The following is a 144,179-nucleotide window of genomic DNA, read 5'->3' as shown; positions in this document are numbered from 1 at the left end:
CTTCTTACTTTTGCCACTCTGCATATCTCAGTGTGTCTCTTTCTCGCTGTGTATTTCGTCTTTCTTTATATCTTTTTTTCCCCCATGCTTGTTTCAGTGAAGTGCATTCCAGCAATTCTTCACTGTCAGTCACTCTCTCTCCCATTCAGGCCCATTCGTTAGCTGTTGCTGACAGATCTTTGCTAAGACACGAAGCTCCTTTGAGCTGCCACTCCTCTGCCAAACTGGTCACAGCCACACTCGGGCATTCCTTTCAGGATAATATAGCAAAATAAAAACAAAAGAACGATTTTCTTGTGCTTATGTCTTTGCTTTACACACCCATCCCATGGACTTCATTTCATCTAGCCTTCTCCCATCTTTTAATCTCTTTTAGCCACATTCCCACTTCTGGGATTTGGGAAACTTGAGAGCCGGGGTGAGCGGTCATACTTGACTTCCCATCAGTCCATTCAGTCTATATGATCCTGCAGTATCTCAGAGACACGCGCTGGCGAGAGTCTATCCCCACGACTAATTGAGGGTCACTTGTCTCCCCCCTTGACTCCGATGCATTTGACAGCAGCCAAAAGCACACACACACACACACACACACACACACACACGCACAAACCCTGGGTCCTTTTGTACAACACAAATAGACAAGACTCATGTTTTTCATCTTGAAAAGCTGACCAGGGGAAGTGTGTGTGTGTGCACACTTGTGTGTGTGTGTGGGGGGGGGGGGGGGGGGGGGGGGGTCCAGCTATGCGATTACTGCGTCAAATTAACCGCTGAAGCCTCAGAGCTAACGACAGAAAAACGCATGAAATCAAATGCCGCTATTGTCCGACAGGAGATTAGTTCAGGGGATGTGACCTTCTCCGGATCTTCTCAAAAGCGCTTAAATATTTGAGCGAATTCTGTCATTTCTCACTCCATTCTTAAACATAGAGGCCCCTCTGTCCTCTGTGCATGGCGAAAATGGTGTCCAGCTAAGAGACACTAAGCGTGTGTGTGTGTTTTTCTGTGCGAGAGCGTGCGTGTGTGTGAAAGAGCCAATATTTGATGTGGTGTGATCTGCGCCACACAACGGTGCTCTAACATGTTCGAATGCTCTTTGCATGCATTTCGTCTGTTTGCGCGTGCACATGAGAGAGTGCGTTTGCATGCATGCACACGAAGTGTAAGTGTTGAACTGTAAGAGATCACGGATCAACACTTACACTCAGTTGGCTTTTGATACAGATGTGTAAACAGTTTCTTATTAAGTCACCTCCTGTCTAGAGATGGATGGATGGTGGGATTATGTTGAGGTGTAGTCACAGGTGTGTGTGTGTGTGTGTTTGTGTGTGTCTGTGTGTGTGTGTGTGTGTGTGTGTGTGTGTGTGAGTGAGAGAGAGAGACTGGAGTGGACAGATATGAATGCATGCTGCCGGTGGGAAAATCCCTACCTCTAGTCAATAACCTGCCCCCCACCCACCTCCACCTTCATCCTCCTCTTCCCTCTCAGTCTCCAACTCCTTTCCCCCCTTCTCCTTAGAAACCAAACACAGCAGCACACACTGATGTTTTGGGAGCAACCTGAACTCAAAATTTGTTGTCAAGTGTTAGCATAATTGCTGATACTTGAAAAAAAGGAAGCACAAAAACAAACAGAAACGGAAAAACACATTAAAAGACTTAAACTTCTTCTGTTATATTCACCAAAGACAAATGATTCCCAAAGTTTGAAATCAGCCCATGTTTTACAGATTATGGCACCAATGAAGACTCATCAGCATCTATCTATAATACCTTTTCCACTCTTTCTCTCTCCAGTCTCTGTTCTTTAACCAATAATAATCTTTTCCGTGTGTTGGCCAATCTGGACTTTTTGCTTTTGTTTCCCTACTTGAAGACCAGCGTCTTGGAGTCGTCTCTTCACTGCTGACACTGAAACCCTCAAACCAGTGTCTTGTGTTTTTCAGTGTTTTCGCTGCCAGCTGAGAACCTCTGAGGCATCTGTTTTTTGAATCAGTGGACTCTGATGTACTTGCCTTTTATAGCTGAACTGCACACCTTCCACTTCTCAGGAATTGCGGGCCTTCTCTCTTTCTGCTAAGAGCCAGTTTGCACTGTCCGAAGGGAGCACAGACTGTTGTATGAAATTGTAATTCTTTTTTTTTTTGTCTTTCTTTTTTTGCCACAGCTTCCTGGAATTGCTTTGGGTGTTTAGAGCAAAAAGGTCCTGGTGAGTTTGAGAAAAGCTCGTATCACAAAAACTAAACAAGCCAAATTTATTGCCTCTTCACCTGAAATAACACGATTAGAAAAATGATTTTTTTTAATGATTTTCTAATTTTAGCATGATAAGCTTACATGATGTAGCACAATGTGGCACTGGAACACAAGCACTATTAGGCTGACAGAAATGGGCCTTTTTGCATATATATGTAGATATTCCATGAAAAATTACAAGTAATTTAAATTAGTTTCCGCTATTTAGGACATTACTGATCAATTATTATTTTAGAGGAAAAGCAGCTTTTCAAAGTAACCACATACATTTGAGCAGATGTGTACACAGTCAGTGTCTTACGTCTTTATATGCAGTAACTTTTTGCATGTAGTTTGATAATTTTCCTTTACGTCACCGCAATTTCCTGAGTGTTGCGTTGCACTTCTATCCAAAGTCACAATTGTTACCTCGTACTGCCAGAAGCCTTGGCCAAACGTGTGAATATGAAACGAGTGTAAATATAGCTCCATAACTCATGCTGTTTCCTCCATCAACTCTTGTTTGAAAAACAATGGCATCCTATTATTCACAGGGCCACGACTGACCTGTAGGACTTCGCTAACTGTAAGGGGCATTCATAGATACAGCGATTGCTTCAGTCAAAGAAAAAAGGGTTCTTATCCCTTTTAGACATGTTTTCTATTATATAAAAACTTACTTGCTCTTTTCTTCTGTCAAATAATATAACAAGTCTAAAAAAGGTCATCTATACCTGATATGCTATTTTTGGGCCTGCAAACTCACCAATCGGGCATTGTTCAGAAATGTCCTTTAAACACGAGTGATCATCAAAAGGTCAGAAATCTTAGAATAACTCCTGTGATATTTAGAAACACCTTTTATTTCCTGAAAACCTCGCTGATGCTGGTGGCGGTGATGCTGATGATAAGAGGAGTCAGTTGGCATGGCAACTATCCCCATGACCTCTCTAACAAAGCATCTGCACAAAAGGTCTGTTATACAACACACTAAATTAGGAATATGGGTTATGCATAGGTGCTGACATGGTTTAAGGCACAGCAAATGGTTTAAGGCATGATATCCCATACTTATGTGTTGTACCTCGTTATAGATATAACTGTTCTTTTTACACAGATGCTAAAGAATAATTGGAACATTCAGTTTTTCACAGTTAACTAATGTTAAATATTAGTCCTCTTAAAATTAACAACAACCATATCTACAGCATCAACAATAAGAAAAGGAATAACAATATTAAAGATGTCAGGGTTTATTATCTGTTCATCAAAATCATAGACTGCACATAAAAGACTGAGGTAGCATCTGGGACTGAAAAGTGATGCTACTTCAAAAGTGTCTTAACCTTAATGAACAGAAGGAGGCGACTCCTCTGCTTGCGAAAAGAAGTTTGATTGCGCAGGAAATCGTTTGGAAAATGATGCTTGTGCTTCAATGATCTGTGGCCTCAGTAAATCCTCACCTATAAGTTTTTAGTCTCAATCACTAGGTTGCGTTGGAGTCAAGGCAGTGGATGCTGTGGGCAGGGCCTACCTTCTGATGATAATCTCTACCATCAGAGCCGTGGGAAGGGCCTTGAAGTGGCAGGGGGCTGCAGTGCATGCACATATGTACACAATATGCCAGCCTTGAAACTATCAGATGCTGATGCACCCGGCAGACAAGAAAAAAAACCTGCCAAAACTGAACTGAACTGGACAGCTGAGAGAAATATACCAGCTTATACACAAAATTTTAACACAGGTGCGACAGTAGTTAGACCTCACAGGGTGCTCATGTGACGAAATTCACAGCAGTCAAGATATGCAATAAACCAACTGAACACAGCTGATCAGAACCTGTCCGTATGTTAATAATATTTTGCTAGGCCCAAAAGCAAAATTTGGGGGGATAATTATAGGTATTTGCTGATGGCTCATTTTGAAAAATCACACATTTCTTAGAAAAATAGCAATAGGAACAGTGATGGGCAGTATCACAGCAAGGGCTTCATATTTTCCTCACACATGACATTAGTGGGACATTAATAGCTTATTAATGCATCCGTTTAGAAGTACCAGACTGTAACTTTTACTTTATATAATGCACTTCATATTATATAATAATAATAATAATGCACAAGACACTTTGTATTGTGATTATACGCAAAACAAGTTAATATGAAAATGAACGTGTGCACATAGCTTTAGATTAAATATAGTAACAGCATGGACTGTGGAAACAATAGTTAAAGTGGTGTACCACTGCTGTTGAGTAAATGTACTCAGTTACTTTGGTTGCTTTCTACAGTTAATGAAGTTTTAAGGTGCGTTGTAAAGATTCATGTGAGGAAGGAGGAAAAATGGCCCAGCCTTACAAATATCTGCATAAATGATTCATGGCTGAGGAAATATTCCTCAGAGTGGGTGCTGCCAGGCAGCTGTTAGTGGACAAATTTGGCTTGCATCGACTTTTCTTCGGACAGGGGGCAGCAGAGATACCGCACACTCGTGAAAATCTGCTCTCCCCTTCACCACCACCAACAACACGGCTGCGTAATCAGTCAGGTCCAGGGGCTGAGACGCACCGAGCCACACAGCGGTTTGCTTGTTGATAAGACTCCTTGGAAGAAGAGAACCGCAAACTATCTTCCTGCGACGTTATTTCTGCCTCTAAGCTGGACTTTTGGGACGCGTTACGGTTAAAGAGGAAAAGACTCTTGACTGTCGGGAAATGAAAATTCAAATGGATTTGTAATTTATTGCTTTTTTTTAAAAAAAGAAATTAATTTGGGACACACTTGGAATTATTTTGACTTTGCTTCCTTTCTAAATCTCTTGGATATTTTTTTTTAAAAAAAGTATTTTTCTAAAGTGTAGACTTTAATTGCTTGGAAATTTCTTTTGCTAAAATGGTCTTATTCTTTTCATCTGAGCTTTCAGCCAAAAACGGACACTTCAGCGCATCAAGGTGAACTTAACTGAGTGAACTAAACCGGACTTTGAAGAGTGAACTAAAAGTAGGAGGCTTACTGTCGCTCTCAATTTTTTTTTTATATATTTCGAGGGGAACTTGGAAAAAAAGGTTTGGTGCAAGCTGAGCGGATTCTTCTTCATCTTTTGGGAACACCTCTGCTGTGGGACCGCGGTGTGGACGGACGCTCGCACGCGCGCGCAGTCTCGCAGGGCGAGCCGCTGTCCCCCCGCGCGCAGTGCTGAGGAGAGAGGCTCTCTCGCGCTTCCATAAATGCCCGGTCCGTCGAAGAGGCTCGAGGCTGGGCAGCAAGATGAGCTCGTGGGTACAGCTGCTGCTCGCGTTACTAGCGGTGTGTCTGCGGTTTGGCGTGGCCGAGGTGAGTTCAAATCAAAGTTCTAGAAACCTCTTCGGACACTTAAGAGGGATTAGTGGTCCCTCTGAAATTAGAGCACTATAAAACAAATGTACCAACGAGTGAAGTCGCAAGGTTTATCTAAAAGTTTACGGCAGGATATAAAACACAACAGTGTTGTGGAGTCTTTATTTATTTATTTATTTTTGAATAGTAGTTTAAATGTATATAATACTCGAAGCATATAAATATATTAATGGGCCTATATGCGGTAGCCTACTGTATATTTTCTGGCTAACATTGGGCTCTGACTCTTGTAGTCTGTTTTTTTTTTTTTTTTAATTTTGAGTAAGCATATCACTCCAACTACAATGCACATGCTGTTAAATCTGTGTCATTATTTTTTAAGCTCATGTCCGCCTTTAAAAAAACAGCCAAACAAAAAACCTCCAACTTCAGACTCAGTCTTTCTCTTACTGCTTCTCTTCATACAGAAGATAACTGTTATTCCTCCCCATTAACTGGCGTTATGAATGGATGCCCAGGGGCAGACACATGCAGGGGTCAACCTCTGTGGGTGATGTGCAAGGAAACGGGCGCTGCCATGATAGGCTCATTTACAGCTGGATGCTTCACCACGTGGTGAAGTGATGCATTTACAGATGCTGCTGTTCCAGATATTAAAGGCAGCCGGTGCATTCAAACATACATTAACACCATCCTACAGAGACCACATTTGTTGTTTCTGTACTTTTTTGTGTGACTTTTGTTTTTATGATTATATGTTGCTTCCTTTTTTAATCAACACCTTCTTTTCTCTTGCACCATGTTCTCTGCCAAAACAGTGTTTTAGAAACAGGTGAAAATCAGCCAACAACAGTGAATATATAAAGGCAGAAAAGATGGATAAAATCTGGTGAAGTCAAGCAGGAAGACTAAACTTAACCACGGGTCTCATCTAGGTCAAGACTCACTTGACCTAGACAACAATATTATGTTCATTTTAGAACAAATCCTGTCCACTTTTCCTTCGCTGATATGAAGTCTGATTTTATCAGTCTTCTGCTTCTATGCAGATTTCATCTGTGTTTCTGACCCAGGCAATTCATGTCATGTCAATGGGGTTAAAGCACAAATAGTTAACAAGTCAATCGTGGGAAGTGAAAGCTTAAACAATGTTTTTACAAAAGCAAGAAAAAAGGCATAACTGATTGAGTTAGTTTTCTGCCATAGAACTGATGTGTTGGTATAGTTTGTTCCCAGAATAACTTATTCAATTTCAATTCAGTTTTACTTGCATATCGCCAAATCATAATAATAGTCTACTCAAGGAGCTTTATATTGTAAAGTTTTAAGACCCCACTATAATAAAGAGAAGCCCCCAGCAATCAGACAACTACCTGTGAACAGGCACTTGGCGACAATGAGAAGGAAAAACTCCCTTTTAACAAGAAGAAACCTCCAGTGTAACCAAATAAGGAGAGGGGGGGCATCTGCCGTGACAGATTGGGGGTGAGGGGAGGAAGACGGGACAAAAGACACACTGTGGAAGAGAGCCAGAGATTAATATTAACTAATGATTTAATGCAGAGGGCTGTATAAACACATAGAGGTTAGGTTAAAAAGGTGAGCAAAGAAGAAACGCTCGGCCCATCACTGGGAAGCCCCTGGCAGCCTAAACCTATTGCAGCGTAACTAAGGGAGGATTCGGGGTCACCTGATCCACCCCTAAATATGTGCTTTGTCAAAAGGGAAAGTTTTTGATAAAGAGAGTGTCTGTCTCTTGAATCCAAACTGGGAGCTGGTTACACAGAAGAGGGGCCTGAAAGCTGAAGGCTTTGCCTCCCATTTTACTTTTAAACACTCTAGGAACCACAATTAAGCCCACAGTGTGAGAGTGAAGTGCTGTATTAGAGTAATACAGTACTATGTGGTCTTAAAGACAAGATGGGGCCTGGTTATTCAAGACATTGTATGTGGTAAGAAGGATTTAACAGGGAGCCAATGAAAGAAGCCCATATGGGAGAGGTATACTTTCTCCTGTCAGGACTCTCTTTTCAAAGAACTTATGCACATGTCTGTAAAAAGAAAATAAGTTACAAACACAATAGCTTTGCAAATGCTGAACTGCAGTATATCTTTATCGTGTAAAGCCCCTGAATCTTTAAACATTCGTTTTATTGCTTCATTTTCCTTCTTTCATCCACTCGTGTACATATAAGTAATCTTCCATCATTATCACTGCCTCACATAAAAGTACATTTTAAATGTATATTTAAAGATGACGGTTGACTTTCCTGTCGTCAAGCTGTCTTTCCATTTCACTGCCTCTGCAGGCACCACATGTAAAAGAAGACTTTGACAGTATTTTTGAAGGAGAAAGTCACAAAAGGCTTTGAAGGTATACAACCTGGAAATTCCCCACGTGTGATTTTAAAGTTTATGGCACGGCAGCTGGGGAAATAATAGAGACTGTATGTTCAATTATGGTCTTTGTTAAAAGAACTTCACCAGAAAAAAATCTGCTGGTATATAAAGTGGTTGTCACGTATAAAGCTGTAATGATCATATGCACCTAGCCAAGGACCACCAGAACGGAATTTAGTTTTAGCTAAATTGTATCAGGCCCCTTTCCAAGTGCTGATGCCAATTATGACAGTGGAATTAATTAAACTCACAGTTTCTGGCACATGCCCATATTGAGCATGTGTCAGCATACTTTCAGGGACTACATGTGAAACCTCACACATGTGCTATAGCTGCTGCTGCTGCTTCGCCGGCAGCAAACTCGACCCTCTAATTATGTACAATTAGATGTTCCCTCTCGTCCTCTGCCCACTGCAGCCGCTGCCTGTACCTGGCATTCTTCAATGTGTCCATGAGTTCTCCAGGGGATGGGGAGTTTCTTCAGGTGATAAATACTGCAGTATGTCAAGTCTTGTGTTTTTTTTCCTGCCATAATTAGCAGAAAAAAGGGAGAAAACATACCTGAATAGTTCAGGTATAACACACAGTTTGGCAGGAGTGGTCTTTTGTGTTGTAGATTAGCAGCTGTCAAAAACAAATGCTTTGTCAGCAGAAGCTAATTATTCCAAACAGGCTAACTACTGCAGACTATAGCTACAGCTGGATTTTGAGATAGTTTAATCTTTTCTTTAAGAAACGTTAGCTTTTTATCCTTTTTCAGAATGAATAAGGTGCTGCTGTAGGTATTAAAATGACATTCAGCTCTATATTATTATTATTTTTATGCTTCTGCCTGCAGGAAATATGAAATGCACCTATAAAAAACGCTTTTCTTAACCTTGATAATTCACCTTCATGCCATAGGTGCTCATTAATCATTATCAGAGTGTGTTTACATAGTCTGCCAGTCCAGTTTGCATCTGTTTACATCTGCTTTGTTTATCAGAACTGAAATGTTTATTTAATATTTCCTGCTTAGACACAAATTGTCATGACAGCAGGCACCACCGTGAACAAAAGCACACGTCCTATAATTAACATCAGACACAATTAGCCAAGCAGGCAGCTTTGCTCCATTGGCAAAAGGAGGAAATAATCATGACGACTCCTCAGGGGCATCGGCAGCTCCGCAGCAGAGATGCGAGTGTAATACAGCAGGCATTTCCCTGCTGTATTATTTGACTGTCTGAAAATCTGAGCAACAATGGGGGAATGTCAGTGGCAAACAGTATGGGCAGGGTGAGAATACTCGTGCATGAATGGCCGTTTCCTTTTTCTAAAACCTGCATCCCGCTGGGATTCATTATTTTCTTCAGACCTTAAATTAATCAATATTAAAACTAAAGTTTATTTCCAGATGGCTTTGTGTAACATTTACTGAACTGAACATGGTTCACTTAATGCCCGACGCATTTGCTCTTTTGGTCATTTTCATCGGTTCCATTCTAGCGTGAGACTCCAAAGCAAGTGAACCACATTTACAGCGCTGAAATCAATGCAAGGAAGTGCCTCGACCCACGGCTGATCCTCGTCCGTTTCAGCCCAGCTTTAATTCATCTATTATTCCTCCTTTTTTTCAGATGCGCCTCCCTTCTCTCATCCTCTCTGTATCACTCCTTCCCCCACTTCCTGACTCCTTCCTTGCTCCTTTGACCCCTAAATGTTAGCAGATGAGAAGACACAACGCCAATAGTCATTCACCGTGCTCTTAGTGACCATTGTGTGTCCGCTTTGGTTAATTCTCTCCCCCCCTCCTTAGCTGTCTCTTACCCATTAATGACTAGAGGGGTTAAATTCATGGACTCACAATGTGGGACTGTTTTTGGTTTTATGGTTTAATACTATAGAAATATTTGCCCAGATCCACCGTTTTCCTAGAAAAAAACAGCTCCATATTCCTGTTTCTGTGTCCTGGTCATAACATTGAACTGTGTGGTGAATTACCTTTCTATGAGTACACAGTAAGAGTAATAATGTAGCAGAGAAGTGTTTAAAAGCCCAGTCAATGTTTTTGAGATTTTATACATGAATACAGTTTATACATGCATCAGTTTAATCACATAGGAGCGACTATGTGTACCACCAAACAACTTCAGTGGTTCTACGTCTACTGCAGGGATCGAAGACCATTTTCCCCTCATTTGGTGTTTTGGTGATGGGGGAGGAAACCCCATATAACATGTTGCTCTAAATTCTAGGTGTTCAAGTGAGCTGCAAATTGGAGACTGCGAATGTCCAAGGATGTCTTCATAAATATCAAATCATTCGGTGACTGTGATGGGTGGGGAAAGTGGGCACCCTGAAATTTATGATGTTTTATCATAGGATGAAGGCAATCACTGAGAACTGTGCTAATATGTGTCTCTCAAACCATGCCAGCATGCAAGCAGCTAAACAGAGTAACCAGATGCCCTCATTGTAGGGGTCAAAGGTTCAGCTGTATTTTTAATTTATTGTGCATAATGATCTCTGTTTCACATAACTGTAGATTTTGAGTGATAGCACATCCATGTTCTCAATCTGGTGTTTGGATTTTTGCTTTGGTAACTTTGGCAACAGTTTCCCCAGATCAGATGTTACAGATGTGGAAAAATCTCATCAGTAGCCAGGTGTGCCGGTGATGATATGTCTCAATGTCGTCTTCTTCTGTGTTTTTTTTTTAATCTCACAAACTATCCAGAACAGTGCATCTTAAGGTCTCTTATATATCTGTGTTTCAGGAGGACGCTCTGCCTGCAGCCCTGGTGGAGCTGGTTAGAAACAGCCCCATCTCCTCAATAGAGGACCTTCAGATGCTGCTGTTCTCTGACTCCGTAGGTAAAGACCAGAGCTTTCTAATATTATTACTGATACATGCTTTGAAGCCAGAGTCCAAGTTGCTGTCTGCAATTTTACTCCAGCCTTAGTGACGTCGTAAATTGAATACCATTTTCACACAACCAGATTAAGCTCCCCTAAAACATTTTTTTATTCTGTTCACAAACCCCAGTCATCCAGTGCAACCCAAAGCCCTTTTTAAAATATCTGTAGCTCTTCCCTAAACATGTATTGACATTAAAGTAAAAAAATGCTACTCTTACATTGTTGTTGTCACAACACATTAGCACAGATTAAAGTTGGCTTGAGAAAGCTGAGGTTATGTTGCACTTTCAAAATAAAGAACAAAATGTTGCGCAATTAAGAAAAAAACACATATTTCCTATTACAACAGAAATACAGTAATAAGTGGTAATTATTGCATTTTTTTACACTAATTGAAATAAGGAACCACACCTGTAATAAAACATACATCGGTGTACATGACGACAGAAACACACAGAAGATTTATTAGATTTATAAAAGTGTAACAACTGGTTGCCCTCGGACTGGGTCTCTTATTTTGTGACTCAAATGTGACATCGGCTATGCCCCCATCCTCCTCCCCGCTCTTTTGACACAAGCTCGTGTTTTATCTCTCCACATACAGAGGGCGCTAAAAGCCCTTGGATTATATATATGACGCCCCATGCAAAAAAAATGAAATGCTCATGATTTGTCTGGGACATAAGTCAAATGCTGTTTTTTGTTTCTGTTTCAGATGAGGAAGACGAGACTTCTGCAGCCAATGGAGGTCACAGACTACCAAGGAGCCTTGGTGAGCCCTTAACCCCCCCACAAAACTTCAGCCAAACTTCCTTTTTATTCCCATCAATATATTTTAGAAGATATTTTTTTGTATTTGAGATGTGAATGTATTGTGAATGCCTGAAACCCAGCCTCTGTAATTGACATTTGCCTTTGGTCTTTATCTTTTGACTTATTTGAGCTACCCTACTAAGTCCTAATGTGCTTAATAGAGGACATCTTGGCCTCTTCAATCATGCCTCACGTGTTTGGGTGTCCTCTTTAGCTCCAAAGAGGCAGAAAATCACAAAAAAGTTACACTGGTAGATAATTTTCTCCTCAGTTCTCAAGAGGTTATGACAAAAAGACTTATTATCTGTATGTGGCTCTTCAGATCTTCACAGAAATTCTTCCTAGTGTGGATAAATGTTACTCTGTTCATATTCATACAAGATGAATAGAAGGTTTTAGTGCCGCCATGCAGATTTTCCTCGTGAATGTAACAGTACTCAATCCTCATTAGTAGAGGAGTCCCTTCCTTGAGTGTTCAGTCAAGTTTCCTGTGAAGTGATTAATGTGACAAGTATGGTTTCAATGATACGGTTAAAACCCTTCCCATTAAGTGTTTTTTTTTTCATTATTATGATAAAGCAGATATCTGAGTTACTTGTCATTAATCACTAACCGTCTGGTTGACTGAGAGACACTAATGGGCCTATGCTAATCTTTGCCTTTTGATGAGAAGAAGCTCTAGCATATTTTCTTCTTTGAAGCTTCGTGCTTCAGGTCTACAAGCTGCTGAAGTGCTAATACTCAGTACTGACAGGTGATCAGACAGGAGCTTGTGTTTTACTATCGCATAAACAGACATGAAAACAAGGTAGTCTTACTAGAGTGGATGAATGAGCAAGCTGGAAAAAAAGAAAAAATGAATTTAGTGCTGGATGGATGTTTGAAATACTAATTTAACACCACTTCTGCCCTAATACTCATGTTCACTTGTGTCTCATGGCTCAGATGCCCAGCCGGCCCAGCAGGCTCTGTGTAAAGTTCGAACAGAAGTGGTTGAGGTCACAAGGGCAATGTTGGACCGGAGCAATGCTAACTTCCTGCTATGGCCACCCTGTGTTGAGGTGCAGCGCTGCTCTGGCTGCTGCAACACTAAAAGCTTGCAGTGTGTTCCTGTTGTCACACACAAAAGATACTTGCAGGTAAATAACATCACACAGAGCTATATACACATACATGTATACACACGCACATCCGTTAGTGCTGTTCTCAGAATTGTTTCCTGTTCCTCCCATCTTATTCTCAAACTCCGTAGGTTATGAAGGTCGAGTACATCAACAAGAAACCCACTTATGCTAAAGCAGTGGTGTCAGTTGTGGATCACGTGGAGTGCAGATGTCAGACTGCTCCTCGTCCTCCACCACACAAGAAGAAATCCTCTCGCAGGCAGCACGGCTACCTGCATCGAAACCAGACGCATAGCCAAGGTCATGCACACGAACAGGTGGACAGAAACTCTGCTTACTATCATTATTTTTCAGAATTAACACTTACTTTTGCCTCTTTGTCATAACAGTGCAAAGCAATAGAATTTTTATTTCCAAGCATGACTGTGTTGTAGCCTGTGCACTGCAGTGCATGTATAGCTGTAGATAAAATAAAAGTAAAATGAATTTTGTTTCTTTTTTTCTGACAAGGTTAAGGTGCATTCCAAGGATGAGCTTCATCAGTTGGATGAGCTCAAACAGAACCAGAGGGCCCACCTGGAGGATCTCCTGAAGCAGCAATGGAGCCCCAGAGGAGACACCTTCACTCAGCCCGGAGAAGGATACAGTCTTGCTGGGGAGGGCACTTCTCGTTCTGGAGAAGCCGTTCTCTTTGCTCCACACTGGGCTCATAACATCAGCAAGCTGGTTGAGGCTAAAGAAACTGAGAATGTGGAGAGGAAGGATGGTGTGGTCTCAGATGCCAACAAAACTGCCTCCTCAGTGGATACAGCTGGAACTAAGGTGAAGAACAAGTTGGTAGAAGGTGGGAACGGGTTGCACATCAAAGTTAACGAGGAGAACAAAGAGACACAAACACACAGCCCATTGTGGCAAGAAGACAAAGGCAAATACCCAAAGATTCACACAAGTGGATTCTCTCAGCATGTTACTCCTGAAACAAATTTCAGCCCTACCGAGGAAACCGTCACTAACACAGTTAGGGGCAGGTTCCGACCTACCAAAGAACCGAACCCGGAACCCCGTGAGCTGGCGCGACAAAGAGAAAACGAGACTCCAGAGGAGGAGAGGATATTACAGATTGCGGAAGCCAAACTGGAGGAGGAGAGAAAAGAACTTCTGCTTCTCCATAAAAAGTTGGACGAAGAAAAGGAAATACTGAGACAGCAGCAGATGAAGCGAGGAGAGGAAGAAAGGCAGAAAGAAAAGGAGACAGTCAGTCGGCACCTACATGGTAAACATCATCCCAGTCACCAAACAACTCAGAAACCAGGTAACAGAGATTATTAAACGTTTTTTTAAACAGTGCAGAATTAAGTAAATTGTTCAATTAACTAAAACAGTGTGTTTAAATTACTTAAGAGTATATTTTATCACAAGATTGTATGTAGAGTCAGGACCACTTCAGTCAAAAAAGATATTTCCATTTGCAGTAATTCATATTTATGTTATGGTTCAGTTGTGGGACTGTCCCATAGTTCATGCACACATGTGGAAAGCATGAGGGCCCCTCCCTGTGCATACATTTAAAGCAAAAGGCTGATTGCTTTTTAAGTAAGACACAGCATGTAAAGGAAAAGCTCGGATGAAGTTGGGTTGCAAAGCAGCCTACAGATTGCCAGCAACTGAGTAAACAATCAAAGTGAGCTGGCACTGACATCAGCTGATCTGCTGAGTTCGACTGAAGCCTGTTCAAGCCAATGTTATGCACAGCTTTTGTAATTTTCTCTTACACTCTTTGTTTTCCATCTTACAGAGACAACAACATCGACAACTACCACAAAAAAGCCATTGGCTCCTACGGCCCCCAGACTCCCAACTCGACCACAAAAAACAAAAAGGATGAGGAAGAATCGCAGACGGATTAGTAAAGCAGCCATGAGAGCAATGCTGATGTAGAACTAAAAGAAACCCAGGTTAGTTCATAGAATATATAAAACAAAACAAAACAAAAAACAATTATAATTCTGCTTTATGTTTCTTATTGTAATCCCATCTTCCTGTATTTCTACCACAGGGACACAAAGAGAACATGGTGCATTTTGTGGATAACCCAGAGAAGACCCAAATGGACTCCCTTTGTACAAGTATTTATTCATTTGTCAGTAACCTGCTCGTCCTGTGAGATCTCAGTAACACTACTAATGACTGTCTGGTGAACCTCTACCTATACTGGGAGTAACAGAGGAGGGGGAAACAAGAAAATGGAGTGTAAAGAAAAGGTGGACCTTCTCCAGAGAATGCTTGCTTCTTTGACAGTTGATGGTATGAAGCAACAAGTGGCACCCAAAGACTGATGAACTGTGTGCAAGCACTGTGCCTGTGGGGAAATGAAACTGCATTGCTGTAGAACTGTATAAAATAGTGCAATTTCAAAAGTTTCCTTGGAACCTTGTCTTGATATCAGCAGACAGAAACTGCACTTAAATGTTGACAGAACCAAGTGTATAAGGAGTTTGTTGCTGAAAGCCTGGATTGTTTGATAACCACAGTCAGATTAGAATAAGGAGTATATCTGGTGTAAAAATTAACCAAAAAAAGCCTAACTTAGCTGTTTTTCTAATTGGATAATATAATAACAGAGATTATTATATCGTCAACACACTGCAGGAGCAGAAGAATTTCCATGTGTGATATCAATTATTAGCTCATTAAAAATGATGGTCTCTCTCAAACCGTATTTAATTTTATGTAACTCATTGCAAACACTGGAATTACACTTATATGGGTATAGAAAAAATATAGTTTTGCATTAATGAGGTTTCCTTGTCTCAAAGTATTGTCACGGGTGAAACAAGAATTGGCTTGTGACCTGACTGTGTGCTGTGTTTCTTATTTATTTGTTGCTACTGTTACTACTCTCTATAAAAAATACTGCAAACAACATGTGGCTGAGATAGAGTCTGAAAAAAAAGATTCATTGTGTCATAATAACTGTGAGGTTTATTAAACAAAGGGACAGAACATAAAAAAACTAATCCTGTCAGTTTACCCCAGTATCCTGTTCAGCTTCAGTGTCAAATAGTGCGTGCATGTTTGTTTTGTATGCCTGTGTGGTTCAGTATGTGTTTCTGCTCACATCTATATTCTTTATTTGAGTTTTTTTCCTTTCATACAGAAATGTCTCTCCCCCACCAGATATGTTTTGGTGCAAGCAGTCACATTCATTTTAAAGTCCTTACCCCAGAGTGTATTTCTGTAGGGAGCCTACAACACATTATATTTGATTTCATTTACAGGCAACTAAAAGAGTGAAAACCAGTAACTCAAGGGTTAGCTATTAAAACAAGAAAACTAAGATAAACTTTACAAATGTTGTTGTTTTTATGACCTTTCTGTTTCCCTTAATAACAGCATGTAGAAACACACTGATGCTATTTTGTGTCTGATAATTTAGAGTCAGAACATTTTAAGTTATTGAAAAAAGGCTTGTATGTATGTTCCTTATACCATCTGACAACTGTTACTTTTAAAAAAAAAAGTGTTTTCTTACCTGATCTGGTGAAAAAAAGAGAATGTTTGTGATAACTTTGCCACATAATGCTATTTTCATATGGGTATAAGAAGCTAATGTGCTTGAAACTTCTTTGTATGTGTTTTTATTCCCTTTCATTAATTCAAGGCAGTTAAGCCCAGTGCTACATGCTTAAATGATCGTGTTTCCTCCAAATACTAAGTGGGTACCATTTCTTTTCATCATGTTTAGCATCTTAATTTAGCATATCAGCACATGAAATTACTAAAAATTACTAAACCATAGACTACTTGCTATAATGTCACTTTGACCTTTCATTTTATGGCCGTCACCATTTTGGCCCTTTGGAGCCTGGAGACTGGTCAGACAGTTGGCTGGTTATCAGTTAGCAATAGCTTGGTTAGCAATATGCATAGCCTGAATGTTTTTGGCACAGGTTCCTGATAATAAGCAGTAAGTGACATACAAGTAAATGCAAAAAAGCATTTAAGAATTGCATTATAAAGGACAAAAAGACAACTCAAACAGCGGCTACAGTTAGCTGAAGTGAAGCCTCGCAGACGGCTAGCAACATAGTTAGCTCTCACCTCAGTATTTAATAAGCTATAACTTTGAGGCCCAATGAGTCAGTTATGAAGAAAGAAAATGCAGACCAAAACCTTTTATCTAAATTGAGCTATAAACTTGTTTTGTACATGTTTGGGCTCATCTTTCAGTTCAACAAACTGCAGTTTTAGTCATTTTACGCTAGCTTCATTTTGTTGTCAAAAAATGACATAACATTAATCAGGAGTATCATCAGTTTAGCCACCCAGTAAAGCATGGATAGTTTAAATATTGACTGGATGATGGTGATAGATGAAAAGAAAATAGATCATATTATTTGGTTTGGACCTGAGTGCTGAGACTGTGAGACTATCCTCATTCATGTGGGATTTTAAGGCTGGATACAGAAATGTTCATAAACTTATCACTTTAGTTTATTTTTTATATATGTAGCTGAGCTGTTTAACCTAAAACACCCCCAACTCTTCAGAGGCATCATTTCCACCTTACCTTGTATATTTAGAAATGTACAGTGGGGTTTGTAAAGTGTGAGAGGAAGAAAGGGGAAAAAAAAGCAAGAGAAGAAAATGTGGGGGTTGATGTACTGTAGGTGAACTCTGGCACACACTCTCTCTGTAGTTTGTTTTTCACAATTACCCATTTGACTCTTGGCTGCAAAAACTCCCCAACTCAGCAGCCAGCTGCACTGGTATGTTTGTGAATTATCGAGCCAATAAGTCATCACGGCTCCTGTCATCATATCAGTCATACAAGGAATTACTTGACATAATAAATACTAATGTCCTGAATAGTATAGGGTTAAAGGGATTATTTGAATGTGGCTGCGAGTGCATATAAATAAGACCTTGTCGTTTTGCCTTAATCTGCATAAATCACTACGCTGGATCTCATATTATTGCGCCTGTAAAAAATGACAGTTATGTAAGGGTTTGCTCTGTATCTCCATATGTGATTCAGTGATTCGTGCATTACTTCCAGCCCCCCTCTATAACACCGTCAATCTTGCACAGGCATACTATTCCTAAACAGCAGGCCATCTCCAAATTCAGCATTGAGGTGGGATGCCTGTTTTTCCATGGGTGTCCACCCAGCTCCCCAACCCCCCGCAGCCTTCAAACAAAAACAGGCGAGAGTCGTGCACTGAGGCTTGTTGACTGCGACAAACACACACACAGGCAGTGCTCATGCTCATTCACATACATAGAGGGGTCAGCCACCGTAGCAGAGTGGGAGTGTCTCTGAGGGACAGGGACTAAAGGCACGGGACTGCTCATAGCTGACTGACTGACCTTAAAGGACATTATGGCTTGTTAGGTCTCAACAACACAATTACCTAACCAGCACACAGCCACTGGAACTAATAAATGAACAATCATGACCCAAAAACCTGACAAATGCTTCAATGCAAATTAAACACATCATGACCCAAATTTTGACCATCCTGTTTCATAATGCTAGTTATGTCAGGATTCAGAGCTGCTTTGGCTGTAAGTTAGCGCTCTGATAGACTTGGGAGATTGACAGAAAAACACATGCTGAAACTATAGTGGTTCAGTAGGGTTATAGTTCACAAAGTCTGGGTAAATTTAGTGAATTTGTGACCCTCATAAGGTTAGTGCATGTGAAATCAGGCACTCAAACATGTGGGGACCTTTGGGAGAGTGCAACCATGCAGAACTAGCTGCAGCTCTAATCTTATTTACATCCACCTGGCCAACTAGGGCTAGGATTATGATTGAATTTGTTTTAGCCATATGCTAAATACATATATTTACAGAAACTAGGCGATATTAAGTTTTCAATAAAGTCTTCATTTTTTCCTTTAAAAGCATTAAAAGTTCCATTTGGTTGCTCCAAACAAGGGAAAATTGTGTAAAAAGTTAAAATCCTTTTGAGATATTCTTTTACTCGCACTCATTCATCATCTAGATTGCAAATATGGAGACTTAAGTAAGACTGACAAAACCTATCTTAATGTCCAGGCTGCTTTGAAAGACATGTCATAAGTATGTGTGCTCCGGTATGGCTCAGATTCCCCAATGCACAGTAGTAAGGAAACAGGAGGCCTTTGAACAGGAGGTTACACAAGCATCCGTGTGGCGCCACGCACCCCCTACACCTTCCAGCACTTTTATTTTCCTGTTTTTATGTACGACAAAGGACAGGGACATGCCGTACACAGATGACCACACAAATACCCCCGTCATTAAGCAGTCTGGTCTTTCCATCAAAACATACCTTGGTGCTTTATCTCGACCACTTTCCATTTCTCCTTAATATGAATGTGTCCGTCACTCACTCCCTGGCCTCAGAACAATAGGCCCGTGACGACGACCGTGAGACCAAGGAATGTGTCTGCTTTTTGGGGCATAGTATTTGGAAAAGCCTGGAATGTTGGGAAAACACATCAAACACCTTCCCCTCACCTTCCACGGACACATTGCAGGTCAAATAAATGAGTGTGTAAGCATAACATAAGCATCATTTCTCAGTTAGCGAATGTCAAACTGATCCTCGATCTCATCAGGCAGGAAGTTGTACCTAACGATGGGTTGAAAACACAGGAAGTTGATATCAGCATGCCTGGAATTCCACCATTGTGTTTTTTCTGCATAGAGAACAGAGTGACAATCTTATAGTTCACTAACACTGAGACAAATCACTGATCACCGAAGCACAATATCTTCACGAGGTGACTCTGATACAGTTATGTTGCATAGCGACCTAAAACATGCATGCATACCACAGACTCTGTGTATTACACACACACACACACTCACACCTGCTTTCAGAAACTAGCAGCCCCTGAAAACTCTCTGCAGTCCTGTCAGGCCAAACAGATGGGAAAATAAACAGAGCAATAAATTAGATAACGCTGTGAAACTGTGTGTGATCCTCCCAACACCGGTGTGTGAGGTTAAGAAATACAGTCACTACGCAGACACGCAGACATGCACATACACACAAACACACAAACACAATCTGTTCCAATTTACAAAACCATTTTCAGCAAAACACGATAAATACAAACGAATTATCTTTGTCTCTGTGTACGTGGATGCTTCTGTGCATTAAAAAAACAGGCAAGGAATATGAAAGTGTTAAAATGCAAATGATCACAACTACAATTATGCTGCACAACATTTCATTTCTTTTAAACCTGAACTTAAAATTTGTAGGGGGGTTTTCCTATAAAACACAAATAAACACAATGCCAGCCTACATTTGCTTTGGTCATACCTCTGTATGTTTGCTCAGTAACAGTACTGCACTAACAATGGCTGGACTATAAATGGTACTTTCACACTTAGCTGAAAAAAAAAATCAACCACAAAACCTTAAAAAAAGCCATGCTATATTAAGAAAAGGTAGCTGCACACCTACTCCTAGCTTTTAAAAAACTACATCGTAAAGAATTTTCCTCACCTTGTTTTTATGGGCCACATTTGATCTCATTAATGGACAGGTAAGTTTGCCTGCCTCAATGCAAAACACAAGTACACCTTGTATAAGCCAGTTGCAATGTTTGTCATTATATTTGGGCCACACAACACTAATCTCAACAATTGTTGAGTTAGCTATTGAGTAAGTTAACAAATGCCCCAAATAGCCTAAACTGAACCTATATTTAATGCTATAATGCTTAAGTGCTATAAAATTGCTCAACAGGAATCCAGAATTACTAGTACTGCATGCGAATGAATTTAACTACAAAATAAGGACAACCTGAAGAAGGATTATCAGCGCTTTGGCTACAGAGATGCAGCTTATGATTGGAGAAAGCAGAGAGACATGCACCGCAAAGAACACTGTCCCCACACTGAAACACACTGGTCTGAGAATTATGCAGACTCAGTTCGTCTTGAACTGGAAATCTCATCACAGTTGAATGAATCCAGTGGACAACTACAAAGTTTTTTATAGTCTAGTTTTGACCAGCTGCCATAATAAAGCATGCACTTCAATGCATCAGTGTTTTCAGTATATTAGCCATACTCATAATGGTACATCAGTAATAGTAACATCTTACTTTTGATATTTCTTTGCATCTTCACTGTGTCAAACTGTCTTCTACCTTAAGGACCTTCGGTCACATCTTCATTATATTGAATTTAAGACAGAAACCCAGCAAAAATATAATATTCTTTTAATTACAGCTGACAGCAGTTTACACAAGTTTATTTCCTTCAGCATAAAGATCATCCACAGACAGAGTGCATTTATAATATATATATATTACATAGTTTGGCAGCCCAACGTTTCTTATTTTCTGTTCTTTTGTATTTACAGGCAGAGTTGTGCTCCTTCACCTTTGATTGCCATTACCTACATTAAAATAGACTTTATGTGTTTAGATTTACGTCTCTGTGCCTTTGCTGACGTCAGTTCTAAACTAAAACCTTTGCACACGGCACTGGTTATGCTTATCTTAGCACAATCAGCACATCACAATGCAGATGACATGTTCTACACACCTTTGGCAACACTTAGGCTCCAACACTGACAACAAGGTCTCAACTCAGACACCTCTGTGCAAAACACGCATATTGTACATGACCACAGTGAATGTTACAGTTGGCAAACGTACAGCACACACTGTTTCCATGATGTTAAGTTCACATAGTTGCGTCCCTTCAGCTGTGAAGGCAACAAGGAATTAGAGGAAGTAATAAAAGAAGACTAAATTTCAACTGAGTTCTTAGAGTCTGCGGCTAAATGTGCACATCCTGCGTGAAAGGCTGTCATTACGCTGAAAGATTACACAGGCAAGTAAAATGATGGTGCCATGCATTTGAAAAGATGGTGCAACGCTTAGACACAGGCAGAACAAAAATTGAATGCATTGAGAATCACGAAAGCTGTTTTGCATGGCTGCTTTTTGGATTACGTTTGGATTACATACCATCCCCGTCTATGCCAGGAAATTATCTAAAAAAGTTCAAAGAACAGGCTTAGTTTGCTTCCCATAATATTGCATTCTATCCCTCATAAGCTTATAGACCACCTACAAAATTTGGCTCACTATTGCCCTCAAATGGTGAGACACTAAACTACACTTCAGTATATTTGATTTTTCTTTGGATACTCTTCCTGACACAACTCCAGAGTCATTTGCATTTCCTTCTGGGATCAAAACTGAGATCTTTCGCCTTTTCTATAAGCCACTACACTATGGAGCCACTTTGTCAGTTAAGATTAAAAACAGGCACAAAGCTTCTCAAAAATGCTAGAAGGAATTTTTTTTCACATTGAAGCATCAGTAACTCAGAATAAAGTGAAAAGTTTATGCAAAAAGAAAGTTGTTTCGTGTGCAGAGAAAGTGATAGGTCCTCTTTTGATAAAATCTTCCTATGAATTATGCAGGCTAGCGCGTTGCTCTTGCATGAAGGCTGTGGGGAGGTGGCAGTACCCTGACGCCTGTACGGTGGCCCCTTCAGGCCAGTGGGTGAAAGGTCCTGGCGTGTATTCTGGCGGTTTGCCCCCAACGGTGGGCTCGCTAAAGCCAGGCTTGATGTCCGAGTTAACGAGCCATGGTGTTGGATCATTGCACCTCTGGTCCTGCTCAGCACTGTCACACCAGTGTGTGCTCGTGTTTTCATCACAGTGGGACATGAGGTCCTGTGTGGATCTGGAGTTGCTGTGTCTGGGCAGACACACATAGCCTTCGCCGAAAAGAGTGAAATTTACAGGAGAAGGCGATGCAGAGTCATCTGACGGGGTTTCTGTGTCCATCTCTTCATCCTTGACACTCACTGACTCGGGGGCTGGCTCCGGCGACTGTCAGATAAGAAACAGTGCTGTTTAGTCTTCAATCAAATGCCTTAATTTTTCTTTTCTTTCTATCTTTACCAGTGATGTTTGCTCATTTATGGTTTGCTATACATAGATTCAAGTAACACAGTTTTATTTGACACATTCATGAAGGGCACAGTTTGGTGTTTTTCTACGAATCTACATCTTCACTTTCTGTTTCGATGAAACGGCTGGTACAACTTTCATCTCTGTGAATTAAGCGGCCAAAAATCTTAGCACAAACACCGGAATCAGTGGGAAACTGCTAACCTGGCACTTCCCATCACCGCTATAGGTGACATTCTGTTTTGTGTGTCTGTTCTGGAAAAAATAAAAACAAAGTGCCAGAACTGCATGCTGTGCTTTTACTGATGCAACAACTGCTGCAGTTAAAACTCAAAGGTTCAGGCTATCAGTCGTTAAACCAGTGGGCAATGTCACAGTGGCTATATCTAGTTCATATATAGCTTACAGGGATGTTTTTTTTAATAGGACCAGAGACTTTCTATCATTGCACCTAATTAAGAAATTATCTAAAATTCTAGACAATATAGTGTGTAAAGTGTGTTCTTCTCATCTAACTATTAGCAAGAAAACTATTAAGTAAAGTTGTCCATACAGTATGTGGATATGCAAAATTGATTAAGGCTAGTTTAATATAAATTGAGTTTCATGTTTTTGGTTTTCAGGCTCTGGACACATGACAAATGACTTGGTTAGAGTTTCTGAGCAGCTGACCCGACAGAGGATGTATGGCCCGGTGAAGCTTATCGCAGAAGTGTCAGAGACGTTAACCTCCTCAGTAGGAGAGGGCAGGTTATCACAGCTCCAGCAACCCTCATCCTGATCCAGGCACTTTTTTTCTGTGTCCTTGGTCGGCCACAGCGAAGCTTGTGATGAGCTACAGGGGAAGAAAATAAGAATTTTATTGATTTATGTAACAGCTCGTCATTTTGCAATTCACTTTCTGGGAGCTACGCCCAGTGATTGGTGACATTCAGGAGCACTGAACGGTCTGTCTGTGTGAGTTATCTAAGGGAACAGCTATAGAGTATCACTGATGCTGAAAGTGTTTTCTTTTACTAAAAAAAAATGTGCAGACCTCCGGACGGGTCAAGTGTGAAACATATTACCATGTAGATAAGACGTCCAGTTGTTGCACTTTGCAAATATACAGCTTTTCAGTCTGCGTAAGGGTCCGACTGCCGGGGGACTGGATCGCAAATAGATGTAGAGAAAAAAGGAAACACATTTACATATAAAAACAGCAAGTGTGCAACATTTATATAAAGATAAAGAAGTAGCAAAAAAAACAGCAAACTGTTAACTGAACAAGTCTTACCATCAACTCTGACAGGATTTTGCTTTTTCCTGGAGAAGGAACTGAGTCCACCCACCCAATTACATTCCTAGTGGTTAAAATTTATGCAAATAGGGTTAATTTATCATTTAAAAAAATCATTCTTATGAAATTAGAACATAATAAATGCATTATTTATACTTTTGATGGCAGTAGTTAATTTTTGCTTTACACAAAGAATGTACCTTCGACAAGCTGGAATAGTGCGGTACAGAATGAGGAAGACTAGAGCCACTGCTACAGTGATAAGTATATAGATCCAGGTTGTGGGGGACCAGACTGTTGGTGCGGAAAACAGAATTAATGATCGTGTTATTGGGGGAATGACATGAATCATGATATGCTTCTTTTTTTTAAGTTTTAAGCTTAAACATATTGAAAGTAAAGCCCACAAACCTTCATTAGTGGTCCACTCCACAGGATCCGTCCATTCTGATGGGGTTCCTTTATACTCTGAACCTGATCCAGGGACAACCAGTGACCTAACTTTGACCTGGTAATCCTGGAGTGGGGCTAAACATTTTCCAAGGATGGTCCAAGAACTTAAATCCCTTACTTCCAGTAGCGTAGAAGAATTCTAAAAAAACCCCAATAAATAATATATATATGTACCTGATTTTTTGTTATTTTTTTCAGTTACGTCACCTTTAAATTAGTACGTCTTTTATAGTTAATGGGAATGAATTCCAATGCAATTATCAAGATTAAAAAAAACAAACACTGATAGTAAGGCTTCTTACCTCATCTTGTTTCCTGTAATAAAGGACCTGATAATACAGGCCGTGTTTTTGACTCTTGTTTGGTTCGGTCCATTTCACGATCCAGTTATTGTCTTCTTCCCTCACATTTACATGCTGTGGGGGGTTGGGACGAACTGTGGAATAAGAGCAATGCAGAGAAGTTCGTTTATAGCTAAAGTTATTGTGGAAAGTTTTATGCATATTTAACAGCTGTGTGTGGTATCGCTTTTGCCTTGTGATTTAGTGTCTGCACTCGTTTATCTTGCCAAGTGGGGACTTTAATCTTACTGCCCACCAACCTGTAAGGACTTGTATTACTGTAAAGACTAAAATTAGCCCATGCTAATTTTTTAGGGTATTATTAAATTTTAGGGTAAAATTAGATTTTAGATTTCACGTCTGAGCCATTAGGCATTCATTCTTAAGCTCATTGGTTAACTTTAGGGAATGCATTATGCCAATAAATAAGCCCCACAGGGTGTAGTTACTGTGTGTGTGTGTGTGTGTGTGTGTGTGTGTGTGTGTGTGTGTGTGTGTGTGTGTGTGTGTGTGTGCTTGTTTGTTTTGTCATGACAGACTGTAGTGGAAAGTACCAAAAGGGGTCTTAAGCATCTATCTATCTATCTATCTATCTATCTATCTATCTATCTATCTATCTATCTATCTATCTATCTATCTATCTATCTATCTATCTATCTATCTATCTATCTATCTATCTATATACATACATATATATTGGGTACACAGTCTATTGGGTACGGCATGGGTGCAATAGTGCTATTTAAACAGTAGGTGGGGCTACTCAATCAAGACCCTTTTTTCTAAGCGCTCCTTGAGTGTGGATTTGGAATTTAGAAGAACAAGAATTATTCCCAGGTTGGAGCACCCGACCAGAATGCTGTAGCTCCAGTCACATGGTTACTCACTGTTTTGGTAGAGTTTAAAACTCTTGGCACTGTGTGTTGGCTGGAGGTTCAGCTGCAGATGTTCTGGGTCTGTGACAGACAGTGTGCAGCTGTACCTCAGCATCATCCTGGTGAGGTCAGAAGTGACTGCTGGGTTCAAACAACATCTCTCAAACCTGAAAGCAGAGGTTGAAAGCAGAGGAAATGACACGAACGGTCTGACAAATGGATGGACGAATGATGAAGGTGCATTTTTAATTTCCAGCCAGGTGGTGTTGCCAGCGTCACGCTCAACTTACGGCGCACTCTCATTGTGTCGACAGGCCAGCTGGTAGGTAATGATGTGAGCCAGCTCTCTGCTCACTTCCCAGCTACATGTTACCTCCTTCTCTCCGTCCAGTACACAATGCAAAGTGGGAAGCTGCCCAAAGTCTGTGGCCCAAGAGAGAAAAAAAGAGCTAATAACAACAGCTGCAAAGCCCCAGACTTATCTCTAACCAATAAAATTGGACAGAGGGAGAAGATTAGAAATGTGAGGAAAGCAGATAAGAGTGTGGGTCTCCTTAAGAAGGAAAAGGCACTACTTGTGCAAAATTACTCAATATATTAAACATGCCAACCAATTTATTCAGAGCTGAAGTTGAACCGATTTCTTTAATTTACCTTCTTTAGTGTGCCAGGTCACCACAGGACTCCAGTCACTCCACAGGCCCATGCTGGCCCAGGCCCTCACTCTGGCTTCATACCTGTGACCTGGACGCAACAGCTGCCTCTCAAGTGTCATACTGGTGTTTGTGACATTCACAGTCTGCAAAGAGAATCAGGTGTTGTGAGTGGCTTATGGAATATTTATTTGTTGACATTTATTCAAGGTTAAAAAAGTATTTGGATCAGCTACTGAGTTCTATGTGCATCCTTATTTTATTTTCCAGGTTTTTAGCTACCTAGAATGTAAATGTATGTTTGCGTTATTTGTTTAAATCCAAACTGTGAATGTGTTAGTATGCTTATGTTTGAATTCAGAACCTCCCCAGGTGTATCCTAATCTGTTTTTTCTATTTCTTTAAAGCTGCCAGGCTTCTGACTCGAGGGTCTCGTAGGTTTGAAGCTTTCCTGTGAGAGGAAATCTAAAATGTGATTTATATGCATCAGGTCACTGGCTTCATTATTATTGCTAAATATATTGCAAGGAAGTATGAAGAGTGTTAAATGCTACCTCGGTTTCTATTTTCGACCTTTCAGTTAAACTGACGTGCTACAAAGATGAGGCATTTTCAATCCAGTTATGAGCTTGCATGCGCGATGCTTACCACCCAGTTGTCCTCTCTGTGCGTCTTATAGCTGAGCTGATAGGTGAGGTTTTTGTTCAGGGATGAGGAGGGAGGGTAGGGGCTGGACCAAATGAGCTTTCGGCCACCATCAGCTGCATCGTGCGTGGAGAGATTCGCTGGTGGGAGTGCTTTCACTGTAAAAATGCAAACGCGCACAACATCCCTGAGTGTTTAGTTTCACTTGAATGCTAAAGGAAGCACAACAGAATGAATGTTAAACTCACGGTGCTGTAAAAGATGAAGAGTCTTGTGCTGGACAGAGGAGGAGGAGAGACAAGTCTTGTTTTGGAGGAAGAAGGCGGTGTGTTTTAAGCCGATGCCAAATGCATTGGCTTTATATCTACAGCGGACATCCCTGTGCTTAGTTGCATCTCTAGGATCAAATGGCTCACACTTCACCTCCCTGCAAGGACATGAACACAGTTATTCCTTGAAAAAGGCGTCCCATGTATCTTTTTTTTCTGTTTGCTTCTTCACGTCTTTTGTCCCTTTTTTTTTTACCTTCCAGATCCTGTATCGACCCAGAGCTCCAACTGTGTGTTTATGTGTTGCCTCCACTTGCAGTGGACAAGAGACATGTAGTTATTATGGCATTGTAATGATTCCAGTATTGAAGACACTGAGCAGAAAAAGAAAAGCATTTTAGGTAATCGGGCAGTCGCTTTGTTGTATTCCTGTAATCTTTAGTCATCTTCAACTCAAAATGATTATAATTATATAAAAAAAAAACAGTTAAGATATTCTTACAGTTCACCTTTCATAACAAAATACATTTCATATGACAGTTAGCCTTTTTTGCTTTACTTTTCCTCAGAACCTTTATCAGATTTTAGGTGCTTATGGCACGATTTGCATGAAAAACTATTATAAGCTAAATATGCAAAAGTCACTGTATTTTAAAATGAAAGTACAATAAAAATGAAAAACAATTAAAAATGTAGTTGTTTGAAGGATTACACCGGGCATATATTTACCATTTTGTGAGTTGTTGATCTCCTGGATTACACAACGATCTGAACCGGAGAAAAGAGCCAGCTTAGGAAGCTTTGCCAAAAGCAGAAGCCAGAAGAGAGGCACCATTATTGCGCCCAGTGAGGGCAAGGTGGCCCTTTTGTTATGAGCTGCCCTCACGAAACTTGCCCAACTGCTTTTACTGATATCATCAAGAAGTCTGAAGACAAGTCGGAGCAGAGGGCAGTGTGCGAGGCAGAAAGAGAGAGAGAGAGAGAGAGGGGAGAAGAATTAGTTCATTTACTAGAAACAATGAACAAATGAGTCATGACCACACTACGAGCATTCTTCCGCTTTGAGTGTCTGCTTGTTGTGGGATGTCACCACACATCCGCCTCTCTCTTATCTCTTTTTCTCACATGTGATAGACGCAGATAAAAAGAAATAAACACACTGGGGATCACACACCGCCACACATATGTATGGTTAAGTTGTGTGCGTATGTGTGGGTGTTTGTATATGTGTATGTGTATGAGTGAGGGGTGGTGGTGGGCATTTTCTTTTTGTTTTAAATGTCTGTTTTTTATGTTTTAAAGATATGTAAACACCGTACAATGACTAAATGTAAAAAACACAAAATAAAAAAATCAATTTTTTTACCCACATTGCAAGAAGAAAATCAATTGATTCATGTTGCGTCCACTTTTTTGACAATGTAAAAACAGTAAAACCTTGTACATTTTTGACAAATAAATGCAAATTAAATCAAAATGACATTTTGTGAAATGCATTTGTCATTTTTTTTAATTGATCCCTCAACATGTTTAAATAAAATTTGATGTACAATCATAAAAAACGTGAATGCAACCTGAAATGGTAATAAAGTTACAGAAAAATGAGGGAAAAAAAGACTTCAGTACATTGTTTTAGAATATCAACGGGGGATTTTAAGGGTCACTCAGGCATTACTTCTGCCTTTAGAGCTGCTGTTTACAGTAGAAGGTTGGGGGAACCCCCGTTCAGGAGAATGTGGGAATCCAGTATTCACTCTGAAACTAAACAACCTTGTCAACCTGTTATTGTCAGAGGTGCAGTAGGCCACACTGTAGAAGTGGAAACCATCAGTTGAGTTGAAATCAAAGACAGAATGATTTTCAGAAAATAGCACAAGTAAAAAATGTAAATGTAAAAAACAAAAAAAAAAACAAAACCAAAACAAAAACCCCCACAGCACCTGGAAACACCTGTATGTTACTGTATTAAGCTATTTTTTTCATTTTGTACACTCACTGTATTTTCTGGGCGATATTTTAAGCGTTCATAAAGAGAAGTGCGCATGTTTCTGAAGAGTCTCAGCCAATTTCTCATCTGATTGTGAAAATTCTGAGCAAATCAAAGGAGAAGAAGTCACAGGATGACATATGCTGGGAATTCATGTCCGCTTTCATGAGCTCAACACATTTTAAAATGAGCTCTGATGAAGCCCAAAAAGCAAACCTGTGTATTTGACTTTTGTGGATTTTTATCATTATTTCTCAATAGGGCTGATGCTCACACATCAGAGGTCATTAACTTTTAAAATAATATAGCAACATGATTTTCTAGCTGTGAAAAAGTAGCACTTGTGAGAGGCAAGCATTCACCCCTTTCCTAGCTCACCCATGATCTCCAACACAGTGCAAGGGTGTATAAAATAAATGGCTCACTTACCTACCATAGATTGTGAAGGCTGTTTTTCCTTTGTCCTTCTCTCACTGTGGCTTCCTTCTAGTCAGCCAGCCGAGAAGTCTGTGGGAGTTTCCTCTGTGACGAGTTCAATTTCCCCTTTTCTGTCCACAGTAGCATTTAATGTCACCTTCACGTCAAATGCATAATCAGCTGTTTTAAATGACAAGCTCTAAAAACATGCTGTCGGATTGCAACACTTCTTGCGAAAAAAGCCTAAGTGCAGAAGGAAGACGCAGTGGAGGCTTTTGGTTTAGTTTAGAAGTTTATGAAATTCAGAAATGACAAGTATGATTCATGTTTTTGTTTCCGAGGACACAGAAAACATTAAAAACTGTTCTAATGAGTAAGCAAGTCACAATAATAAGTAAGAAATAAGTAAGTTTCTGGCAACAAATTTCTGGCTTACGTGTAAAACGGTAATTATTTCAGGATGGCGAAAGTTATCACAAAACAAAGTAAAAATCTTGACAGTACATATTCTGGTTTTGCGATAAGGCCTTATCAAGATCTGCCAGCCAACGTTTAAGCAGTTAACCAACCACATCCCTTCAGATAATGGCAAATTTTTATTTATGTGGCTTTACCACAGGCTCCTGAAACCTCCGCCTCTCAGTATCACATTCGGGATACACCACATATTTACGTCCTAAAGCCATCAGCACTGAATCCACGTTTTACAGCTTTCTGATTTAAAGCATTATGTGTTCTGAGCTGCTTCTTCTCATACTTTATATTTTCCTGCAGTCACTTGAAAGGTGGGCGTGATGAAGATGTCATCAAATAATGATCATTCAGTGTTATAACATGTAGAACGCCCACATCTCCTGAGTGGGTAGAGTTTCACATCTTTTTGTCAGATAAATGTACATTAGATTAGATTAGATTAGATGAGGTTACAGATATTTCCCCCTTAAAATATACAGTAAACTCTCACTTTCATGATTTTGAAAAGCTTTATTGAAATGTTCAGTTTGTACCTGAGAACACGAGTTTAAAATAAAAGAAATAAAAAATTTTTTTTCAATAAAAAGTTCCTGATCTGTCCTGTTATGGTACTGAAACTAATTTGAGCTAGACTCTTTCTAGTCTGTTCTACAGTGTTGAGTCAAAACACGCAATCAAATAACCTCCTCTGGTTACAAAATCACTTATATTTAGACTTCTAAACCCCACATACACTCTTCCTCATCACACACACTTTTTGCACTCTAAATAAAAAGTACATATGCAGTATGTGCACATTGGCAGTATACTATTACGTATGTATAAAGTTACTGAATTTTTATCGGCACTCGCAACTTTTTTCACTTTCCTACCAATAGTGATTCCTCAAACTAAATTTGAAACTGAGTAACTGCTTGACTCACACAAGCTTTTCACATCTTCTTTCACTTAAGCATGAACAGTCATATGTGGGTATTTGCTCTTTAGGAGTAAATATCTTGCTGCAGGAGAATAATTGTTTATTATTCCTTTTTTTTTTGCACAATTGATTTCATTTACGCAAAAATGATGTCTTTTTATTTTAATAGACTGACTTTTTGGAGTCAAAAGACAAGAGCAATATAAAGATGACAGAGTTCGTGTTATTTCTTTATCTCTTTCCTTTTTTCATTTTTAGACCCATACTGTAACTTCCTGCCAACAAATGTCTTTAACACCTCAGTCAGAACAAAGTTGATGATGAGCTTAGATACCGCATGACCAGTTCCTCATTTCAGCTAATGACACTCACTCACACATTTCACAAAAAAAAACCTCGAAAAAAGGACAATTTATTGAGTTCAATGCACAAAATATTCTTAGAGGTCACATGTGCAAGAGGGTCAAAATAATTAAATGTCTTCAATAAATTTGCACAGCTTGTTTGCTACATAAAAAAATGCTATCATGAGCAATCAACCACTTGTGACTGCTGATACAGAGCTGTCAGTGTTATCACTTCAGTGTGGGTTTGGTGTGAGTCCTGCCGACTTGGGAAAACTAGAATAGCTTCTTTCTCTAGAGGTTTTATAAAGTAAACAAAAACTCCCTTTGCTTCTAAGAAGTGATGAGGAACTGACCAATCAACTTGCTGAACTTCACATATCGGCCCTGAGGTTTGAGTCAAGAAAAGACGAGTATGAAGTATGATCTAACAAGAGGTAACAGCCATTCTTACGTTTTGTTTTGGAAATGCGTCATCAAGCGGATCAAAAAATAACATGAGAAAGTTCAGTGTTTGAAGAAAGCTGGTATCTGGTAGTAACTTTAAAAGGTCTTGCTTTTCAAAGCATGCCATGCAAAATGTGCAGGAATACTCTGCAGATATAATTTAGAGCTTTAAAACATTTACTTTGCACCCCTGATATGGCAAGATAATCAATAGCGCAACTCTAAAATGAATAATCTACATGTGATGCTTTTTTTTGTCCTTTTTCTGTTTTGCATGTTCTGAGGTCGCTTTCCTCACCGCTTATTTCAGCCTCGACCGTGCCCCCTAGTGATCTTGAGCTACAACTGTTGATCTGCAGGGTGGATGGATGGTGGAGGATGAAGAGCAGTTTAAGAGACTTTTGGTCTTCTTAACAAAAAACAGTCACTTGATCTTAATCTAAATACTAAAAGTATTTGTTAAGATGAACAAATTCACAGCACAGCAACTTCCACATACTTAAATTGATGTGTGGTTTTAAATTGGTTTCTCCTTGAGTGACGAATAAATGACATTAGTCCCAGGAACTGTAATTGAATTCAGACTCAGTCTCATGCATAATTCAGAAACCTGACACATGAGCACATTTCAGTGCTCATTTCAGCACATTTTAGGAAAGTTTTATCCAGTAAAATTCTGCCAGGTAACTATTTCCAAATCATTTGAACACAACATATGTAAACAGTTACATGTGATTTACTTTTTACATACCACTTACTTTAAGCTCGTTCATGCACTTAAATATGCTTTACCTCTGTTGTTTGTTCAGACAGGTTATTATTAGAAATTATCCAATAGTTTTAGAAAGAACCACTCCCAACTCCATCTTAAAATGTTATATTTCTTTTATAAAGAGGAGACTAAAGGGTTGGAACCATTGCTTTAATCTATAATAATGAACAATGTGGTGTTTTTAATTAGATTATTAGATTACTATTGGTATTATCCTAATATATAAAGTCATTATATAAATTATATATCTATCTTTCTCGCTCAAGATCTATCTATCTATCTATCTATCTATCTATCTATCTATCTATCTATCTATCTATCTATCTATCTATCTATCTATCTATCTATCTATCTATCTATCTATCTATCTATCTATCTATCTATCTATCTATCTATCTATCTATCTATCTATCTATCTATCTATCTATCTATCTATCTATCTATCTATCTATCTATAGTGAATATTGTGTTTTTTGAACTTAAGACAGCTGGCAGCTTAGACACATCCAAAAATGTTATAGGATGCTATTTTACACAAAGAGAAAAACGGAATGATCGGGCACAACTGCTCACATTAATAACAATGTGGTGTAATAAAAGTCTAAAAAAAACAATAATTAAAAAAAAACTTCCTTTCATACTGTCTCTGGCTTTTTTATGGCACAGGTACAGTTTCATCCAATGCTAAAGCACTGTTAAGGTGTCACACTAAACAATACAAAAGTATGGCAAGACAGATCTGAAGTGCTTTGGTTCCTATATTTGCACGCCTGGTTTAATTTGACTACAGTCTAAGGAACTGTAGTGGTTAAAACTTAAAGTGGGAATGTGACTTCTCTAGCGAAATAATTTTACATGATTTACATGACTGAACCTAAAACAACAGGAAACTTATTTCCTTTTCAGCACCAGCAGTCAAACTGCTGTGCATCCTGTTTAGCCTTGCGGGCAAATGCACCGAAAAAGTAAAAGACAGATATCACATTAGGATTTACTTTGTGTGTGTGTGTGTGTGTGTGTGTGAATGTTTACTCTTTTGAAGTATTTTTAAATGTCACTGTTATTTGTCATGCTTTGTTCCCCTTACTTTAATAATGACATGCTACTTGAACTCCTGCCTTTTGTTGTGTTAAGAACAGCGAATTCATGATGTAGAATTTCATTTAATGATACAGCAACAAACTACTTCTTTTGCTAATTTTGGACAGGCAGGCAGCTGGATTTCCACAGACAAAGCAGCTTCATTGCTCAGTTGTGTTTCTCAACAGGAAAAACATTTACTTTGAACAATAAGTAGCCGTAACCCGAACTGTTAGATCAGCGCTCGCAGCATTTGTACACAAGCATGGACCAATCTGTTGTAATCTCTGAGGCAAAGTAATGTGAACTAATGGGATCAATACGAGAGTGTGTGAGACAGAGTGGGCTGTGCCAGAGCTGAAAAAGCAGAGAGTCAATTACTGAACTTATGAAAATTGGCATACGTGCCCAATAAGGATACATTAAAGTAATTACAAAGCAGTTCTGCTTAAAACTGAGCTGGGTCCTGCTGGAAGAGGCACGTCTGAGCCACTTCCCAGTGCTTCGTGGTTTTTGTGTCTTCTTCTGTTCCCCTCCCCCCCCCCCCCCTTTTTTTTTTTAAATCAATTGGCATGCACAGAAAATAGACAAAAAACTAATATTGTAATTGAGCCGGACAGTTGCATTACTGCCTGATTACATCACTTGAAAACAAGAAAAATCAAAGCTTAAGATGACGTTTAAAACCTCAATATGACATATGCTTTTAATATTCAAAGATGAACACTGTTAAGTATTAAACTTAGAACATGAGTGTCAAACATTAGGCCCAGGGGCCAGAACCTGCTGGATGGCTTTGGAAAATGTTAAGAGGGGCATAAATCTTTGGACTTAACTGTATTTTTATGTTTTTTACAGCTTTTTCTGTTCCCCCATAGCCATTCATACTACATTAAAGTGGATAAGTAATGGATAAACAATTGAATGACTGAAAGGTTCCTGTTTTCTTTTCTGTCTACATTTGAAATTTAGGTAAAAATAAGAAAATTTTCATCAATCAACAAAAGCCTTCGGTTTTATAAATGTGGGGGAGTCTGGGCAGTGAGCTACCAGAGCTTTTTTTGTAATTTTGCACATTTATCATATAGAAAAATAGATGTGCTGTTGACCTTACACTTCTTTATTTTATGTTAGGAAAACTCAGCGATTAAATGTGTAGTTAAACGTCTTTACATGGATAAAAAGTGGAATTTCACTCAGCCTGCTTAAGACCAAAACAGTCTGTATGTGTCCCTCGATGTAAAATGAGTTTGACATCCCTGACTTAACAGAAGCAATGATAGCAGTGAATCTGTCAAATAACATTAAGAAAAGTCTAGATGTGTCAATGATTTTCTAGGCGTCTGAGCAGCAGTTCTGCCAGACCTCTTTCCCCCCTCCTCTTGCTTTTCCTTCTACTTATTATTTTCCCCCTACTTCTTCTTTGTGCTTCCTCTTCTACTTGCATGTTTTGATTGATTCGTTTTCAAGGTTTTCAATTTGTTTTACATCTATACAGTGGCATTTCAGCCAATCAAAACGTACTGTGAATTTTCATCTACTCAGTTTAGTCAATTGTGGCCTCAGAATCTTATATTTCCTTTGGTGTTTGTTAGATAGAATGGGGTTTTTTTTCATCGGTTTTATCAGTAAGTCTGGCTATTGTAAGTCTTTTTAAAAGCACTGGAAAAAAAAAGGAGAAGAAAAAAAACCACCCAAGTGTTACACATGTCATATTATGGCCTCATCATGTCTGTGATGCCAGCGCCTTATGATAGAAGCACAGTATTTGGCCCTGGGCCTAGAATTGCACTGCAGACAATGTGTAGAAAGCAATGTCTCCACAGTCACTCTGTGTCTGTAGGAAAACTTCTCTGAGGATATCCAGCTCCGGGATCAGAATATCCAGGTTGGAAAGTCCTATGAGAACCAGTGTTGCAATGTATATGTATTTATATAAGTATTCATTAATATCAACAAACCTAATATTTTAAATGCTATCTGCATAGACAGTATCTTGGGGTCTTGTTCATGAGTGCGGGGAGAGTGAGCAGGAGATCAACAAACGGATTGGTGCAGCGGCTGCAGTGATGCGAACGCTGTACAGGTCCGTCTTGGTATAGAAAGAGCTGAGTTTAAAAGCGAAGCTCTCAATTTACTGATCGATCTACATCCCTACCCTCACCTATGGTGACGAGCTTTGGGTAGTGACCAAAAGAACAAGATCACGGGAACAAGCGTTGGAAAAAAGGGTGGCTGGCCTCTCCATTAGAGATAGAGTGAGGAGTTCAGCCATTGAGGGGCTGAGAGTAGGTGATTTAGGCATCTGACAAGGTAACTCCTGGGGACCTCCTGGGTGAAGTGCTCCAGGTATGACCCACTGGGAGGAGACCACAGGGCAGACCCAGGACATGCTGGAAAGACTATAGCTCTCAGGTGGCTAGGAAACACCTTTACAGGAGGTAACTAGGGAGAGGGAGGTCTGGGCTTCTCTGCTTAGGCTGCTGCCCTGAAATAAGCTGAAGAAAATGAATGTATGGATCTGCATAGAGTCTATGCCTGCATGTAGTATTATTACTTCCTCTTTTATTACTAGTTGTGGCTTTTGTGCAATGGGAGTCTTTCTTTGGATATTCAGTCTACACTTATGGAGAAAACACCCTGTTGGGTGAAAACATTGCAGACATAACCTATGATATAGCTTTACACGAATGAAAGCATGTGGAAACAGCTGTGCACAGAGACTGCAGCCAAAGCTGATTTTAGCAGTCTTTTATGAAAATAGACACCATCAGTACACTAAATAGCTGAGTACAGCTTTTTTTTTTGAAAGGGAGAAAAGAAATCCTAGGATTAAACTGTGCATTGGCAAGCATCCACTCTGCTGAAGTGTCCTTGAGCAAATGAATTCTCACCTTGACAAAAATGAATGCCAGCCAGCTTAAGAGTACTGTGGGCTGACCCAGACCTCTGACACTGAACACAAATAGACAATTGCATGAAATCTATATCTGACAAAGCATCTGCATGAAGCGATGTCTCTCCTTTAGAAGCCAGTGAGAAAGGACCCCAAAGAGATGTGAGAAAAGATACAAAAGCGACCACAAACAGTTTTTTTATATGCTAGTTTAGGATTTTTTTCATTTTCACTTTTACATTCAGTAACCTGCTGATCAACAACAGGTGGAAAATCAGGGTTTCTTTTTAAATCCATGAAGAGGAGCAGACTGCATCACCTACATAACCAATGTAGTTCTGCTAACTTTCCAGCAAGAGTGCAGCAAGCTAGCATTTAGCATCACGCTGGCTCTCTCGCATCTGCTCAGCGGTTAGAATTGCTGCATTTACCATAAGTGGGTCCTGGGTTCAAACCAGGGTACGGCTCTTTTGTGAGGAGGTACACTTCTCCCCATGCTTGCAGAGATTTTTCTTGGAGCTCTGTTTTCCCCTGACGTGAAACGTTTGCTAGGTTAATACTGTCTATGAGTGGCTGTGGCTTAGGAGCTACAACCTGTCAACCTCTCTGTTTCTTACTTTGGCTCCTGAAGTCAGCATGTTGAAGTATCCTCGAGTTGCCCCTGGTGCATCCATCAGAGTGTTAACGTGTATGTAAGTGTTAGATAAAAATACCAGTCTATTTGACTATGTCAGTATAGGAAAATCTTGCAAAAGAGACGCTTAGTTTCACTTCCTGGTCAAATAAACACCTAAAAATATCAAACTACAGTTGGATTACCAAGAGGATAGTCTATCCCAGTGGCCATGGGTGTCTATAGGAGTTGACTCGCTTTTTTAAGCAGGCCTAAAGTGGTGATTAGAGGAATTGCAGTTTTCAGTCATGAGACTCAAACATCATTTTAATCCAAACATGATGTTTTACTAAAAAAACCCAGAATGCTTTATTGTGTTAATTTATTTGAACAGTATCAGAAAACCAAATTTGAAAATAAAAGTGTAAAAACAGCAGTGCTACATGGGACTCAGACTCCTGGAAGCCCCATGGTTTCTCAAAATATGCTCCTGTGTTCGGTGGCATGGTGTTTCATACATGCAATCAGGCAACCCCCCTATGAGCAAGCACTGGGTAACAGTGGGAAGGAGAAAGTCCCTTTAAACAGGAAGAAACCTCCAGCAGAACCAGGCTCCAGGGGGCAGCCATCCATCATGACTGGCTGGGGGTCGGAGGAAAGAGAAGAGAGCAGAGACAGGCAGTCTATCCATAGCTGTAATGCGGTTTGCTCACATTAAAACTTTTTGTACAGTATGTTACAATCCACATGTGAACCATTACTCTCCTTAAAGTTCCTGAAAGGTATATGTATGCTCACCTCCCAGATTCCGTTTTTGTCACCAGCCTCTCACAAAGATCTTTCGCTTTATTTTCCCCCCAGTTTTTCCATCCGCCGGTAAGTTATTGCTCCAAAGTTAATCGCAGTATCCGTACTGCAACACATCAACACAAGTTTGGATTACCGTAAGATTTAATGGATGGAAGGACATTTTCTGCACTCTGAAATTGATTGTCTCCAGGGACCGCATGCATGTGATGGCTTGACATAAGTTGTTCTTGTATTATTTGACGCTGTTAAAGGTTACATAACGGTGCCCTGAAATCCCACACTTCCACTTCTCTTCCTTCAAATCATAGCTGATCACACCTATTTCCTGTCAGGTGTTTTTGTCTTCTGGCTCCCTTTTAGACTTTTGGTTCTGCTGCCCTGTCTGCATTTTCTACCTCTAATCTGTCATTTCCGTCCTCCTCGGATACTTGGCTTTAGGTCATCTTTCGCATGCATCTCACTCTTTTATCCTCCCTCCTCCATCATTTCTCATCAATAAACCTCTTTTTCTCTTTGTTCCCTTCCCTCCTCTCTCCTCTCTCCAACTTTCCCTTCATCCGCTGCAATCCCTCCTCCTCTCAAACATCACACAATCCCCTCCTATCCCAATCCAGTGCACCCTAACTCTCTCCCTCCCTCTCCCTTTATCTCTCCCTCCCTCTCTCTTTCTCCCCTTCATCTCACCTCCAGCTAGCTAGGAGAATCCTGCTCCTCCTCCACTTGGATCGCTTCAGCCCGCCCCTCTAGTCCACTTTTTTCCCTTCTCTCACTCTCTCTCTTTATACCTCTCACTCCCTCTCCTGTCTTGTCTCTCTTTCTCTCTCTTCCTCTCTGTCTGTCCTCCACTTCTTTTTTATCTGCCAGAAGCTCACAGAGGCTCGCTGCTCTATCTTCAACCACTGAAGATTCAGAAGCACTCCGGACGGAAGATCCTGTCACAGAAGGTAAGTGTCTACGCTTGTGTGTTTGTGTGTGTGTGAGTCTTTAGGCATTCACCCTACCCGCATCACCACCTTCCTCGGGATGCAGATGGGATGGTGAGAAGAAAGAAGGGTAAGAAAAAGATGGAGTGACAGATAGAAAGAATGTTGTGGAAAAAGCAAGTTGTGCAATAAATGGGAAAGTGGACAGGATAATTAAAAATATTTGGAAGAGGCAAACAGCTGTGGATGATGGTGAAGGTAATGGTGAAAGAGGGGGGATATTTCAATGCAGCAGTCACATCCAACTGCACCATCCAAAAAAAGATGAAAAGAGTCAGAGAGAGTTCAAGAAGAGGGAAAGAGTGATGCTGCAATATTAAAAACAACCAAAATAACCATAACATTAAAAATGAAACACAAAGAGAAAATGAGAGAAATATTTGAGCTTGTGGAGGAAAAAAAAATGAGAACGGGATGCTGTAGCAGCTGCATGCCTACAACACAGAGGTGCCTGCCTCCTCCTCTCCCGTAAAAATCCCATTCACAAACAGGACCTGAAAACAGGCGATGGTGATTGGTTCCCTGAGCGCTGTGTATGTGTGCTTTATTGTGTGTATGTGTGTGAGCATAGGATCGAAGGAAAGGAAGATATGGAGCAAGAGTGAGTGTGAGCAGTGGAGAAAACACAGTGCATCCCCATGCGTGTGATGATTTGGAGTGAATGAATGTGCAGGGCGTGTGTGTGTGTCTGTTCTTGTACATTAACTGCACTGCCATAGTACATACTACACAATGCTGCAGAGGCATTGAGACAAACAGTGACACTGCATTATATATCTGTGGAAGCACTTTCTCACTGACACCACAGCCTCACAATGACAGACAGATGTGGTCACAGACTTGGGGTGGCAGTAATTTGCAACCAGACTTGAACTCTTCCTCTCTCCTTGCGTCATTCACATTGCCATTCCAGATTGTCATCCCTCTCCCCACCACTGTCACAATCTTCTCTGCCGCTGCCAACCCTTCGAGATTAACAGCTGTCCAAACACCAACGCTCTCATGACTCCCCAGTTCTGGCCAATTAGAGAGCGACATTTGTTTGCGGAGAGGGGGAGAGTCGGTTGCACTTCAAGTGGAAGGGGGTGATCAAAAATGGTTAAAAAAATGGATGGAGAAAACTTCAGATGCCTTCTTAGTGTAGGAGTGATAAGTTGGACTGAAAAGGGAGGCGTACAGATAACGATAGGATCCCGTAGATGCCAAGAGTCAAAGACAGAGGATCACCAAAGCAATTAAAATATATCTTCTGGTAACCATTTAAAGCCTGTGCAAAATTTGGGCTAAAGCGACAAGAAGATTTAATATCTATAATTCTGCAGTACTGATATGTTATTCTTGGACTTTATAATAAATTCTGTGTTCTGCCAAATACATAGAAAAAGGCAGATCACGAGCTTTGGGGCATGTAAGCCAAGCATGTCTAACATATTCACCAGTCCATCCATTATAAAGTTGGACGAAAGATATAAAACAGTATTGTCTTTTCACTGGTAGTTAGCTTTTTACCTTAAATTATAACTTTGCAGCTTGACTGAGACACTTACAAATTATCAAAGAGATATATAAATGTTTGTCATCTGCATATGATTTGGCATTATATAAATAAAACTGAATTGCGCTAAATGATTTATGACCACTTCCCTATTAGATGTAAAAGTCAGATGTGATGCATGGTAGAATATATTTTTGTGATTTCATGGCAGCCCTGCATAGAGCCCTGTGGAATGTAAAATACCTACATATATAATTATGTCAGTTTTCGTCTTTAGGCTCGAGATATGAAACAAACCAAGACAAATTATAGGGACATACAATTTTGTGTCATCTGCATATACAAAAAGTGCATATGCAGACAAAAGAGAAGAGAAAATAGGGCCCAGATCAGACCCTGATGTGTACCACAGGTAATTTCTCTAGATGAGGAATTGGCCCTCCAAAAAACCCCATTTTAGAGTGACATTAACCTATAAAAACATTCTTTTTGCTCCAATATTTCAATAAAAAGGATAATATGAAAATACAGCCCTCTGTATCTGCCTCTTGCTCTCTCTCCATTCCTAAAACTCACACATCACACAACCCCATTAAACTTTGTCACCACTTCCCTATTAGCTATAAAAGTCAGACTCAGTGCATGGTAACATATCTTCTTGGGATTTCATGAGAGTTCAATGAATTAAAAAGCACAGGGCCCTGCGGAGTGTGAAATACCCAGGTGGGAAATAATGCTCTGTGGGAGGGATGCATGAGACGGGGTTGCAGGGTGTGTGTTAGAGAGAGAGAAACAGCTTCAAAAAGAGGGAGTGAATGTTTTTCTTATGTCACCGTGTTTGATAGGACAAGAAGATAAAAAGAGGGTGACAGGGGAAAGAAAAATAAAGATTGGTGTGTGGATCATTATATGTCTGTGTGTGTATGTGCGTGTGAAGCTACAGCAATGATGTGCATGCGCATTTAAGGACACGTCTTGAAAACTGCGGCACAGTATATCTAGTATATCTGTAATGCAATTTTGTCCGATTCCACGTTTCTTCAACTGCTGCCATTGCAATATTGTCTCTGTTTTAGGTACTAGTTTGAGGTACAAACTTGTTTATGTTTAGGTGCTAAAAACTTATTCTAAGGTTGTGAAAAGATTGTGATCTGTAACAAAAAATGCTCCTTCACAGCAGTAACCCTGACGAAACACGAGCTGGGATCGACAGTCCCATCTCGCTAATGCCATGCGTTAAGCTCCGCTGCTTAAGGACACCTTGTGCTAAATGAGCCAAGCCAACAGCTTTGATAAAACACCATTAATTGTTGCCCCAGGAATAAGAACAGGCTGATTTAGGGAGGCACAGGGAACCAGTGTAGAAATTCCAAACCTTCAGTAGCAGATGCGCAGCAGTTGCGCTGATGCGTCACATTAACAGTATGACTGGGACATGAACGAGTGCAGTTATGTGTATATTGACAATGTGTGAACGAGGTGCTACCTGTTTAACAGTGACAGTTTGTTTTAGAAGACTGTGCTCAATTGTGTGGTAGAGTTACACACAGGATATATGAATGATGCCATTACTATATTAGCAAGAATATGGATGCTGATGTGCTGTCTAAATCGGCTTTGAAGTCTTAAAATATTATTAGATATGATGTTACGCTACTGACTTTTTAAACAGGAAATTGACAGGAAATTGAGGGACAGGAAATTGAGGGTGTGGTCAAAATGAGTAGGATTCATCCTGTGGTGGCTATAAAACTCTGTAATACATTTCATGGTAATCTATCCAATACTTTTCTATCATCTTTTACAGCCTCGGGTAAAGTGGTGGACTGATACACAGACAAACTGACATTAACATCCTTAGCGTACAAACAGACAAAGAAGCAGGAAACACATGACTGACATCAAAGTGCTCTTTGGTTTACAACAACTTTATTTTGTCAAGTGAATCCAAGTGAAACCATGCATAATAATAATAAAAAAAACCCCACTGCCTACTTATGGCTGCTGATGATTGTGTTCAGGGTTTTATTTTTTCCTGCGTATTGCTGAGGATGTGCTTTGGCCTACAATGCAAATCACAGTTTGCCTATCTTTTGTGCTCTGCTGCCCATTGTTGCTTCGCACATGTTGTGGAGACATGACTGTTAATGTGAGCAGGGAGGATGGAAGCCCATTGGCAGAGGGCTGAGTAGGGAAGGATAGTGGAGTAGCTGTTTCTGGAAGCGTGTGATAGCACATAAGAGAACATCATGAAATCAATAGTCAGAATGTGAGCAGTATATTGACGTTTCTTCTAGACATTTCTTTATTTATTATTTTTTATTGTTATTTTAAGCATCACTATCATCATTGTTCCTTATTTTTGGTGCTTTACTTCCTGAATATCTGTAAATCCGAACATTCTTCCACTGATCCTCCACATTCTTTCACTTCCTGTGATCCGCAGTATCTCGAGGATGAGACCTGATTACTGACCATATGGTTACCCCGTCACCATGGTTTCTTAAGAGGTTGTCTGGATAATTAAAACACTATTCCAAGGAACGGAACAGAGGTCACGCAGAGAGAATTTGCATTTGAGCTGATTTCACGAAAAGCACAATTAACCCCCTGTTCAGAGGGCCCTCGTTGAACGGCGTTAATTAAAACACAGATTTTAATAAAGATGACTGAAGAAGAGGGAGTCACGTGGTTTTGCTGAAGAGATGGAAAAAAGGTCAACCGGGGTTCGGCATTTAGGAACAATTGATGTCCATTTTTTAAATTCTCACCCCTATCCAGTGTGTAATGCACACGGATACACAGAAACAGGGCCTGTAACGCTGAGCCAGTCATAGGTGACACAAAGACCCCCCATATACCCCAATGCACCCACAAACTAAGCAGTTGCATTTACACAGCACAGAGACACATTAACAAATGACCCTGTTATCATAATTGACCCGACAGAAGGCTGTGATAGGCGGAGCAGCTCGCTATACACTGGTGGGTTTTCTTTGCCAAGGTCAAGGACAGATGTTGTTTGTGGCGGTTGCGTTGGGAGAGAGCTTGATGGTTTCAATGATACGCAGGCTGATAATTAAAAGAAAATGTGCCCAATGCTGCCTGTTTACAGCTTATTATTGGGTGTGCTGGCCTGCAGACACACGTGTGTAGATGCTGCCGCGTGCGTATATGTGTGGCACTGTGACTGTGTGTGGACTGCACTGGTGCTGGAACAGAGCCACCTCCTAACAAAGACTTATGAGGCTGGAATGAACAGCTTGTATCGAAGCATCAGATGTTGCGGTTTGGCTAATATTTGAATAAGTGATGGGATTGTGGCAGTGCGCAGTTTACTGCCAGACAGTGCTCAGCTGCACACTGTGTGATTGTGTCAAGGTGTCACATGCTACCAGAGTGAACAGCATGGTGCAACAAGCGGCAAATTGCCCAGCAATACTGGAAACTTGCATTACTTTTAATGGTCCTGGCGTATATAGGGCCTCTTCCTCTTTGTTCTATCAGTGTAGCTCATCATGTAGCTTTTCTCCATCCAAAGTAATGTCACTAAATCCACATAAAGTCACTATTTCTCCAAAGGCAAAGAAGGCTTTCCTTAAGGGAGCTCCAAAGGTAATTTGAGCAATTAAAAGGGTCGATGTGGACTTGTAAGGTCAGTCGGTGAGAGAAACTTGACTATTTTTAGTGGGGTCACGAAGTCTGTGCTAACTTTAGACCGTCACAGAGGTCAGTCCAGAGAAACAGTAGTCAGCCCACTTTCAATTAGAGTACCCATGACCTCTTAAATGAGATCATTAACAACCTGTTGGTCAGATGGGAGAAGGAGTGAGCAAAAATTGGATTGAGAGTTTTCTTATTATTTTAGTTGGGTCTTTTTTAAGAAAAGGAACATTAATAGGATGATGATGTGACCTATTTTGTCAAAGTCACTTAAAGCCTCCATCTATGGGGAGCCAAATCTTATCTCACACACACACACACACACACACACACACACACACACACACACACACACACACACACATATATATATATATATATATATATATATATATATATATATATATATATATATATATATATATATATATGAATATATATATATATGAATGCCGTGAGTCCTCAGGTTAAACATTCACCGTTCAACAAATGCACAGCAATTATTCAAATACAGCTTTGTAATTGGTTTAAATTTCAGGCACGTTCTGGCTGGTTTCACAATAATAAGGCTGAAATGAAACAAAAATGCTACTTTGGATTCAACGAATAGTTTGGAAATTACAGCTAAGTTATGATGAGGACTCGACATAAGCAGCAATGTGGAACTTTCGCTTCTTTGCTATTATTACACATCCTTCTATAAAAAGTCATTTTAGTAACTGGCTTTCTTATTTCTTCAAGAAAAGCAAAATTTAGCAGATCAACATCACATTGATTAAACAACAACAGCACCAACAGCATAAACACAATGAAAGCTGATCTCAAATACTCTCTAATGTGGAGAAAAAGTAGTTAAATGGAGGGATGGTTTTGCCACAAAGTAGTTGTGGCCTTGTAAAGGCCTGTTTATTTAGAACAATATCCATCAATCCCCATTTAATGTTAACATATACCAGGCCACATCTGGCCCCTTAGGAATAAAGCCAAGGATGCTGATGGTGCGTAAGTTTCCATTTATCACTTCTTCCTCTTACCTTCCTCCCCTTTCATCTGACCTTCATTTCCAATTCCCTGACGCTACATTCTGTTTAATCCAAAACCCTTATCCAATCATCCACCCTCTCTCTTCCCTGCTACCATCTCTGTGTTATCACCTGCTTTCCTGCTGGTTTATACTGAAATATAACTGTCGATGAGCCTGGTTGGCACCCAAGATAAATTTGACAAGAAGATGACAAATCTGCATTTTACCATTAGATCTCTTCTTCTGTACTGGTATTGTGTTTCTCATGCACTCAGAGACTGGACTGAATGATCCTTCAGATTGAACAGAGAGCATCATTTATCAACAAGGTCACTTAACACAAAAGTTCATGTGCATACATCTAAATTGGTATCTGAAATCTGCCTTCAACCAGGACCCCATTTCTCTTACTGACCTTGAGGTTGAGGTTGTCAGCAAAGCAGTAAGCCTGGCTGTTCAAAAAAACCCCAGCAATAACCAGCATTGTGAAAATTGTGCCTCCTCTGAGAGATGCAAAAAACCCAACACATCTGGCATCAAATTTCATGTGAAAAGAAAACAAGTTTAAGGAAAAGAAGGAAGCAGGCGGAGGAAAAAGAGCACCTGATGTGTCAGGAAATGGCAATTATGAGGTTATGAGGAAACAGTTTGAAAGTTTGAAAACCAACTCATGTTTATTTTTGTCTTCCTATTGGTCACATCTAGTAGTGAAAGTGCTGCCTAGTAGAATATGTCATGTTAAATTTTACATGTAATCTAATTCTTTATTGATAGTGAACCATAGGACTAACGGTTGGCCTTGTTTTGTTTTAAAGCATTAAGAATGACCCACAAAAATCTATTAATATAGTTTAGTTTAAGGGTGTGGATTTACGCTTGGCCTTTGTCATTTGTGTGTACGCATGACCCGAGGGTCTCTATATCTGTTTGCAGAGTGCAAACAAATGCAGGAGTTTAATCCTGGATTTGTGTGTGAATTGGTCATATGCAATATTTAAGCACAGGTTAGTCAATGAGGTCGTATGACACTGTTAAGTCGTCTGTTAACATGGGGCGTAATATTATTAACCCAAACCAGCAATTAAAATGAAAGCTGGCTCAGTAGTTTGGGTGTATAAAGAGCAAATGAAAGCTAAATTCAAATAAAACTGAAAAAAAGTAAAAAAAAATGGAACAAAGAACAAAGCACAAAGCTCTCAAATGGGATATGAACCGCTGTGTTTTGGCTGACAAACATGAATCTTTGTGCATTCCTCTTAATGCCAGTGACTTCTGACAGAATGCTGGTGAGTGTGCTGAGTACACGTTGTCACATCCTGCACGTTGACTTTGATGTGTAAAATTGGTGGAGCCCCCTTCTACAAAGTAAAATTTCATTATAGTTAATTAATTGCCTTTGCCAAGCCCTGTTCTACTTTGTGTGATACCTAACTAAAACACCATTTGGCTTTATACGATGCATTTGAAACAGACCTGCCTTTTAATTAAAGACAAATATATTTCTAGGCTTTAAATACAGCAGTGTTTTCCCAGCAGGATTAACAAAGCCCCAAAACAGACAAAAACTCTCTCTGACAGCGTTCATGCCATAATGCAATTGTTCCTGAAACCCATTCACTTCCCTGTCATATTCAATCTGGCGACACAAGCCTGAGGCCTGTGGTATTATCAGAAAGAGGCACTAGGTTGAAGAGAAACAATGGTTTTGTCATATTTAACCAAGGACTGGACTCAAAAGGCAGGACTTGGAAACCGACTGCAGTTTCACCGGTTTTATTGCAATGATAAAAAGTGTAATTTATGGGCAGGTAAGTGATACTGGCAAGTGGAGGTTTCTCTAAAGGCAAAGGATAGGAGGCTCTGCCAGAGAGGAGGGGAGTGATTAGTGATGGCCAAGGTGAGTCAGAGATGATCTTGCAGATTTTGCAATTAAACTCTAAGACCTTTTTAGTTTCTTGAGCAGCTGATTCAGAGTGGGAAGCTGGCACATGGATAGGTTTTCAGGAGGGTGGAGAGCGGGCAGGCAGGTAAGTGTAACTCGTCACAGGTGGAGTGGATGGCAGGGAAGCTCAGGTGAGTGGAACTGGATGTGTGAAACAATGTTCTTAATGAGACAGGAATCAAAGGAGCTGAACAATGGTTCAGTATTTCTGACTTAAACAAAAGAAAAAAACCTGAGAGAGTAGAGGTGACCGGATCGATTTAGCTCTCAACAGTATCACTACCGATGCTGGTATTGGCATCGCATTTATACTTGTGCCAAAGCACTGATTTAAATTCTAGGTCTCCAAAAAACCCAGATTCAAAAAGTAGTAAAAAGCTAAAAGGTGTGTTTTGTTCTGTTAACTAATTATTGTGGAAAGTAAAACGTGTTCAGAATTTGCAAATTAATGATGATTCGTCTCATAAATTATGACACACTGCTCTCCACTATAAAAAAATGGCTTTATAGGTTAAAAGTATCTTTATTTGTATTAACAATCTTGGCCCTGCATTTACTTGGTATCTGATCGATTCCAGAATTTGCAGTATTGCGCAGCCCTAGAGAGGAGGCAAGTGCCCAAAAATGAAGGCTCCGCCCACAACCAGGTCTAACAAGGAGGGGTGATCCACAGCTCCACCTGAAAGTGGGGATAGAGAGTCTGGAGAGAGAGAGAGAGTGGAAAAAGGAGAAACTTTTATCTGACTTTTACCAGCTGCAGGGGAAGTTGGGGCTGAGGATGCTTTTTGCTTTCTATTTCAAGCGTGTGTATGGGCATTACATACATTCATAATGCACTTTGTAGTGCACGCTAACGCATGCATAGAACTGTGTAAAACTGGGTGTGTGCGTGTTTATTGATTTCCCTCCCTGCGGGTAGAACTCAGTTTCACTCTCTGTCTCTTGTCGCTGGAGAAACTGATCAGGAGGGCTAGCTCTGTGGTCGGCATGAAGCTGTACACTCTGGTGACAGTGGCAGAGAAAAGGACATTAAAGAAACTGATGGACATTATGGACAATGCCAGGCATCCTCTGCACACGGCCATAAACAACCAGAAGAGTCTGTTCAGTGACAGGTTGCTTCTCCCCAAGACAAGAACTAACAGACTTAAAAACTCCTTTGTCCCACACGCCATCAGACTGTTTAACTCCTCTCTGGAGGGGAGAGGGAGGGGAAACAGGAGGACAAAGGAGGGGGGAACAACTAAGCTGTAGTGCCTCTGCACCTCACTGTACAATACCTTGTGCAATACTTTTTGTAAATAGTCAACAGTGCAATAGACTCAATACTTGAAATGTGCAATTCACTTGTATTTTTATTTTTTATTCCTATTTATTCTATTTATCCCCTTTGTATATTTTATTTATATTTGTCTCTGTATTTATATGTGTGTGTGTGTGTGTGTGTGTGTGTGTGTATATATATATAACAGTTCTGTAACTGTAACTTTGGTCGTTGCTGTGCTTTTTTTGGAAGTCGAATTTCCCAGAGGAACCCACCCGAGGGATTAATAAAGTTCTATCTTATCTTATCTTATCTTTATAAATGAATGCACATTTGCTTCAGTATATGGGAACACGCGTATTCTGTCCTCAACCACCAGCCTCGGGCACATTTTCTGTCTTGTCCATTTCCTCGTGTAAGAAGGCTGGCAAACAGGCCTGAGGTGATTCCAAAGTGTAGACCGAGTGTCTGAATGAGCACGAAGAGATGCAAGGGGTGAGAGCTGTGTGTGCGCTGTCCCAAGAGCGCTTTAGCGTGTGAGCAGTCGAGGGTGTGCTAGTATTGTTGGAACTGTTTGGGTTTTCTGCTGCAAGGTCAGTGGAGCTCTGCTGCCCCATCTTTTTTCCTTCTTGCAGCACTGCAGGAGCTGCTGTCAGTGATGGGGTGGGAGGTTTACGTGTGTGTGTGGGGGGGTGTCAGCTGCTGACCAGGCATTGCTGCCAGGGTAGGATACAGGGTAACATGTATAAACGGGCATCCATGCGCAAACTCATTCGTGCAGGGGAATATTGCTCAGTCATGGAGGTACAAATTCAAATGCATCCAAACACACCGTGCCACCAGCATCTAAAAAGTCTACTGTTGAGCACTTGACTTGCCACGTGTGTGGATAGCCATCCTTCTCCCTCTCTCACCCCTCTAACTGCATCATTATCCAACTGTGAGGATACACTGGGAGTCTATATTTAAGAAAAAAAACAACCCCACAAACGGGCAAACTCAAGCGCAATGCAGACTTGTGTGTCAATATACAAATCACCTGTGTAATGATGCACAAAATCAGGCAGAATTATAACATTCTGCAAAATGCATTTCTAATTTCTCCTCGCTGCAGTAAAGTCAAGCTATTGTTATGTTAGGAAGTGAGTGATGGTGCATTGTAGTACCTTCTCTGGCGTCAGAGCATGCCACTTTGCTGACTCAAGGTCAAATTCCCTCTTTAAAATAAAACCAAAAGAAAAAAGAAAAAAATCAGTCTACCAATGTGGGCGAATGCCCCCAGACACCTGCCTTTATGTCAAATACATTTAACCAGTCATCAAACTGTGACTTTAACAAGCCCTCCTCTCCTCGCTGCCCACCTCCCTGTCTCTCCTTCCCCCTCTCTGTTCACTCACATCACAGACATGGCCCAGAATACAAATTGTGTTTTTCTTTCTTTAATGCTAAGGAGAATGAGAGTTTGAGTGAAAGTGTCCAACCAAAGCTAAAAAAGAGGTGGCTGCAAGGCGTTAAAGCAACTCGTCAGACAAGAAAAAACAACGAGCGGACAAAGAAGTGAAGAGGAGGTGAGGTCGGGTGGGAGAGAAAAGTATAGGTAAATGGAGGATGTGTGAGCAGTTAGCGACAATGAAGAACGATACAAAGACGGAAAGGCAAAATGCAGATAGGAGGTGCTCCGTGAAAGCCAGGCAGCTGGACAGACGTCAAAGAATTCAACTGTCTGCTCCGGCCTACGGCGCGAATTGCTGCCAAAATGTTGGGAAAACTGCACAGAGCTGCAGTTGGTGCGTTGATTCTTAATGCTCAGATGCAAAATATTGTTTAACAGGGCTTTGATTTCTCAGCGTCTACCTGAGAAACAATCAAAAGTTATTTAATAATAATGGCCGTTGATTTTGTCATAATGCATACCTGACTACTTAACCAAGCTTTCGGGTTAGGCCACAGAGCCTAAAGAAGTGCACATTTCTGCATGTCTTTTCACTGGATGGGTAAACTGAACTCCAAATGGAAAATCCAGCAAAGTGCCCGTTTCAGTTTACCCTCACCCCTGCTTTGCTTAGTCCGCCAGGGCACTGCAGCATGACACAGTGCATAGTTTTTCCTGCATGAACAAGCATCTGCCTGAAGTGCTTTTGAGCAGGACGCTGAAAGGGACTGCTCCTTACCGACAAGGACAAGAGTCGTGATATACAGACCGTGGCACTCATGAAGCAAGCCATAACTCTCGGTAAGGCAGGGTTGTCCTGCGCACATCACGGACAGTATGCAGTGAGTCAGGTCTCAGAGTCCATCAACCTTCATTAAAATCATCAGAAAGGGGTCTGCTGAGATCACGTGACCCGTCGGCAGGAATGCCAGCGTAGTTTTTAGCTCTGCACACATTGTCACTGTTTATCACTATCCTGTCATATAAATTAGTTATCTCGACGCCGATCCCACTATGGACACCTCTTCAACCAGAGACTCACGGAAAAGGGAGATTGCTCAGTCTCCCTTAAAGAAAAAGTTGGAGGGGCGCGACATCGACATCAAACGAGCGCATCGGGTGTACGACGGCCGCGATACTAATACCAAGAAGCCTCGCACCCTAATCTTCAGATTATTACGGTGGCAGGACAGATCGGCAATTCTCAAAGGGGCACGCAAAGCATACCCAGTGAAGCATGCCACCAACACCACTCTTCTTTTCTTCCCTGACTTCAGTCCGACTACAACAGCAAAGAGGAAGAGTTTCTCTCCTGTCATGAAGAAGGCTACGGCTATGGGCCTGGAACCATTCCTCATTTACCCCGCCGTGATGAAGATAGAGCACGGTGGTAAGAAGATGGCATTCGAATCCCCTCAACTGGCAGAAGATTTCATTAACTCCCTGCCGCGAAAGCTGAATCCTGCAACGCCGCGGTGTGTTGATGGGGCCCCCGCTTTTCCTCCCGATCTAAACAGCGCGGCCAACGACGCTGGCAATCAGCATGCAGGAGAAGGCAACTTAGTGGACATGAATGACTGAACGCCGGTTAGTTGACCTGTTTTAGTTGCAGCAGGCCTCAACTAGGTTGACAGCAGGATCACTTTCATGGGTTAAGGTTGGTTACATTTAATTTAGCGACTTGCTTCGCCCCTACCGGGGGTACTTTTTTTTTTATTTTTTTTTATTTTTTATTATTTATTTTATTGTATTTTATCTTATCTTATTTTGTGTATGTATGCATGTGTATGTATGTATATGTGTATGTGTGTATATATGTATATGCATGTGTATGTGTATGTGCATGTATGTATATATTTATATATATGTATTTTTTTTTTAATTTTTTTTAAATTATTTATTTTACTTTTCTTTGAGCTTATCATGGTCACATATTTGCTGGCTGTTGTTACTGTACGTATATAAGATACATTTGTATTATTTTATTTTGTTTTTGTTGCAAATATTCATATTTTATATTCTTTTTTTTTTTTTCTTCTCGCTAAATAAGATAATTTCACTCAGTCGGGAGGGTGTGGGATATACTTACCCACTTAATTTCCGTTGACTATGTGTGCACGTCTGACCCTCAAGTTTTTTGTGTTGGAGTGGAAGGACCGGTTACGAATCAATCAGAAGTTTGTGTTTTAGCAGACCTATGGAGGGAGCTCTGTGCGGTCTGCACCAGTTTTTGTATATAGTTTTTTCCTCCCCTGTCCCCTCCCTTGCAGACATATCTCTATGCAAAGTTATAATTCCAGTAGCATTAGTGAAACATTGCAGTACCTGGCAGGGGTATGGTGGCCTTGTATTTTACTACACACTGACGCTCCTCTCTTGCTATCTTCACATTGGGACCATTCTTGGACACTTGCCGTACCGATGCTACCATTGATTATTCTGTCACTTAACGTTAATGGTCTTAACTCCGCTATTAAGCGGACACGTGTCCTTGAGTACCTATACCGTAAAAACGCTGACATTGCTTTAATCCAAGAAACACATCTGAAACAAGGTGATGTGGCACGTTTTCAAAACAAACACTACAAACTACTAGCTTCGTCCTCTGCCCCAAATAAAACCAAGGGTGTCTGTATCTTGCTGAAGAGAAAATTCGACCTTACTACCAGGTATAGCACGAGTGATGAAAACGGCCGGCTGGCACTTGTAAGTGGCAGTATCTTAAACCATAAACTGGTATTCGTATCTGTATACTGTCCAAATGAGCCAGACAGGGACTTTTTTACTTATATTGCCAATACACTATTAGAATACAATGATTATTCCATAGTGTTGGGTGGAGACTTCAATGCTGTCGTCAACCCCGTTTTAGATAAATCTCATCCAGATGCAGTAGCTAATCTCTCATCTTCTCTGTTGAATACACTTATAAAAGATCTTAATCTCATCGACCTTTGGCGGATGCAGAATTTCGACATTAGGGATTATACATTCTTTTCTAATAGACATAAGACATTCTCTAGGATAGACTACGTTTTTGTTAGTCCTTCCTTAGTTTCAGGTGATACATCTATTTCTATTCAGCCAATCTTGATATCGGATCATTCAGCTTTGTTATGCTCTGTCGATCTGCCCAATTTAAAGAATAGGGCCCCCAGGTGGCGCTTTAATATGTCCCTATTAACAAACTCTACCTTTCTCAGCCTGCTTAAGCTCCAGCTGAAGGATTTTTTGGATATCAACGCTAATGAGGATATCGACCCACAAGTCTTATGGGAGACTACAAAATGTTTCATTCGTGGCTTTTCCATCTCATTCTCCTCCATGTTGGCAAAAACAAAACGTGCTCAGGTGTCCAATCTAGAAAATCAGGTGGAATCTTTACAGAATCTGCAAAAACTAAGCCGGTCAGACGATCAGTCTACACTCCTAGCTTCACTAAAAGAAGAATATGATGCAATAACCTTGTCCAAAGCAGAATTCATCTTGCATAGAACTAGACAGAAGTACTATTTTGAATCAGAGCGTCCTAGTCATTTGTTGGCACTTATGCTTAAAGAATGTGAAACAAGGGCACATATTCCAGCTATAACAGCTGCAAACGGTAAAATTACGACAAATCCCCAGTCCATTAACACCACTTTCTCGTCATTTTTTGTAAATCTGTATAAATCAGATATCAATTTTAAGGATACTATCTGTAATAACTTTCTCGAGAATCTGGATCTACCTCATATTCCACAAGCAGATCAGGATGAGCTAGAGGCCCCATTAACTCTAGATGAGCTGCATAGAGCGCTGAAAGACCTTAACAAAGGTAAATCACCTGGACTGGATGGCCTTTCGCCAGAACTATTTCTAGAACTTTGGGATACAATAGGCTCGCTCATGCTCGGCTCATTTAATTTTGCAATCCGGAACGGGTCTTTCCATAGAGACCAGAAAACAGCACTTATTACCCTTCTCTTAAAAAAGGGAAAGGACCCTCTTGAGTGCTCTAGTTTCAGACCGATATCTCTGCTCACAACTGATCTTAAAGTATTTGCAAAAGCTCTCGCATTGCGCCTGGAAAGAGTTATCCATGTTTTGGTCAATGCAGACCAGACAGGATTTATCCGAGGGCAGCTTGCATCTGATAACATAAGATGGCTGTTGCACATCATAGATGCCGCTAACAGCTATCAAAATCCATGTGCAGTATTTTCACTTGATGCAGAAAAAGCCTTTGATAGGCTAGAGTGGGACTATATGTGGATGGTATTAAAACACTTTGGGTTTAAGCAGAAATTTGTTGCTATGATTCAAACACTATATCACTCACCTCTTGCTAGTGTCTTAACAGGGGACCTGGTCTCTCCCCCTTTCACGCTGCAGCGTGGAACGAGGCAGGGTTGCCCTCTCTCTCCTCTCCTGTTCTGCCTCTCTCTAGAGCCCTTAGCACAAGCCATTAGACAGTCCACGATTTCTCCCATAAGAATTGGTGGTCATAATCATATCATATCTCTATATGCGGATGATATTATTCTGTTTTTGGACAACTATGAGACGTCCATCCATCCATTGATTAAAAACTTTGACCATTTCAGCTCTCTATCTGGCTACAAAATAAACTGGTCGAAATCTGCTTTGATGCCTTTGAACGATAAAGCTACGAAAGTTTCCTTACCCGGTTGTGTTCAGATCAGAAGCACTTTTACTTATCTGGGCATTTCAATTCATAATAGTATTCCAAAGATAATCAAGGAGAATTTTACTACTATGCTAAATAAGATCAAATCCGACTTTCAAAGATGGGACAATTTAAAAACTTCGCTTCAGGGTAGAATCAACACAGTAAAAGATGAACATACTGCCACGGCTTAATTTCCTTTTTTTATGTTGCCACTCTCTCCTCCTCTAACTTATTTTAAAGACATACACTCTGCGGTGTCTAAATTTATTTGGAATGGCAAAAGGCCTAGGATACGTTTGTCAACATTGCAGCGGCCCAAATGGTTTGGTGGCCTGGCAGTACCAAACTTTGAGTTTTATTACTGGTCATTCCAAATCAGGGCGCTTAGTACGTGGGTCAACCCAGAGACTACTACTGCGTGGAAAATGATCGAATCCGCCAAGGCAGCACCGCATAGACTACAAGATCTTCTGTTTGCTAATGTTCCCGCCAATATGCTCTACAACAACAACGAATTTGGACCTATTATTGCCAACTCTATACAGGTATGGAGGAAGATAGAACGGCGGCTGGGTGCTCCAGTTAAATTTTGTAAAAGCTCACCACTCTGGCATAATTTAAAATTACTATGTGGCAGCCGACCATTTGTTCAACCCTCTTGGTTCTCACTCGGGATAAACCTTTTTGATGATCTATTCAACGCCCAAGGCCTTTGCTCATTTCAGGACTTAAGGACACGTTTTTCTCTTCCTGCATCTTCTTACTTTGTATATCTGCAGCTCAGATCAGCTTTAAAAGCATACGGTGTCCCCTGGGACTCTCCTCTTCCCTCTCATCCCATGTTGGACTGGATCCTGCCTAAATCTGGCAGACCCTCTGTTTCCAAAATCTACAACAAATTAGCTGAACATGGTATGAAGTCCCTGCCCATTGAATCTATTTGGGTCAGGGAACTGGGAGAACTACAGGTTAATATAGACTGGGATACAGTGTGGTCTAATCTGAGTTTGACTTCTAAGAACCTGGCGCATCAATTAATTCATTTCAAAACCATACACAGAACATACATTACGCCCTATAGGAGGTTCCAGATGAAACTACAGGCTACGTATTACTGTCACATCTGCAATGATTCATCACCTGGCACGTTTTTGCACATGTTTTGGGACTGTCCTGTGGTATCCGATTTTTGGGTCTTTGTGAACTCTGTGTTATCTGAGGTACTGGAAGTTTTTTATGTTCCCAATCCTGGTCTTTGTCTCCTTAATGATACCTCTGAAATCTCCTTAAAACAAATGCAATGCAAAATGTTGTTCGCTGGATTTACATCCGCAAAGAAGACTATTACAAAGCAATGGTTCTGTCCTGACATTTGTATGGAATCATTCTGGAGACGATGTCTTCTCCGTGTTATTGGTTTTGAACATACCACAGCAAAATTAAATAAAGCTCGACCCACGACTGTTGACGCTTGGAAAATCTTCTCATCCAGAGTTATCTCCTGGAAGAGGCAATAATTGGTTTTAACTTTGTGTTTTTGTGTCTTTTCTTTGCTGTCCCTATGCCTTGTTTGCTAATGTTTGCTTTGCTACTGCAGTTTACAGTTGTGCTGTATATGTCTGTACCCCCCCCCCCCCCCCAACCCCGTTTTAAATCAATAAAATGTTGCTCACAAAAAAAGAAAGGGGTCTGCTGCCACTCACGCCAATGGATCTCTCGCTCTGTCCGCTGGACGGACGTCTCGCAATGTTTCACCGAAGCTGTCTCTTCCCGTTTTTCCTCACCAACGTGGGGAACAGGCAGACAGATGAAGAGGGGAATCAGGACCCAAAGGCCGGGGATGCTTTTTGTTTGTGTGACTGTGCTTTATAAATTTTTTTATGTCTGTATAACCATGAAGGCCAAGTGCCTGGAAGAGGTCTGTGTCTGCATGAGTAAAAAAAGAGACACGTCTCTCATGACTCCCCCTGACCCTAGTTAGTCACGACTCAAACCATATTTGTGTTGTGTTGCCCTAAGTGCCACACCAGCTAGTATGCACACAAACTCTGTGGCGCATTCAACGTCTGTCTCATTTGATTAAAGGTTTTTCCTGCACAAAGCCCGGCCGAACTGGCCTCCATCACTTTAAAGGAGCCAAGGAAAAAAAAAGGACCCTTACATCATGCTGCTGTGAGCCAGCGAGGCATGACGAGGACTGCAGTATTTTCAGTGTGTGTGTGTGTCTGTTTGTCTGTGTGTGTGTGTGTGTGTGTGTGCACACCTGCCTTTAACAACACTACATTAAACTAATCAAGCCTCTCTAATATTCACTGACACAATCAGAGATAGATAGAAGTGGGTTTTCACTGTGAATCGTTCAGTTGAAGGTCACAGTAAACACTCCTCCACCTGGTTTCGCTTTTTTTAAATGGCTTCATCAGCCATATCCATCAATGCCACACAATGTGCGATAGCAGCATGATGTATAGTGCACTTTTACATTTCTGCCATGAAGAATCAAAGTAAACAAAGAAAAAATACTCATATCATAAAAGACAGCAGAATCGTTCCCAGAAAGACCGGAGGCTGCCATTACCGATAAAGTTGTTTTAAGCTAGTCATATGAAAAAGACTGTATGCAGTCTTCAGAAAAACTAAGTCCACCTTTACTACTTCCATAGGAATTAAGAGGGCAAGTAGCAGCTAGATGCTGACAATCAAATTCACTTGATTAATTGAGCAGCAGCAAGTGTGAGCACCTCTGTAAAAGGAGAAGTTTTCTCAGTTTGCTGCACTGGGAGGATTCAGGTGTGTTAACACACACACACCACAGTCTTTCCAGAACCTCTCAGGAAAATCCCTCCAAGGTCAGACGGTACAATGCACAGAGAAATGGATAACAACACAAGAGCTACATCTCAGACTCTACAGGCCTCAGTTAGCGTGTTAAAGTTCATGATAGTATAATTAGATAAAAACTGAAGAAGTATGGCTTGTTTGGAGCTGGGGCTGCCTCTTGTCTCTAAAATGAACATGATAGCATGGCTTAGGTTAGCAAAGTTGGGTCTGAACAAATCACAATGTTCTTTGAACAGGCAAGACCAAAGTGGAGATTTCGGGCCTAAATGCACAGCTCCACATTTGGAAACTAAACACAGCATGCCAGCAAAACACCTCATACCAACTGTCAAGCACGGTGGTGGAGGGGTGATGATCTGGCCATGTTCTGCAGCCCCAGGAAACTGGGCATCTTGCAGCTACTGAGTCAAACGTGAGCTCCTCTGTACATCAAAGTATTCTAGTGTCAAACGTGAGGCCATCTGTCTGCAATCTGCCAATTGCTTCACTTTATCTGAATGATACCAAAAATGTAAGCAAGTATGGAAGTAAAGTTTATTTGTGGTGATTTTCACAGACATGTAAGGGCTGTAGAATAGACAAAAGACAAAAAAAGCTGGGAATGTAGGAAGCTTGAAAGGGTCTAAAAACTTTCTGAATGTACTCTGATTACGTCGGTTAGAGCTGTTTGCAAACGTGGGAGAGAGATTAATCTCAGAAGACCTGCTTCTTGAACTTTGTCATGCAATGACAGTGATTTAACTCTTGCAGTCAGTGGCTTGTCTGGGTCACTTACGAGTGTGTGCTTGTATGTCTCTTTGTATTTGTGTCTTGATTATAAATTATGCATGCATGTGCAGACTTCATACTCTATAAGAGGAAAATACATGGTTGGATTTTTAATCCTGTTAAAATGTGTGTGCGTGTGTGTGGGTGCATATGTGTTTTGGCTGCATCCGGACCTTCGGGGTCTTTGTCTTGCAATGCTGCTGAATAAAACAAGTGAACAAGACAGTAAAAAGGACGAGGCATTGCAGTACAGAGACAGGGGAGGGGAGATGGTGACACTGATCACAGAGACAACTAAAAAACACAGATTCCCCCGTCAAAGCCAAGGTCATCCGAGCTATAGGAATGATCTTGGGGAAGTGCATGTTATAATCCGCTTATCATTCTTTTAGCTATCTATCAATTTGTTTTGTTTTCATTAAGGTTGTTACATTTAGAGTTTTTTCCTTTTTGCTTTACTACGTATCATGTAACAGTCATAAAATTGGTATTGGCAGGTGGGGGTTGGTGTTCAGGGGTCATGGACAGTAACAGTGAACACATCAGCATGTATGACAAAGTCTTTTGTCATTCTTTATCTGTATCACCCAGCCGCTGCTCGCAGAACTCAAATACAGAGAAGCTGATAGCTAGATGATGTAGACAGTTAAAGCACAGTTTGTATAAAATGCAGCATAACTGATTTTCTATTTTTTCATTGGTTTTTTTTTATGCGTAACACACTGGTGGACAGTCAGTTGACTTTTACTCAGCAGAGGCAATGCACTGTAGATATAAGACTAGCTGAGCACATGCTGGGAATGCTTCAACACTCCCTCAACTTAAGGATGGTTTTAGTTCATACAAGCCAAAAAAAATAATCAGATCCACTTTGGATTTAGAAACTGCAGGACAAGCTGAAAACAGACAGCCATAATGTGCTGATGGTTCATGTGATACCCTTCTGTCCTTGCAATGGACATATTTAACACAGGGCACACTATATAAGATTCCATGTCAATTCAGAAGATGAGTCTGTCAATTTATTCTGACCGCTTTAGTGACACTACAGAGACAGGTCAGGAATGACTACTCAACTGTTGTGTATTATTACTATTTATCCATCCATCCATCCATTCATTTGCTTCCGCTTATCCTTTTCAGCGTCGTGGTCAGCTGGAGCCTATCCCAGCTGTCATAGGGCGAGAGGCGGGGTACACCCTGGACAGGTCGCTTGTCATGATCCTGGGTCTTTTGACCCAGCGTTTTAAGTTTGAGTTTATTTTGTTCATTAGGTTATCTAAGTTCATTTGGTTATTAGACTCCTTGTGTTTTCTTCCCCTGTATTTAAGCTTCCCCTCACCCTTCGTGTTTCATGCTGCGTGTCTTATGTTATCAAGTTTGTATTATCATGCCTAAGTGTTTCTAGTTCTTATTATTTCCCCCTCGTGGTTCCAACCATGTTAAATCTCCCCTGCTCTTCATGCTTTTCATGTCTGTGTCTTACATTGTCAAGTTCTGGTTGTCGTGTCTAAGTCTGCATGTTTCCTGTTTTATTTTGAAAAGGGGTCTTGTGTTCTGTGCTCATGCGGTTAGTTTTACTCTTGCCTGTGCATCATTATGTTTATCCTAGTCAGCTGTTTCCTCATGTGTCTCCACTTCCCCTAATCACCTCCTGTGTATTTAAGTCCTCTGTTTTCAGTGTGTGATTGTCAGGTCGTCTGTTGTCCATGCCATGCCATGCCATGCCATGCCATGCCATGCCATGCCATGCCATGCTTCCAAGTTTCTTGTCTAGGTTTTTCTTATTGTTTGTTTAGATTCCCCAGTTTAGGTTTGTGTTAATTTTGCTTCAGTTTGCCTTGCCCTTTGTTTGTACCTTTTCTACCAGCCATATTAAACGGCTCACCTTTTGTTAACATTCAAGTTTTGTTCCCTGTTCCTTGGAGTCTGCATTTTGGGTCCTTTTTTTCAATTCATACAGTCTGCCCTCGCCAGACTGTGACATCGCTAGTCTGTCGCAGGGCTAACACACAGAGACAGACAACCATTCACACTCACATTCATTCCTATGGGCAATTTAGATTGATCAGTTAACCTATCCCCACTAACTGCATGCCTTTGGACTGTGGGAGGAACCCACACAAACATGGGGAGAACATGCAAACTCCACACAGAAAGACCCCCGGCCTGATGGTGGAATTGAACTCAGGACCTTCTTGCTGTGTGGCAACAGTGCTAACCACCGTGCTGCCTTATTGCTATTTAATCATATATTTTTCATGTATCATTATTTATATATTAATAATATTGATAAAATGTTACTATTTAGTCATATATTATTTTATTAATATTATTATCTAGGCAGGTCTAATCTAGACTTAAGTCTGCCTTAAGTTGTTGCACGTCTGCAAGCAGCTTTGTAACCCACAAACAAATCCAGCTTTTTTTCCTTTTTGTGCGAAGTCTGACTTAACCTCCTAGGACCTGGCGTCCACATATGTGGACATCACATTTTGGGTTATTTAGACCAAAATACTCAATTTCGCTCTACAAGGGCCTGATATCTACTTATGAGAACATTATACTGCTACTGTTCTATCAAAAATTTAAACAAATATCCTCATATGTGGCTCTCTTTTTTCTTAGAAACAAAAATTAGGTTAAAAAAACATCTGGTGATTCTTTGTTTTTACATTCATCAGGTCCCAATCAGCCCAAATATCAAAGAGAAATTAGAAATGCATGCCATGGAAGAGTTTGGGTCTTAGGAGATTAATCACTGTCATCGCCATCGTGACAGATGCAACGTCTTTTTTGTATGGGCATCTTACTTCATATACTTCTTATACTTTTCATATATGAACATAAAATGCAAAAAGCAAATCTAAGAGAGTGCAGATGTTAATAACAATTATCTTTTGGATTATAGTGGCAAATCCATCCATCCATCCATCCATCCATCCATCCATCTATCCATCCGTTATCTTCTTCTTCTTAGCTAGGTCCCGGGGGCCTAAGCACAAAAACTCAGATCTCCCTCTTCCAGCTTATCTGGGGGAACAGGCTAGCCAAAAGATATAATCTCTCCAGCATGTCCTGCGTCTGGCCCGGGGCCTCTTTCCAGTGGGACATGCCCTGAACACCTCACCCAGGTAGAATCCTAAACGGATGCCTAAACAACATCAAATGGCTCAATTGAATGTGGTGGAGTAGCAGCTCTGCTCTGAGTCCCTGTTGAGGGACTGAAGTCCTCACCCTATTGTTAAGGGACAGGCCAGCCACCCTTTGGATAAAGTTCATTCCTGCTGCTTGTATCTATGATCTCGTTCTTTTGATCACCACCCAGAGCTTGTGATCATAGGTGAAGGAAGGGATGTAGCTCAACTAGTAATTCAGCAGCTTTGCTTTTCTGCTCAGCTCTTTCTTCACTATGACAGACAGAATTACAGCATTGTAATTAATATACATTTAATTTGGCCCTAACACTGAACCTTGTGGTACACCACACACAATGTCCAAACATTCAGGTCTATACTCATCCATTCATTCATCCATTGGTCGAGAGACAATTCAACACAGGTCTAACAAAGACAGGCAGACAGACTACCTGCACTGACATTAACTGTCTTGGACTGTGGAAGGAGGCTTGAGTACCCAGAAAGAAAATGCAAACTCCACAGAGAAAGAGCCCTGCCAGATGGTGGAGTTAGCTCCAGACCTTCTTGCTGTGAGGCAACAGTGCTAACCACTGAACCACCATTTTGAAAAAGCAGAAGGGCAAGGAAGACCTTATTTTAGAGGGAGACAAATTTCCTTTGTTCTATGATTGCATGACTTGGGAGAACAATTTTAACCCAGAGGGTTAAAACATAAAGTTAGTGCAGCCGCATTGAAGTTCTATTTATCTCTGCAGGCGGATTTGCAATAGCATGTGTAGTGCCATGGGTTCAAATAGCTAGTCTTTTTTTAAGCCTCTGTTATTTGATTGAGAGTGTTATACAACAAGAAGAATAAACTTCTTCCACTTTACTGTGTCTGCAGCTCAACACACCCTCAGATGAATATCTGTTTCTTCGACAGAGGAGAGCATCTCACTGGTTACACTCATTGATACATAATAGCAGAAATGATGCCAGTTCAAGCACTGCACCTGAAACTTAACCATAATTTGCAGTGATTGTGCAATCATTTCGTCATAAGTAGCAAAAGACTCCCCATAAGGGCCAAAACTATTGCTTATCAGAGGTTAAGATTGGATAAATGAGACATATAATTTATTTTCCCCACATTGTTTTCCCGAGTTCTTTCACATTCCATAAACCTCTTATCTACTTTCACTGATTTAAATTGTTAACAATGGTGGCATTTTGTTGATAAATGCAGAAACCGCATAAATCTGTCCCACAAGTGAGGCTCACACAAATATCAATCCAAAAAGTAATTAATTCAGAAATTCTCCTTGGTAGTTGCAAATGTCTTACTGATTTCTACCATGAAAGATTACTCCCATTCAGACACTTCCATCCAAATACAGTGACTCTTCTGTCTTCCCCAACAAGTTATAATAGCCATTTTTACACCTCATTGAGCCTAGAGGCAAAATTATGACAGCACAGTATTGATGCTGTTGTCTATTTAATGAGCTAGATGAATTAATCCATTTGGAATTAGAAGAAAAGAGAGAAGGCGAGAGTAATGGCTTGGCAACAGTTGGGACGATGGCATGGAAAACACATTTATCACACAGAGCCAAAAATCTCAAGGGGGACTGTACCAAGTTTGATTGTGTGTGTACATTTATATGATATGTTGAAGGTATACATTTGTACCTCCACGTCGGTGTGTTCACCTACATATTCATGGATTATAAGTCAATTTCTCAAGACACAGAATGACTCTATGTTTGATTCGGCTATTCTAACGCAGGCTGACTGGCAAAACATGACAGATAGTCTTCCTGGAAAGAGAGGAAAGGAAGAAGAGGAAATGCTGGGCACAGAACTGTTGGTGCAATGATTGGGCCATTGGCTGCTCATCACAGATGTGCGTGTGTGCGTTTGTGTATGTGTGTGCATGTTTTGTGTGAGCTGTATCCAGGTCCTCCTGTGGTCAATGCAGTGCACCTGGAATATAATGGCCCATTTGCTGTGGCCAAATGATCTCGAGGGGGACGGGTGTGTGAAAGGAGAAAAAAATAGAAAGGAAGTTTAGGGGATTTAGGGGCGAGAGAATGGGGGAATTCAAAATGCACATATGAGACCACGTATGTGTGCCACTTCCAGGAAAGGAAAGTGGAAAACTATGGGTGGGAATAGTGGAGATGAAAGGGAAAGAGAGAGAAAGAGAGAGGGGAAGATTGGGGGAAAGGATAAAGGCTAAATGAAAGGGAAGAGATGGATGGAGAGCCAGAGAGATAGATTAGAGTGTTACTTTAGGTTGCAGGGCCACATTGTTTCTGCAGCTTCAAGGGGATGGAGAGGAGTCACGTAGACAAATGAGGCAAATAAAATTAAAAAAGAAAACGTGGAAGCAAAGACTCAGAGAGCGTACATACAGGAAAGCCTTGTTGTATTGCTACCTTTTCACTCTGCTGCTGAAAATGGCTCCAATCCCAATAGATGATATCATAACACTGATTTAGAGTTACTTCAACATGCCTCCTCTCCTCCCTCCTTTATAAACTCTGGGGGGAAAAAAAGCACTTTTAAAATTGGCAGAGCTGGCAGAGATTCACTGATGCAGTGAAGTTATTCCACCAAAAAGTCCTCCGACTATGCGATCCTACTGGCTTTTCAACCATATCAAACAAAGGATATTTGGAAGAACTGAAGAATCCAACATTAAGAGGCAGGTGGGATCGATGTTGCACACTTATTTTTGGGATCACTTTTAAGTGTTATTTTCACATGGGACTAACATTTATAACCAAGTCTTCTGGGGTCTGTTTGGATCTGAGTGGTAGAGGTGGGCGGATCTATGCAAATATTGATAATTTTGATACCAACGCTGGAACTGGTATTGAATCAATACTAGCACAGTACGATCAATGCTTTGTTTCTATCCTCTGAGTTGAGTATGTAGCCCACTGAATTGTGTTAAATTAAAATTTTTTAGCAATTTTCTCCTACACATAAGCTGCCTTTAGAAGTTAAAAGTATCTGTATTGATATCGGCGTTACTAGCCCTTTATTTATTTGGTATTGATATCCAAATGTGCAGTACAGCACTGAGCCGACATCATCAGGGAGTCTGAGTAGACATCAGCATACTTACCTGTTTTCTGTGGCCCCTTCGACTCATCTGCAGAGCCTCACTGTTGGTTAACAGTAAAATGACTATTTATTAAGTTTAATTAATTATCGCCTTACATCTTACTATAATGAAATAAATACTAATGTATATTAGCCCTTTTCCATTAGTACCTACTCAACTTGAGTCGACGCAGCTTGACTCGACTTGAGTACCACCTAATGTGCGTGGGGTTGTTAAAGCAACATGGCCAAAAGTACTGTGAGGTCATTTTTATATTACCCAGAACAATGGAGGAGTCGATTGAGTCATCTAGTGATGTCACTGACTCGCCAATCGGTGACATCAGATCTCTTACAACCCCGTATGAGTAGATCCTAAAACAGTACCTGGTATGAGGAAATCCCCAGAGACCGAGTCGAATCGTGCTGAGCCGGACCAAGTAGGTACTATCAGAAAAATGCTAAATGTCTTTATCTACCCTGTTTCCTTCATGTGTGTGGGCCAAGTTTTGCACAAGGATTATCACACACAGAGCAATTGTTAACATCTCTATATTTTTTTATCTTATGGATTTAATCATCATCACTCTACTGTGGTGAAGAGAAAGCTGAGTGTGACGTTAAAGCTGTTGATTTAGTGGTCGATCTACTTTTTTTTTTTAATTCAATTTTTCTTTATTTTAAACCCCTTATAGTCCCACACGTGGGAAATTTTGTAGTTCTTTGCATTTAACCCCAGCACCCAGGGAGCAGTGTGTAGAGACGGTACCTTGCTCAAGGGTACTTCAGGGTAGCCGCTCAGTGGATTCAAACCCCTGACCTTCCGATCCCTACCCCCACCTATGCCCACAAGGGGGTTAGTGACCAAAAGAATGAGACTGCTGATAAAAGCAGAAGAAGGAAGTTTCTGCTGAAGGGTGGCTCTCTCTTAGTAGATATGGTGAGGAGCTCACCCATCTAGCAGGGGCCCTGCTAAAGCCAGGATATCTCCACATCAAAGGAAACCATTTGAGGTGGATCTGAGGTATCTGACTAAGATGGAGGAGGCCCCCAAGTAGATGGCACTCTGAAACTGGCTATGGAGCACCTTGATGTCCCCTCGGATTCCAAGGTGGAGGAAGTGTGAACAGGGAAGTTTGGGTATCTCTGTTTTTACTCCCACCCCCTGACCCAGACTTGGTTAAGTGGCAGAAAATGGATGGATGAAAGGAAATGAGAGAGAAATACTTCAGGCAAAGCATTAAATCTTTAAATGGAAACCAACTTCCAACTGGCTTACAACTTGCTACTAACTTCTAACTTGACTGTAAAATACACTCAGTGTATTTTGTATTCATAAAAAACAAAAATCAATGTTTTCTCTTTTTCAGATGAACCAACAAATAGAACTCATAGAACTTCAGCAGGGGACAGGAAGTAATGAAGGACGTAATGATTTTGGACATAACCTTGTTCTGAATTTGACTGTTTGCCATCTCACTGATGCAACGCATTCAGTAGCTACTTGAGATGCAAAGAAACACATGCCCATTGAGGCACAGCATCTGACTCTGTCTCGTCTCGCATGAATGGAAAGTGGCGTAATAATGAAATGAGAAACTCAATCATAGATCTCAAGAAAACTGACAGGTGCCAACATCCAACTGTGTGAGAGAGAAAGATACAAATATTTCTCAAAAAGAAAAAGAACAACAAAAAAGAAACAAAGAAGAAACTTTATTTGATACCAAATGCTACCTAGGAGAGAAGGGATGACATGGACATACAACTGAGAAAATGAAGTGGGGATGCTGGGGAAATGAAAAACAGAAAGAGGACTAAAGGTGGAAGAGAGAAATAGAAACCGAGTATACTCACACAGCCGTTTATCTTCAAAAGCTCGTTGCAGATCATCCTATGGGAAACATGATTGTCTGCAAAAAATATTGCAGACTTCATTGTGGACCGACGTAAAACTCAGGGGATCAAAATTTCATGGCACTGTCTAGCAGCTGTTGAGGTATTTCAGTCTGTAAAAAAGTGGGGGATGACTTGACTTGCTGTGTGATCGAGGAAGAAAGATCAAAAGATAATTTAAAAGGCGTGAAAAAAGCTGGTCTATTATTGTTTTCATTAAACTGTCAGCACAGCAGTTGACTGCTTTCATCAAAGCTCTGCCACTCGCGTGCACGTATCTCTTGCTTGCGCTTCCTCTTTTGCCCCTATCTTTAAGCCCTCGACGCTCTATTTCATTCATACCTCTGCTTCCCGCACCCCCTTTTTCCAGCATTGCATGCCTCTCCTAATTACTCCCCCTGTCTGTTTCCTTGTCTCCCCCCCACCCTGCCCTTCCTCACCTGCCTCATCTGTCACCTCTGATTATGTGTCAGGAGCTCTTATTGGCAGGCCCAGTTCAGGAGCTACTACAACATCAATCCTTAATGTAAGCCTGCTTCAGTGGGTGCGATGTGATTTAAGAGATAAGGAGGAAAAGATGCACGCGTGTGTTTGTGTGTGTGAGTCCGGGTGACTTCTGTTTATGTTGCTGAGCGTGAAGAGAGGACAGGCGAACCGCTCTTGAATGAATGATAAACCAAAGTCTTGCGAGGGGACGAGGGGATCAAAGGCAATCTCTCAGACACTCAGCTCTGTTTCTTTCTCTGATTCTCAGTCGCTGTGCTTGCTGCTCCCCTCATGCACCATCTTATCTGCTCTGTATTCACTTCATCTGTGCTTGTTCTGCGAGATGCCAGAAGCGAGGAACTAAGAATCTCTGCACACACACACTCAGAAGTAGCGTGTGGACACTGACATGCTGGTGTGAAGAGTATAAGTTTTAATCCTGACTCCCTCTGGTGCAGCAGCTACCCTTCAGGGAGTAACAACTAAGGTCAAAGTATTGATCATTATTCATTGTCAGGAGCTGTGTGAGATAGTAAAAACTTTCTCTGCTCTTTTCTCGGAAGCACACACAGACACACTCTTCCTCTCCAAGGCTTGCATTCAGGAAAGTTAGGGGTGTTATTGGAAGAAGATTTACATAGAATTTAAATAGAATTTTTGCTTTAATGTTTTATTATTAAATTTATGGAGTATATTCTTCATAATAACCACAGAAAATGACACCATCAGAGTTTAGACTGGTTGCCTATAAATCTTTCTTTCATTGCTGGCACCAGCCTGCCTGAGCTGGAATTTTCCTGCACTAGATCCGATTTAAGAAAAAGAGGAAGTAAGTCAGCAACTGCATAAAAAACTGGAAGCACGTAGTGGCTAGCACTAGGCTAGGCTAGGCTAACGGTAGCTCCTGTCCTGCAGAAACAGCAGGAATAGCAAAGAAGTAATTTCTTAAAGAAGTTGTAAGTTTTTCCTTCTACTTCTTCTAAATATAAGCAGGATTTGACAAAATAAGTATTTAAGAGGATTTTGAGTGTTTTATTAGTTTTACAAATGATACATATCATTTAATTACAAAACAGAATGGTGAAATATATTTCACTAATAAACAATGGGTGCAAGAATCAACATAAACAATAATTTTATTAATGTAGAAGAATTGGATAATGGAAAACGTGAAAATTAAAGTCGCATTTAGCTGCACTAAAATAAAGAAGGTACTGTCATGGTCGGCTGTGTGGCAGGCAGGATGAGGACCCAATCGCAAAACTCACGGACTCAAGGGATGAACTCAAAAGGCAGCTTTATTGCTGACAAGATGACAGGAAAATACAAAACTTAAACTGGGCACAATAAACTAATACTTGGAGAGAGACACAGGGAAATCCACGCAGCATGAGGGACGACGTCACACCGAACAGAGGGAGACGCAGACAGAAATACACAGAGGGTTAACGAGGAAAGTGGGAACACACGGGGAACACAGGTGACACTGATAATCATAACGAGACAGGGCGGGGTGAACTGAACATGACATGTACGGGCGTGAGAGTCACAAAGTAAACAGGAAGTGCACAGAGGTTCAGACAGGAGGAGAGAGAGCACGGGGAAAACACAGACATAACGGGCTGGGGAAACATGAAATAAAACATAAGGAGAGACGAGGGCTCACAGATACACAGAGGGGCACACAGGGGGTAAAAGCCATGAAGGGAAAACACTTAGGGAACAACACAACAGGGCAACTCAGAAAACATGGCCTAAGCAAGGAACAAAATACAAACATACAAGAAAACTAAGAACACTGGGCCAACATGGCCCAGGACCATGACAGGTACAACAACAGAGCACTCACTGTGAAACAGATTGAACCAGTAATTTTAAAACTGACCTCACTATGTAAGTTCACTATGACAAAATAAGAAACATGTTGGGTAATTTTATTATAGTAAAAAAGGAAATAAAGTTCATCATCTGCCGTCCACTCTGGTCTCCCTGTAGCCTTTCTCAGCTCTACTGCTCGAGTCTAAAACTCGGCCGATTTGCTCCAGATTTCACTCTTTATTTGCTCGGATTACTCCTCCACACTCCACTCCCCCCCCCTTTTTTTTTAAACATAGACTCAGTTGTAACTAACCTCAGGTCAGAAGGCAGCTTCTTCCAAAGAGCAGGACCACATTACCTGAAAGCACCCTCAGCACTTAGATCTAATTCTGGGATCAGTTAAAATATCTGCACCTGATAACCTGCAAGTCAGAGATGTCCTGAGTGCTTTATAAACTAATAGAAGGGTTTTAAAGGCAGTCAATGACGTCACCTCAATACTGGGGCCTGCTTGTTATGAAGGCTTGGGCCAGTTTCACAGTATGGGATTAGAATTTTCTTACTTTTGACTTTTTCAAGTGGAAGAAAGCTGTTTTGGCAACCTTATTAACAAGTTAAAAACTGAGATCACTATCTAAAATAATTTCAAAGTTCCAGAGTTAGTAAATTTCAGAGATAATTGAGAACAAACTCTCTGTCTGACTTTTTGGACCAATCTATCTATTGTAGGTTTAAGTCTTCACTTCTGGTACGAATACTGATCATATTAAAAGCCCAGCCAACATTTAAAAGGTTCACACACAGGCAATAACCACAATAGCAAATCCCACGTAGCTACATCTGCCTATAGACATCCAAGTATGTTTGCCTACACAAGTACATTAACACTTGTAAGCTGTCTCTTCCTCATTTCATGGCAAACATGTTGCACTTTAATTACAACCCAAATTTCCCCAAATCTGGGACTCTGTGTAAAATATAAATAACAATAGAGTGCAATGATTTTTAAATCTTATAATCCCATTCTTTATTCACAATACAAGTACAAGTTCACTCCCATTTTGCGCAGTTGATGCACTTGTAGCGCATCTTGGCGAGCACAGGTGGCAGAAGTTAAACAGAGCTACAACACAGACATCATTGCTCGCACTCGTTGCCAGTGCTGTTCAGAAAGCACAGGTAACACGGGCGAGCTGAGGGTTGATAGACCTGGAAGGCAGAGGAGAGCGAGTGCGTTTCAGAGGTGGTGGAATTTGAAACTGAAATTTGAGCACCTGTGATGATGTTCATGTAATGGCAAAAGGGGAATGAGGACAGAGTACAACCCAACTTCAGCACATTCTCTGTGGCCACTGTGTCAGTGACATCTCATTGCTGACAGGGCTACTGTTATCAAATCTGAAAGGACTGAACTATTAAAGACAATGTGAGTTTAGAAGAAAACAACACCAATGCAGCAGGGTGCTCATGAAAACAACTGTAAAGAGAAACCTTTAAAGATCAAAGATCGGGTCAGAGCTGGTCCTCATGTGATCCCGAGTGAATCACTTGCTGACTTTGATTTCGAGGTTAAATTGACAGTGTGCTGTAACGTCCTTTCCATTTGCATTCTGCCAGCATCCACTGGCCTTTCGCAGTGCTGTATTTTTAGTGTATGCAAGTGCTGAAGCCACAGAAATTCAATACTGTATTGCCTGCTGTACAAACAGCACAGAATTTCTTTGCTGTTTGTTCTTTATCTAAATGGACCAACCACTGTGACTGTTAAGCATCACTTTAGTGTGAGTGATCAGAAAACACCATTTGGCTGTTTGTTGGTTTGGTCTCCCAGTTTTCCCCAAACTTTGATGGTTGCATGAAATTTTAAGCTTCGAGTCTCAGCATATGTGACAGATTTCTCATACATCAGTGATGCTGGAAAAGAAATGGAGTGGCTGGATGGTCACTGTGTTTATTGTGTCTGTGTTCAGGCTTGTTGTTATTGTAATGTGTCAGGAGCCGAGGTTAATGTAAAAGCAATAACAGAAGGTATGTAATGCCATATCCAATTTTATCTGGGTAAAACCACAGGATGGAGGTGAGGAGTGAATATGTGCGTACACAGGGATGAGCGAGCCAAAGGGGGTGAGCCAGCGGCAGCTTGTTTGGAAGGGAGATGTTTGATTCAAGGCAAACAATGTACGAACCTCCGAGAAAAGAAACGGAAGATGAAATTGAATCTCGAGGCTGTTGTATGCTTGTTTTTCCCCCGCAGAGAAACCCTCACAAAGCATTTTTCTAAAGCTTTTTCCTCTTTTTCTCGTCTCTATTTTTCAAAGCACAACTTGTTAAATTAATATTTAGCATATCCTTTGTCCCACAGGAGATTTTTTTTCTTTTTCTTTTCTTCTTCTTATTCTTCTTCTTCTTTTTTTTTTACAAAGCTGGGTAACATTAGCAACATTAACAGCTTACAGTCATTTGCTGTAACGGCTTATTGTAAAAGGTATTACTTTTTTCTGGAGTTCCTTATTCAAAGAGTTCCTGAATTTCTTTATTGGGGACAGTTAGAGGAAGTAATTCGTAGAAAGACCGATGGCCTCTGCTTCTTAGAAAAGCAATAAAAGATTTTTGAACTGGCTCTTGAAAGCCTCGATGATGCTTCACCCAAACTTTCTAATTGTAACTGCAATCTCCATTATCTACTCCATAAAAAGCACTGGAGCCAGTGATGGCTGGACACATTTGAAACAAGCAAAATGAAAATGATTTCTCTTTTTGCAACCGATTAAATGAAACATAGCTGTGACATTTTGGCATTACGCTTAGATAAGAAGATATTTGCTGTTCTGAGCTTGAAACAAGCATTTCTGTGACTCGCCTGACTTCATAAACCATTGTGTCTGTTGCTGCTACTGTCTTGTGTCACACAGCAAGGTGTGCAGGTTGAATGGATGCTCTTTTATTTAATCAGATCATACTGTGGTTCCAAGTGTGCATCTAATAAGCCTAACAAGTCATGCCACTCTGGGACATTAGCGGGCTGTGGATCGATGCACAGGAGACTCCAGTGCATTAACTTGACTTAATTATAGTGTCCCTGTAGCGTCAGACGTCTACTCCTCCTACCCTGCAAAACACATTTGCTATACTTTGTTGCCCATTCATTAGGTACACCTGCGTAGAACTAATGTAGTCATGTGGTTGAAATTCTCTTAAAGAGTGATGAGTGATGGTCTTGGTGAACATAGTTTGTTGGCTGTTCTAGTTTACTGCAGATGTCCTTCAATATATGAAAGAGGCTTTAAAGAAAGAACACCACTCATAGTCACCATGTTTGCAGCTTGTAACTGTAAATACACAGGAACATACACGTACTAATGAACATGCAAAGACTAAGGACAGCGGCTCACAACTGAACTAAAGCTATAGTCTAGTGCATGCACTACATGCACTACCTTTTTGATGCACTGCCACTTTAACATTCAACTGATTGATGATATAATGATAGCGCGCCCTCTTTTCTGCCTTGCAGAGCATTGCTCTGAAGAACATCTCTCCCAGGAGAGTCCTTGACTGAAATAAGTGTTTGACTGCAGTGTGGCTGGCTTTCAGTGCACAGCAGGCTGTTATCCACCTATCATAATGTGTGTTAATAGACCATTCACTTAAGACAGATTCTTGAACTTATACTGGTCATAAAAAGCAAATAAAGCAAGACATCTGCAGGATGAGACTGCAGAGCAGGTGCTGTTTTCTTTGCAAACGTGGCCTTGTTATCGCTTTAATGTCGTTGTAATGTGCAGTGTTTAGCAGGCGGAGACGCCAAGCATGCCCATAGATTAACAAAAGGAATGCACAAACATAAGGCTGTGTCTGACAAGAGCATATTTGTTGGTCATTATCATAACCTGCAGATTTCCACCGATGTAATTTAAAGCTTTAGAGGATTTAAGGCTGAGTAATCTTCAGAGATTTCCCTTGATGCCTTTACTGCCTGACACTAGTGATTTGCTCTTACTCCACACCTACTGTAAGAAATGCATTTTCTAATTCATACTGAATCTCAAGGTCAAGTACTGCAGTCTTTAAAATGCAGTATATGTCTAGGTATACCATATATGAGCATATTTGCATATCTATACACGAGTGTCTGCTGGCTTATAGGTTGTGTTTGCAATGTTTTTAACTGGTACTGAGCAAATATGCTGAATGGGAGTGCATTGATGCATGCATGTGTGTTTGTGAAGCAGTTTTCTCAGTAATTTCATCCCCTTTATCAGCTATTTCAACTTTCTTTCCTTTAAAGATTAGCCGGTTGTCTAATTTGTAGGAATAAAAGAGTTTTACCTGTAGTTCAAAATGTTCAGTTGTGCTAAACCAATAGATACTGAAACACACAGGTGAGTATATACACACAGGTTAGCTGTGACTTAAGATTTATAATGTGTGTATTTTTGGATTTTATGTGCATTTTCATATAAAATATATCCTCACACATATTACTGTTATTCATATTATTTATAAAGAAATTCATCTAGTTTATAAATGACATAATTTTATATAAAAGCCTCAGTAAAGGTGAATGGGACACATCACATTCTTATTCCCTTTGTCTTCCACCCTATCCCAACATCCTTTTCTGTCACACCATCCCCCTGTCCTCCTTTGCTATATCTATGATCACTACACAATTACCACATCTTCTCGGAGGTCTTTCTTTATTTCCTTCTGACTGGCAGCTCTATACTCAACATCTTTTCTCCACTATATCCACAAACTCTTCTCTGCACATGTCCAAACCATGTCAGCCTTGCCTCTCCAAACTGCCCAACCTGAGCTTGTCCCTCTGATTTGTTCTTTTCTAATCCTGTCCATTCTGGTCACTCCAAATGAAAATTTTAACATCTGCAGCTCTGCCAGACGTTTTCTTTAATTGTCAGCAGCACTGTCTCTAAATCAAAACATGATATCCCAGCAGGTCTCACTATTATCTTGTAAACTTTCTTTTTCACTGTTGTTGCCGTCGTTCTGTCACAAATCAGCGCTGACACTCGTCTCCACCCGCTCCACCCTGCCTGCACTCTCCTTTTCACCTCTCCTCTTAACTTAACTTCAACAAATCTTCCCAGTACCTCCATTATGTGATCAACTTTTTGATCAAAACCCATTTAAATTCTTTAAATATCTAAAGATAAATTGTGATGCCATTTTTAGCCCCTGTGATGGACTGGCGACCTGTGTTTGGTGTGTACTTCTGTTGTAACACTGTGTTATACATAACCTATGTGTTACTGAGCTTCCCTCAAGTCTAGATAACACTTGAACTATTTACCACTTACAGAAATCTAAAGTTTAAAATGTCTTAGGTGAAAAAAGTACAGAGAGGTCAAACATGCTGCAACTTAAGAAAACACCATCAAAATCGAAAAATGCTGCGAAAACGTACAAACAACATCAAGTGTTGCAGAAGTGACTGTTAAAGGCTAATGGCAAACATGTATACTACCAGTCAAAAGTTTGGACACACATTCTCATTTAATGTGTTTTCTTTATTTTTACTACTATCTACGTTGTAGATACAAACTGAAGACATCAAATATATGAAGCAAGGTCTATGGAATTATGTAGAAAGAAAGAAATGATGAATAATTCTAAATCTGTTTTATATTTTAGATTCTTTTGCTTTGTTGACAGCATTGCAAACCCTTGGCCTTCTCTCAGCTTCATGATGTAGTCACCTGAAATGGTTCTCACTTCACAGGTGTGACTTGTCAGGGATCATTTGTGAAATTTCTTGCCTTCATAATGGGGTTTGGACCAGGGAAAAGCAACAAACACGAGAGATTTTTGGGGACCAAGAAACACAAGAAATGTACATTAGACCAATCAAATCTGTGCTTTGGTCTGACGAGTCCAAATTTGAGATCTTTGATTCCAACTGTCATGTCTTTGTGCGACGCAGAAAAGGTGAATGGATGGTCTCTACATGCATGGTTCCCACCTTGAAACCTGGAGGAGGAGGTGTTATGGTGTGGGGCTGCTTTGCTGGTGACACTGTTGGAGATTTATTCAAAGTTGAAGACACACTGAACCAGCATGGTTACCACAGCATCCTGCCATCCCATCTGGTTTGCGTTTAGTTGGACCATCATTTATTTTTCAACAGGACAATGACCCCAAACACACCTCCAGGCTGTGTAAGGGCTATTTGACCAAGAAGGAGAGTGATGGACGGCCTGGCCACAGTCACCTGGCCTAAACCCAGTCGAGATGGTTTGGTATGAGATGGCGAAAAGGGCCAACAAGCACTCAGCATCTCTGGGCAGACTATTGGAAAACCATTTCATCTGACTACCCCATGAAGCTCATCGACAGAATACCAAGTGTGTGCAAAGCAGTAATCAAAGCAAGGGGTGGCTATTTTGAAGAATCTAAAATATGAAACATGTTTTGAATTGTTTCACACTTTTTTGTTTACTACATAATTCCATATGTGTTCATTCATAGTTTTGATGCCTTCAGTGAGAATCTACAATGTAAATTGTCATGAAAATAAATGAGAAGGTGTGTCCAAACTTTTGACTGGTAGTGTATGTACACTCTTATATGAAGGTGTATCTGATATCCCCGTGTCCTGCATCATCATAATAATATTGGTCCAGGATCAACATTTGTGTTGTTGGGATGTCAATGCGTTGGAATATGGAAGAAAAAGAAAAACCAAATCCATTTGTTTATATAAAACTGTCTGCTAGAAAAAGCTGGTAAGTGTTTTTAAGTGTTGTCTTTATTAATTTATACATATTAGCAAGTTAGCTAACTTCTTGGCTAATGCAAAGTGAACATCCAAACTTCAGGACTCGTGAGTCGCAATGTTGATCCTGCACCAGCACTGATCAGGTTGTGCATTATGCGATTAAAAAACACTTTATCTTGCATCTTTTTCTCTTTCACAAGACTGATGAATCTTCCCCTTTTTTTTAAGCACATCTCAGTGTCATTCTTGGCATTTCTTGCTTTTTGTGAGATATTTGTGAAATTTCCATTATGTTTTATTCAGCTTCCTACTTTGGTTTGTGTATGTTTTTGCAATCTTTTTCTGTTTGCTGGCGCTTTCTTAGATTGCAGTGCATTCGAATCCCTCAGGGCCATCATAAAAAAAGAGTTGTTGAGATAAAATAAAGTTAAATTTGGTGACTCACAGGCACAGCTCAGAAGAAGAAAACAAGACAAAAAAAGAAAAAGTTTTTTTGGGGGGGGAAACACTCATCTTTTAAATATTTCCATATATCAGCTAAAACATTTAACAATGCTTTGAGCTGACAGATACATCCCTCTGGGGACTGGGAATGTAAAAAAATCTCACAACAATCAGACACTAGTCAAGATGTAAAATCCTAACTCTCATCCATTTTCATGCTTTGTCTTTAGAGAGCTGCAGGACAGGTGTTATATGATGGCAATGTTTGTGGATCTACTCACAGATCACTTATATCACCATCAGAATGAGATAACGTTCCCTCGTGAACTCTCTTCAAGCTTTTTTCATCTCTCAGTATCACTCCATCCATAAAGAAGAAATTAATTTAAATAACTTCACTGAATGTAAACCAACTGCTGAAGGTAAAATTAGTTCACTGTGATTTTGCCAGCGATCAGGTTACTTGGCGCTACATTCAAATCGTGCTTGGCAGAAACTGTAAACCTCCTTCAGGGACACCAGTGGCCACAAACACGCTCTCCCAGCTCTCATATAGTTCCAGGTAGACCTCAGTTTAAGATGTTTAGCTTGCTTTTCCCCTAAATCGCTCTATTTCCCCATTTCCAGTACTTTTCTTTAGCAACAATGTGTCCTTTAACATTTCATGTTAGATATACTTCCTCTTTCTCATTCCTTTCGTTATCAACATCCCTTTTTCTGCTTATACAACTCCAGCTCTCACACTTGGACTTTTTTTAAATGAGGAAATGTAACTTTTTGAAAACAGTAAAAGAAAGAAAGAAAAAATTAAAAAGCGAGTTTTTCCCCCCTTTCTCACTCTCCTCTCTCTCTGAATATCTACAGCCTGTCATATCTGGTTGCTGGAACTTATATTGCTTCTGAAGTCACTCTCAGCTATTCCCAGACACCTGTTGCCTGAGTTCACACCATTCATCCAGCCAAGGCTGACACAAGATACTGTGTGAATCAAACACATCACCCCATCTCTCTGCAACACCGTGCACTGTAGCTCGTCACCACTCCTAGATGCAATCATATGCCAAGTTTATATATCACAATGGTTTTGTTTATATGTCTTTTTTCTAATTGTTTAATAATGCATGGAAAAACAGTTATTGCTAACCTCATAAAACTAAAAAGTAATGTTTCTCTATCATGGTCGGCACCACATATAAAATACTGGGATGTGAATATTTGGAGATAACCATGTAATGCATCGTGCAAAAGCATATATGCTGGCAATGCTGTTGGCCATTTGCATGAATCAGCAGATTAACCAGTGGTGTCATTGACCTGTGGAGCTGTGGACCCAAATTCAAGACACGGGAGCCAGACTTAAGCGATGGAGAGCAAGCCCTTTATTCAGACCAAAAACAAACTCCATATTCAACATAGTCCAGTAATGTGAAACCAGCAAAAATCCCCGAACACAAGAGCTTGCATGGTGAAGCAACAACAGATCATTTGACAATGGACAAGAGAAAAATGGGACTGAGGAAGTAAAACTAACAGGACACAAGACTAACTGTTACAGTAAAACAGAAATGACACTTATCAAACACAAAAGATCCACGGGAGCACTGGAGAACAAATACAGACCTGTTGAGGCAACTAAACACACAAGAAAATAATAAACTTATAAAAAGGAACTGAAGCTTAAACAAACAAGACAAGCAATCTAAAGCTTTGCCAAAACTCTCACCTTTATAGGCTATAGCAAACTATTTTAAACCACAGCATGAACCAGTGTGCATAATTGAACCCGTACACTCATAGTGCACTCAAAGAAAAATTATAGTTATAGTATACAAAACAGGAGACACATTTTCTGAAGTGGATTAAAGAACTAATCAGACTCTCGGATGAGTGAGGGTCACCGACTGTGAGCGCAGAATGAACTGAAAACATTTTGTTTTGTCATTTAAAAGCGAGAGCATTCTTTAAAAGTCAGCCTCATGAGCTGATATGCGACATCTTTTTAGTTCTAAACACATATAAGAGAAAGGAGACGTTCCATAACTTCCATAACCCCGTGTGCTCAGAAAATCAGTGTCGACGATCAACCTATTGATGCAGATGCACTAAGCTATGTCAGGTAAAGGCTGTGTGCAGGCAGGAGTGGTGGTATGGAGGACACAAAGTTTCGGAGGCAAACATGAACTCAAACTCCGCTTTATTGCTGGATGGCAAGGCAGAACAGAAAACTAAACAAACTGAGAATACAGATAACTAACTGGCAGGCAGCTGGACAGCCCACAAAGCATAGGATGATGGTCAATCGCAACACAGACCAATGAAAACACAGGGCTTAAATACACAGAGGGAGCAATCAGTGAATGAGAGACAGGAGGGAAACACAGCTTGGATAAATCAGGGCTAACGAGACAAGGGAAGCAAAACATTAACATGAGACACGGACTTTCAAAATAAAACAGGAAACATAACACAGAGACGCGGGCTTGACAAGGGGACACAGCTGATAGGCGAGACGGCAACTATAGAACACAGAGACATAAACCATAAGACAGAGAACTCTAACAAATAAACCAAAAGAGTAGAAATGATAAATAATATCAAAATCAAAGTTCAATAATAATGAAAACTCAAAACTCTGGATCAACGACCCAGGTCTCCTAACAAGCTACTGTCAAATGGATAATTAGCACGAGCTTGGTCTTTAGTGCATTAACTTATTGGTGAGCTGAATGCTTTCATTACCAAATTGTATGACTTCATTTTACTAGCTGAGGGGTGAACCCACCAACACCTTGTAACAGACGATAATTAATGAACTCAGGATCATCAGACCAGTTCTTATTGGAAGTTCTGTTTTGTTTTGTTTTGTTCTTCAGAATATATCAGAACCACTTGTCCTGAAATTTTCAAACCTTGACCTCGGCAATGTTGGTCTGATCCACTTTGATACAGATCAGGATATATCAGCCAAAAAATTCAGTGTTGTTTATATAGTGCCAAATTCCAACAACAGATGCCTCATGGTGCTTTTTATTGTAAGGTAAAAACCCAATAATACCGAGAATACCCTGGTGACCGTGGGGAGGAAAAACTCCCATTTAACAGGAAGAAACCTCTGGCAGAACCAGGCGCAGGGAGTGGCAGCCATCTGCTGTGACCGGTTGGGGGTGAGGGGAGGGAGACAGGACAGAAGACACACAGTGGAAGAGAAAAAGGATTGCCATAACATTCTTTGGACAATCTGTCATCTCCGCGCTTTCAACCAAATAAAACATCTGAATGATTTTAGGCATTGTCATTTTGATCATGGATGCTGACATTAACAATTCAAAGTAATTTTCCACCATATCCACGGGACATATTCTTATTTGCATCACAGTAACTTGTTAAGCTCATAACTCGATTCGTAGGTTTTTTTTAAATCTATGGGATGATAATCTTACTCCAGCTTGCTCTGATGGGTGTGCGCCAGAGTCACCAGATAAAATCACTTCCTTTAATACGAAAGATGGTGAATCTCTGAAAATCAGCTGAAGGGTTTTCATCCTCATCTTGTTAAGTCAGCATGACAACTGTTTCAACAAAATTACCATGTTCACTGTGGCCACATGAAAAATAAAAGGGATGAAGGCACAGCTGATGACAACACTGTCACCTCATGGATAGTTCAACAGTCACTCGATGTGAGAAATTTTATTTTCTCAACTCTCCAGACCAAAAGATGGACGCACAGATGGATATCTGACAGGCACACTCATACATCTTCCACCCTAAATCGCATCCAGCAAAATCCTCTTTTCTTCGATGTGGCTTTTTGTCTCGTCTTTTTCCATCTTCCATCAACCTTTCTTCTCTATCGGTACATCATCCTCCTTTGTGTGTAGAGACAGGTCAATCATTCGTTCACACTTCCAAGTCTCTGGGTATCTTTGTCCAATATCTTCAGACCCTGCAGCAAGGAGTGGTCCTTTACATCTATAAATTTGCAGAAACCTTCTAGGTTTACGGGATGCAGTTCTATAGTTCAAAGGGGGACTGATGATTATTACGGTGAATAACCAGGTGGATTTTTCTGTCTGTCTATTACACATCTTTTCCCTTTTTCTCCTATTGTCAGATTCACTGCCACTTTTCCCGTCAATCTATCAAATTTTGTCTCACAACTCTGTGTACTTTACTTTTCTTTCTGCATTTCGATGTGAGAGCGAGATGGATGGAAGCACTGCTGAGGCACAGTAATATAACAGTGCACATGGAGGACACATGATGGCTGTTCTCTCCAGCTTTCTCTTTCGCAAACACTCTTACAGCTTATGTGTGTGCGCGCGTGTCGGGGATGTTACATTTAAAAAAAATTGTGTGTCTCTATCAAGGAATACAAGAGTACTTTTATTTGCATATTTATTTCTTAATTCTTTTAATAAAAAAGATTTTTTTTTGGTTCCTTTCAGTCGCTGATGTCAAATTCAAATTCAAATTCAAATTCAAATTTTTATTTGTCACGTACACAGTCATACACAGTACGATATGCAGTGAAATGCTTGGACAACTGCTCGTGACCTAAAGAAAACAAAAAAGGAAAAGGCTATGAATAAGATAGGAAATAAATATGAAAAATTAAAAAGGGTAAATTTAACTAGGAAGGAATAAAATATAAATTAAGGTTAAAAATTAAATAACTGTACAACACACTGGGAAAGAATAAGATAAAATATATAAATTAAATTGAAAATAAAATAACTGTACAACAAAATACACAATATAGAACTATATAAGAATGTATGAACAAAATACACAAGAAGTATAAATAAATATATACACAATAACAGCAGCATATACACAATAACAGCAGCAGTGATTTAAGTGATGAAGTGAAAACAATGTCCAGAATGTCCAGTGTGTGTGTAAGAACTGTATGTGTGGGTCAGTACTGTGTGGTGGTGTGATTGAGAGACCGTATCGCCTGCGGGAAGAAGCTCCTCCTCAGTCTCTCTGTGTTGGCCTTCAGGGAGCGGAATCGCTTTCCTGACCTCAGCAGAGAGAACAGTCTGTTGTTGGGATGGCTGAGGTCCTTCACGATCTTCCTGGCCTTGGTCCAGCACCGCCTGCTGTAGATTGAGTGCAGGTCAGGGAGCTCGGAGCGGATGGTGCGCTCAGCTGACCGCACAACCCTCTGTAGAGCTCGTCTGTCCTGCATGGTGCTGTTCCCGAACCAGGTTAAGATGTTTCCCGTCAGGATGCTCTCTATGGTGCACGAGTAAAAGTTCCTGAGCACCTTGGAGGGCAGTTGGAAGTCTCTCAAGCGTCTGAGGTGGTAGAGACGCTGACGGGCCTTTTTCACCATGGTGTTGATGTGACAGGACCATGACAGGTCCTGCGTGATGTGAACTCTGAGGTATTTGAAGCTGTCCACTCTCTCCACTGGGCACTCGTTGATGACGGGGGTCTGGTAGTTCCTCTCCTGCTTAGTGCTGAAGTCCACTATCAGCTCCTTTGTCTTACTGACGTTTAGAAGGAGGTTGTTCCTCTGGCACCAGTTCTCCAGATTCCTAATCTCCTTCAGGTAGGCCGTCTCGTTGTTATCAGAGATCAGGCCCACCACGACGGTGTCGTCAGCAAACTTGATGATGGTGGTGGAGCTGGTAGTGGCCACACAGTCATATGTGTACAGAGAGTACAGCAGGGGGCTCAGAACACACCCCTGGGGGGCTCCAGTGCTGAGAGTGGTGGAGGCTGAGACATGTCCGCCCATCCTTACTGCCTGTGGTCTGCCAGTTAGGAAGTTGGAGATCCACTGACACATAGATGAGCTGAGTCCCAGATGCTCCAGCTTGGTGGTGAGTGTGGAGGGAATTATGGTGTTAAATGCAGAGCTGTAGTCTATGAAGAGCATTTTAACATAATTCCCCCTTCTAATGTCCAAGTGAGTGAGTGATGTGTGGAGGAGATGAGAGATGGCATCGTCTGTGGAACAATTTGGACGGTAAGCGAACTGTAGTGGGTCCAGTGTGTCTGGTAGTGAAGAAATGATGAAGTCTCTGACCAGGCGTTCAAAGCACTTCATCACTACTGAGGTGAGGGCTACAGGGCGATAGTCATTGAGAGAAGCAGGGTGGGGTTTCTTCGGGACAGGAACAATGATGGACTCTTTGAAGCATGTGGGGATCACCGACTGAGATAAAGAGATGTTGAATATCTCAGTGAACACAGGAGCTAGTTGGTATGCGCAGTCTCTGAGGATACGACCTGGGATGCCGTCTGGTCCTGCTGCTTTCCTGGTGTTCACTCTCTTGAAGGCTCTCCTTACTTCATGCTCGGAGATGACGAGCACGTTTATTTATTGACATTCTAACCTAAAACATTTCATTTCCTCACATCAGATTTTTGCACAGTGAAGTATCCTCAAAAGAGGCCTGGATTTGATTTGGATGCAAGTAGCACATAAAAAACTCAAAGGGGGCTTATTAGGTTCCCTTCCAGCCACTGTAGTAGCTTTGCATGATTCATAATTCAATGTAATCCTTATTTGTTTTGTGGTAGGCACTGATGTGACCCTCCAATTCATCCACTGCTTGAAACAAGCTGCTTTAGCTTCCCCATCTTTGGCCGCTTTTCCAAATGACGGCCACTTTCTTTGGATTGGCTGCCACTCTCAGCAAGATTTGTAGCAATAGCAGTATCTGCATATCTCCTCTCTTTGTGTCTCTGAAATTTAATTTTCAGTGCAATCTGAAGCCGGAGGTTTTGGATCACAGAGACTTGTATGAATGCTGAGCTCATTTTTGAAAACTTATGCCATATTAAATGTTACTGTGCGGTGACAACCCAACATATATATTTTCATTAGATGGAGATGACACATTTTTCAAATTGGTTTTGTTAGTGGAGGAAGAAAGAGAATCAGAGGGGGTGGGGAGTTCCAAAAGAATCACAAGGTTATCTAGGACAGAAGGATATTTCAGACAGGCATACCAAGACCCATTCTTAGACCTCTGTGTCATGAACTGGAACAAGAAGTTGACACTGATATCATCTGCAGAGTGAGACAGTAGCATGTTATGAGACGATATTCATCAGATGACACCAAGATAGGATAACTTCTGGGATGTCAAGGTATTTGAGTTTAGTGTGCATAAGGTCACGTGTCATGTTTTAGGGTGATTTTGCATCCATATATGAACAGTGGATTTAAAAGAAAAATCTAAATGTAATTCAAAGGCTTTTAATTCAAGAGACTTAACAAAAGTATTTAGGAAGCTAAACACCTATTTTCATACACAGTTCTTCTTTTTAGAGCTTCAAATGTGATTGGACAAACTAACATAAATATAATAATCATAACATCACAAATATCCTTTGCAATCAGTGACAGCCTAGGCATCAAAATAGGAAACTCTTGGGTTGCTTTTGTCTTTGGGTCATTATCCTTTTGCACTGTGAAGCTCTGTCCCATCAGTTTTGCTTCTATTAGCAGTCAAATCATCACTAAACACTAGTGACCACCAGTTCCACTGGCAGCCATACACCCCAATGCCACGACATTGCTCCAGATGTCGGGGTATGCTTGTGGGTCATGATTTATTTCTCTTCTCCAGATTTTTCTCTTCCCATCATTCTGGTAAAAGTGCATCTTGGTTTGATGTACCCAAAGAATTAAGATGTTTTCTAACCCTCTTGTTCTGGAGTGTAACCAGTTGTTTGCTGCAATCCCTCTATGTTTCCATTTACAAAGGCATCTCTTGAGTGTAGATTTTCACAAAGACGCTGAGATAATGACACCTACCTCCTCCAGAAGAATATGAAGACAAGAGAGAAAGAGGTCAACCCCCCTTTTTTTTTTGCAGTACATCCATGCATTTAAAATATGCAGGGAAGCAGATAGTTCGGAGCAAACTTCCTTTTTCCCTATCTCTTTGTACTTACCAGGTTCCCATTGTGACTGCATTATGTTGGCTTACCTGGATTCCCGCTCAAAGGAATTTCATTCAGCCCAACTTCTCTTATTAGCATTTCTCTTTCTTTTCCTCCTTGGAATTCTACCTTATACTTTATCATCTTAGTTGATCTCAAGAATAACCTCCCTTTGTTCTGACGTGATAAGTAATCATGTTTTGCTTAGAATCCTTTTAAAAAGGAGGCCAAAGAAATAATCTGAGAGGAAATTAATAGTCATAATCTTAAATCCCAACTCAATAATTAGCAGTTTTTTAACGCAAATAACTTACACAAATATTTGATCATGATTTGACTAACAAAGCCAGATAAACTCAGGAGAATCCAATAATGAGCCAAACGAGTTTGCATGATTAAGAGTAGATCCGGTCTGCATGACTGCTGCCAATGAATCAGAGAGGTAGGTTGTAATTTTCCACCTTAATGTGCCATTCTGTGCACAACAACATATCCAAATCCATTTGGAGCAATCTCAAACAAACATTGACAAATGGGAGTCCCATAAGTAAACACGAGCCAAAAATCTTTTTTAATGAAAACGGTGCAGCGGCAAACCAATCATTTGTAGCAGCAGGGCGACTGGAAACATTCAGATGCTGTTCGGGAGGGTGGAGTCTGTGCTGCCATGGTATTGGGACAAAAGAAAAACTCCCAAACATTTGTTTTTTGTCTCTAAATGTGAGCCAATGATGAACCTGGAGTCCTGCAGTCTTTGGGGTTTGAGATAAACCCAAACACATAAGGCAAACTCTGGGATTGATCCTTCCTCACATTCGGTCCTTTTGCTTCGACAACATTCAACCCCTCTGTACACCATCTTACATCGAAATTCCTTTGCATCATCTGCTGTCAACCTTCTAGCCCTCTACTCCTTCACTAGAGAGAATGCTCTCTTTGCATTCCTCTTTAAATCTCTCCTTTGTCATTACTATTTTAATTTCTGCACTTTCATCACCCACCTTTATCTCCCTCCTGGCTTCAGTTGTCACAACTCCATCAGCTCTCTCTCTGTCTCTCTCTTCTTCCCTCCTCCATCCTGTCACCCTGCTGACTCCTCTTGGCAGGCAACAGCGAGAAGCACCCAGGCAATGAGGGAATCAAGGTAACTCCCTCTGCGGCCCTTTGGCTGGACAAAGTGAGAACTTAAAAGGAGTGTACTAGCAAAAAAACGTAATGGGTGGAAGGAGGGATAGAAATTCCTGTCACAACGTTGCAACAAAATTAGATAAAGATGGAGGGAAGAAAAAGGAGAATACACAGCAGCAAGGACAGGGGCAGAGGAATTAAAAGAGAAGGTTATTTTTAGTTTCGAGTTCTCACATAAGATCCTAAACCTGAACATAATAAGGTATTTGTCAGTACCTTCAATTTCATATCATTGCTTTTTGCCACCCTACAAGTAACTGTGACTAGATTACTGATCTCATATCTCAGTTTCCCAGTTTCTGTCAACATGTTGTAACTAAAAATGTATGATTGGAAAAGAAAGAGGTCAGTATCATTTGGGGGTGGTTTAAATCCCACATAAGAATGGCAGACACCACCAGTAACATTATATAGACTAGGAAGGTCATTGGAGAACTCGATTTAATGCCATTAAAACCTTGTAAGGATTGCAAAGTCATGGTGATGACAGTCTCAGGCAAATATACAAAACATTTCATAATTAGATGGCAAAGATAATAAATCTTTGCCCGTTTAAACACTTTTCTTTCTAAAATAAATACCCAGCATGAAATTGATAGTAGCCTCATAACTACAATATCTTTACAGTAACTGGGATGATAGCACCTGGTGTCCACAGTCGCTCGACAGAGAATACACACCCCTGTTTTTAATGTCTCACTCACACTCCTGCACTCAGCATTCACAATGCATGCACGAGTCCCAAACACACAAACACAGACTTGTTTACGGCTCTTACATGCAGACAGTAGTGCCTAAGCCTTGGACTGTCTTTCTAAAGGTCACTGTGAGCGATTCTTTAGTGGAAACAGCTGTTTCCACAGCTATAAGTACTTCACATCTATAAGTGAGCCTCAGGGACAATTCCTGCACTGAGTGTGCTCTGCTGGGCCGGAGATGTAATACCTGCCACTGCCTGAGTGATCAACAGCAGCGTGGTCCTCTTGCAGGTTCTTTCTCTGCACTGTTCACTGTGGAGGTGTACTTCTCTGCAAATTTTATTCAGAATACTGTTCAATTTTCTTTTCCTTAATTCATATCTTAACTTCAGAAAACTGATTTTAGAAAATCTAACAATTAACGATTCACAAAGCCCCTCCCTTAGAAAGGAAGTAACGAGGTATGAATCAGCAGCCTGGGTAAGCCACAGCAGTTTCTTCTAAAAGTGAGATTCATGCCTCTGCATTAAATCTACATTGTAGGTATATAGCATCCGCAAACCCTTCTGAAACCCTAGCTAGCTTTGATTGACCCACTGTGGACATATTGTTGGCTTCTGTCAGTTCCTGGCCGCCTGTTCTTCTGATTCGATTTTCCAAATCAATGGAAAGAGAATGGATAAACTAGTGTTTACTGGGAACTAAAAGCGCTATATAAATGCAATCCATTATTATTATTATTATCATTAAGTACTGTTTTGGCAGCAAAACTGCAAAGCAACACCCCCAGCATTGGTATAAATGCTGGAAACATCGTAGGGGCTACATCGATTCAAAGCAGAAGTATAAATCACACATAAGCAAAAGGAATGTAGGCCATACAGAGTTAAAAGTACCAAGGATGGGGACTTTTTTTTGAGAAACTTTTAACTTGGCTCTTTTTCATGTCTGAAATCTTCTCTCATGTATCCTCTTTTTTACATTGGATTTAGGAATGTTTGCTTTGGGCCCAATATACCCTTTATGGAAATATATTCTTCTTTTTTTCCCCCACTATATATTCTAGATAACCAAACTAGTATTGTTAAGTATCCTGTTTGCACCTACCTCATGGGCTTATATTAGCATAATTAGCTAACGTTTACAGCCAACTCAAGGGGCTAATGTTAGCTTAATTAGCTAGCTAGCCACATGACAAATTTCACCATCAGATATAAACAGAAATCAAAAATGTTTTGCCACCACAGGTGTAAACGACAAAGTATAACAATACAGGAAATCCTGAGCATCAATACTAACTAAAAAAAAGATTATTAGACAAAGCATCATAAGAAATACCCTAAAGACGATTTTGTATGCCAACTTTCTAACAGTTTAAATGATCAAGAGATAGAAAACAACAGTGATAGAGAGCAGGGCCTTGTAATTTGTCACTGATGATGTGGAATGCCTTAAAGGAGGAATTCGTAGAGGAGAATTAAAAGTGAAAATTAAAAGTTTAAGAGAATGGAGAGAGAGGAAGAGAGAGAGAGAGAGAGAGGCAAAGAGAAGTAGTGGAGTGAGTGATAGGATCAGAGACGGATTAGAGGACAGAGCAAAGTCCCTCGGGTGGGAGGTGTGAGAAAATTAGGTGGAGAAATCGAATGGCTGGAAGGAGGGAGAGCTAGAGTGAGGGAGGGGTGAGAAAGGGTGAGCATAAGAAAAGAAATCTGGCTGGAACGAGGGGTGGAGATTGATCCAAGATTATTAATAGTAATGTTTGATTTGCACGGGTCCAGTCAGGAAAGTGATACAGGCCAACCTAGCGGGATAACATCCCTGTCCCCACACTGAACCCGGAGCCCATTTTTCATCCTAAAATAGTTGGAGAGGACAGGTATAAAACTGAAAGAGCAGAGCCTCTGATCTTTGACTGGACATCCCTCCTGAACCCATCTCGCCCCTCTTCCCGCCTTAAACCCGTCCACCAGCAACAAGGTAAGAGGAAGAATGAGGGAGAGACAAAAAGTTTGCCTGAAAGAAAAAGATAGCGATAAATGAGAGATGAAACGACAAAGGCCAGTGCTTTAAGTGTAACCTGCAGCAGATCACACTTGACAATGATTTTCAGGTACCTTCCTCACAGGGCTGATGAACGCTTACAGCTGGCTTTGCTTTCTAATCAAATGAAGTGATGGATGCAACTAAACAGGAAAAGCAATTTGCCTTCTTTCACTGTCTCCATAGAGTCTGCTTAGATTTAGAGAGAGCGACAGGATATCAACAAAGTAATCACTTTCTGATAGTAACGCTTTGCTGCCAGAATTAAAGGACACAGGTTTGCAACACCGCTTACGTGTGAAATCTGTCAAGGTCAAATTTTAATTACCACTTAATGAGATTGAAAGCAGTGTCCTGTCTGTGCTCCATGGTAATGCATCTGTAGCAAAATGCTGATGAAGTACGGGAAATTTCTCTTGAGAATAAATCCATGTGCTTATGATTAAAATGTTGCATATTACTCACATACTAAACTGTGCCATGAATATTAATGAGGAGAACAATACTTTAGTGGTTGCAGTCTTAATTAATGAGGAGACAGAGTTTTTTGGTGCAAACATGACACAGGGACGTGCCCCTCGGGTAAAGGGGTACAACTTTGGCCATCTTTGCTCGTGGGCCGTCATTAATGGTGTATCTGCTTCACACCAGGACATTCTTATTACGTTGGCATAATTTAAAGTACAGTTTTACTTCAGGTGCCAAATGACATATCTCTTATATACTGGTCTCTAAAAACTTACTGTACAGGAAGAGCAAAAAGATGCATGTCTCCTGCTTGAAATACACAATAACACACCCCATGTATATAAAGCTTCACTTCAGACTAACAGATTCAGCCCATAGCACACTGAAATGTCTAAAAAATTATTTGTATGATCATTGTTATGATTAGATTACAAGTTTTGTTTTCCTTTGACCAGGAACTGAATATTTTCTTGTAAAACAATGCACAGATCCTTCTGCACAAACACACATACGCACATGCAAACCACAAATGCAGCGCTGTTGCTGATGGCAAGCTGTAACTGTGTGGTTAAGCTATCCTCTCCCGTACCTGCCAGCGGATTAGACAGTGGCCAGTGGTGATAACAGCCAGATGATCCCCATGCCTCTGCTGCTCTTATCAAATCCTCTTTTTACTCGCTGCAGTCGCCCGTGGCTACATGCACGCACAAGTGTGTTTGTTTCAGTTACGGAACTGACACCACTGTACCATCTCTTCCCATAAGGAGCGGTATACAATCGATAAGCAGTCTTATGCACTCTAACAGATAGCTCTGGTTGAGGTAATTTTGCAGATCAGTGGCGATTCAGATTAAAAGCTTTCAGGGAGAAAGAAAATCATTGAGGGCTCCCTTTGTTTCAAGAAAGAATAGCCCATTAGAGTGCTTCATTGTCTTCACATTAATGGTGTAGCTAAAGCTGCTGGCACCCTTTAAGGGAACTGAATGACAAATGTTAAATACTGAAATCTTTTGTAGGGATATGAAATGCACTGTATGGTTATAGGCCAAATGAAAAATTGTGAAGTTTTTAATTACAAAATAAACCTCGCTGTTGGCGATCGTAATGAAACCTTAAATCAGCATAAAGCTTGAGGGGTGTTTAAGTCACATAATAACAATAATTCCACTAGAATGTGTTTATTGTTTAATGTTAGATTGCTGTAAAATGCCAGAGAGGCGGAAAGAGAAAAAATGAAGAAGGTTCATTTTCAGTTCACACTGCAGTAATACTGAAGGGGCACCTTGCCTTGGTTTATCTATATAAGTCTAACACACACTGGCACACACATATTACCTCAGCTTTTAACAGAGTTCCTCTCAAACACACACACACACACACACACACACACAAACACACACACACACACACACACACACACACACACACACACACACACACACACTCTCTCTCTCTCTCTCTCTCTCTCTCTCTCAGATTCACATTCTCAAATGAGCACAAACGGCTCAGGTTTCTTGAAATGCAAGTATATTCTTCCTGCATTCCACCTCTTTACTCGAGTCTGCCTGGCACCTCAGTAACACATTTAAAAACTTTCACACGCACACGCACACACACGCAAATATATTCACACATCCATGCAGCTGTTACTGTAAACTGGAGAGTTGGCACTCTTGCACTATAGTTGGGTTTCCCACACCTAGCAAGACCATCAGAGTCATGTGACTTCCCAAGTCTTTCCCCACTTTAAAAGGTTCACAGGCAAGCCTTGTGTAAACCAGAACTGCCTTTGAGATGTTACTTTATCCTCAAGAAATACGAAGCGTTTTCTAAAGTTCGGTCTTTGTAGAATAACTTTCAATTTTTTATTTAGCCAGACAAAAGATGTCATCTAATAATAATCAAACATTTCACCAATTATGAGCTAAATGTGTTACTGTATACACTGTGTACAAATAAATTACTCTGTTAATAAATAGGCAAAATTACAAATGGTTCATTATCTGACATTTTAATAAACTACTAGAAAAGTAATAACAATAAGAAGTAAATAATATACAAAGCAGTCATTGAGTCCACACTTTGAAATACATGAATAAATTCATAAATGCATAATGGACTTTGCTTGTTGTGGACATGGATCATGTTGACTTCTTAATAATTGTGCTACTATGGCTGTTCGTTTTAGATTCATTTCGTGGTATTGAATGAAATCCCCCGACATTAAAGTTTAGAGTTAAAGCAATCTGTCAACTTTTTAAAAAATCTGCTGATTACCTTTCTCACTCATTAGTACATTTGATAAAACAAATATTTAATATGCCCATGAATAAGCTTTAGAGTTGTTGGTATGTGGATTTCTCTTATGCTAAGAACAAATTTCATCCACTTCCTTCCAATCTATTCTGGCTCCAGTATCGTATACTTCAGGCACGCCTGATATTTCAAGTGTTCTCATTTGACTTTGCAAGAAAGTCGAGCAAACTGAATTTATTTATTTTTAAAGAAGTATTTAGAGATGCTCTTCTATAAACAGAATAGTTGATCGACTGTTGCCTTCCTATAAGCTTGGCCATTTTCTCTGACCTCTTTCATTGGCAAGACCTTTTCATTGGATATTTTCTCTTTCCCAGACGGCTCTCTATGAACCCTAGAGATGGTAAGTCTCAAGAGATCGGCAGTTTCTGAAATACTCGGACCACTCCATCTGGCGCCAACAACTATGCCACTCTCCTGACAGACTTTCTGACTAATGGGTCACAATGCGTGAGGGTGAATCATGTATTTTCTGATGTGCTCTCCTCTTGTACTGGATCACCCCAGGGTTGCTGCCTCTCTCTCCTCTTCTGTTCATTCTGTACACGAATGAGTGTCGCAGCAATTTCACGAACAGACACATCCTGAAGTTTGCTGATGACACAGTGATCGTCAGTCTTCTGGTGGGGGACGAGTCAGGCCATGGACAGGTTGTAGATGATTTTGTGGATTAATGTGATGAGTCCTTCCTTTCACTCAATGTGTCAAAAACTAAAGACATGATTATTGATTTTAGGAAGTCCTTTTATAGCTCATCACCCACTATCATTAAAACTGCTGATATTGGGATCGTTGAGAGTTATAAATATCTAGGTGTGGTACTTGACCATAAACTGTGTTTTGAATCTCATGCTGATGCCACTACTAAAAAAGTTCAACAAAGACTGTTCTTTTTAAGGAGAATGAGATCTTTTAATGTCTCATCTGAGATGTTGTCTTTGTTTCATAGAAGTTTTATCGAATCTGTGATGTCTTTTTGTATCGCTGCCTGGTTTGGTAACCTGATGGTGAGGAATAAGAATTGGTTGGGTCTTTTGGTAGAAACTACTAGCAAAATTTCAGGGCGCTGGAAAGATGGACTTTTGGCCATTTACAATAAAAATGTGCTTAGAAAGGCTCATTCTATTGTTCATTGTTCGAACCATCCACTTCACAGTGAGTTTGAGTTGTTGCCTCCTGACCTCTGAGGAAGACCAAAAGACTCCAAGCTTCTTTTATCCCTACTGCATCCTGTCTCCTAAATGGCATATAACCGTTCTGGGATTTTCTATTACTATCATTGTCATTTTATATGATTGTTTTGTTTACTTTTATCCTGTTGCTAAACTAATTTCCCTTTTGGGACAATAAAGATTGAATTTGAATTGAATTATATGATTGGCTGATTAGATCATTGCATCGATGAGAATTAAAATGAATGCCATGTGATCTACTAATCACATAGACATTACCAACATTAAAAATGAAATAAAATGACACCAACGAAGAAAATCTGCACATTTCCTCAAATACCTAATTTATTTAATAGATTATTAAAAGAGATCTGGGATGTTATAGATTAGTATTTTAGTAGTATTTTTACCATCCTCACAAGGTGAACTGTTAGTCTGTTTGTATGCGTGCAGGTGTGTCTGCGTGGTCAAATGTGCTACTGTAACAGGAAATATCACAAAGATGGATTTTTGGATTTTAGCAGTTTTTTGTGTCTTTCAGAGGAAAGGCTTGGTCAGCATGTAAAAGCATCATTCGCATGACTTTACTGGTGTATAGTTGAAACCAAAATGACTCTGAAGATAGGTTTGCTTAACCGTTAAGGGTCATAAAGGTACATAAAGAGCTGCTAAACATTCATTTTATTGTGGCTATTAAACACAGTGATATCTGAGGCATGATGCAGCAAAGAACAGGCGGCATGAGTCATTTGCAACCTGCGGAAATGTATAGGTCATACAGACCGTATTTCCAACAATGAGAAGGATGGAGGGGTGATATTGGCCAGTTCAGTATCATTTGCTGAACAGAGAGAACACAGTGTTGATGACGGTCCAAGGAAAATGATGATGGAGTGTCATTCCTATGACTTTAGCTGAGACAGTTCAACTCCGTCAACTCTCAAAGTTTTCCACCAGAGCATCTGACTAATCTTTGAAGTCAGACTCTTACAAATGTGTTCCATGTTAAAAAATTTAGAAGATGGATTACTATGAAATTAAGCACACTTGTTGATAATTGGTGAATGCATTATGGTTAATTTGTTAGTGTTGCTATGTTTCAGACAACCTCAGAATAGGATATTTTGAAGCCTTAACTAGATTAAAATGAAAGGGCTGAAGATTTCAAGTATATTGTATAAAATAGAAAACGTATTGTCTTAAAAACAAGCTGGTGTTTTTTTAATCAGACAGCCCTAACAACACTGGATAAAAAACTGAAAGTAATATGAATTAAATTTTCACTTTATTATCACCTGTCACCTGCTGACAAGTTTTTACCCTTGGAAATCATCCCTTCTCCTCCTGTCCTCCACCCTCTTTCTTTCTCCATCTTTGAGAGTGACGATTCATTTTTAAATTTTTAAGATGCTGTTAAGCTGTTTGAAACACGCTACTTAAAAAAAGTAGCTCTGCTTATGCTCATCCCCCATCTGTATGAGCTAGACGCTGAATAAAAAATCTCTTTATTGTTAACATCTGCTTGCACAAATGAATGACAGGTATTAGAGGATGTGTGTGGACTGTGCTCTGCCATGGGGTGACATTACGTTCTGATTTGCTGATTATCTCCGTGGCATCTGCATCTGAATCAAACTACGTATCAGATATCAGATTTAATTGCTCGTTAACTGAAGGTGTCAGGACACCGTTAGGGATCACGTGCGTTCCAGTGTGGCTGGTATTGCTTTCACCTTGTGAATCGTTCTGTCTGTCTGCGTGTTTTTGTGTTCTCATAGGAGAATATAGTGATTGTGACGCCAATATATACAGGACCTGCTGCAAGGGCACTGTTTTGAGTGTTTTGAAGTGTTTTGCACGTGTACACTTACTGGCTACATCATTAGGGTACATCTTGCTAGCAACCGTTTGGACCATTTTTTTGTCCTTAGAGCTGCCCTAATTCTTGGTGGCATAGATTCAACAAAGTGCTGTAAAACATTCCTCAGAGATTTTGGTCCACATTTATATTCACAGCCAGTTTGGCTTTGTGAGATGGTGTGTTATACTGCTGAAATCAGCCTTCAGAAGATGGGTGGACACCATCACCGCTGACTTGAACCTGACCCTCCTATGCCGGCACAAATCAAGACTCATCAGGCTAAGACATGATTTTCCAGTCCTCTGTTGTCCAATTTTGCTAAGCCCATTCAAATGTCAGCCTCAGTTCCCTGTTCATAGCTGACAGAAAGAGCACTCGCTGTGGTGTTTTGCTGCTGTAGACCACATCTGCTTAAGGTTCTTGAGATGTTGTGTGTTTAGTGATGTTCTTCTGTGTATCTTGTCAGTCAATCACTTTTGCCTTTTTTCAGCTCAAAACAGTCTCTCCTTTGATGTCTGGCATCAATAAGGCATTTTCTCTCAGAGAACCAGCACTCACTATGTTTTCTCTATTTCAATCCACATAACTAAGTCTACTTCCTTAGACACAGTTATGTGGCACAATCCCAGTACATCAGCAGTATATCCGTCTGGCACCAACAACCATGCTCAATACTCAAAGTCACTTAAATCACCTTTCTTCACCACTCTGATGCTCAGTTTGAACTCAAGCAGGTCATCTTGACCACATCTGTATGGTTAAATGCACTGAACTGCTGCCACGTGACTGCTGATTAGATATTTGTGCTAATGAGCAGCTGAACAGGTGTCCCTAATGAAATGACTGCTGAGCTTGTGTTTGAAATATGAGGGACCCTGTGCCTTCCCATTTTACACTCTGCTACACAGTCTTTGGCTTCTGATGTATTTGTAACTTCCACTGTGACGCAGCTTTATCTGAGGCACAAAAATGAGAGATTTAGGATGATGTAAACTCCCAGAGATGTCATTGGTACTCTAGGCAAGCATTTTTTGCAACTTTGTGGGACACAAAGTAAAACATATGCTTCCAGTTTATCATTTTTGATTAGTATGGAATAAAACTGATGAATAACTTAAATAAAATTTATTTGATCTAGTAAATGTCCTCAACTAGTTAGTCTCTGGAAGACAGTTCGGCTGGCTGGTGTCCTCTGCTGACCTTTGGCTTTTTGCTGTGGATTTGAAGTTAGTCTGTCTGGAAAATTCACTGCACATCTATTGTGTGTGGTGTTGTGTGATAGCCTGCACCTGACGTTCTGAAATGCTGTGATTTAATGTTCTAATTTCAATGTAATGTATTATTCACCTGATTTCCAAGACATTTTTCTGGTGAACTGTGAATAGTGCAGAAAGTCGTACATTTGTCCATTCAGGCAAAGGTTCGTGTGGATGTGAGTGAACCAGTACTCATTGATCACACAGCCTACTTAAAATAATGTGTTGCCCACAAAACCCCATTATGGTTCGCCTGCCTGTAAAGTGAAATCGGAGTACTACTTCCTCTAATCCACACATAACTCGCTTCCCCTTAGCACCACTCCTCTCTAGCTTTATAACTTCCTCCTCCACTCTTACAGATTTGTGTTTACCGTCTAATGTATACATCCCATACACGTGTCTTTACACTCTCAACAGAAGGAAAGAGGGCATCAGTCAAAGTCAGCGGGAAAGTGACAACTTCATAAGCAGCGATCAGGTTCAGTCACACACACACAGTAAAAAGCCAAAGTGCAGTTTAGCGCAGGGTTCACCTTTCATAGCACGAGGCACAAGAAGAAGATTCTCCATCTGGAGTGGGCTGACAAACTGAATTCTCCGGTGATATTTCAAACACAGCAGAGGACTCATATGGTCTGTTAAACCCCTGCTGACTTGGCCTCTCGCCCTGTTTGTGTCCCTACCACCTCAAAGATATGACACAGATAAAATGGAAAACATTTGAAAGACACACTTGTTTTTGTGTCCATCTGTCATCACTCGTCTCCATCATTCTGGTATTCTCCTTCCATCCTGATTTTTGTTTTAATTTCCGCAGCCCTGGCTCTACATCCTGAAATGCCACAAACAAACCTCCTTCACTTCCCGTATCTCTCAACACCCTACTACAGCAGAATACCTTTCTCCTCTCATTCTCCTCTTTCCCTTTATCACTCCTCTTTTACTGTCACTAATTCATTCTGTCACTCATCACCTCCTTCTCACATGTCCTGATTTCCTGCTCCATTTCTAGAGTGTCACCAGTGTAATACGAGAATGTCTCAGTACTGTCTCTGCTCTCTGGCAACCTTGCTTTTAACCTTGTCCCCTCTCGGGTCTTCTCTTTTGATTCAGTCTCTCTCCCCTGACTTATTTTATCCTCCTCCAACAGCCGAGATGGCAATGAGCAGCATCCTCAACACCGATGACATCAAGAAAGCTCTAGATGCATTTGCAGGTGAGTACCAGCACAGCCGTGACGGGAAAAAGTTAGTCCCAAAAAAAGCTGGAGCCAGAACTTTTGGGGTTTTTTTCCCTTACGTCGTTCTATATCGGTTACACTCAACTTATAAAAAATAATTTTCCACCTTTGGCCTTCATTAACCAGACCAACACAGAATAAGAAACTTCCCTCGACATTGAGAAATTAGTAGTTTAATTGTATTTCACCATGTTCTGACAGTTTGTGAATATTCACACTTACTTACGTCAGGAATTTAATGCCCTTTAAGTGTCCAAAAAAAGCTTTGTCTCTTTTTTAAACATTAGAAGATCCAATCGTATCTAAATCACTCTGTTTTTTGGATTATTAAGTTTTAATAGGCATCAAGAGGAGTTTAAATGAAATCGTCACAGTCCTGATGTGGCTTCTGTGTTTTTCTGTGTGTCCAGTTGCTGACTCTTTTGACCACAAGAAGTTTTTTGAGCTGGTGGGTCTGAAGTCCAAGTCTGCCGACGATGTGAAGAAGGTCTTCACGGTGCTGGATGCGGACAACAGCGGCTTCATAGAGGAGGAAGAACTCAAGTGAGACAAACTAACACATGCACTCAAACACACACACGTGTGTGCAAAGAAATCCCCAAAAGAGTAACAATTATCCACACAAAAGCATTCTGTGACACAAATCCAATCTTCTTTGCTTCCTCTCGTAGATTCGTCCTGAAGGGCTTTGCCAAAGATGGCAGGGACCTGACAGACAAAGAAACCAAAGCATTTTTAAAAGCAGCTGACAAGGATGGAGACGGCAAGATTGGAGTCGATGGTAAACGCAACACAAATACATCAAATTATTCTATTATTAAATAAAGGCCCACACATAAAGAACACAAAAACCCAAATGGCAGGTTTTTTTTCCCCATTTTCATTCATCTATGCATGTGTTTAGTGCTTCATGGATAAAATCATGAAGAAAAAAAACAAGAAAAAGCAATCAGGGCAGATTTTAAGCACAAGTCTGTCAATGTTCATATTTAAGAAAAGTTTTTTCAGTTTTTTGCCCTGAACTTTAGGGTAAAGCACACTACTAAAATTTAGCCTTGCTCCTTGAAATTGGCCATAGCAGTGTGGTTGTGATCGCATCCATAAACAGAAGCTACTGTATATCACCTCTGCTGCAGCAGGCACGTTATATGGCCTAAGACAATTATCCTGAATCTTGAACTCATCTGGACACTTTTACATCCACTACTAAAACTGAATTAAGAGATATCTATGTCCTAGAAGACCTAGTGAACTCCCACACACCCATACAAGAAATCCACTTGGCCATACGTTTCTTCTGCTGTCAATCTGCATTTTTTTTCAATGTGTAATTATATCTGTTCATTTCAAAAACCGGTGGGCGATGTAGCCACTGAAAGTGACACCCTAACCACAACAGTCAACTAAAGATAAAGGGCATGTGGTACAAAAGGGTTGGATGAACATCTTTGTCCTTAGAGTGGCAAGGATGTACAGTTAAACCCTGATACAGAACTGATAGATATGATTTTTGTCTTCTTAATATAGTAAACATATGATTATGCAAAAGCTGAGACCCACAGTAGATGCAGAATTCATACAAATGTCTGTCTACCGGTGGGTCCGCCTATAGGAATCATCAGCCCACTCACTGAAAACTCAGATCCACACTTACACAGCTATTTTTTAAAATTAGGATTTTTCAAAAAAATCTCTGTCCACATGGAAACGTTGGGGGAAAAAAAACATGCTAAAGCAACAGATGGCGATGAAGCAATATCGTGGTGTGCAGCCTGATGTCAAAAAAGGCGACAAAGGTTCCCATCTTTGATGTTGCAAGATAAAAATCAGGTTGTGAAAACATTCACCCTGGAAGGTGTTTACTCTATAGCTTGGTTTTCAGTTATCTAAATTGCAGTTTCTGTGTGGATGACAGTCCAAAACACATGAAAAAACTATGTGTATCAAAAAGCCGTGTACGTGTGGACAGGAACTTTAAAAACGAAAAAAATCATAGTCACTTTTTTACTTATCTTACTCATTTTTTAGTTCTTGTTCTTTTCTAAAGGCCCGAGTTGTCCCTACAAAAAACCCCGAATTCTGTAATTGTAATGTGTTTGATTAAATACAGAAAGTATTTAAGAAAAGTAACATTTATTTTCTTTTGTAAGCTCAAGAAAATTCAACTGCCCACCCAGAGATAACAGCGTGACATGATTTTTAAAGGCATGCATGTGATAATTTGTTTGATGCAGATAAGTCTCAAAACCTTATTCTGATATTGACAGGGTATAAACATTGTGCATAAAATAAACCCGCCTGCACGTGCTCCTCAACAGCGTTTTGATGATTTGCTGTTTTCGCACACTCCTAACAGGTTGTGGTTTTTTCCTTCTTGCAGAATTTGCTGCCCTTGTGAAAGAATAATTCTTCTGCTCCCACTGCAATGAAGGATCACATGGCAACCAACACCACATCCTGGCAATCCCCCCACCTCCCCCTCCTCCTCCACCTCCGCCAGCACCTACACCTCTCCTTCCCACCAGGCTGAAGCCGATCCCCACTCCGATCACTCCTCTCCTCTTCACCTCCCACCTGCAGTTTTCACGAAACACAATGCTGCACTGAAGTAGGCTGTGCTGTGCAACCTCCTCACGTCCCGAGTTTCCCCTTTAGCCGTATTCACCCTATTTATTTAATCCTTTTTATACAAACTGTTCTTGTTTCTGTTTATGTATAGATTAAAAAAACATGCCTGCAGGAGTTAAACTTACATTGTAAAGCATAAAGTAGATATATAAAGATAACAGAGATTATAAAAGAAAGACCCTCATTTCCTTCTCTACTTCTGACTTTGCATCCTTTCCTAGCTTTCAATTTCCATGAACCAGTTCTTCCTCTCTCTTCCCTTCTTTGTTTATCTTTTTTTCTCTTCTTCTCTCTACTCATGTCTGGCTCAGTGCCCCTTACTGCATTCGCTCCCCTCTGTCCTCTCCCACACCATCAACCTATCTATCTAGCTATCCATCCATCCCTTTCTCCTCTGGTAATGAGCTGTTGTAAAACACACCAAAAGAAGAAAGAAGTCAAGCTGTGAAAGAACAAAATAAAGTGGAAAAAAGAAAAGCCTTGAGAAGGCTGACTCACTAAGTCGCTTCTGTTAATTCCTTCCTTTGATGTGACTCTTATCTGATTTTACACTTTCAATCTTGTTGTCCTTCTTTCTTTCTCCCTTCCTCTATTCTGTCACTTTTTCCTTTATCAAGCAGATCAGCTGAAAAAAAAACCCCCTAATGTTGTATGAGACGGTGTACTTTCAAAAACAAAACTGCTGTCTAAGGGGGTTAAAATGATCACACAGTATCATTTTTTTTTTATATTTCTTAATATATAATCTGTGGCATAAACAAAACCTCGGCGGAGTGGAGGTTTAAAAGGCCATATCTCCCATTTACTCAAAAGTGCAATACTAGTTTGAGAACCATGCTGTCGAGCCATTAGCACAGTTGGATTCATGCCGAGGTTCAATTTGGGTTAAGTATCCCCAGCGGAGGACCCAAACAGGCAACACAGGAATCTTTATCTTCTTTAGTAGAACATTTTACTGCCTGAGCAAATAAACACAGATCTGAAGCTCGAAGGATATCACTTTATTTAGCAGGCATGAGACTATTGAGCTCAGTGCTGCTGAGACAACCTCAATGCTTGTTCCAACAGACAGTTACGATAAGTTTGAGGAAGACAAAACCCGAGGAATTATAGAAAGAAGTATGTGGGAATGACATCCTCTATCACAGGATGAAGTTACCATGATAACTTTGTTTCCTGAGATCTTTTGATGAGTTCTCAAACTCTAAATTGCCTAACAATCCTTTACCATACTGTGGTACCTAGGATTCCTAATAAACTACCACATGAATTCAATTCAATTCAATTTTATCTATATAGCGCCAAATCACAAGAACAGTCACCTCAGAGTGCTTTATATTGTAAGGTAGACCCTACAATAATACATATAGAGAAAAACCCAACAATCATATGACCCCCTATGAACAAGCACTTCGGCAACAGTGGGAAGGAAAAACTCCCTTTTAACAGGAAGAAACCTCCAGCAGAACCAGGCTGAGGGACGGGCGGACATCTGCTGCGAGCGGTTGAGGTGAGAGAAGGAAGACAGGACAAAGACATGCTGTGGATGAGAGACAGAGATGAAACAACCATCATAGTAAAATGTCTTTGCAACTAATCAAAACATTGTATGTTAGTCAAATAAAGGCACCTGATAAAATAAGCATTATTAGGGTGTGTGAAACCAGTGATCTTCTTATACGTATGTAAAAGGAGACCTCAGTTTAAGTATGGGCCCCAGGGATAATAAAGGCTGAATACATGTCATTCAGATTGCTTCTACATTATGAACCAATTACAAAAATTGGTTCATAATTAACTATAAACAACACACACTAGCACAGAATCACAGAAAATGATTTGACATTTAATTTAATGTAATTTGAAATTTAAAAAATCTGAATGTTTTTCGTAGTTAAGAGTACTGTACTATTTAGTGTGCCAGAAAGAAATTTAAATGTGTGTTATCACACACTATGTCAAAGATGCTAGGGTATTTTAAAATACTGCATTTGCAGCATGAAAAACATCATTGCTTTTCTGATCCACAATCCTGTGAGCCAGCTATACACTCTGCATCAAGTTTAAGGTGCAATTTATAAAGTACAATACTGTGCAAAACTCTTGAGCTACACCTCATTTCTTTATATTTTTCTAGGAAAATATGACATAGGTGCAGAAATTTCTTGAAACATTTACAAACATGCATGGTAAAATATTAAATAAGGCAAAAAAAAGAGTTTGTAAAATTCTGAAGAGCTTGAAAGACCACCTTTATTCTTTGACACAACTACGGATGGGTACCGGTAATGGCACCGGTTCTGACATAAATGGTAGTAACCAGACCAAAAAGCACATTTCGGTGCTTTTTTTCCCCTGAGATGTCATACACGTTGGATTCTAGCCAATCATTTTACCTTTTCAAGGATAGTAGGCGGGCCCAGGTACGTTCTTTTAGAGCAGAGCTACAGATTAAAAATGCCCAAGGCGAAGCGGTCAAAATCTTGCTGTACTTCACAGCAAAAGATGCAAACTCAGCAGCCTGCCACAAGTGCTTTAAGGTGATACTGTGCAAAGGAGGTAACACCTCGAATCTAATGAAACACCTGGCGACGCATAGCGTTGTTTTAAAAGCCGAGAAATGCACCGTATTTGATAGCTTGTTGCAAGACCTCACACGAGCACATCTACTGCGGGTGTGATGCCTGCTATTGGACCCGGAGTTAGCAACATCCCCCAAGAACCCGAAGAGTAGAGTCCTGGCCCCTAGCCCTGCCAGTGTAGCAGAAATGATAACGGATGATGGTGGCAGCAGCAGCCGTTCTTCTCTGGGTGAGTAGCTTAATGTTGTTCGTGTGTAATTTACGTTGAGTAGGCTAACCACGTTATTACATTAATGCACGTAAGGTGAACTAGCAAACACTGTCGTAGTTACATGCGGCTGTCTTCTTGTTTGATAGAGTGATACCATATATGCCCAAGGCTAACATTGTTATCTTTTTACAAAAAAAACAGCTAAACATGAGAGGTTTTAGGACAAAGTTTGTGTTTTCCATTGTTTGAGCACCGGTTCCAACCAAAGGAGGTATGTTGTATCAATAGAAAAGGCTAACTTTTCTAGAAAAAAAGAGACTTCTAAAAATAAAAACATTCTCCATTCTTTAAGCACAGGTTCGAGCACCGTTTAAGCACCGGCACCGTTTCAAAGGTACCGGTTTGGCACTGGTATCGGATAAAACCTAAACGATACCCATCCCTAGACACAACCTGATCTCCCTCAGGCAGCTTTCTTGTAATTTTCTTTAAGCAGACATCAGGAATAGTTCTTCGGTGCTTCTGCTCTACAATCCATGATTAATAGTGTTCTGTTGTGTTTTCGTATGCATATATGCTTTCCTTCAGAAGGGCTGGACTGCTGATCAAGACCACAAGTTTAAAGAAAGTCTGACTCAAGGTAACAAGACAGGTGGCTCAAGACCTTTGCACAGTACTGTGACTCTATTAATGTTATGGATTGTAAAGGCCTGGAGTGTGTACTGAATGCAGAAAAAATCTGAAACACTAGATTTGGCTGCTCATATGTACCCGTGACAAAAAGTATGCCTCTGTGGATTTTGTAGGATGAGAGTTAATACTTTTAAAACCATTAAGGGTTCATCTGTGACCAGGCTGCAGTAGATGCTCATTTGCCCTAAAATGTGCAAAACGCTCTGATTATTCAGAATGACAGATGGAGGAAGTAGACAGAAGTGGTGAATTGCACTGAGGTACTGATGCTAGGAGCAGAGGCCAGATATGAAGTCGGGACTAAAACACACTTGGTAAAGTAACAATGCGATGCTATTAAGGTGGTATTACATTATCTTTTAATACATTACATTATTCAGTACATTCCATCTCAGGCACATCATCCTATTTTTATAAAATATTACATTAGGTGCCTGCGGTTATATCATCATTTTCTAAAGTACATTTGAAGTACAATTAATATTTAGCAATGGACTTAATATCACATGTTGAACATGTGGAGGAAGATGGTGAAGGTGCAATATAAAAACATAAAAAAAAGATAATTAAAGCAGCTGCATGGCATCGAGCACCCTCCCTGAGTTATCCTACATAATGAAAGATACACTTTACATTAACACAGTCTTGGCTCTGATTCCTAACATCAGCTGTACATTATATACATGTCACAGACAGCGATTAGTTATTTCCAAAAAGGACAAAGTTAAAAGCGTTCGCATGTCATCTCTTGGCAGAAAGACGTAAACATCACAGGAGAGGAATGATGATTTAAGACCCGTTGTGATCAATGCACCCACTGGTTTGTGTTACAGTGATTCATTCTTACTATTTTACAAATCATTTAATGCAAGTTTAAAAAGATCTGACATAAATACACACCTCAAGTCCTTATTCAGACTTGTTTCTTCTTTGTCCCATTTTGTGTGACAAAGGGGGGAAAAACGACTCGATTTTACCTCAGAATTTAACAGTATATACTGCCAAGGTCAAGAACGAACTGCTAAGCCTAATAAAAGCATTTATTTCAGGGTCACGATGTCATCTTCGATATAAACGTGGAGCCGATCGGTCATTGGTGGACGTGGGCTTCAGCTTAACCGTGGCGAACGGATTGGTACCCCTGCAATATACAAGGAGATAAGGGCAGAGGAAAATAAAAGTTGGGTTGTATGAAGGTTATAACCGGAGAAATGAGCATTACATTTTGAAAACTGTACAAACATCAGCTCAAAAACCTGAAATGAGAAGGACAGTCATGGTTTTCCAAATGCTGCTAACTAAAATGGTTTCAGCACTAGAATGCACTTCAAACTCTAATGGAAGCAGTGCTGTGCCATTTCAATCACTGCCCTCAGCTGTTGCTCTCCAATTGTACGGGTTCATGATACACTTCAAGAAAATATCATTAGCTTTTTTAGAAGAGAAAGCAAAAGCACTCCATTTTAACAGCCTGCCTCCAATTTGAAAGCAAATTTGAAATTATATTATTCTTACTTTGGGAAGAGCTGCGGTCGGGAGTCATTCACTTGCGATCGCTGTCGAAAAAAAAAGGAAAAAGAGAAAACATGATGAAGAAGGTACTGTATGAGATAGGGAGAACCATTACAAAACCACAAAACAAAGACACATGCACTAATGGGAGCTCAGCGAGATCGAGCTCTTGACCCTCTCGCCCTTTCTTTTTCACTTGGTCCTCCCACAAAGGGGCTGATTGATGACCTGTGTCAGGTTGCCCCACACGCATTTCGCAGTGGGTCCACAGTTGACACAAAGTGCAAAACTACATTATTACAGTAGTGATGGACTGTAAAAACAACAACAACTGAGAGCAAGCAAAAACAATCTGAAAATATGCTTTAAGCTCCTGGCACTCAAATTGTTTCTGCATGTTCCTAAAACGCAAATGCTATTCAGAGCACTTTCTGATCTCAGTAGCACCAAAGTGAAAAGATCATTTCTGGAATTATTTTCAGATCACGGCAGGGTGCTAAAGAGGAGCAAACGAGGAGCACACACACACACATGCACACAAACTCCAGGCTCACATCAGCAGCTCGAGCTTCCTCCCTGCATCCACCAGAAAGAAGGATGGGGTGTCATTGAGAACAGCACCTGGCCACAGTGCCCCTGCTGGACAGATGGGCAAATGCCACATTTGTAGCAAAGGTCTGCAAATATCGCACCCCATGAGAAGTTCCATCTCACTTGCCTATCTTAATTTTCTCCATTATCTTTGCACTCACATGCAGTTTTACATGTTTGCTGAGTCCCACACTTTTTCCCAGTGTGGTTTTTGAATGATCTTTATCGTTAATAATCTGTGGGCTGGTGGTTAGAACTTTCTGTTTACAACTTGGGTTAAGACCAAATGAACCACATATTTATGGGAAAAGGATGTACATAACTGTGGGAAAGATTGATTTTTGCAAGCGGGCAAATAAGAAATCATTGATAAATTATCAGCAATTACACATGCGTATAATATGACACCACCCGACTAGATATGTACAATTCACAGTGGAAGAATTAGATAACTAGTTGTAGCGTAAATCTCTTTTACAAAGACTGCAGATGATAGATGATAGGACAGAGGATTGACTGATATTCTCCTCGCTGGTTATTAATAACTGACTGTCATACCTTATTTTCTGAATTAGACATGTTTGAATTCATAGGTGGTGCCTTATTCATAGACTGCGAATGTGGTTTATTCAAAGATGGTGACTGCGGTGGCGGCGGCGGTGGTGGAGGAGGGGGCGCGGCCCCACTCTGACTGCTGACTCTTGGATGGTCGGGCAGGCTGTTCATGCTGCTGTTGCTCCTGAGAGTTGCTCTACTGAAATTATACAAAAATTAAAATTAGTTTGGAAATACAATTTTTTTTAAAAGCACCTGGACTTTTTAGGTCCTATTGATATAAAACCTGGTATTGGTATCTCAGCGATACTTTGTTTCTGTCCTGTAAGTTCAGGATGTAGCCCACTGAAATGTGTTATATAAGTTATCAGACTTTATAATTTTTGTGTTGACTGCTGCGTATACTTCATTTATAGCTTGTAGCACATTTAAATCAAGGAACTTGACCCAAAGTCTGCAGTATAAAACACAACTACTAAAAAGTCCAGTTGCCTTTTTTTAAGCTCTTGAGACTACCACAGAAATACAGCATCTCTGTTTTTATACCCAACACCTGATCCCTTTCTCTCTCTTATTCACAAAAGCAGGTCTTACTTATTAGCCGAGGGATGGATGGATTGAGTTTTCACATGAGATGCACGGGCCTAGCTTTGGTGCAGTTGATAACGTTCACATTTAGCTGTGACAGACTGTGTGTCTAACTGAAAAAGTTTTACTTTAGCAGCTCCTGCTGAATTTCCCCACAGCAATAGGTCACCCAAATATTTTAAGTAGTTCACCTATTATTTCAGACCATGAAGTTTCATACTGACCCTCTTTTAAATATGTTGGCCCCAAAAACAATAGGGACAGCCTTGGGGCAACTACATCATGTTTTCTGCATCAGGTTTGAAGGCAAACATTGTGCATGAGGTTTAGTTTAAATCCATTATTACCTGCTACTATTACAGAAAGGAAAGATATACTGACTGAAAAGCAATAAACGCGAAGCATCCTCCATTCTGAGCAATACGTTGTTTTTGTCATGATATACCAATACACTTCTGTAACAACCACCGATTATAGCAACATGACGTGACATTTGACAATAAGAAGCACCGCTTGCCACAAGGGCTGATATACTTTAAACTACAGCAGGGCCAAAGTTTGTAATGGCACTGGGGAACAGACCCAAGACCTTTCTAGAACTTCATTCGTTCCAGCTACAAGTACCAAATAGGATTGTGTTTAAACAAACTTATTAACAACAACTAAAACCACCCACACATGAAGAGGAATTATACTTCTGGGAATGAAATGAGACTGAAAAACAAGGGAGACGAGACAAAAAAAGGAGACAGTGGTGAAAGGAGCAAATAAGTATGATTTTGTATAATGCTAAATAGCTAATTAGTGCTAGCATAACCTTGAATGTAGGAGTGAGAGACACTTGAATAATGTAACTTCCACTAGCCCCAAATCATGTTGTTTACTTCGAAGTTTAAGCAAGTTGGCTGGGTATCAGAGTCTGGACAGCAGGAGTTAACTTGTTAGTGTAGCTAGCATGCTGAAAGAATGCAGATGCTAGTAGCTGCAGTATTAATACTTCAAAATCAGTCAACTCAATCTTGGGCATTATTACCATAATGCACATGCTCTCTGCCAGTTAGAGTAATTTTTACATGCTGTTTTGTAGGACTGCTGGTGGTGTCAGATTATATATAACATAATGGAGAGAAAACTCTAGAACTGTTGATCACTGATGATCAGTCAATTTAATGAGATCTTTATTACCTGGGGGTGGGTGACACTGGTGGATCGTCCACTGCTTCCACAAATGAGGCTGGAAACCATCCTTGACTGAAATCAAAAGGTGACAGAAAGTTAAAGCTACAGTTGTTACGTGTTAAGTGAAAGAAATACACATATAGGAACATGTAACGACTTGTGAGCCTTTTAGTACAAGTGAGTTATGCTTTTAGTAGTTTTTATCGATGCTAGCTGTTAATGCGGTTAATGCCAGTCAGTCAGGTTGGAACTTTTGCCTTTGGGTAGCATCTGTGTTCAAGTACAGACTAAATATTTAATTTTGTTATCTTTGCTTCATTCAGTGCACTTTTTTCATTTTTCTTTCTTTCTTCTAGTCTAATATTTTATTCCTGTATTTTCTATTCATTCATATGTTGGCATAGTGAAACCGACCCTTCTTAAGTCAAAGGAGCTTGCAAAGAAAAGCGTCTGGACTTCTATAAGTTGCTTGAAGACGTTTCACCTCTCATCCGAGAAGCTTCTTCAGTTCTAAGGTCAAATGGTGGAGAGTCCCAGATATAAACCTAGTGGGAGTATCCCCCCACAGAGGGACAAAAGGACCCCCTGATGATCCTCTAATCGCCTGAGCCAAGGTGTAAAACTGGGTGTGGGTCCCAATCAGCCAGAGTTTCGGGTATGTTCATTGTGAAACCTGGCCCCACCTTATTAAGAACGCCTCTTTGCGTTCTTAAAGTCAGCAAAGAGGCACAGAAAAGAAGACCAGACACCAGCGAGGGAGGATAAGAAGGACAGACGCAACAACATTGTCATCCCCTATGTAGCCGGTGTATCTGAGAAACTCAGGAGAGTTTTCTCCAAGCATGACATCCCAGTGCATTTCAGACTCAGAAACACGCTCAGACAAAAACTGGTTCACCCGAAAGACAAAACGCCAAAACACAGACTTAACAATGTGGTGTATGCTGTACAGTGCAGCGAGGAATGCCCAGACCTCTACATTGGAGAGACCAAACAGCCACTTCACAAGCGCATGGCACAACACAGAAGAGCCACCTCCACAGGACAAGACTCAGCAGTCCATCTGCATCTTAAGGATAAAGGTCACTCTTTCGAGGATGCCAACGTTCACATTTTGGACAGAGAGGACAGATGGTTTGAAAGAGGAGTGAAAGAAGCCATCTACCGGTATGTCCACTGTGAACGACCATCTTTGAACAGAGGCAGGGGTTTACGACACAAACTCTCTGCCATCTATAATCCAGTTTTGAGTTCCCTTCCCAGACGCCTTAACGCCCACTCACATCCTGGGCCATCTGATCTCAGGAATTCGCACGATAAGGTGGGGCCAGGTTTCACATGAACATACCCGAAACTCTGGCTGATTGGGACCCACGCCCAGTTTCACACCTTGGCTCAGGCGATTAGAGGATCATCAGGGGGTCCTTTTGTCCCTCTGTGGGGGGAAACTCCCACTAGGTTTATATCTGGGACTCTCCACCATTTGACCTTAGAACTGAAGAAGCTTCTCGGATGAGAGGTGAAACGTCTTCAAGAAACTTATAGAAGTCCAGACGCTTTTCTTTGCAAGCTCCTTTGACTACGATGACCTGGATGACTGAGAACCTTCACAGACATACGACCCTTCTTAACTTTAACAACTACTGCTTGCACGAATTCTAAGGACTACACATTTTCTCAACACGCAGAATGTAGAACTATCCAAATTTGTTGAACTTACATAACAAAAAGCAGTAGAACAGCAAAATATATACACTGTGTGTTCTGATAAAAGATTTCTAGGTAGTTTACAGACAATCTTGATGAGTAAGTAGTTATATGTAGCAGAGCTATGCAAACAAATTAAGATTTAACGTGTGTTTGGAGTTTGCTTTTGCTTATTTCTAAATGGGCTAGAAGGGCTTATGAGGCACTATCTCTATGTCTACAAATAACCCCATTCATTTTGTACTATGCTAAAATTATTACTTTTTTCTTATTAAACTGGCCTATGTCATCTGCAAGCAAATGACAGGAACGGACACTTTGCACATCCACACATGCAGTCTCCACGCAGTCACAAACTACGATTTTTTTTTACCGTGGGCTGTTGTCGGCACGTCCAAACAGCCAGCCGTTCCTGGGCTGTTGGACCAGCACATTAATTATCTGTCCCCTATTGAAGGACAGCAAGGTGGGGTTGGAGCCAACAGGCTGGTGGGCCACCCGGGCCTTCATGACTCGTCCTCCACCACCACCACCACCTCCTGCTGAGTCTGCTCCGAAGCGAAAAACGCTTCCCTGTGGAGACGGGGCTGGAGGAATGACAAATGAAACACGAAGGTACGAAGAGAACAGTTTGTTAAGCTGATAAACTTTCTTGGCAAAGAAGAATCTCTGGTGAAATTATTAATTAAAGAATATTAATGATTAGATTTTTTTTGTGTGTGTGTAACTCAGAGGGTTAGGAGATTATTAAGAGTCTTACTCCAGGCGCAATGCTTTTGTTTTAGCAGCGGGGTAATTCATTGAATTATACTGAATAAGCTGATGTTATTTTCCCCACCAGTGAACACTGGTTACAACCTACATTATTTCGCTACTGTTGTTTATGTTCTATTTTGATAAATCATTACTCCGTCTATTTTTACTCTAAGCAACCAAATAATTAGCCTTTTTTCAACTGAAAGTACAAATGAGGAGCCATGAACGTGCACGATGTGCAACGTTATTAAGAGGGCAATAAACAGTTAGAGAAAAAAATTGATAAAAACATCTGGTAGCTGTAAGCATCATAAGCACTGATGAATAGCCATGATGGGATGTGAATATTTAACAGACAAGCATTAACGTGACGGGAACACATTTATTTTTAAGTGGAACTAAACATCAGATCACTGAAATGGGTTTTTCATGGTGGCTGTGGCTCAGGAAATAGAGCATGTTGTCTAATAATCAGAATTTCGGTGGGTTCTCCAACCATGTGGGGCGATCGTGGCTCAAGAGTTGGGAGTTCGCCTTGTAATCGGAAGGTTGCCGGTTCGAGCCCCGGCTTGGACAGTCTTGGTCGTTGTGTCCTTGGGCAAGACACTTCACCCGTTGCCTACTGGTGGTGGTCAGAGGTCCCGGTGGCACCAGGGTCCGGCAGCCTCCCCTCGGTCAGTGCGCCCCAGGGTGGCTGTGGCTACACTGTAGCTTGCCATCACCAGTGTGTGTGAATGTGTGTGTGAATGGGTGGATGATTGTGTATAGTGTAAAGTGCTTTGGGGTCCTTAGGACCAAGTAAAGCGCTATACAGATACAGACCATTTACCATGTGTGTCAAAGTGGGTAAGATACTGAACCCAGAGCTTTCCCTGATGCATTGTTTGGAGTGTGAGTGAATCTTAGGTTAAAAGTGCTTAGGCATAGATAAAAGCTAGAAAGTAGAAGAGCACTATGGATCATAAATGCATCACTTGAACACCTAAAAAGCTGATGTTAAGTCTATTTTAAAGCATTGTAGTTCTTTATTAATCCGCTGCTCACCTCTTGATGGTATTTTGCCGAGGGGCATCTCGTCTCTGCTCCTTCTGATCTCCTCCCTCATTCCCACCTGTATGAACATATAACAAGCACAGACTGAGACTATATTCAAATCTGTTGTCATTTTACTATTCGTGTAAACATGAGGTACTGCTGTTGTTTTTGTAGGAAAGAGTAAACTAAGAGTGGACTAAATAAGCTCAAGCCTGCTGGAATTTCAGGTGCAAACAACATTTCTATTAATGTCAGAATCAGAATACTTTATTAATCCCGAAGGAAATTATAGATCTGATGTCCAATCACTAATCTCTCAAAGGTTTTTGAGAATCCTCTAAATCAAACTATACTGACAGCAATAATTGGGGTCGTTTCAGTCTACGCTGACCTTCCACAATAAAAAATGAATACTCTGCCATTTGTGTCTCTGATTGGTAGATGACTAATTTTCCTAAGAGGAAACATCGCCCACATAGACTGACAGGATTTGAGGTATGATGCATTTTTTGCATCTGATTGCTTGAGGGGATGTAGATGACAAATTTTAGGCCTGGTAGCCGTTCATTTCACGTGCAATGAGCTGAAAATTGGATGTTTTATGTAGACTTTACCATGTGAAGTAAAGCGAAAATTAAAATGATAACTGACCTGTCTTAATGAATCGTTCATGTTCATTTTATAAAATTTTTTTTTTTAAGTTCTCCTAGGTTCTCATTAATATTATGTCCCTGTCTTGCTTCTTTTTTGGTTTCTTTTCTGCTGCTGTGGGAGCTTTTTTACTTGTTTTGTTCGATATGTTCTTTGTTCCAATCACTTGTACATACTGGACTTTTTTATTACAAACCCAGTTCCAAAAGATTTGGGAGGTTGTGTAAAATGTAATTATGATTTGGAAGCCCGTGTTGTATTCACAATAGAACACAGGGCGAGATTAAACTGCATCATTTTTTAGAAAAAGATTTTGAATTTGATTGCAGGAACATGCCTCAAAAAAAGTTGAGACAAAGCCGAGTTTACCACTTTAGCTTTCTCTTTTCTTTTAACCACAGTCTGTAAAAATCTGGGAACCCTTGAACACAAATACCCACAGATTCTCAGAATCTTTAGAGAATAAAAAAACATTATTCTGAAATTATCCCACAATTTTCAGATATTTTTTTTAATTCACTGATTTATTTTTTTTTAGAATGGTAAACCTCTGCCCCTATAAGATGCTGTTTTTCTTATATCCAGTCATGTGACTGACCTGTTGCCAGTTGACTTAATCGGCTGAAAAATGTTCCTGCAGATGTTTTCTCGCAGTACAACTTCATTTTCTAGCTTTTTGTCGACCCATCCCAGACGTATTGCTTGTTGTTAAAATGGTAAATGGTAAATGGCCTGTATTTATATAACGCTTTACTAGTCCCTAAGGACCCCAAAGCGCTTTACATATCCAGTCATCCACCCATTCACACACACATTCACACACTGGTGATGGCAAGCTACATTGTAGCCACAGCCACCCTGGGGCGCACTGACAAGATGAGATAAATTTTCTATGTGTATTCTGTTCTATTTTGAATAAAATATGAATTTCTGAGATTAACAAATCATTGCATTCTGTTTTTGTTTGCATTTTACACTTTACAGTTTTGTTTCTTTTTGGATATAAAAAAACCAATTAAGTATCATAGCATTTCTGTTTTATAATAATAATAAAAATAATGGATTGGATTTATATAGCGCTTCTCAAGGCACCCAAAGCGCTTTACAATACCACTATTCATTCACTCACTGGTGGAGGCAAGCTACAGTTGTAGCCACAGCTGCCCTGGGGCAGACTGACAGAAGCGAGGCTGCCATATTGCGCCATCGGCCCCTCTGGCCAACACCAGTAGGCAAGTAGGGCAAAGTGTCTTGCCCAAGGACACAACGACCAGGACCAGGACAGACATTGTGGCATTTTTGAAATTACAGTTGTTGAGTGTTCACTATTTCTTGTGAAGGTAGTTTACTTGTGATAGCAGCTGTGGCAGATTAGTTTGCACCAGCGGGCCAGGAAACAGCGATTCATTTGAGCTTAAAGGAATAGTTCCACTTTTACTCACTGACTGTTAGATGAAAAGATTTATTGCACACTACAGCCAGCAGCCAGTCAACTTATCTTAGAAACATGGAGGGAACAGTGTGGCTCTGAAGTCAGTATACACATAGATGCTTTTTTTTTCCCTTTTAATTTGTCAAACCTGACTCACAGGCTTTTCTCTGTGATACACTGGGATAAATCCCTCATCAGACCAAAACAAACACTGGATCAATGCTAATCCTCTGATTGTTATTATGAAAGCATATGTGGGATATGGTGGTTCACTGGCATGTCGCCTTCCAATGAGGAACAGACCAGCAGGGTTTATCTCAGGGACATCTTTGGTCTTTACTTCAATAGTAATTGCAGCTGTTATTACAAACAACAATATGGTTTTGATTTGTGCAATTATCTTTGGTGGTAATAAATCACTTTACCGAACTCAGAGACAGAAAAATGTGCACATATTTGAATGCTACACAGGGTTCAGATTCAGATAGCTTTAAAAATGTGTGCCGCATTCTTCAATTTATAACTTTATCCCTCCTCTAAAGGTTTTCTGTAATTGTGTTTCATGCACCAAGTGTGATTCATTTTGAAGATTTCAAATCAATCAATGCTAACCACCAGAGGGCACTCTGGTAACAAAAATGTTGTGCTTTCCCCCACAATGGCGTGCCTTGGGTCTGATGTTATGCATTTCTCAGTGGAGATAACTCAGTTGTATCGCAATTGGATTTCTTATCTAATATGTGGCTCATGAATTCAGTTCTACTCAACAATGCAATTTTTAAACTTTCAAGCGGTTTTCAATTTTAAATTTCCCAAAATAGACTTTAAAGAGATTCACTCAGTTTTCCACCCCAAAGACAGGATTATACCCCACACAGCTGCATATTTTTGGAGTTGTGGAAGTTTCATATGTCACTGTGGCCCCAAACCTTGCATAAATAATTCAGTTGCTAGGGTGAGTCACTGATATAGACACACTTTCTTCTGAACTCACAATGTTGTCCAAAGTTGAAGGTCTGTGGGCCTCCGGTTGTCTGGTGGCATCAACCTCTTCTGTCCAGGCAGCAGCTTTCTGCTGGAGAGTAACCCCGTTCTGCAACACATCATCATCAACACACACACACACACACATGCAGATAAATATTTTTCCCCATTAGTAAGTGAGGATTAACACAGTTGCAAGCTTAGGTCAGAGCAGCTTATTTTAATACTCATTTGGCCAAAAAGAGGAAACTGAACACAGTCTTCAGAGTGATGCTATTACACATACCATTCGTACAACTTTTGAAAAAACAAAATGTAGGTTTAAATCAACGTAGTTTTATTAGTCTTGCCTTACAAATATGCCACCAGCATGCCTTTCTGTTTACAAGACCAAAATCTGTTTCATCTGGAAAGGTTAAAGCTGTGGCATTAAAAGTTTGTGAAAAAAGTTTATGCGATTAGGCAATAACTGCCAGATGGGGCCAACTTTTTGAGCATAAGCGACAAACAAAACAAAAAAACAAAAATCCCAACTTCTGATTATGAACTCAGCAAAAACTTTTGAGTCTCTGAACTCAATATTTAATTTCACATCTTATTTACTACAACTTGATATTTATTTTGTAAATCATGGCCCCATTTTTGGTAAAATAGATATTAATGCCAGGAATGCTTTTGGGAATTCCCTGTGATTTGTTAGTTCAGGGGTCCCCAATCCCAGTCCATGAGGGCCGGTGTCCCTGCAGGTTTTAGATGTGTCCTTGATCCATCACAGCTGATTTAAATTGATAAATTACCTTCTCAACATGTCTTGAAGTTCTCCAGAGGCCTGGGAATGAACTAATCATGTGATTCAGCTGTGTTGACCCAGGGTGATATTTAAAACCTGCAGGGACACCGGCCCTCGTGGACTGGGATTGGGGACCCCTGGGTTAGTTGCTACTGAATAGCTGTGCAGTGTCTGCATTTTCTAAAAACCAAGTTGGTGATGCCCGAAATGTTTGACTTAAAGCTTCAAGACAAAGGTCCACCTTCGCTACATCTGTGCTTTATATGCAAGCTATGTTGCAGACATAGTACACCCCAACAGGAAACTCCACCACGCCTACCATGTAAGGTGCACAGGCACAAGGAACAGAAAAAGGAGCCCAAGAGGGTATGTTGCAAAAGTACCTCCTATCTCCTTTTCTAACCACTTGTCCTTGACCTCGATGACATTTTTACTGTGGTCAATGACAAGCGGTGTGTAGGAGAATTCGTATGGAAGCAGGACATGAGAAGAGCAGTTTGCTGAGCATCCAAACGACCCTTGTCTCCTAAAATGATGTGAGGTCACTGTGTTGAATCAACAGTGTGCAGAATATGAACTACAGAACGCACGTCTTACTTCACCACAACTTGTTCTTAGCCTAAAGCTTCAAAATGAGAATGACGTGAAAACTAACACTTCATCAAAAAGGTTGGAACTTTAAAGAGAGAGCATATAGGGCCAGATTTACAAAGATTATATGGCAGCCCAAAGCCTTCTCACACAAAAAGCTTTTGGATTTACTAACAGTTTTGTGAACATCGTGGATATTTTTGGTTTTTGTTGTTTTTTTGAGTTTTTTGGCAGCTGGCCTGTGACGTATGTATGATGTATCTGTGACGTATATTATGACACACGTATTTGCAAACGTGATTTACTCACATTTGTTGTGTGTTATTTATTGTAAATTGCACAAAATCTACCACAAAGCCTAATGCCTGTCGTGGTTGTCATAGTTGCTTCTCGCGTCTTTATATCGAACAAGAGGGGTAAATTTTATCAGACAAAGTGTGTTATTGGTATGGATGGATGGCTCAAAAGTTTGTTCTGTCCTAAAACTCTTGACTCATAATTCACCCTGAGTAATTAGAGGCTTATTTCTGCTTGTCAGTAATGCTGGTATTGTAACACAGCAGATCAGAAATTAACTTGACAGAGCTGTTTCTCAGCAGTGCGCACACAGGGAGTGATTTCTCTCCAGTCTTTAATGAGTAAAATTGAAATGTTTGTCAAAAGCTTTTTGCAGCTAATAATGAGATTATGTCACTATGTTAGATGAATACTCAGAATGTTACCTTCGTTAACACAGGGCAGCTCAAATTCTGATGGTAAATAACATTTGTCATTCTTCTACACATCCTATAGGTCAGCTGTTCCACACAGATTTCAGTTTTATACAGTGTAATAGTTTGTAATATTGCAGCTCTCCTCTGGATAAATCCAGCTCTCCGCCTCAGTCTCAGTCCTCAAGACTTCAAACCCAGTGCCAAGAGGTTTCTAACAGAAGAGTTATCCCTCATATCCTTCAGACTCCTCCACTGATCTGACCTGCCTCACTGGTTTCTGAGAGTGGAAACTATACACGCGCCTATGCACTGTAATATTTTGGTTAGTAGGCCCAGATAACTCTCTCTCATGCTTCCTCATTGGGTCTGGGGCTGCTCTTGGTAGAATGCTGGTTAGTACTGCGAGACAACAAAGACAGCATCATTTAAACCAAACTAAATTCTACGGACGCTTGAACGCACTTCAATTAATATAGCTCATAATCTTGATTTAGAAAGTTGATATAGATCAATGTTGTGTAAGGCAACAACGGGATGAGAAGAAGATTATTTTTTACAGCAGTGTTATGTTCAGAGTTCAACTGTGCATTTAACTGTTGTTGAAACTTCAACATTGCTCAGCAGGTTAAGGCTTGAAATGGGAAACACAATTATAATTCACATTTACATGATATGCTGTCACTTATGGGATGGTGTTTACTCCTCTCCTTTCATAAAGGATGGTCCCAGTGTTTTCTGTGCTAAAGAGGATAATAAAGGAAGTAGTGGAGCTTATTTCTTAGGGACCAGGAGAATTGGAACATTTCTTATTATGTCTGCCGCACAGACACTTACGCATCACTTCACTCAGTTAGGAACCTTCCTGAACAAAATGGACTACTGGAAGGTATCAAGTGATCCAAACAACAAACTTTCCAGATCAAAATCTGATCAGCTGCAATGAGCCTGTTCCACATGGCCCAAACCCTCATAGGACCTGAAGGATCCCCTGCCAGCACCCTGGTGCCACTAAACCCACGGGCCTCCTTGTTCACATCATGTTTAAGCTGCTTTGGTGGATTTTATGCTCCCCTCCCCTTGTGTTTTTTCCTCTTTGCTTCTTCTCCTTTGCTCCTCTCTCTCCTCTCTCACTAGTCTCCTCCAGTATGTCAGGGGGAGTAATTGATCCTTTCCCTGGCAATAATAGTAACTATAACTGTGCTCCTGTCATGTCAAATCTATTATTAAATTGCATGAGATAATCTGTGGTTAAATAGTAACTGTGTCTCTTTTGAGCTCCGGCTTCATTACATCTGCTGATTTAATCTGACTTTCATGATTTCGATCATTCATGAGCATCTTTCCTCAGATTCTTTCTCTGTTATTCATCTACTGCATTTTAGCATCTCTTTGAGCAGCTTTCAAACTGCTGATCATAAAGGCATACAGCAGAGTGGCCACATCTTACTTGCTTATTCTCACATGACGGTAAGATTAGTTGTTATGAGGTCATATTTAATATGTTGCAAGGGTCTGTTTTGTACAGTAGTAGCTATTTATCTATTCCTGTTGTAGCATACGGTTCAACCAACATCTGCTCAACAGGAACAACTAACATGAAATGTTGGTAGAGCGGTATCATAAAAAGTGAAACAAATATCATAAAAGTGAGTCCAGAGTTCAAAGACACAACCTGCAACCAGGCTTGCTGTAGGAAGCAAACCTGCTCTTGAACTTTAAAAGTCTGACAAATGGTTATAAAACAGGATGACCTCACTCTGGGGAATTATATCTTATATCTTATCTTATGTTTCTCTGACATTCATTAGTAAACTTCATCTGCGAAGCATCTCCAGTTAGTAAGCCAAAGTGAGCTATAAATATTAAACTTACAAATGCTGTTTGAAGTAAGTTGTATACCTTATTCATGAGTTTGGTGAAGGACTCTATCAGGCCACAGTGCTTTTCTGCCAGGAAGCGGTATCTTCTCTCTTCCTCCTGCAGAGCCTGGTTATGGCTCTCCCTGAGGAAGTCCACATACTCACTACCACCCTGAGGATACGCCTAATTGACAGAACATGGATACAGAAAACTGTACAAGGACACATACACAAACAGCAGTGCTGAATTTCTCTCCAGTGTACTGAAAGAGTACAGGAGAGAAACGCACAAACCTGGCTGGGTCTCCTGTTCAGTCTCTCCAGAGCTGCTGCCTGGCTGCGGAGTTGCATTTCATACGTTTCCCTGCTGCCCTGTATGAGAATGCATATCACACCTGTGTAAAACCATCTCAAACGCTCAGGTATTTACATTAAGTTGAAAATCTATTTGTAGAAGCTACAATTTTCAAGTTATATTAATTTCCAGCTTGATTTTTTATTTTATTTAATTTTTTTTGGACTCTACTAGAGTAACTTTGTATGATTCACAGTTCAAAATAAGCCTTTTTTAAAAAAATAAATAAAAATACTAGGTTACAGCCCTGCCACTCAGTCCATCCTTTATGTGAAACAAGCTGGTTTAGTTTGTTGCCTTTTTAGGCCACCCTGGCTTGAAACCAGCGTTCTTCTGACTGGCTGCCAATTGCAAACAGAAGGTTTGAACAGCAGGTGTGTTGGGCGCCGTTCACAGCCAGACCTCTGACATCAGACAGATCCAAGAGAAGATAATCTGAGCTGTTAGAGCAGTTTGAAGTCTTCTGGGTCACTTTGACATACACTGACCTCATTATTTTTAGCTTTGGCCACGTTTAGCATGAGCACCATTGTAAGCATATATAAGAGGGAAAGCATAAGAGGTTCAGTTTACCCTATCCTGTCATACTCTTACAGTCCCTTCTGTTTTGTTCTTACTCACCAATAAGTAATCTCTGTCTAATCTGACATTTTTTTCCATGGAGTCAAGAACCTCCAAACTGAACCAGCGGAACTGAGAAGAGACAAAGAAAATAAAGTTACCCTAAAAACATGGAAAACCAGGAACATATTCATTATATCGTAGTCAAACACCATGATGAGCAATGAGTGTCTACTAATATGTAACTTACTAATCCCTCCAGTTCTAAGGTGAGTCTTCGCTGGCTCTCAGAAACCTGAATCAGGACATCTCCTGAAAGATGAGTGGATTATAAATATATAATATCTTTACAGAACAAAAACATGAAATTATATAATGTGCATTTTGACTTCCAAACTCATCAGGTATCAACAGATTCAAAACCAGATTTATCAGTAATGATAAGCAGGTAAAACATGTTCTGTTGTTGCTAATATAAGATCAGACCATCATGACTCTAAAGTCCTTTTTGTGTCACAGATACTGAATGATCTCACAACTCACTATTACACAAGTGGCTGATTTCAGCTTTGTGTTGCTCCAGCCTAATTTTTTATTGTTTTATTAACCCAGATTATGTTTCTCTATGTAGGTGCATGTAACAACACGATAACTCTAGCCAAATTAAGGAACTGTATTTCTTAGTCCATTAAAAATAAAGCAGATGTTGACCAAAGTGTTGCACAGCTGATGGAGAGAAACCAACATAATGGCTTTGACAGTATTTTGGACAATTTCCACTTGTGAATACAGCCTAGAGTAAAGCCGAATAAAGACTCGTGAAGGAGTAAGCCAACCCTGAAACTATAAATGTTGGCAGCATCAGAGGCCCACCTTTCACTGTTAACAATTATGGAACTACCATTATATTAGCAGGTAAAGAAATGCTGTAAGAGTTATTTCAAAGCGAATCCATAAAGACGTGTTCAAGGCTGTACTAACAGTGATTCAGAACAACAATAAGGAAACTGTATTTATGAAAGGAGACTGCTCCAAAAGGGCAGCACGGTGGTTAGCACTGTTGCCGCACAGCAAGAAGGTCCTGAGTTCAACTCCAACATCAGGCCGGGGTCTTTCTGTGTGGCGTTTGCATGTTCTCCCCGTGTTTGCGTGGGTTCCCTCCGGGTACTCCGGCTTCCTCCCACCGTCCAAAGACATGCAGCTTGTGGGGATAGGTTAATTGGATAATCCAAATTGCCACTAGGTGTGAATGTGCGAGTGAATGTGAGTGTGAATGGTTGTCTGTCCCTATGTGTTAGCCCTGCGACAGACTGGCGACCTGTCCAGGGTGTACCCCGCCTTTCGCCCTATGACAGCTGGGATAGGCTCCAGCGCCCCCCGCGACCCTGAAAAGGATAAGCGGAAGCAAATGGATGGATGGATGGACTGCTCCAAAAGTACATAGCTACAGTACAATGAAAAGTATTTACCTCCTTGTTCGTTTTTCTCATAATTTGTACACTGTTTCTCAGATAATCAAACAAATTTCAATATCAGGCCAGTATAACCCGAGTAAACCCGAGTGCTTGAGCTGTAGGTCACAAACTGATGGCTGGGCAGTCTTCATCAGTTTTTGGGCCAGGTAGGTTTAGATAGCTTTTATCCCTTATTACAGGAAAGCCAAACTCATTTTCCATTGTGGGCCACATACAGGACTGGTAAAAGTATAAATTGCTATGGTACAAAATAAAAATGAACTTTTCTTTCATTTAAATATTTGTCTATTACGTGATTACATTGGTGTAGTATTAACAGCCATAGCCAATGTCTATGTAGCAAAAACCTGTAAAACTTAAATATTTAAGATGATTTATTTAAAAAAAAAAAAAAAAAAAGATCATTTATAAACTGCATTCTGTGCTGACTCTAGTTATCTCTGTCTAATGATAAATGACATGATGATCTGAAATGAGGTAGTTTGCTAGCTCTGGAAGTTATTTTCTTGCTAACCCTGTTGTGTATATTACAGTTTTCCTAGTGTTCTACTCTTTGTGGCTTTATAAAGTGTTCTTTACCACTTTGTGTGGATGGCTGGTGAACTTTCATTTTTGACTCTTGGGCTTGAGGACCAGTGTAAGTGATTTGACTGTTACTTACATTTTTATACAGCTTCCTTGTTACTATACTGAATTGATTTCTTACAACACCTCTACTTCCTTTTTAATGAATCTCTGCGTAATTGCAATAGCATCCTGAAAGTTTCGCAACTTCTTCCTGAGAAACCTCAAAGGTCAGCTCCTGCTGTCAAGATTTATTGGAGTGAAGGGTAGGGGATGGACCTAAACACTGATAAGAGCTCTAACCCAGTTCCATCATCATTTTCTAGCCTACTGAAACATTGCAGTACATTCTGGAAATGTTCGACTTATTCAGCAGGGAGACTATATCATTGTACAGTGTACAGTAAGAGTAGACTAATGATCCAGTTCCTACAAGGTCTTCAACTCCAACTGTTTAAACTGTCATACCGCTGACATAAAGCAGTTAAGTGAACGGAGCACGGCCCGCAGCCTGTCTTCATCTATTATTCATGTCCCCCGCTGACATCTGACACCCATCTGCCAACATTCTTAACTTACATAAAAACTCCCTGAAACATACATCAATTTAGCTTTGAATCCATCCAGCTGTTATGAATTAGAAATTAAAGTTTAAAGTTCTGCCACATTCTTCACTTGATTTGAGCCCAATGCAAATATTAGGTGAGTCTAAGCGAAATCTTTTAGTCCTTGTGTGCACTGACTGTTGCAAATGCTGTGAAATGCAGTGCCTTCAATAATTTCAAACACTATGTTTAACACACACATCAAAGGGTATGCTAATCACAAGCACACATTACGCATGCACAGCAATTATGAGTGCAATAAAATGCTGCCTCGGGGAAAACTGGGGTCCTCATGTTTTAATGTGTTTAATAAATGGCCACGAATACATCACAGACAAACTGCTCATATCCTGGTGAGGTGCAAAAACGTCTTTGCGTTTCCACTCATCAGCTGTGGATTCTCACATACCTATGGAGCGTGATGATGCCGTGTGGAAAGCTCTCTCCCCAATCTTTGAAAGTGCGCTGAAGTAAGCGTCACTTGTCGCAGCAAGAGCTGAAACACATACACACAAACACACACACACACACACAGCACAGTCGTTTGATGGTTTTCTTTAGCACAGTTCATTTTCCAGATATGGCACTTCAAAAGCAGATGCTAAATATAAGAATATGGAAAATTATCAGCCCTATTTGTATTCAAATGTAACGTTTATATACCCAGGTCCTCTGCCTGTAATGTACCAAATGAGTGGTTGAACAAAAGTATGCAAAACAGTCTGAGAGTGTGAGACTGGCTCATTTCAAGAGTGAAACATTACTGATTGTGCTTTATTACTGTCAGTCTGCATTTTATAAAGTGACGCTGGGACAGTAAAATTAACAAGTTCTAATTTTGTCACTTCCTGGTCTTGGTAAGAGCTCAGTGACATGTTATAAGTTTCAGGCTCCGCCCTGAACACACACAAGAAGTTTACAGCCCCCCTTTGCGGCTGACAAAGAGACACATCTTAATCTAGTTCTTATGTCTGCAGGACTGTTGATGCACCACTGCTATTACTGATTAATTCTTGATACAATAATTGTGCTGTCTACACAAACACATTTAACTTAATATAATGAATATCATTTACATTTCATCATTTTAAAGATCTTCACATTAATGCACCAGCAGTGGGATGAGTGATGAATATGATGTAGGTAGCTGAAAGACAGAGTTTAATCCTGGCTCTGCAATCAGCTCTTCCCTTTCTTACAAGACTTATAGAAAACATATAGAGCTACACCTAAAAAGAATCCAATAGTTCTATATTGAACAAAAGCGTCATTGTTCCATTATGTCCACATCAAATATAGTGGTGGAAGCGTGTTTGTCTGCTGATAATGTAGTCATAACAACGTTGGTTGGTTACAGACCCATAACTAAGGCTGTAATAGCACCAGGATATTCCCAAAGCATATGAACTTTGGAGTTGCACTCATATAGATACCTGGCAGCTCCCAAACTGCAGTTTATGGCAGTTATAAAGATAGTTTTGTGATTTTTCCCCAAAATAACATTTAAAAAAATTAGCAGCAGATTTTTTCTTTGTTTTTGCTTCCATACATTTGTTCTTTTCTTTCAATACTTACTCTTGAAGGCTTGGATGTAACTGTTCCCCAGTGAAACCAGTTTCTGTAGGCCTGGGTTGAACTCATTAATCAAGCTCTGTTTACAAAAGCACACACACACACATATGCACAATTACCACAGCTTCTTTTGAGTATTGATAGCCAGAAAAATGTAACAAACCCACTTAAAGAGGAATCAATACAATTAATCTTGAACTCAATTTATATTTATGAGCACACCCGCTCTCTCTCTCAACACTGGAGCCTCTGCAACACAAGATTCAAATCTCTGCTGCTATCAATTGAAAGCGAATGCTCGTTGAATTCGAAAATGGCATCACGTTTTCCACCTCAGTAGCCACGAAATGTTTCCATGTTACAAAATTTGCCCCAGTTCCCCAAAGAATCTCTCAAGAGGAAATCAAGTTTGTTTAATGCAAGTGCGCGGCCCACACAAAGTATCTGTTTCTTACCGAGTAAATCCCCAAGGTGGAGCGATGCAGCTGATCACTATTCATTCCCGACATGTTTATATCCAGAATAGTGCAACTGTGAATTGAATCCAGAGAAGGTCTGCAGGCCTTAAATCTCTCTGAAAAAGTCCCACAACCTCTGAAAGAAATGAGAGTTAGATTGGGTGTGGAGCTGAAGAGCGAGGGCAGCTCAGTGAGGTGGTAATCAACACCGGTATGGCCTGAGAAAGATAGGAGTAAATAATTAAACGTGGCCCAACCATAAAACACACTGACACATGCTTTGTGTGTGCTCAGGTGGGTGTTACCTGAAGTGAATGTTTTATTCAAGACTTTAGTACATATCTGCTTTCACAAAGTGTTGGAAATGATTAAAATAACCTGTAAAATTACACTGTTATTATCATATAAAACCATATTTTTTCAATATAACAGAATAAATCCAACAATTTCTCTCGGAATTCAAGGATTTTCCTTTCCTGCCCCAGATCAAGGCTAACAGTTTCCTCATAGGTACGTATTGATAGTTTATCTATTGTACAATTTCTTACAATAGCATTTTTCAGGCGCTAGTTTTTTCTCCTTTTCTTCTTGGATTAATACATATACCAGTTGATTTTTATAGCGGCAGTGTATATGCCTTGTAGGATGTAAAAGCGTTGAAAGCTTCTTGATGATTCTTATTTTTAGTGTTTATGAAAATGAATGAATGAACCTGTTTCTTCTCAAAGCAGCATTATTAGCTATGCAACTAATGTCATTTAAAGAAAGAAATATATTATTATGTCAACTGAATATTTCTTTTTTAAAATGATTGACAGAGTGCTCATATCCACCTTGATAATTATACGTTAATGTAGTATCCATGGCAAAAATTAAGGGGACAAATTGTTCAGTTTATTAAAAGTCCATATGCAGTATTGGATGCTTTGGATTGGGTCCCCTGGGACCTCAACACATTTGTGCTTTTAAAAACACTGATCAACACAAACAAAATGATTGGCAAAGTCATTAAAAAATGAAAAAATAAAGAAAAAACACTTATCAGACATGAGAAAAAACATACTTCTGGTGTCTGCACGGACCATAGTTGGTAGGATGTGGTTTTAACAATGCTCAGTTGGTACTAAGAATGCAGAGATGGTTTACCTCAAATTGTGATCCTACCATCTAAATGTCAGGGCAGAAATCAAGACTCGGATCAGAAAACACTTCTCCAGCCGTCCACTTTCTAATTTCAGTGAGCCCATTGGAAAATCAACCTGAGGTTATTGCTCTTAGCTGACACAACTGGCACCTGATGTGATCTTCTGCTAATGTAGCCCATCTACTTTAAGGTTGAATGTGTGATACTCTTCTGCATCCTTTGGTCGTAACGAGGGGTTATTTGGCCGTTCTCCTGTGACTTCTGCCATTTTCACCCAGATAACTGCTGCCCACTGGACATTTTCTGTTTTTTGGAGCATTCTTTGTGAATCCTAGAGATGATTGTGTAGGAAAATCCCAGCAGGTTAGATGAACCCATCTGGCACCAACAACCATGGTCAGTTTGAACTTCAGCGAGTCATCTTTACATGACTACATGCCTAAATGCAATGAGGTGCTGCCCTGTGATCAGCTGATTAGATATTTGCATTAATCAGCAGTTGATCGGGTATATCTAGTGAAACTATATGGAAGACGTATATAAGTGTAAAGTATATAAAACATAATCATTGCATAAGGAAGGAAAGAAACTTGAAAACCTTTTCACCTATTGTTCAGAAAGACAGGGGCAGAGTTGTTTGCCATATTTGATCAACATCTCAAGTGTGTGGGAGGAAGGTTATCGACTCCTCTCTTTACTTCAACTATCACATTTTGGTACGCGACCATCCTGCTGGCAAGCTGAAACACACACTGCATTCATCTCGCAGGTCAGATGGATGTATTATTGTCAGCCTGTAGGTTGTTTTTTAAACATGTGAGTGTCAGTGAACTCCTCATGAACTCCCAGGAAAGAGGTGTGGGTGTTGCATGGACAATGATGTATTCCTTTAGTCAATTTTAGGGCATCGATTGTCTTCTATTTTTTATCCTGATGAAGAAGCCAGGCACAGAGTCCAGAAACACTTAGGGAAACCTTTGGTTAATTTTTTAAGCTATAATAAATTACAGACCCAGAAATCTCTTCGTAGATTTCAGATAAAACCCTGTGCAAAAAGTGCAACAGCAAAATGAAACATTTCTATCACAGAAAAAAAAAACTTTAAAGCTCTAACAGCGCAGTAGCACACAACACAAAGGTCAAGGGTGACTGAGATAATAAACTGAGCTCAGACATGCTGGGCACAGAGTCTCACAAAAGCTTTTATAGACGTAATAGATCAGGACTGCATTTCTATCATTAACTGGCCAGCAGCAGCAGAGTCCAGCATGCTTTACCCAGACTGGCCTTCTTAATGCACTCACATCTTTTATAATACAGCTCAATGGACTAAAAACGCCAACGTCCAGTCACTGGAGAACAAGCTTGACGACCTCAGGGCCAGGATAAAGTTCCAGAGAGACATTCGGGACTGCAATCTCCTCTGCTTCACCGAGACATGGCTGAACCCAGCGGTGCCGGACCACGCCATCCAGCCGGCCGAGTTCTTCTCGGTTCACCGCATGGACAGGACACGGGACTCGGGGAAGTCAAGGGGAGGCGGCGTGTGTTTAATGGTGAACAACAACTGGTGCAACAGTGCGAACGTTGTTCCTCTCACACGCTCCTGCACACCAAATCTGGAACTACTGTCCATCATGTGTCGTCCTTTTTATCTACCTCGGGAATTTACATCGGTCATTGTAAGTGCCGTTTATATTCCACCACAAGCGGACACGGTCACCGCCTTATGCGAGCTGCATGAGGCACTCACACAGCACCAGACACAACACCGGGACGCTGCGCTTATTGTGACGGGGGACTTTAATAGCGCCAACCTCAAACGCGCAGCGCCGAACTTTTATCAACACATCACCTGCCCCACCAGGGGTGAAAGGACACTGGACCACTGCTACACTACGGTCAAGGACGGCTACAAGGCACAATCCCGCCCCCCGTTTGGCAAATCTGATCACGCCGCCATCTTCCTCATGCCAAAATACAAACAAAGGCTGAAACAGGAAGTTCCGGTTCAGAGGAAGGTCGTGCGCTGGACGGATCAATCGGTGGCCGCGTTACAGGACGCACTCGATGACGCAGACTGGGGCATGTTCAGAAACAGCTCCGACGATGACGTCAACGTGTTTACGGAAGCGGTTGTGGGATTCATCGGGAAACTAGCAGATGATACCGTGGAGACAAAGACTATCACAACGTTTCCCAACCAGAAGCCGTGGGTGGATAAAACCATCCGCGACGCTCTGAGATCCCGCACCGCTGCCTACAACACGGGACTCATGACGGGGTACATGGACCCGTACAAAGCCGCGTCATATAACGTGCGGAGGGCGGTGAAAGAGGCGAAGCAGCGCTACGGGAGGAAACTAGAGTCACAACTCCAACAGAGTGACTCTAGGAGCCTGTGGCGGGGACTAAGGACAATAACGGACTATAAAGCACCAACAACCGGTATGACGAACGCGGCCGTGACTCTGGCAGACGAGCTGAACACTTTCTATGCTCGCTTCGAGGCTGCAGCTAAGGTCTCCAACAATGCTAGTGTTAGCGGCGCTAACGGCTGCAGACAGGAAGATACTGCCAGCACCGGAAACGTGCTCGTCATCTCCGAGCATGAAGTAAGGAGAGCCTTCAAGAGAGTGAACACCAGGAAAGCAGCAGGACCAGACGGCATCCCAGGTCGTATCCTAAGAGACTGCGCATACCAGCTAGCTCCTGTGTTCACTGAGATATTCAACATCTCTTTATCTCAGTCGGTGATCCCCACATGCTTCAAAGAGTCCATCATTGTTCCTGTCCCGAAGAAACCCCACCCTGCTTCTCTCAATGACTATCGCCCTGTAGCCCTCACCTCAGTAGTGATGAAGTGCTTTGAACGCCTGGTCAGAGACTTCATCATTTCTTCACTACCAGACACACTGGACCCACTACAGTTCGCTTACCGTCCAAATCGTTCCACAGACGATGCCATCTCTCATCTCCTCCACACATCACTCACTCACTTGGACACTAGAAGGGGGAATTATGTTAAAATGCTCTTCATAGACTACAGCTCTGCATTTAACACCATAATTCCCTCCACACTCACCACCAAGCTGGAGCATCTGGGACTCAGCTCATCTATGTGTCAGTGGATCTCCAACTTCCTAACTGGCAGACCACAGGCAGTAAGGATGGGCGGACATGTCTCAGCCTCCACCACTCTCAGCACTGGAGCCCCCCAGGGGTGTGTTCTGAGCCCCCTGCTGTACTCTTTGTACACATATGACTGTGTGGCCACTACCAGCTCCACCACCATCATCAAGTTTGCTGACGACACCGTCGTGGTGGGCCTGATCTCTGATAACAACGAGACGGCCTACCTGAAGGAGATTAGGAATCTGGAGAACTGGTGCCAGAGGAACAACCTCCTTCTAAACGTCAGTAAGACAAAGGAGCTGATAGTGGACTTCAGCACTAAGCAGGAGAGGAACTACCAGACCCCCGTCATCAACGAGTGCCCAGTGGAGAGAGTGGACAGCTTCAAATACCTCGGAGTTCACATCACGCAGGACCTGTCATGGTCCTGTCACATCAACACCGTGGTGAAAAAGGCCCGACAGCGTCTCTACCACCTCAGACGCTTGAGAGACTTCCAACTGCCCTCCAAGGTGCTCAGGAACTTTTACTCGTGCACCATAGAGAGCATCCTGGCGGGAAACATCTTAACCTGGTTCGGGAACAGCACCATGCAGGACAGACGAGCTCTACAGAGGGTTGTGCGGTCAGCTGAGCGCACCATCCGCTCCGAGCTCCCTGACCTGCACTCAATCTACAGCAGGCGGTGCTGGACCAAGGCCAGGAAGATCGTGAAGGACCTCAGCCATCCCAACAACAGACTGTTCTCTCTGTTGAGGTCAGGAAAGCGATTCCGCTCCCTGAAGACCAACACAGAGAGACTGAGGAGGAGCTTCTTCCCGCAGGCGATACGGTCTCTCAATCACACCACCACACAGTACTGACCCACACATACAGTTCTTACACACACACTGGACTTTCTGGACTTTGGTTTTGCACAACACTGGTCACTATATTCTTCATTTCCGGTTAATACTTGTACAGCTGCTGTTATTGTGTATATATTTATTTATATTTAGATTTCTTCATACATTCTTATATAGTTCTATATTGTGTATTGTGTATTTTGTAGTACAGTTATTTTATTTTCAACTTTAATTTATATATTTATCTTTATCTTATTCTTCCCAGTTAAATTTACCCTTCATTCTAATTTGTGTTGTACAGTTATTTCATTTTTAACATTAATTTATATTTTATTCCTTCCTAGTTAAATTTACCCTTTTTAATTTTTCATATTTATTTCCTATCTTATTCATAGCCTTTTCTTTTTTTTGTTTTCTTTAGGTCACGAGCAGTTGTCCAAGCATTTCACTACATATTGTACTGTGTATGACTGTGTACGTGACAAATAAAATTTGAATTTGAATTTGAATTTGAAAACAAACCATGCTACAGGGCTGACCCTTTATTTTGTTTACCAAAAAAAATCCAAAGAAACCAAAGAAAATATAATGTAATATTCATTTAAAACATTCACAGCCACAAGAATTACTGCAGGCAACATCATACAGTTTTGTGTGCAATATATTGTGCATGCTTGTATGTTGAAGGCTCTGTTGTTAGTCTCACTTGCAAACTGCTCACGTACAAAGAAATGAACAGTCTGTCATTTTTATGGCAGTTTAATTTAATAAAGAGAGATATATCAGCCAAAATTCTAGAAAAACACACATTACATAAAGTTATAGATCAATTTACATGTCATTGAGTCAAGTAACACTTTGATCCACTACAAAACAGCCACAGTTCTAGCTCCCACAGTTACTGATAGTCCTGATCTCAACTCAATGTGTGTATAAAACACGTCCATCCATAGAATCACTTTCTTCCAATCCAACCTCCCCACGACCAAGGGCCAGATCAAAGAGCTGTGAAAGGATGTGAGGGACGTGATTGCAGACCTGCATAAGGCTGGAGTGGACTATAAGACCATCAACAAGAAACTTGGTGAGAAGGTGAGACCTGCTGGTCTGATGATCCAGAAATTCAAGAAATATAAAACTAAAAAAAGTCAGAAACTACATGGAAGGAGCTTATTAATGAACTGAAGACAGTGGGACCACAATCATCAAGAACACCACTGGTAACCATGTTGGTTTGAAAACTTACAGCACACACAAGGTCCCACTGCTCAAGAAGGCCCATCTTTTGTTTTTCACTGAAAATCTGATTCGGAGAAGGTTTGGGAGGAAGTGCTGTGGTCAGAAGAAACCAAAACCGAGCAGTTTGCCATGAACTCAGCCCGCCATGGAGAAAGAGAAATGCTGAGCATGACCCAAAGAACACCATCCCCACAGTCAAGCAGGGAGGTGGAAACATTATGCTTTGAAGCTATGTTTCTGGTTACAGGATAACTAACCAGATGATCTTTCCTGAACCAGAACACTGAAGATGGGTCGTGGATGGCTCTTCCAGCATGACAGTGACTCAAAGAAGGACCACATCCAGGTCATGCCTAGCCAGTCTCCAGACCTCAGTACAATAGAATATCTCTGGAGGGAGCTGATGCTTCAAGTTGCTAAGCAACACTAAAGAAACCAAAAGGATTTAGAAAGTTTCTGTAAAGAGGAGTGGGCCAAAATGAGATGTGTGCAAACCCAATGACCAACTATAAGAAACATCTTACTGCTGTACTTGGCAACAAGGGTTTCTCCAACCTCCAGTACTACATCGTTTCCCTTCACGATCAAATACTTATGTCACTAAATAACATTCAAAATAATTGATAGTTTTTACATAATATTTATTCCTCTAAGGATTTTTGAGCGGTCCTGGGTTCAAATCTTTCATTTTTCAGCCTTTCTGCATGGTGTCTCCATGTTCTTATGTGTGAGTGGTTGTCTGTCTTTCTGTGTTGGCCATGCAACAGTTTCTGCAGGGTATCAACTAATTATTTCCCCCACTGAAGTACTTGCACACTCACATGTTCTGGAAAGAAAGCTACAATAACACATGCTACTGCGGCAGTGCTCAGACACTTGCTATGTGCTACTTAATGTGACTTGCTTCTATTTACATTTCTCAGTTACCTCTCTTCATATCTAAACGACTCATTAATCTTTTTTAATATTCTCGATCTAGTGAAGCCCATGAGCTTTTTTCCACAGCAGACATCTTGGATGTCATCTCCCTCACCTATCTTAAGTTTGAGCCTTTAATACCTGTGACTTTGAGCAGTCTTAAGGTAAATCCCCTTGTTACAAGTGTGAGAATGCATACTGCAACGCTCATTTTCATACCAGGGAGACAGGGATTGTTCCCACACCAGCCTATATGCTGGCTCCCATTTTCTATCTAAAGCACATGCATAAATACATTTTTTTTTAATTAAGAGTGTGCATCACACGGTGTAATGAAACCTCTTATTAGTTCCGGGTCTTTATCACACACACACACACACACACACACACACACACACACACACACACACACACACACACACTAGGGTCATCATTTTGTCATCTCTGCTGCTGTGGCGCTGTTCCACAGGGAGCCTCCCGGGTGAATTATGGCTCTGCACACATCACATTACAGTATAGCCGGTCTGTAATGTGTTGTTGAGCTGGAAAATATAGCTGTAGCCAAAGGGCCGAAAAACTAATTTTCTCGTGTAATGGGAGGTTTTTTTTTTTTATGTATGTATGCAGGACAAAGCTGGCTCAGAATTTGATGGAAGCTGAAGTGAAAATGGAAAGAACAAAATCACCTCTCCTCCAAAATTTCTTTGCATGTATTCTGCAAAATAAAATTTATCTGTGAAAACGGGGGAGAAAAGGGTCGCTCGTCCAAACCGCCCTCCCCAAAGGTTAAAGTTGTGCTGTTAAACACAGTGCAGGTGGGGGACAGGTGTGTCCTGTATTTTTATTTTTTTTTACATTTAACTTCTCCTCTCTCTCCTCCATCTCTCTCCCCCTCGTGATTCCGTCTCGGCATTAACAGGCTGGATTTTTTGCCTGAAAACCGAGGACATGCGCGCTGAACAGGAGGAGGAGGAGGTGGAACACACGATCTGCTTCTGATATTTTCTGTTGACTCCGTGATCACTCAATTATGGTGCGGAACTCTCATTTTTCCATCTCCTGTTTTTTTTTTTCTCTTAAAGCGGGGATGTGAGGAGTGATTTTTGTCCCTCTCTCTCATTTATACAGACTAAACTTCAGTCATTTCACACTTTATTTAGCTTTATTTGGTGGCAAGATTCCTTTTTTATTTCTTGCAGATAAGGAGTGTTATTATTATTATTGTTATTAGATTTTTCTAATAATCGATCGCCCCCGCCGCCACCCTGAAGTTCATCGTTATTATATTGGCCGCCGGGATGGTGGCCTTCATCGGAGCGGTTATCTGCATCATCGCGGCTGTCCACACCGGATCCTCCAAGGCTGCTGCGGCTCAACAGCAACCAGCAGTCGACAACCACTCGCTGTACCCGGACGCCGCGGCGCAGACACCCGCCGCTGCGGGCTCCGTGGCCCGGCCCGGCTCCCTGGGTGCTCTCCACGGTTCTGAAACGCCCGATTCAGAAGCGCCTACCTTCAACATTGGGCTCGGCGGGCTGGACGGGGTCACCGGACTCACCGGACATGACCCGACCGTCAGTCGGCTGATCTGCACTCCGATCCCAGCCGGGGAGTGCAACCCGAAAAACTTTCAGCAACAAGCGGACGACCCGTCGTTGTACGCAGGCGAAGACTGGGGCTACCTCCGCACCACCGCGGAGGAGCTCCGGCAGAGCGTTCTGCAGCAGAAAGACCAAATCTTAACAGACCAGCGGACCATAAGGGAGCTGACGGGGAAGCTGTCCGAGTGTGAGAAGGGGCTGGACGGGAAAAGTGGTAGGAGCAGCGGCAGCAGCAGCGCGGGAAGACGTGGGAGCTCCGCGGCGCTGCGAGGAGGAAAAGGCGCGGCGCAGGAGGCGCACCTGGACCGGATCATGGTGCGGGACAGCCCGTCTGCGACCTCCGACGGTGTCCACCTGCTCACAGTGCGAGCTGTGGATGAACTGGAGCAGGCTATAACTCAGCTCAAAGACCGTATAGAGAAACTGGAGGTAGGTAGAGTGTCGAGAAAAGCACACAAACCACACTCTGCATACAAATCAAGCAGCACTTGATCGAGGTGTAATTAATCCCAGGGAGCAGTATTTAGTCACCACAGGCACCTGAGGGCACAAAGAAGAATCTCCACAGTGTAAGACTGATGGAGAGGGAGCTGTTTTAAATATTTATAACACACTCCTCCATGCTGGCCACTGTGAAGACACCTAGCTGTTTATTTCTTCTTCACTCTAGAGCTCCCTTTAGGATTTATGGATATGACCCATGAAAACAAGGGGTTTATTTTTTTCAGTGAACTATCTGCTACAGTGTTTGTGTCAGTTGTTAATAACACCTAATTTTCTCCATGTCATCACACCTGACATATGTAATGAAGCCCACATACACTGTTGCTAATTCCAGAACTGAAATGATAAAATAATGGAAAGAGTGAAGAGTGATGCGTGCAGGGAGAGCAGGAGGCAGTGAAGGAAAGAAGACAGCAGAGTGACATCAAACACGCTCTTACTTGACCAGATTCAGATGAAGGATAACCTCATTTTGGGGCTAAAGAAATGACATGAATAATTCAGGAGGTTCCTGTTTGTTTGGTCCAAACACAGGCTGATTGTGTTTCCCTGCAGTTCTGCTCCTCTGATGTAGTTTATGTAGGACATGCTTGTGTGGTGGGTCACTTCCTTTGTTCGGTCTGTTGTGTCTGCATTGCCACTGTCAGAGAAAACCTCTATAGGATGCATCCATGTGATCTGTCACACATAACCTTATCACCCTACACTGCTGTCAGACGACTTTCATCCCTGTTCTCACAGAACTTAAGTTGTGCCTGAGTTGAATTCCTGCTCTGTTGCTATTTTATCTCTTGTTTTTTTCTTTCGCCCACGTACTCCCCCCCCCCCAAACTGTTTCTTCCACCATCCAAGTCACGTACAGGTACATGTGTGACGATAATGACATATTGCAGCTTTCTGGAAAAAGCCTTGCTGACAGTTTTATTGCTGATTTTATCAGAAAATGCACCCAGTCCTGCAAAGTGGTGTTTTTATGGCTGGAGAGATTGCTAAAGTACATCTTAATATAATGCTGTGAGTATTTATTTAAATTTTTACTTTTTAATTATTTTACTTGCATTTTTAATCACTTTTATATTTAAATATATTTAAATGTTCATTTGCTATTTATCTAGGGATTGAGAGTAACGCAATTTCTATTCTCTGTATGTCCTGTACATGTGGCAGAATCGACAAATAAAGTTGACTTTGACTTGATTTCATTGGAAATTCCATCTGTCATCTATCTTTGCTCCATCAAAAACCTTGCATATGCATTAAAGCTGCATATACATGTTCAGCGTGTTTCTCATGAGTATAGTATATTTCCCAGGCATCTCTGTATATTTAGACTGCATATACCATGTAATAATGTGCTCGGGGAACAGCCTGGACAAGCAGGTTTGAGGAAACTTGCTGAGTCTTTATTTACCTCAGTGCTTCCTTTGTGGTTTGAGTGTTCAGTGAATCACGTTAATATGGAATTGTGAGTTTCTGTTGTTTGGTGTGTGATACCTAACTGAAAAGAAAAAAAATTCTCTTTAGACATGAGATGACTCACCATATTTAGCAACTCAATAAACATTTTTTTTGCCATTTTCTCTGGAGCAACAAGTGCTATTAAGTTTAGACTGCTTTATTCATGCTTCTGTTGTTTTAGTGGAAAGTGAAGCCTTAGGATAAATTATGGCCAATGAAGGAAAAATTAGTCAATGTTTAGCTGCGGTGAACTTAGAGATTCAATAAAGATGCTCCCTTATTCGCAAGGTGTCACCACAGCAGGCAGACTTTTTACTCTGGATGCCCTCTCTCACACAACACCAGAGGGATTTGTGTCTCCTTCTGCATTTGAACTGAGGATCTTTTGCTTGCTAGGCAAATGTGTAAACCACTATACTGTGGCGCCTCTAAAACACAGAGATCCACTATTATTAAGAATATTAAAAAAAAAAACAGTTTAGAGGAATATTATATAGAAATACATTTATTTAGAATTTTTGCCAAGAGCTGATATCATCTAACTCCCTTCTATCTGCCTGCTTCGTACTGACCTGGCTGTCTGAAGACTGAAAAAAAGCGGGCGTGCTCTGTTTGCAGGTAGGCTGAACTGAAGCAGGTGTTTGGGGAACTGGAGACCAGCTCGCAGTTAGAGTTTAGTAGGGCGTGTGGCAGACAGAGAGTGGGCAGGGAGAGGAGCTGAAAAAAGCAGAATAAACCTTGATGCAAAATGAGTCTAGTCAGCTGGAGTAAACTTACAAAGAACTGAGACAATTTGCATGTTAATGATCAAGGAACTGACCTCACAGCCCATTGTTCTTCAAATGTACATTTATAAGCTTGGGGAAACCTGCAGTCAGCTGAGACTGAAGACGTCACTTGGATGACTAATGAAACGTTTCTCCCACAAAATGTTACGTCCAGATGAACAGAATCAACCTTTTGGGAACTGAGAAAGTTGCACTTATCCAACAAAAGGCATCTGGAAAAATTGAAGCTAAGATACTAGTGAGGATAGTGATATACAGTATATATACATATGAGTGAAGCAGGGACAAATGTCTGTTAAGATTGATATACAGTATATATACACATATATGAAATAAAAAGCCAAAGTATAAAAATAAAATGTTCTCTTCTTATTGGAGTTTGTGCCAGACTATTTTTGCCTGCATGCCAACCAAGCAAACTGTGCAACAGGATAGAAATAGACTCACACACGCTCAGAAAACATGCTTCCCAAAATGCTGATGTGTTCTTTTAAGTGGAAAAAAGGTTAAACCTATCCGCAGCATATAAAGACTCCTTATTAAATCAGTCAATCAGTTCTTTTTCCTTTTCCCCAAAACATAGTTTTAGTGTTAGAGTTCAGAGCTAGGGTATACATGAAGTTTGGATAAAGAACTTGTTGCTGCTTCTTTTCTTTTCATATAATACCCATACTGCTAGAATTACTAAACAGAATTCCATAGAGACTGTGCACTTTTATTTCATCCTTAGACTGTATAAACCACATTCTGACCAAGTTTTCTTCCACTGACTTCCTCCTCTGCAGTCAGATATTGGCCCATTTCCTCACAACCAGACAGACAGCAACACCTCCGGAGTGCCAGAGGAAGGTGGGATGTCTGGCAGCCCAGAAAGGTTGCCTGATCTTGGGCACAGAGCTGGTTCTGACAGCTCCTGGAGGATGGACGACTTAGAGGTCGAGCTGGAGAAGAAGGTACAGCTTCTCGAGAAAGAGAGAAAAGCCTTGAGGCTGGAAACGGAGAAACACAATCAGGAAATCGAGCGGGGCATCAATAAACTACACCACCGAATCTCAGGGCTGGAGGAAGGTACGGCATCATTGCAAAGGGGGAAAAATGGAAGAAAAAAGCAGAACATTCGTGTTTGTGTGCAGGCGCATTTTAATGTGCCTTAATGAAAAAGAATTTTAAAATGATGAGAGAAATGACGAGTGACTGATTAATCACTCACAAAATGAATTAAGTTACTAATGATGAGAAATAATCTGGCATAAAAAATAACCCTAGAGGTTCGACTTTCTTTCGCTTTTAATCAAATCAAGCCATGGGCTTTCATTATAATGAATAAATCATGTTCAACTTGTGTAAAAGAAAAAAAAGATGAGAAAGACTATAAAATTCATACCCAGCTTAAAAAACACATCAGATGCTGTGACGAAAATGCAGTTATATAATAAAAGCTGGGAAACTGTTTGATCTGCTTAACTGGTTTCTGGTTTCTGTCACTTCCCCAGGTTTCTCAGGGCATTCTTTCCCAGAGGGATACAGATTGTCCTTCCCAACACGGACAAACTACATGTACGCTGTTGTGACGCACTCCATGCCAAAGCTGCGGGCCTTCACGATCTGCCTGTGGCTGCGCCCCGCGGAGAGAGGCATTGGGACCCCCGTGTCGTACGCTGTCCCCGAACAGCCGAATGAACTGGTGCTGCTGCAAGGCCTGCACGCTCCTGCTGAGCTGCTCATCAATGACAAGGTACTGAGAGTGTCTGACTACAACTTCTCTGTAGTCCTCTGGATTTTCAAGGAAGCTTCTCAGCCTTTTTTCAAATGATTTTTCAGTTCAATTCAGTTTTATTTATATTGTGCCAAATCAGACAACAGTCACCCAAATGTGCTTTATCTTGTAAAGACCCTACAGTAACAGAGAAAAAACCTCAACAATCAAGGTTCAAGGTTTAAGATTCAAACAACCACCTTTGAAAAGCAGTTGGTGACAGTGGGAAGGAAAAACTCCCTTTTAACAAGAAGAAAAGGGGAAGAGCAGCCATATTCCTTGACAGCTTGGGGGTGATGGGAGGAAGACAAGGTAAAAGACACACTGTGGAAGAGAGCCATGATCTATTTGATGATTAGAACCTTAAAGGCACTCAAAGCCAGCTTCTGCTTTCTGGATGGTTCATTCTCATGTACAATGTTTGCCACTAGTGGGGTACATAAAAACCATAAAAGGGTAATGGTTTAATCCACTAGTCAGCTGGAGCCTTTCTGTGTGGAGTTTGCATGTTCTTCAGGGACTCTTCCAATCCCCGTCCAAAGACACGTTTGTTAGGTTAACCTGTGGTTCAAAAACAGCTATAGGTGTGAATGGTTGCCTCTCTGTGTGTTAGCCCTGCTACAGACTAACGATCTGCCCAGTGTGTACCCCACCTCTTGCCCTGTGACAGCTGAGAAGCTGTTAAGAATAGATGGATGGATCGATAAAAAATTATAGCCTAAATTTGAATTTCTACTGTCTATTGAGGAAGAAAAAGTGCTTTGAATTAGCATACAAATAAGCAGAACACATCAAACGAAACAGCCAATTTAGACAAGCTAAATAACCCCATTCATGTGTTTAAATGATAAACTGAGATACCACCTTGGGTTGCAGGGTAGTGTAGCGCAGTGCAGTGGCTTTAGGCACAATCCAATGAAGTCATTATGGTAATAGATGCCTGGAGAAAAAGTTGTGTGTCCTTGGAGGTAACAGAATGTCTTTGGTAAGTAAAAAGCATTATAAGAGCCATCTTTAGAACTTTAGCATCAAAAGGTGTCTAAGGGCTTTCTTATGACTTTAGAGCTGCATTTCTTTCATGCAAATGCAATCTCAGCACAAGCTGTCTGATGACCCGCCTTACCTTCAGAACTGTGGCACTCACAAAACCTCTCACAATGACATCTGCTTCATCTGGACTGCCCTTTTGTTCCCCTGCTCTTAGGTGGCTCAGTTGCCTCTGAACCTCTCCAGGGGCAGCTGGCAGCACATCTGTGTGAGCTGGACACAAAAGGGAGGAGTGTGGCAGGCCTACCAAGGGGGGAGGCTGAAGGGAGAAGGTCACGGACTAGCCGCTGGACATCACATTCGACCTGATGGAGTGCTCATTCTCGGGCAAGAGCAGGTGAATAAAATACATAATTAAGTAACTAAAGTTTTAGCTGGTTAAAAGCAGACAAGAAGCTTAGAGAAAAAGTTCGTTTGGCGAGTCCTCCTGAGTACAGCGCTGCAGTCAAAAGTTTAGCCACTGCGGCTGTGCCTCTGCTCACCTATTGGCTTCTCTGTTAGCTATAATTAAAACTAGAAAATGAAAGCATCAGTGACTTTGAGAAAGTAAGTAAATCCATGAATTATATTTTCTGCTTGCCTGCATTCAGATAATGTGCTAAGATGTGATGCTATGAATGAGATGTGTATGTGTGATGGATACAGATCTGGTAGTTAAAAGAGCCCGCCCCACATGTCTGCTTTTGTTTCTTGGCTTGTGTTCATACTGATCACCACATCTTTTTCATTTCCCAAATTCAAATCCACGCTCTTGCCAAAGGCAACAAAAAAGCTAAAGCTGTGCTCATAGGCATTAGAAATAAAAGTACATTTATTTTAGGTATGTGTATTTTTTTTCTCCAGGATTCTCTGGGTGGAGGTTTTGACTCATCCCAAGCCTTGGTTGGAGAGTTGTCCCAGGTGGGTCTTTGGGACCGCGTCCTGACGTCCAACCAGGTGGCCAGCTTAGCCCGATGTGGCAAAATAACCCAGGGCAGTGTGATACCCTGGGCTGAGAATGGAGTTGATGTTTATGGTGGAGCAACCAAAGACCCCGGGGAGCCTTGCAGTAAACACAGCAGGAGTTCTCAGTGAACTACAGGGGAGGGTTTTGAAGGGAAAGATTCCACATCTCCAGTATTACCACTAACAAGGGACGTTCTAAACAGTAAAAAACTTCTAAAACTGTGTGGCATTAGATAACAGTTGTTTAACATGGAAAAAGAAACTAATGGCATACATTTATATGAAGTGAGAAGGGGCTGAGACACCTAACAGTCCAACAGATGCTCTTATCATCTGGAAGGTTGTGCAATACTAGATAAATACAAATGTAGTATACAAACAGATTGTATTTTTAAAGTACATATAGTCCATTTCTTAAATTAGAATATAAAATGAAAATTACAGTGTAGATTTGCTCACTTAAAAACAGCAGCTAATAGCTATTGTTAGCAGTAACAGTAGCTAATAGCTAATTAGAACTTGTATAACTACTTAGCTAAAATGCTACACTGCCATCTTTAAATAAATAAATGATTCCTCATTTTACAAAACATACTTTCTTGTTGGGAGTTTTGAGTAGAGGTATTTGAATGTTGTAAAGCAGCCAGCTAACTTAGCGTACCAAACAATTTCTTTACTTAGACATGAAAGTCCTCAATCACTTGTGTTCAGTTCAGTTGAATTTCGTAGATCCCGAAGGCTGCAGAATTAAATGAATTACCACCGAAATGCATTTTAGTGCCAATACATTCAATACTGACAGTTTTTAGTTTTACATATACTTTAGAAGTGCTTACGGCTAATAGCTGATGAGTATTATTTAAAACGGAGTTATCAAGTTCTAATAGCTTCTGTGGATTTCAGTGTTTCTGTAAAATACCTGTAGTGGGTTGTTGAGGTAGAGAAAGTTGTCATCATTTGGAAGTTCAGGGCAATCCAAGCTTCTTAAGTTTTATTGGGAAAAATAACAAACTCCACAAAGTTCTGTTAGTGTGTATATGGCACAGTAAATGTGTTATAAGAACACACAGAGTGAATGGGTGTATTGTAAAGTTTAATGAAAGTAGAATTGTGCTATATAAATGCAGACCTCATTAACAAGAAAAAAAGGAATTACATCTGATGTGACAAGATTTGCAAGAAACTTCTGATGATTATCCAGCATTGTGAAAGGTCTTGATTTCGCTGTAAGACAACTATTTACTCCATAGATTTTGTACAAAATACAATATGAATGAGTTTAATGGCAGATACTGTAACTTTTGAAGAATGGCAGATGATGTATTTCGAACACTTTTGCTAAGTTAGCCAGCTGCTGCAGTAGTGTTAATTATATACATTGTGTGAGACTGGCAATCGCCTTTTATCAAAGTCTTAACAAGAAAGCAAATAAAGAAAATTCCAACCTGTGGAACTTTTACTTAAATCAGCTAAAAATAGTGGCTATGATGTCATTTAGCAGTCAGAACTGTGCAAAAATTGAATTTTTCAATAGCACTTTATAATATGGCCTGTTACTAACAGTTTAATTCTCTACCATAAAATACCATAAAATGCCATTTTATGGTATTTTATCTAAAATTATAATGTAATTTTTTAAACCTATAAATACTTAGATTCACTAAAAAGGGTGGTTATAATCCAATGCTTGTTTTCTTAAGGGTTTTTTTTAATAAGTAGGAATATGTACATCTATTACCAAAAATTCATCATGCGCACCAAAAAACTGACATGTATTTACAATTTAAGGTTGGAAGGTTAAACCACTCTATAATATGGGCTGCATCCATAAATGTACTGCATACTAACAAAATAAACTAAAGAAATATCATTTGTGTTTGTACCGAAACATATAGAACTTTCCACCCACCTAAATTACGTACTTTATTCCTTACTTTATTACTTTATTCTTTTTTCTAAAAACTTCACCCCCTTATTGTCATTTGAAATGGAATACTGTTAGTCGTAGGCTGTATTATAAAGTGCTACTTTATAAGCAACTTTTCCATTTATTCATTTATTTTTAAGCTGCCACATTGTATGAAAAATAATGAATTGATCTCAGTCTCAGAGATCTGACCTCTACTATGAAAGCGAGAGGTTGTGTCAAGCCAGCAGAAACCCAGCAGGGTTGGGCAGAAGTTAATTAAGGGCTGTGACTGCTTTAGAGTTTAAAGTCAAGGTAAGGTGATGAAAAATGCTGGAGAAAGTGGTAGGAATATTAAGCAGTAGGTGGCAGCCAGGAGTAGATGATGAAAGAGAATGAAAAGAGAAAGTGGGGATAGAGATGGATCGGATACTTGTTATAAGTGATGCTACATTGTTTTCACCCCTGCATGATGTATTCATATGCTTTTATTGTCTTGCCACTGCAATGTGTTGCTCACCGATTTCACAGAAGAGGACAGAAGCGTTTGCATTCATGCAAAGGTGGCTGTCTGTGTGTCTGTCTTTAAAGGTCAGGGGGGTCTGTTTTAACCCCTAATTACCTGAAATTACAGAAATATTTTTCCCTAAGGAAATTCTCAGTACAAACAGAATGTTTTTAATGTCTTTAATGTTTTTACTCATTTCTTGAATACATTTTTCTCCATTTATGTAACCTGAGAAATTGAGAAATCAAGGTAAAAATACACCCAACCAATAAAATCTCAAATGATCACACTATACCTTATCTTCTTTAAATGGATAGATACATAAAGCCCTGCACATCTACATTCTTAGATACTCTTTGATTTTAAACATGCAGCCACTCAGTAACACGGGTGATCTGATATCTCTGTGTTGGTGTTCTTCCTGCATCATCATAATAACGTTGATCCAGTGATGTTGTCTGAGCATTCAGTTAGCAATCGAAATTTAAAGAAGTAAAGTTACTTTCTTTCCAAGCTCTTTAACTAATGGCATACATTTGTATGAAGTAAGAAGGGGCTTTATGGTTCCTTCAGAAACGCTTAACGGTCCAGCAGATGCTCTTAACATCTAGAGAGTTGTGCAACATAAGATAAAGATAAATGTAGTTTGCAAACAGATTGTATTTTTAAGGTACATATAGTACAATTTCAAAATGAACATATAAAATTAAAATTATTATATTGCTTATGTAATGTTAGCGGTTAGCTATCCGAAACGCTTATGATTAGCTAGCTTAAAAGCTATACTCTTACCTTTAAATGAAGGATCCTACATTAACACGGATGATGTCTCCGCGTTGGTGTTTTCCCTGCGTCGTCACAATAACATCGGTCCAGGATCAGCAGACCAGTGACATTGTCTGAGGTCACTGTTAGCATTAGCCAAGAAGTTAGCTAATGCTTCTAAAAATTATCACAAAAACTCAACATGAGCAACCTTTAGAAAATAGCAAACCCTAACTTGATGATATATTTATAATACTTTATGACTTAATAAATTAAAAAAACATAAAATGAAATGCCCCTCGTTAAACAAAACTTTCTTTTCACCATATTGCAAAGCTATGACATCATAACATCCTGATGGGTCAGCTGCAATGTTGATTTTGGACCAACATTATTATGATGACGCAGCAAAGCTAACAACACGGGGATATGAGATACAGTTAGTAACTATTTCAGCTGTAATACATTCCATGCATGAGTTGTACTGTTGTTTGTAATATGCCTTAGTGAGTTTCATAAAAATCCACCTCTAACCATTATTCTCGACTGGTTTATGAGACATGCTGTTGAATGCAACATTTCTCTCACACTAGCTCTCCCTAGCATAAAAAAAAGATCCTTAGTGGAAAGTGCCTGCCAGGGTGTTTGTACCCATGTAAACAAATCATCAAATGAATTGTCCTGATGTAAAATTCTCATCGCAAGATATTTTGAGATAATTAAGCATTTGCATTTCTGTGAATTCCCCGGGGCTTTTTTGAAGACGTAAGAGGTTTGAGTAAACATTTGAAAACGCCGTCACTAATTGAAACGTCTGCACAGTGCCGCCAAACTGGTGCTAAATCAGGTCAGAATCATCTTGCTGTGGCTAATAGTGTCTTTGATGATGCCTCTCAGTCTGCAGTGGCGATATTATATGTCATGCTTGGTGTGTGTTCAGCTCCCGCCTGATCTTTGTTTGGGCTTTTTGATAGTAGTGTGGAGTTATATTGTTTACAGCTACTGGAACTGATTCTTTTCCATTGTATGCATTGGTATCTGTCTGATTTAATGTTGTTGAAATACTGTATGTCCATGTCTTGTGTGGTGTTGTATTGTTCTGCACATGTGCCCTGTACAAAACTCAAATCTTTATTAAAGTAATAATTTTCAGATGCAGTTAATGTCATCATTTCATATCAAACATTTTCTACAAAAGTGTAGTAGTTAATGTCTATTGAAACTATGAGAAATATGAAGATTTTGTTCACAGACACACACACAAGCCCACAAACACACCTGGACCTGGAAAGCAGCAGAAATAAAACCTGCTGGGAGAGCAGACTATTCTATAGTAAGACAGGTTGGCAGAATGCAGAAGAAAAATCACAGTTTCTCCAGCCATAAAGAAGGAAAAAGAAGGAAAAAGAATCATCCTTCTTTGCTTGCGAGGTTAATTAATGCATAAAAAAGCCTTATAAGCAAATTAAAGGAGAGAGTTCAAGGAGAAAAAAAAAACCCCGGAGTCTTTTGTCTCAAGTGCAGCAAGAGTATGTAGCTAGATGAGTAAACTGAGGAACTGCGAGACTCAGTGAGTCATTTGTTTTTGTAGTATTAAAATGAAAAGATTATATTTCTGTAGGAAAAAGACATAAAGGGTTTATGACCTCATTACAATGAAACACCAACAACAGCAGTGCCTGAACATGAAAGTGTTTTGTATCTGTAAGAAGAAAAAACAAAACAAAACATCTACCACTGACTTAGCACATTGGCTCCTACGGTGCCGCTTTAACCAATGCTGTTAGAGCACTCTCAGTGTTACGTCGCGAAAATACCCCAGTGCTGTGATGTCACTGAATATATTTGCTAAGTACTATATTGATTTTTAATGTACTTGTATTTTATGCTGGTTTCTAGTCTAGTGCTGACCAAAAGTAATAAATCTAACAAGAACAAGAGAACTCAAAGAGCACATCTCCCCCTGAAGGGCAACCTGCTGATGTCAGCCTGCTTTTCTTACAGTGTGATAGTGTCAGGCTATTATGACGTCACTGTGACATCGCAGGTCGCCGTATTGAAAAAATAAACTGTGTTGTACAGCTCTCTTCATGCTCTGTCATATGATATATTACTCAATATGGTTTCTTGAAATTTTGTTTGAAGGTCAATTTGGGCACTAACAGTGAAGGTCAAGGTCAAATGCTCATTGTTAAGTTTGATGATGAAAGAATTGTGGGTAAGATGATGTTTTACTGTTTTTGGTGTGACCTCGACCTGATTTTCACCAAAATTAAATCAGCTGGAGTTGTTTTTGGTATCTATCATCACACAAAATGTTAAATATATCTTGAAAAATGTGGACGATCGACTGCTAACAAACAGGCAGAGACAGATAAACAGACAGAACTGATTAAATCCTCTCTCACTTCAGGAGGAGAATAACAGCAGTCATTGTTCCCTCAGCTGCTAGACTGCAGAAGCTACTAGATAATCATTAAAATAGAATCAATTTATTAAACTTTTAAAAACTGAAGGCAGTGTGGCTTTGCCTTACACCTCTGTTCTTTCTTCCTAACACTGAGCAACTCATTCAACTGGAAAAATCTTTGATTTGAAGTGTATAGTCTTAACAGCATTGAGATCATTTTAATGCAGAATTATGTTTATTTAGTAAATTATGGTCCGAAAAATAAAACAAAATGCTACTTTGTTAAAATGCTGGGTTGTCACATTTGTGAGATGAGGCTGTCACTCTGAAGTAGTCATTTTAACCAAGGAGTTTGTAGTCACTAATACTAAACATACAGTTAGTTTTTCTTTTTCAGTATCTCTAACAGAAAAAATGACTTTTGTGTTCATAAATAAATCTTGACTGTACATGTTTTATCATCTGAAAAAGGGTCTCTTTCAAAGAAGCAAAAACATGAAAGAAAGAAACTTTACAAATGACATCTAGATGAAACGTGCTCCTCTTCCTCCTCACCTTAAGCCTCATCTCCTGAACTGAAGTCAGGGCTCTAAGACCGAGTGAGTGTTCAAAAGGTGAATGAATGAATGCGATTCCAACCTGACGATCCACAGAAGGAGGTGAACAGGAGGACAGGCCGGTGAGCACG

General features: G+C 40.5%; 5 protein-coding genes across 7 annotated transcripts; 3 read left to right on the top strand and 2 right to left on the bottom strand.

The window, feature by feature from the left end:
- The first annotated feature begins 4,774 nt into the window (after positions 1 to 4,774).
- Positions 4,775 to 16,167, top strand: pdgfbb (platelet derived growth factor subunit Bb). Its single transcript, XM_085270648.1, has 8 exons — positions 4,775 to 5,570; positions 10,733 to 10,829; positions 11,590 to 11,646; positions 12,633 to 12,826; positions 12,940 to 13,128; positions 13,322 to 14,123; positions 14,607 to 14,766; positions 14,868 to 16,167. Exons 1-7 carry the CDS (start codon positions 5,505 to 5,507, stop codon positions 14,747 to 14,749), a joined length of 1,548 nt encoding a protein of 515 aa, XP_085126774.1. The 5' UTR covers positions 4,775 to 5,504; the 3' UTR covers positions 14,750 to 14,766; positions 14,868 to 16,167.
- Positions 16,168 to 21,022: 4,855 nt separating this feature from the next.
- On the bottom strand, positions 21,023 to 29,776 carry csf2rb (colony stimulating factor 2 receptor subunit beta). Its single transcript, XM_085270647.1, has 15 exons — positions 29,687 to 29,776; positions 27,996 to 28,192; positions 27,523 to 27,640; positions 27,246 to 27,424; positions 27,001 to 27,155; positions 26,354 to 26,498; positions 25,990 to 26,122; positions 25,712 to 25,866; positions 24,786 to 24,919; positions 24,442 to 24,622; positions 24,231 to 24,324; positions 24,028 to 24,094; positions 23,819 to 23,898; positions 23,424 to 23,586; positions 21,023 to 22,670 (listed from the first exon to the last, which is right to left on the bottom strand). Exons 2-15 carry the CDS (start codon positions 28,099 to 28,101, stop codon positions 22,242 to 22,244), a joined length of 2,139 nt encoding a protein of 712 aa, XP_085126773.1. The 5' UTR covers positions 28,102 to 28,192; positions 29,687 to 29,776; the 3' UTR covers positions 21,023 to 22,241.
- Positions 29,777 to 38,712: 8,936 nt separating this feature from the next.
- On the top strand, positions 38,713 to 99,004 carry pvalb6 (parvalbumin 6). Of its 2 annotated transcripts, none has more exons than XM_085270644.1 (5): positions 38,713 to 38,969; positions 95,786 to 95,851; positions 96,286 to 96,418; positions 96,547 to 96,656; positions 98,256 to 99,004. In XM_085270644.1, the coding sequence occupies exons 2-5, from the start codon at positions 95,791 to 95,793 to the stop codon at positions 98,279 to 98,281; spliced, it is 330 nt and encodes a 109-aa protein (XP_085126770.1). In that variant the 5' UTR covers positions 38,713 to 38,969; positions 95,786 to 95,790; the 3' UTR covers positions 98,282 to 99,004. The 2 variants fall into 2 exon arrangements, with proteins under 2 accessions (XP_085126770.1, XP_085126771.1); XM_085270645.1 differs by lacking the exon at positions 38,713 to 38,969 and adding an exon at positions 87,233 to 87,496.
- Positions 99,005 to 102,335: 3,331 nt separating this feature from the next.
- Positions 102,336 to 122,713, bottom strand: baiap2l2a (BAR/IMD domain containing adaptor protein 2 like 2a). 2 transcript variants are annotated; one of them, XM_085270642.1, is made up of 14 exons: positions 122,520 to 122,713; positions 122,068 to 122,143; positions 120,902 to 120,988; positions 118,099 to 118,160; positions 117,909 to 117,980; positions 117,227 to 117,304; positions 116,973 to 117,116; positions 112,990 to 113,088; positions 109,922 to 109,988; positions 108,495 to 108,708; positions 106,421 to 106,486; positions 104,651 to 104,846; positions 103,505 to 103,545; positions 102,336 to 103,130 (listed from the first exon to the last, which is right to left on the bottom strand). In XM_085270642.1, exons 1-14 carry the CDS (start codon positions 122,571 to 122,573, stop codon positions 103,049 to 103,051), a joined length of 1,338 nt encoding a protein of 445 aa, XP_085126768.1. In that variant the 5' UTR covers positions 122,574 to 122,713; the 3' UTR covers positions 102,336 to 103,048. The 2 variants fall into 2 exon arrangements, with proteins under 2 accessions (XP_085126768.1, XP_085126769.1); XM_085270643.1 differs by having other exon boundaries at positions 104,651 to 104,843.
- Positions 122,714 to 130,529: 7,816 nt separating this feature from the next.
- nptxra (neuronal pentraxin receptor a) lies at positions 130,530 to 142,235 on the top strand. Its single transcript, XM_085270641.1, has 5 exons — positions 130,530 to 131,833; positions 134,940 to 135,222; positions 135,648 to 135,889; positions 137,115 to 137,294; positions 137,801 to 142,235. Exons 1-5 carry the CDS (start codon positions 131,102 to 131,104, stop codon positions 138,029 to 138,031), a joined length of 1,668 nt encoding a protein of 555 aa, XP_085126767.1. The 5' UTR covers positions 130,530 to 131,101; the 3' UTR covers positions 138,032 to 142,235.
- Positions 142,236 to 144,179: the final 1,944 nt, after the last annotated feature.

Source organism: Mchenga conophoros, linkage group LG4 (assembly GCF_057382185.1).
Source record: "Mchenga conophoros isolate Kocher_MC1m ecotype Shallow Benthic linkage group LG4, M_conophoros_male_GT1.1, whole genome shotgun sequence".
NCBI classification, from domain to species: Eukaryota; Metazoa; Chordata; class Actinopteri; order Cichliformes; family Cichlidae; genus Mchenga; species Mchenga conophoros.
The sequence above is the reverse complement of the archived record's forward strand: the minus strand, read 5'-3'. Positions and strand labels throughout refer to the sequence as shown.

Coding starts and splice junctions, on each gene's coding strand:
- baiap2l2a (XM_085270642.1), bottom strand. CDS start 122,573: ATGTCGGGAATGAATAGTGATCAGCTGCATCGCTCCACCTTGGGGATT. Junction 120,989..122,067: donor TTACATCCAAGCCTTCAAGA/GTAAGTATTGAA, acceptor TATGTGTTTCAG/CTCTTGCTGCGACAAGTGAC. Junction 117,981..118,098: donor CCTTAGAACTGGAGGGATTA/GTAAGTTACATA, acceptor GTCTCTTCTCAG/TTCCGCTGGTTCAGTTTGGA.
- pvalb6 (XM_085270644.1), top strand. CDS start 95,791: ATGGCAATGAGCAGCATCCTCAACACCGATGACATCAAGAAAGCTCTA. Junction 95,852..96,285: donor AGCTCTAGATGCATTTGCAG/GTGAGTACCAGC, acceptor CTGTGTGTCCAG/TTGCTGACTCTTTTGACCAC. Junction 96,657..98,255: donor CGGCAAGATTGGAGTCGATG/GTAAACGCAACA, acceptor TCCTTCTTGCAG/AATTTGCTGCCCTTGTGAAA.
- nptxra (XM_085270641.1), top strand. CDS start 131,102: ATGGTGGCCTTCATCGGAGCGGTTATCTGCATCATCGCGGCTGTCCAC. Junction 131,834..134,939: donor ACCGTATAGAGAAACTGGAG/GTAGGTAGAGTG, acceptor CCTCCTCTGCAG/TCAGATATTGGCCCATTTCC. Junction 137,295..137,800: donor TCATTCTCGGGCAAGAGCAG/GTGAATAAAATA, acceptor TTTTTTCTCCAG/GATTCTCTGGGTGGAGGTTT.
- pdgfbb (XM_085270648.1), top strand. CDS start 5,505: ATGAGCTCGTGGGTACAGCTGCTGCTCGCGTTACTAGCGGTGTGTCTG. Junction 10,830..11,589: donor GCTGTTCTCTGACTCCGTAG/GTAAAGACCAGA, acceptor TTTCTGTTTCAG/ATGAGGAAGACGAGACTTCT. Junction 13,129..13,321: donor AAGGTCATGCACACGAACAG/GTGGACAGAAAC, acceptor TTTTCTGACAAG/GTTAAGGTGCATTCCAAGGA.
- csf2rb (XM_085270647.1), bottom strand. CDS start 28,101: ATGGTGCCTCTCTTCTGGCTTCTGCTTTTGGCAAAGCTTCCTAAGCTG. Junction 25,867..25,989: donor CGACACAATGAGAGTGCGCC/GTAAGTTGAGCG, acceptor CTCTGCTTTCAG/GTTTGAGAGATGTTGTTTGA. Junction 23,899..24,027: donor AAATCCTGTCAGAGTTGATG/GTAAGACTTGTT, acceptor TTTGCGATCCAG/TCCCCCGGCAGTCGGACCCT.